This window comes from Dipodomys merriami, unplaced genomic scaffold (assembly GCF_024711535.1).
Source record: "Dipodomys merriami isolate MVZ:Mamm:240054 unplaced genomic scaffold, mDipMer1.0.p SCAF_14, whole genome shotgun sequence".
Lineage (NCBI taxonomy): Eukaryota > Metazoa > Chordata > Mammalia > Rodentia > Heteromyidae > Dipodomys > Dipodomys merriami.
The window spans coordinates 24,024,379-24,168,557 of record NW_027202715.1 but is presented as its reverse complement, the minus strand read 5'-3'; the positions used below and the strand labels follow the sequence as shown (position 1 = coordinate 24,168,557).

At 41.2% G+C, this 144,179-nt stretch overlaps 2 protein-coding genes across 3 annotated transcripts; one reads left to right on the top strand and one right to left on the bottom strand.

Moving 5' to 3' along the window:
* The first annotated feature begins 56,416 nt into the window (after positions 1-56,416).
* Positions 56,417-60,721, top strand: Ado (2-aminoethanethiol dioxygenase). Its single transcript, XM_070021020.1, has one exon. It carries the CDS (start codon positions 56,749-56,751, stop codon positions 57,559-57,561), a length of 813 nt encoding a protein of 270 aa, XP_069877121.1. The 5' UTR covers positions 56,417-56,748; the 3' UTR covers positions 57,562-60,721.
* A 1,503-nt stretch (positions 60,722-62,224) lies between these two features.
* Positions 62,225-141,558, bottom strand: Egr2 (early growth response 2). 2 transcript variants are annotated; one of them, XM_070021017.1, is made up of 5 exons: positions 141,421-141,558; positions 70,078-70,610; positions 69,571-69,676; positions 66,796-66,901; positions 62,225-65,506 (listed from the first exon to the last, which is right to left on the bottom strand). In XM_070021017.1, the coding sequence occupies exons 3-5, from the start codon at positions 69,667-69,669 to the stop codon at positions 64,254-64,256; spliced, it is 1,458 nt and encodes a 485-aa protein (XP_069877118.1). In that variant the 5' UTR covers positions 69,670-69,676; positions 70,078-70,610; positions 141,421-141,558; the 3' UTR covers positions 62,225-64,253. The 2 variants fall into 2 exon arrangements, with proteins under 2 accessions (XP_069877118.1, XP_069877119.1); XM_070021018.1 differs by lacking the exons at positions 69,571-69,676; positions 70,078-70,610; positions 141,421-141,558 and adding an exon at positions 67,002-67,283.
* Positions 141,559-144,179: the final 2,621 nt, after the last annotated feature.

Here is a 144,179-nt window from a genome sequence, read left to right as displayed (position 1 = left end):
GTTTATCTCCAATTAACACCACAATTGCATTTCTTTTATCGCTAGAGAGGTTGAACATTTCTTCATGTGTCCATTGGCCATCTTTCTTTCCTCTTCAGAGAAGTTTCTCTTTAAGTCTTTAGCCCACTCATTTATTGGGCAGTTGTTTCTTTGAGGATTATATGTCACCCTGCACCAGAATCAACTCCAAATGGATCAAAGATCTCGGAGTCAAAGCAGACACTCTGAAAACATTACAGGATGGAATAGGAGAAACCCTAGGTCTCCTTGGCACAGGCCAAAATTTTCTTAATAGAGACCCAGAAACACAACAAATCAAAGAAAGGTTGGACAAATGGGATTGCATGAAATTGCAGAGCTTCTGTATGGCAAAGGACATAGCTAGCAAGATCAGTAGAAAGCCCACGGATTGGGAGAAGATCTTCACTAGACATACAATGGACAAAGGTCTCATATCTAAAATATACCTGGAACTCAAAAAATTAAATCCCCCAACAACAAATCCTCAAAGAAACAATACAAATTTCTTGAAAGACTTTTTGTAGTTTGTCTTTCAACAGCTACCACCTGTTGCTCCAGGAAGTCATAGAGTACAGATGATCACTGTCATTCTCTTAAACCAGGATTGGACATGGAGATTTTTCTATGCCCCTAAATATGTATGTACACAGTACCTAGTCCAAAGCAGATGCTAGCTAGGTAAATACACTGAGTAAAATAAATAAAATAGCTTCTGTTATATACCCTAGTTTGCTTTCCCAGCTAAGGACTAATACATCATGTCTCAATCATTCAAGACCATTAAAAATGCCCACAAGGATGAAAGATTTCACCAGTGGTCTTCACTTGGGTGTTTCTTGAAAAGAAGGGGCCACTGTGATGGTACCTGGTTTATCTCCTGTGCTGCAGACTTGGGAAATGCTGATAGCTCCTTATGTTTAAAGATCCCCTATGCTTCTCAAATTTTTTAACCATCTTTCTCAAATTCAGATTTTAATTCCATCTAGAATTTACTTAAGTATACATCAAGACATAACTTTTTTACTTTATGGTTTTGTGGGGGGGGAGGGAGGGAGAAGAGGGGGTACTGCTCTTGAAATCAGAGTCTGGATATTGTCCCTTAGCTTTTTTATTCAAGACTGGAGCTCTACTACTTGAGTCACAGCTCTACTTCCAGCTTTGGGTTGGTTAATTGGAGATAAGAGTTACATGGACTTTCCTGCCTGGACTGCAATCCTCAGCTCTCAACCTCCAGAGTAGCTAGGATTGATTACAGGTATGAGCCACCAGTGCCCGGAAGAAACATTTCTTTTCTTCCTTAGCCAATTATCCCAGCTCCCGAAAATAGTTCTGTCTTTTTCTGCATATTTGCATTGACATCTCTGTTTCGAACCAAGTTCCGAGGTATTCATGGTTCTGTTTCTGAGACTATTCCGTCTCTATGTGTCTCCGATGCCAAGCTCTTTAATTACTTTCAGAAAAGACAGCTTTCACTGATACCTGAAATGACACCATTTTTGAGTGAGATATGAATACCTCTAAGAGGAGCCATGCTCTAAATCAATGACAACGTGATGTGCACACTTTGCTTAGATTCCTTCCTGTCTGTCAATCTGCTGTGAGCAGCTTTGACAGAGAAAATCTGAAGAAGATCGAGAGTACGCAGGGTTCTGAGAGCAGGGAAGGAGAAAGACTTGGATAGAGAAACTCAAGCAGGAAGCAATCAAAAAAGAAGGGATTTACAATTACTCAACTTCTTTCAAGGCCTGGCCTTAAGCATAAAATACATTTTCCAAGAAACAGGGTGTTTCAATATATAAATGGGCCTTTACAGCAATTTCTACTAAGCCCTACTTTAATAACTAAAACCAGAGCTAGTGCCTTTATTGGCACATGAGCTGAATACTTACTAATACATTTTGTTGTTCTTTTTTTAAGCCTATCATATGTTTCTCTAAAAAGTATAGATTTAAAAAAATGAAGTTCAGAGAAGTAAAGTAATTTGCCCAGAGTTACTCAGCTAAATAGTGACAAAAATCAATTTCAGTTCTTGGCTACTGGAGTGCATTACCTTCTGTGTTGTAGAAAGTACCACACTGGGGTGGAATTATCCAACTCGGTGGGGAGCGAGTGAATCTTGTTTTACCATTACGCTCTCAATCTGAGCTGGGTGTTAGTCACACAATGGGCTCTTAATCAAAATTCATAAATGAGAATAAATAGATGCATATTGGCTGTGGGGTCTGTGGTTTCTGAGTCAGAAAGGCCTAAGTGGTTTATTTAGTTGTTTAGGGGAGAAAAATCTTCATCTTACTTCCTCTGCAAACGAAGAGCTGAGTTATAAACACACAGCCATGCGCTGCTTGTACAAAGATTTTCAGAGTCCCCTAAGAGAAGCTGAGGGCAGGCAAGCTGGGTGCACCAGCTTGAGTCCTCACTTCCAAACTCTAACAGCAACTTTCCCATAGCGCCCAGGTGTCCCAGCATCCCTGGCTTGGCTTCTCAGGAAAGCCAAATGCAGCTCTCGCTCCTCATGGGGCTGTGTACCAGACCTGAGAAGTGTTTTTCAGCTCGGCCATGCAGAAATTGCTGCTGCAGTGGGGATTCCCAGCCAGTACAGAGCCCCTTGCTGCTGAGCGGAGTTCCCCCACAGAAGTGAGTGGGCCATAGAACAGCCTGCTGTCTGGGGAGGGGCAAGTGTCTGCATCTAAAGAATTGTTTGGTTTGTTTCTTCTTTTGTGCTGAGGGATTCTAGTGTGTTGGGAGCTGGTTTGGGTGGGCATGAGTCTGTCCCCAACTTCACTGTTTAATGGACAGATTAATGATGGCTTCATAGCAGACAGCTTTCTAGTTCAACACTCCTTGGAACTAAAGGATTTACTGTCTTTAAATTAAGCTCCATTGCAGAGCTATTCAGGCCTCATGGTGGCCTCTGCTTCCATAAGGGTTTAGGAAACTTTCCATTTGAGAAGGGGCCTCAATGTGTCTGCAGCTCTTTCCGTGCCTGGAATTCACATCTGCTGTAACTGGCTTTCACTCAGATTCTGACACTGAGCCACAGGTTCCTAGAAGCTCTGTGCTTTCTGTGCTCCTTTGGCTTGTGGCTTCAAGGCCAGCCATGACTCCTTTCTTTCCACAATCCACTCACTCATTCCACTAACATTTCCTCACACCTACAGCATCCCAGACACTTGCCCAGATAGAACAATGAACAGATAAAGTCCCGCTCTCAAAGACTTGCATGCTAGAAAAGAGAATACAAAATCCATACAGATAGTTATATTATTTATCATAATATGCAGGAGTAATGCAAATTACCACAAGGGGAAAAGTCTAAGCGTAAATATAGGGAGAGGAGACAGCACTTCTGAGAAGAGAGTCAAGGAAGAGGTAACATTTAAAAGTAACATTGAAGTGAGAAAGTTATGTAAAGATGTTAGGGGAATATGTAGCAAAAGGGTGAAATGTGCTCATCCACTCCAAGGAATATCTATTTCTACTGTGTAGGTTAGGATGCCTTGAAGAGAGAGGGGAGAGAATGGCTGGAGATAAGATTGGAGACATGGGAGGAACCACATCGTGTGAGTATCTGAGACCACAGTGAGACATTCTGATTTCTTTTCAGGGTGTGTTGGAAAAGCTAGGGCAGGCTGTTAAGCAAGGGAATGATATGATCCAATTTACATTTGTAAGCCTGTGTGGAGGACAAATCACCAAGGGCAGGAGTAAAGACAAGAGCCTAGATAAGAATCCATGACAGGGGCTGGGAAGGTGGCTCAGTGGTAGAGCGCTTGCCTTGCATGCTCAAGGCCCTGGGTTTGATTCCTCAGCACCACATAAACAAAAAGAAAATAGCCAGAAGTGGCGCTGTGGCTCAAGTGGTAGAGCGCTAGCCTTGTGCTGAAGAGCAGAGGCACAGCGCCCAGGCCTATAGTTCAGGCCCACGACCGGACCCAAAAAAAAAAAAAGAAAAAAAAAGAATCCATGACAATGGACAAGGCGAGAGCTGGCTGGTTGTTGGACAGGAAGATGACAGTCTAGGGGGGGAGCAGCAGTCTTATTGAGTGCACATGATGCAAGTTTTGCTGCTAAGTTATCTGAGGATAGGAGAGGGGAAATGAAGAATAACCCCTAGGGCTTCCCTCAGAAAAGGTGACGAATGAGAAAAACAGGATAGGAAGATGTCCTCTTAATAAACCTATCTGAAGATCAGGCTTCCTGGTTCATTAGACCTCAGTCTGCATCTACAAATTATCAGCTGCCATCTTACCCAAATTAGAGACACAAGAAAGGAAAAAGTGAATGGTCTCAGGCATGTAGTCTTTGAGATCTGACCCAAAGAGAGTAAACATGGAGGAAGGCAGTTTGAAGGCCTGATGTCTCCTTGGTCTCTACCTGGGACCCCTGAACACCCAGAAATCTCATTTAATTATGAACTAAAGCAGAAAAAGATCCCTAGGTAGACCTGGAAGATGTGAAACATCTGTATTACCTCTCTCCACTTCCAGACCCTAACCCATAAACCCACTGGTCATCAGCAGGGTCATTTTGTACATTTTCTGGACCAGACGGTTTGTATTCTGGCTCTTATTTATTCTAATGGTTTATATCTTCAAGATGAGGTACACCCTTAGGTGCCATTTAGCAATCTTCTCCCTACGACATCTTTTAGCATTTTGTTATAAATGAAATAGGAAAGGAATTATTCAACTTTGACCTTGACACTTTACCTAACCTGTTTCAGCCAAATTCATCTTTGTGACAATATAAACTCATACAGAGGTCCATTCTGGTGTCCAGTGCAGTACCTTCTGTGGTCACCTGACTACCCACTGAGCTCTCTTTAACAGATCCCCCATTCCTGAGTGAGTCCCTGTGACCTACTCTTTTGTTTACTTCCTTTCCAACCAGGGCTCCAATTTTCCCATTCTGCAAGAGCTACTGGATAGTAACAGGTTAAACCACACACACACTCAATCATCTGAAAGGTTGCTGTAAACACTGTCAAAGTCTCATGTTAAGAATGAAAGTTTCTGGAATGTGACAGAACATCTACAAGGAAATGTATTTCTAGGACTATAAGGATATGTTTTTAGCATGTCAGCTAGCATTACAGAAAGGCAGCCACTCAGGAAGGTAACTCTTACTGGCCTTCTCCCACTGCATGCTGTAGAAGCCAGTCCTCTACAGGTGCCCCAAATAAAGGAAGTGAGTCCTAACAAGGGCCATTTTAACCATCGCTGAGGAAGAAGAAAATCAATATGCCATTTAGATTCTTCCAACACGTGTTGACTAATTGTATATGCACACCATCTCAGCTTTGGGTATCACTTGGGATTGATTTTCTCCACACCAACCTACAAGATGGAAAGGCTCAGAAGGGAAATTTCTTAACTGTATATAGTACTCTGACCACATCCTGCCAAGAAAGGATGGGCTGAGCTGTGGGTCACTGCTGCAGGCTAATAGATGCAGAGACTTTTTTTGGTTTATTTTATTTGGGGCTCTGTGCTTGGACTTTTGAGAAAATTCTCTTGTTACCACTATCAAGATAATCTTTCTTACACTTCAGGGAGTTTACTAACCCCACCCACACAAATAAAATGACTCATCCAGAGGTGTCTGGTAAAGCAGTGAGATTAAACAATGTCCTAAATTATCCCCACAGCAATTGCCTCTAGGAAGAAAGGATCAGAAGAAGGCATTGAGATAGTATTTCATAGACATATCAGCAAGAGTCCCCGCAGTACATTCAAATGGTGTAACCTGAGAAGAGCTTATGACAAAAGAACTCTTTTCAGAAAAGTGGTCAGAGTGTAAGGAAACCACAAGAATAATCATATAGGCTGGCAACAGTAGTATTATTTCTCTTAATTTTCCTGGGCTGGAAGAGGCAAGAAGAAAGAGCTCAATCAGAGACAGAGAGAGACAGAGAGAGACAGAGAGAGGATCCCTCACAGGAGAAAGAAACCAAGACTTACAGCACTGAGACATTGATAGTCCCATTGTCCCCAAAGGAAGGGACTCTGGGGAATAAATGACCTAATTTCACTCTATCCTTCACTGCTGCTGTTGTCTCCACAGTTGGTCATTTCCCAGGGCAGGGAAGTGCCATAGTTCATTCTACCAGCAACTTCCCAGGGCACAGAACAGGGTGGAGAAGAGTCCACCACCACTGAACAATCTGATGGGTGTAAATGCAGTACAACTATCTACATTTAAACTACTCAGATCCAAACGACCTCTCTCTAAGCCTTTTCTACTTAGGAACTATTCTAAACATATTTCTCTCTTTATTATATATACTGAGTTTTTTGCTAGGCTACTCAAGTCCTCAAAGACTGTCTGCCAGCCGCTGGTAGCTCATAACTATAATCCTAAACGATTCAGGAAGCTGAGATCTGAGGATCACAGATCAAAGCCAACCCAGCCAGGGAAGTCTGTGAGACTCTTATCTCCAATTACCCACCAAAAACCAGAAGTGGAGGCTGTGGCTCAAAGTGGTAAGGGCCTTGTACACAAAAACTCAGGGACAGCGCCCAGGCTCTGAGTTCAAACCCACGACTAAAAAAAATCCCTGTGTCTAACTGTGGTAGGGTTAATAGATTTTTATCTCATGTGTCAATTACGCAGGCTATATCTGAGTGCAGTGTAGTAATGAGGGTTGGAAGACCCTTTGGTTTCAGAGGAGAAATACTGTGTTGAGGAGCAATGTCTACTGTACACTACAAGCAGGTGAAGTCCAGGTAGGTCCTCAGGTTAAGATCAACATGGAATTGAAGTTAAAAAATAAGTTATTCCTTTTAAGGAAGTAAACTTCAATTTACCAGCTCTCTCCAGCATAAAAAACATTTTTAAATTAATATTTCAAATACTATATCATATTAGTCTCTGGGCACATGGTAGAGTGCCCTGATCATCTGATTGTTAGCTATTGATTATGTTATGTTCAAATGACAAAAAGACACTAGTGAGCTTAAGAAAGAACTTGTACTTTCTATGGTTTTGAGATCCACCACCATCCAATATGGCAGCTTTGGGCCATGTGTGGCTATTTAAATTTAATTAGAACTACATTAAAACTCCAGTTCTTCAGTCAGATGTACATTTGAATATCTGAGTATTCAATAGAGACCCACAGGACAGTATAAATGTAGACAAACTCTATCACTGCAAAAAGTTCCATTGGAAAGTGCTGCTATAGATCCCATTTCTATTTCTTGGGCATAATGAAAATGATATGACTATAAGCATTGCTTAGGCATTTCATAAATCCTATTTATTATCTACCAAGCAGCAAACTGTTTTGTTTTGTTTTGTTTTTTTGGGTCCGGTCATGGGGCCTGAACTCTGGGCCTGGGCACTGTCCCTCAGCTCTTCAGCTCAAGGCTAGTGCTCTACCACTTGAGCCACAGCGCCACTTCCGGCTTTTTTCTTTTTTCTTATGTGGTGCTGAGGAATCGAACCCAGGGCCTCAGGCATGCAAAGCAAGCGCTCTACCACTGAGCCACCTTCCCAGCCCGCAAACTAAGTGTTTTATGAACATTACTTTGTTTAATTTGTGAGGAAGGGATTTTATACTCATCTTTCAGTACAGCACAGAGAGTTAAAGCAACTAATCTCATAATCACAAGGTAATAATTAAATGAGCTTATACTTAAAACTCATGTTCTCTACCATTAAATCCACACCTACAAAAGAAATATTCTGTCTATTGAACTATGTTTAACCCCTGAAACTCTGTGAAGATATTTACTAAGTTGAAATTACAATTTATTGTCAAACCTACTACATATCTTTGTGTAAGACATCGATACCTATGGTTCATGGTTCATAATGCATAACAGAGCAATTCAAGAATTGTCATTGGATTAACCTTTTCTCTATTATTGCACAAAGAAGTGTATTGAGAAAAATCAATCATTGTTATAACACCTGTCCTATATACATTGGTCAAAGTCCCATTGAGAAAGAAGGCATACTCAAAGTGAACCACAGGCATCTAATGAAGTGACTGTTTATCAGGGTACAAACTGTGTTTAGAAAATCAAGAAAGATGAAGTGTAAACCCATAGAGTGGTGAGACACTGCTGTTTAAAGCGTGAGTAGGAGAGGGTCAAGAGGAAATACTGGAACCAAAGAAGACACATGCTGGGAGAAGTGTCCAAGAGAAGCTCTGGATTCCTGCAGTGGGAAACAATTAACTTCCATTGAGTCAAAAGGAAGAGCCATTTCACTTTCTACCTTGAAGGTGCGATAGTACACAATACAGTCACCTGGGCGATCTAGAAGGGTGGGGCAGACAGAGCAGAAAAGAGATCTGAGAGGACAAATAAAATTATATATTACATATATCACCTATTGCTGTAGTTCGGGGAAGATGACATCTGTTCATGAGGCTAATGTTAATAGGGATGATGTTGACTAGATTTCTCCTAAATCAAAGTCACTTAGTGGACAGATCATCAAGCCCATGGGTCTCTTCTCACAATTTAAATAAAATAACTGAAGACTACCATGCCTGTAATCCTAGCTTCTCAGGAGGCTGAGATCTGAGGATCATGGTTCCAAGCCAGCCCAGGCAAAGAAAGTCCATGTGATTCTTATCTCCAATTAACCACTAGAAGACTGGAAGTAGTGCTGTGGCTGAAGAGCTGAGGGACAGTGCCCAGGCCCAGAGCTCAAGCCACATGACAAAAACAAACAAGCAAAAAGAACTGAAGACTGATGATTCCTGTGAGATATCATTCATATCATGACCAAGGACATCTGTATCATAGACTTAACATGAAGCAAAGAGGTACTTACCAAGAACATATGCTTGATTGTAAGGACTGCTAGCTTAGTAGCCTGAGAATTGGCAGTTGGTGACTCAATATCAAGAACAAATGTTGACTTAGCTCTAGATCCACTTCTATGGAGCTTCAATTTTAATTTATGAGACTAATCTTTGAATCTCTAGTCACCATCTGTCTACCAGATGCCTATGTAGCGTTCACCCAGCTCACTTCACCATTCCTGTGCATACTGTTTCCATCTTCTGATAATACTACCCAAAAGAGTTTAAAACCTGTCAAAAAAAACAACCATGCACAGGATATTTATAGTAGTGTTATTCATATTGCTAAAACTTGGAGGCCACAAAGATTATCTCGCCTACTGAAGAATTTTTTATTGTAGAATTTTGCCAGAGTAGAATACTGATTATCAGGTAAAAATTAAAAGTTGTTTTTGGTTCCATGGCAAGTAGAGGTATGTTATATCTACCAATCATTCAAGGACTACTTGGAAACTCAAATGTGCTTGAAATAAAAGTCAAAATGATTGGGTAGCTGGGAAGGTGGCTTAGTGGTAGAGTGCTTGCCTTGCATGCATGAGCCCTGGGTTGGATTCCTCAGCACCACAAAAGCAGAAAAGGCCAGAAGTGGAGCTATGGCTCTAGTGGTAGAGCGCAAGCCTTGAGCTAAAGAGCTGAGGGACAGTGCCCAGGCCCAGAGTTCAAGCCCCATGACCAAAAAAAAAGATTGGGTAATACTGACAGCCATATAGTAGAAGTGATAGCTGCTGGCAAATTCCATATTAGGAAACATGCCTACCTGATTCAGTATTAACAGGAAAAAATGAAATGAAAAACTAAGAAAGAAATTATAAAAGAAAGGAACACAAGAAAGGAGGATCCTTGTATGTATTCAAGGATTCACATAGGCAGGGCCTGCCTTGGGAACAAGGGAAAATGATAACTGAGTAAGTAAACTTAGGTATATCCAGATAATAGAATATTATTCAGCACCAGCAAAATAAAAGGAGTTATCTAGTCATGGGAAGACAGGAAATCAGTGTAAATGCATATCACTAGATGATTAACACCAATCTAAAAAGATTCATAGTTGTCCAACTATGCTATACTTGAAATTTTTTTAAATTATGGTGACAATAAAAAAAAAAGCAGTGGTTCCCTGGGATTGAAAGGTAGGAGAAAAAATTAGGTAGAACACAGAATTTTACAACAGTAAAAAATATTATTATCATATTATTATGGAAGATATATGTCAGGATATATTTACCCAAACTCATAGAACATACAACAATAAGGGTAAATCCTAAGGTAAGCTATGAATTTGCTTTGTTAGGTAATTATGATGTGTTGAAATGTAAGTTCATCAGTTATAACCAATGCACTACTCTGGTAAGGAATGTGGGTAATTGAGAAATTTATGTGCTACAGGGTAGGAAGTATATGAGACATCTCTATATCTTCTTCTCAAGGCTATTGTAAACCTAAAATGCTCCCATTTTCTTCAATTTTTGAACTTCAGACAAATAATTTTTAATACGACTTTAAACTACACCTCATGAAAATAGATTGAAATACTGCATAGAATATATATATATGCATATTAAAAATGTATTTGTATTTTTCTGAAATTCCAATTGATATGGCTGCTCTCCATTTTACTTTGTCAAATCCAGCATCCTTACTAATATTCCATACTTACTTGCTAGAAGAAGATGTGAATCCGTAGGCTAGGGGTGCTGTCAGGTAGTATGTGCAGTGAATCAAATGGTGCAATCAGAGAGCTAAAGGGCCACAGGACAGGAGAGGATCTCAACTGTGTGCTCAACATGTGTGAATTTGTAGACTATCTAGACCTAAGTCCTACACAAACCACTTACCAGAGTGTAGCTTTAAAAAAATCGCTAAAGTCTTAATTCCTCTGACTCAATCTTTCTCCTAATAAGTAAGATTATTGTTAATATAATTTTATCGTTATTATTAAGGTGTTAAGTCAGGTAATGAGTACATTTCTTTTTGGACAATGTCACCCCTTCTTTACTAAGAAACAATTTTTTTTTATAGAAAGGGGAATCCTTTAATATAGTTAAGATTCACAGGGGTTTTGACCTATGAAAAGTTAGAATCTTCCTATATTTCCTCCACTGCTCCCTCCTCTGCCTTTCCATCACTGGCAGACACTGGCGAGTAGGCTTAACTCAAACAATTTAATCTTTATTCTATGCCCCACCACCCTGAATATTCTGCATCAGGAATAAGTTAATTTTTTTTCTGAAAAGGGCCTTCTAGTAAATATTTTAGGCCTCATGGGTTGTGTTATTTAAAACTCATAAACCAATTCAGGTTCTGCGAGTTCTTGTTTCAACCAGTCATCTCTTTGATTTTAGCTTGGTGAAAAGAGATGCAAGTAACACGCAGACAGGGTGTCTCTTTGTTCCAATACAGTGTTGTTTTGGACAATAAAATTCAAATTTTACATCATTTTCCATGTGTCAGAAGCACTTCTTTTTACTTTAAAAAAAATCTTATAGATATGCAAAAATGGTTCATAATCTGTAGAAGAACTGGCAGCAGATTGGGTTGGTCCTCCACTGTAGTTGACTGGGTAAGCCAATCCCTGTGGTATAGGAAAACTGCTAACCAAAAGGATTATAAAAAAAAATTTTTTTTAAAGAGCTGATCTGAATTCTTATCTATCACTAGCCTTCTATGGTTAATTTACTTTGTGACTCCAAAAGAATTATGTCATTACTTCCGCTCTCATCCTTCATCTGTGTAAGAAAAAAAAAAAAAAAAAAAAGCAGACCCTGGGGGTGGGAGCATTATATTTAGCAAGCTGCTAAATAAAGTGGTTGGAAAACATAAAGGAGGAAAATAATGACATACTTAAGAAGTGATGGTCCCAGTGTTGAGTAATACTGAAAAATCATACGGTAAGCAAAATAGAGAAATCGACTTGATTTCCTAGTAAAATTTCCACCACGATTTTTTTTACTTCATGGAAAGCAGAATAATGTATGAAGTCATTTTTCCTTCACACATCATTCACTTTCATGGAGTTTGCAAAAAGAGGAAGTTATCTCTCAACAGAGAAGCTCTGATGCCCAGAGGAAGCTTTTTCTCACGTAGGCCATTTTTGTCCTCTGTCTGCTTCTCCTCTTTTTTCCCCCTCATTGCTTCCTACTCACATCTCTGGCCTCTCTTCTCAGCATACCACATATCTTCCCTTCCATAGGGTAGCAGTTGTTTTCATTCTTTTCTCCTACAGGTTTGTGGGGCTAACCAGGCCAGATATATTGTAAAGCCCAGAGATGATATCAGGAAGATAAGCAGATAAGCTCCGGGAACTGGTGTTGGGGGGTGGGGGGAGGGTGGAAGAAATAGCTTGTGTTAGTTTATGTTACCAAAGTGTGTAAGATACCAAGTAAATGATGATATGGAAAATTCAAGCACAGTAGAAAGGTATTTATTTCAGTATCTTGGCTCTTTCACTGGTGAGAAGTGACAACTAACTTTAAATGACAGTCCTAGGGAAGTTAGATAAAGCCCCCCACCCCTTTCCAAGTTAACTTGAAGGGAAGAGATCAGGTTTTGATAGAACTAGAAAGCATCCACTAGAGTAGAAATGATAATTAAAGATAATTATAGCCGATTATGAAGTGGCAGAGTGCTGGGTCTACCCAGCAAGCGACAGCAAAGTCAACCTCATTTTTAATCACTTCGAAAGTGCCATTTTTATTTCTCAGCTGATGAATCTTTCAATCTGGGTGTATTTACAGAGCATTATGGTTCAACCAAGGTCAGAGAAAGTAGAGATCCATTCCTAAAGAACTTCATTCTCTCTCAAATGTTATACTTCAGCAAGTGGCTTAAGGAAAATGAATTGGGCACAGAAAGGAACACTAGAACTCAGGGCTTGATCCCATTCCTTTGAGGTAAATGAAGGTACACACATGAACTTGTGTGAGCCTCATCTGAGTCTGAGTTCTTCATCTGTAGATTGGGGATAATGCTTAGCGCTACTTATCACACCCTCTGTTGTGAACCACAAACAACAAGGTCCTTGAAAGGACTTTGAAGGCTTTTTATTATTATCAGTGTTGTTGAAGGAGGAAAAGTTTAGGTCAATTGCTGTGCTGTTGAATGGCTGCTTCAAATCAGTCAGATGACCTGGGAGATTTAATAAGCACATGTCTAGGTCACCACTTATGCCGGGTGAGTCAGAGCCTCAGAGCACGGGGTCCAGATCATGGGCTCCATGGGACTAGCTCATCTGACCTCAATGGCTGAAGCTTCCAAATTAGAAAAATCTGGGATTAAAACACATCTCTACCTCTTCCTCACTACCTAAATCCCTTAGCCTAGCCAAATCTCAACATCTCCATCACTAAAATTGGGGCAATAAAACTACTTCTTGAGGTTAGGAGGCTTGAGATCACTTATCTAATCCCTGAAAATTAGTAGTCTTTTCATTTTTCCAAGAATAAGTATTATTAAAGAAAGAGCCAGTGGCATTAATCTTTACCTGTTATTTTATAAATGTATATGAGAATTGCTTATACAAACCATTTTCTCCAATTCATCCCTGATTCTTGAGTACAGTCCCCTACAGTCCCCTGCTGATGGAATCTGCATCTAAAAATGATTCATTATAAACCTGCTTCTTTCATTTATGTATCTTATTATAATATTGTCTCTGAGGAATTCTATACCTCCATCAGAAAGAATGGCATTGCCCCATTTGTTAGGAAATAGAAAGACGGAAAAAATTATATTAAGTGAAGTAAGACAGGTCCAAAGAAACACAGGTCCATGGTTTTCCTTATTTTCAATAACTAGAGTATGTCTAAGACAAGAAGAAAAGGTCAAAAGCTATGTACATATGACTAGATAAGATATTAAGCAAAATGAACCCCAAGATAGGGACACAGTGGGTTTATTGTTTTTAGTGTATTTATAACATACTATGTGACTTTTTTGTTTCTTTTGTATGTTCTTCCCCCATAGAATAACCCCTGTTTTCACTGTATTTGATTCTGGTGTCCTGCATCTTGTATATACATTTTTCTAATTTGGGGAGAGTAAGGGAAATAACAAAATGCTAAGACAAGGATACAGTTTGACCCATTGTAACAATGATATATACAAGACACTATGTTGAAAACAAAATTTACAACTTCATGGAGGTGGAGAAGGAAAGGATGACAGGGGGAAAAAAAGGAGGAGGTAACAATGCTAGATAGGAATAGTACTCATTACCTTACTCATGTAACTGTAACCCCTCTGTACAGTATTTTTACAATAAAAAACATTTTTAAAATGTCTCTGAGACACCAGAAAGGAAAACTGTGATAAGTTGATCTGTCTATATGGCTGCCCCTGATTTTATTCTTCTACTCAGCCTGCCTCATCCCCAATCTTATCACATTGTCTACCATGGTGCACCCTTTCCAAATGTCTACCTTGCTTTGCCTCCATATTCAACTCAATACTCCATCAAAGCTCATGTCTCACAACTTATCAAAATCACTCTCAATCTGGAAAGCTGGACATTGGCTTATGTCAAGTAACTTGGAAATGAACAGTGAGATGCTGAGAGTGGGGTAGGAACACATTGGGAAACACTCTTAGGAACACCTGAAAGAGAGTAAAGAAGAGCAGGGTTGGAAAAGGGAGATGTTGAACCATGATGTACCCACAAATGTGGGCCCACCTGACATGATGTGACATTCTGGAGCTGGGATGGTCCTTCAGAGTTGTGACAGATGTCAAAGGGCTGTTAATACTAGCATGAAAGGGACTCAACTGAGATCCATCAGCAAACACCTTGGAACTGGTCACACCCTTGGAGGTCATCTGAGCAACATTATTCCACCACATCCACTATTCCTCAGTCTAGCCCCCAAAGCCCATCCGACCACTACTTATCCCTATATTCTCTCTCCCCATCTCTCTCTCTCTCTCTCTCTCTCTCTCTCTCTCTCTCTCTCTCTCTCTCTCTCTCTCTCTCTCTCTCTCTCTCTCCATACACACACACACACACACACACACACACACACACACACACACACACAAAATATATATATGGCTTCCTTTCTACAAAACACCCACTAACCAGTACATCTTACCATTGACACTGAGTTCAGAGGTCATAAAGCTCAAAACTTATCCTTGATGTTACTTCTCAAAATTACAGTGAATAAAGAGAATGAGAAATTTAGGCCACTTAAATATATGTATAGTATGTATCCTTCTTATAGTTAAGATTTCCAAGTCTTCAGCATATTTAAGTATATTTATTCCTTCTTGTCTTGTTCCTCATTTTATTTATAGGAAAGAATACTTTATGAGTAATGCTACAACTCTACTCTTACACAATATCTACTAGGGTTTTCATTTCCTTTATTTGCTGGATAATTTTTCTTTTTAAAATATTCTCTCAAAAATAGAAAAAAATAATATATTGAAAGAAAAATTCAGTCTGGATGAACATGGTGAAATTAAGAAGAAAAATTCCAAGTTATACTAACATACTAGTTCTAATAGAAACTATGAATGGAAGCCAGGGGCCAATGGCTCACACTTGTAATATTAGCTACTCAAGAGGCTGAGGTATGTGTATTGTGGTTTGAAGCCACTCCAACATACACATCTATGAGACTCTATTTCCACTAAACCATCAAAAAGCCAGAACTGGAAATGTTGATCAAGTGGTATAGCACCAAACATGATCAAAGAGTCAAGCCAGAGCTTGAGACTTTGAGTTTAAGCCTCATTACCAGAGAAAGAAAGAAAGAAAGAAGGAAAGAAAGAAAGAAAGAAAGAAAGAAAGAAAGAAAGAAAGGAAGAAAGAAAGAAAGAAAGGAAGAAAGAAAGAAAGAAAGAAAGAAAGAAAGAAAGAAAGAAAGAAAGAAAGAAAGAAAGAAGGAAGGAAAGAAAGAAAGAAAGAAGGGAGGGAGGGAGGGAGGAAGGAAGGAAGGAGGAAGGAAGGAAGGAAGGAAGGAAGGAAAGAAAGAAAGAAAGAAAGAAAGAAAGAAAGAAAGAAAGAAAGAAAGAAAGAAAGAAAGAAGGAGGAAAGAGAAGAGAGGGGGAGAGAGAAATAGAGAAGAAGAAAGGAAGGAAGGAAGGTGGGAGGGAGGGAGGAGAATATGGTTATAAAGAAAACTCAGTATTGAGTATCAATATATCTATCCAGTTCCATTATGAAATAAAGAAGTGAATATCTGAATATCATTTCACATATTAAAATGATTCAGTACATAGGAAAATCCTTTTGGTTTGTAATAAATAGGTTTGATGAATGAAAATATACAAAGCAAATCAATGAACAAGGTCAAGCACATCTAGAAAATGGAAGAAATATAGGAGTAAAAGGTTTAAATAAATGTTATATATGCACATTTATAAAATACATGAATTTATTATAATTTATATTAATATTTATTATGTGTGTTTGTATTATTTTATATTCATTTTTATGTATTGTGTACATACATGTATATCAGGGGAATACATATATACATTTTCTCAAAAAATTATACACACCTACTACCATTTGAAAAATTGTTCCAATTTTCTCTGGTATACCACTTCCAGGTGAAAGGCTGAAGTTATCACTAAGACTAAGTCAATAGTATGATGTTTACATATAGTCCTTCCAGGACTTCAAAATCCATAATGCAACTTTCTATATAGAACCAGCCATACACCTAGATCTGTTTCCTGGCCCTTTGCACATCCAGGTACCTGTGGTTTGGAGATCTTTTATGTTTTTGCATGTTTTCCTCAGTTGTCTGGGATCTCCCAGGACCCAAGCATACCTTTGGGTGGAATGTTCCTGTCCAAAACTGGAAATTATGTGAGGCTTGGCTTGCATTTCTCTTTTTTAAAAGGCATTTTCCAACCTTCTGCCCCACTATAGGATTGGCCAGATGTCCACCAAGAATCTTTGCCCTCACAGGTCTGTGGTTATCAGTGACCTGTTTCCAAAAAGCTGTCCTCATTAATTGGCCTGTCCACATCTTACTACCTAGTATGATGCTTCTCTTACAGGACCAAATTCAGATTTGACTGCCAGAGTAGTGCTGGCATGCTGAGTTTGAGTGACTCACTCAGACTGGACTATAAGATCATTCAGGGTTCTTGGTTCACTGCTCACCTTGTACTTGTGTCTTCCTTTTGCAGACCTGTTAGTGTTCCAACTGTAGAACTCCAGGGTGGTGGGGTGGCAATAGATGTCCTCCATATTTTGTGATATCCACTCCTGCTACTGGCTCTAACAGAGTCAGTTCTCCTATCACAGGCTTCTAAGAGGGTTAAAAGAGGCTTCATCCACCTCCAAGGTTTATGGAAAGTGTTGTTTCACAATGCAGATGTCCATTGACCCATATCACGGATGGCCCCTTATCTGATCAATGGGACGACATTGCATCTAAGAGAAGACATGGCTGAAAAACATGTTATTCTAGATTTATACTATGAAGTTGCAAGTGGTGAGTTTACTGTGACCAAGAAAATGAATTATTATTTCCATTTCTTTTCTGCACAGTCTGTGTAAGACTTGCATTCATGATCATCAACAAAGAAGTATAGAAACAATCCCTGAGAGAGTCATTAAGCCATGGTTCACAAGCAGCATTCATGGATGATAAGGTGCCGTGAGTAATAATATCACTAGCACTGAACAGCTATTTAGGGACCTGAAGAGGCAAGATCTCTTTACATGGATGTATGTGGGCTCTAAAGAGCTAAGGCATGGTGAATATCAACATATTTCTCACCTTTTTCTGATGGTAAAAGACAGAGAGTAGCCAGGAATTTGAATATAAGGAACACAAAAAATAGTTCCTGAATCTGAATAGAAGGAAATGACATGTGGTTTAGCATGTGGAGTCTTTACATGAACTGACTAAACAATAAGCAAATATGTAAATAGCATTTCGTTACTCAGTGTCCTAAATCTTCATTGATTAAAAAAAAAAAAAAAAGCTATATACATAATAAGCCAATTGGGCTGGGAATGTGGCTTAGTGGTAGAGTGCTTGTCTTGCATGCATGAAGCCCTGGATTCAATTCCTTATGCCACATAAACAGAAAAGGCCAGAAGTGTGCTGTGGCTCAAGTGGTAGAGTTCTAGCCTTGAGCAAAAGAAGCTCAAGGACAGTGCCCAGGCCCTGAGTTCAAGCCCCAGTTATGGCAAAAATAAAGAGTCATAATAAGCCAATTACTTTTTTTTTGGGGGGGGTCCAGTTGTAAGGCCTGAACTCTGGGCCTGGGCGCTGTCCCTCAGCTCTTCAGCTCAACGCTAGCGCTCTACCACTTGAGCCACAGCGCCACTTCTGGCTTTTTTCTTTTTGCTTATGTGGTGCTGAGGAATCGAACCCAGGGCCTCATGCATGCAAGGCAAGTGCTCTACCACTGAGCCACCTTTTTAATTAAGTTGTTTATATAGGCAAAAACTCTGAAAAAATGTATTTTCTCTCTAGGGTCCTGTATATCCTAGAATTGTCCCTAATTCCCTATAACTTGGAAAAATCATCCTGAGATCCATACATACTGCATGAACAACGGCTTTTTTTTTTTTTAATCAGTTGTGGGGCTTGAACTCAGGCTGGCTGCTGCCCCTTAGCTTTTCAGCTCAAGGTGAGCCGTCTATTACTTGAGCCACAGCGCCGCTTCCAGTTTTCTGATGGTTAATTGGAGATAAGAGTCTTATGGATTTTCCTATCCGGGCTGGCTTTGAACCCGGATCCTCAGATTTCAGCCTCCTAAGTAGCTAGGATTGCAGGCGTGAGTCACTGGTACCCAGCTCACAGCTCTTTTTATACAGAAAATTCTCCAAGCACTTCCTAGGCTGTAATTAACATCATTAGATTTACTTGATGGTATTTTGCAGAAAGACAAAGGACAATCATCCAGTAGAATTTCTGGAAAATACATTGACTTTTAAAATCAAAACAGAGCTTCAGTGCTAGTAAGAGTATCTCCTTTTTCCTATATCACTGATATTCCCCCAAGCTCACTATGTCTACCTCTTTATTGCTATCCACTCTTTACATTTCAAATATAGATAATTCATGTTTCAAGTTAACCTGGAATAGCACTGACCCAAGATGCTCACAGGAGCAACAATTGCTTTACCTTCTTGTCTCTTCTTGTCTAGAAACAATCTAAACCCCAAATCAACCAATGAAAATGTTTCCAAATTTTCATTACCTCCTGCATAGAAGTTTCCTCTGTTGCTCATGCCAATATTAAACAATGTCCATACAGCTTCTACATGAGGCACACATCCATTATCTGATGAACCTTGTGTTAGCTTTCCACTACTGGAACAAATCCCTGAGATAATCAGCTCATAGAGAGAAAACGCTCATTTCAATCCATGATTAAATGAATGGTTCCGTTGTTTGGGGGCTGCAGGAAAGAATCACATCATGGCAGGGAGCTGATTGTAGGTTAAGTCGTTTACCTCATAGATGGAGCAAAAATAAAAGAGACAAATCTCCTTCAGTCCCTGCCTCATTCAAACTCTCAATGACCTAAAACCTCCAATTGGATTCCATATCTGAGCATTTCCACTACCTCCCAATAGCTTCATAGTATGGAGACCAAGATTTCCACACATACACGTTTTGGATCCAAACTCTTGATTGACTGTCTATGTCTCTGGGTCTTTAACTGGAGGCATCCAATGCCCCATTGTATTCTGTCCAGTCAAAGAAAACATTTCTATGGGCAAGTCACTTTTCCATGAAGTCCATTCCTTAAGTCTTTTGAATTTACTGCTTTCATATATAGGCTCAAAATACTTGTTTTTCAAACGTTAGAAGAAAATTCATCTGCAGGAATGTTGATTAATTCCTTTCTTTTGTTGTTGTTGTTGTTGTTGGTTGTAGGGCTTGAACTCTGAGTCTGGGTGCTGACCCTCAGCTCTTCAGCTCAAGGCTAGCCCTCTACCACTTGAACCACAGCGCCACTTCCTGTTTTCTGGTGGTTACTTGAAGATAAGAGTCTCACAGAGTTCCCTTCCTATGCTGGTTTTGAACCATGATCCTCAGATCTCAGCCCTGAGTAGCTAGGATTATAGGCATCAGTAACCAGCTTCCTGCTAATTCCTTCCCTTGAAGAACATTTAAGCCACTTTGACGAATTCTCTGGTAAGTTTTCAATATCAGTCCTTTTCTCTTTTCTCCTTTTCCTTCCTCACCTTTCCTTTTAATTGCGTGAATTCTTTCTGTTCCTTTTCTTATTTGGTTTGGTTTTCACGCTTCTATGTGCTGTTTTCTTATTTGGACTCAAATCAAGATCTCCTGGTTTTTAACCCATGTGAAAGCAGCAGGTTGTTCAGCCTCTGCACTTGTCATAGGTTTGTTCTTAATCCTAAAACGTACAAAGGTAAACCTCCTCTCCCTCCTCTTTTCCAGCTTTTAAGTCAGACCCCATGGTGGCAACATATCACTATTGAGACTCTCTTCCCATTCTCTAAGATCATAAAGCATGCCCTAAGTAAGTGACTTTAGAGGTTCAGGGGCACATTTGACATTTCAAGATTCAAGATGAGATGATCAGATGCAATGATTCACATTCTAGCAGTTATGAATTTTACATGCTGAAAAATCCAGGTTTCAAGAGAGCTCCATGCTCTCTTTCATTCCTTATAATGAGCTCAAATTAGTTCACGGGCTGATAATAGAAAATTTAAGTTTGACGATCAAAGTAAACTTAGTAACTTCTCATTTATTCCAGTGCCCTTGGGAAGGATTCTCCCTTCCTCTTGTTCTCTCCTTAACCCTGTGGTGTCACCCAATGTGGGAGAAGAGGACTTCGAATATTCCTGACATCAAGCAATAGGCATCAGACCAAAGTCATCAGTAGGTGTCACACTGAAGATTAAACAGGCAGTAGAATGTAGACACCAACCAGACAGAATGGTCTCTCCTAACTTAACTCATATGCTATACCAATGAGACCTATCCATCAGTTTTTATCCCTGCTGGCTTCCTGTGAACTGTGTTTTATTAACCCTTAGGTCTATCACCGTAGCATCCATGGTTAATATATCTGCCTCCTGATAAAGCTGCCAGTTTCGAACATCATATACATGTTCATACAGATGACTCCAGAAGCTGTGGGGCCATTCAACTTCCAGCTATAAGAAAAGAAAATGAGAATACAGTGACTCACATTGTAAGAGTTATGAATGCTATCTGTTTAAAAAAAAAAAGGAAAATTCTAAAGGCCACTCATTCATCTCAAAGGGATGGGAAATCTTTTCTTCTCTGGCATCTCTTGAAGCTGCCGTCCTCGTGAGATAGTGCCTTAGACTTTCTTCTTCTGCCTGCACCTTCCTACTGTTTATTATACTTGGTTGTGGTAGGAACTTGCTGGAATAGAAAGCATACCTTATGAAGATTTGGTGGTCTTATCAAGAAGTACTGTGCATGGCCTTAAATCCATCCTACCCTGTTCTATCATAAAGTTCTCCAGAGTGCCACAGAAGGTAGAGAAAGGATGGAGCTGGGCCTCTCAAGCCTCAGTTCCTTTTTCTGGTGCTTGCTACTCAAACCTATCTGTCCTGGACAGGAAAGAACTCCCCAGCCATTTCTTCATACTCTATGTACTGAAAACCACAGACTCTAAAAGCTTTTAGAACTCCAGATCATAAAAAAGCCTCAGCTTTCAAGAGTATTGTCTCCCTTAGGACTTTAGAAAATAAATTCAGAAAATAATGTCACCTTTCTTCTGAAATGAATTCCACTGAAACAAGTAAGGAAATCTGTTGCACATATTTTGCACAGCATCTGTTGCAAATATTTTGGGAAGGGTTCTTTTCAAATCTCCAGCTAAGATCAGTGTCTGATAAAAAATAATTTATATTGGTAAAAATAGAATTTCAGCTTACACCTGTAATCCTAGCTACTCAGGAGGCTGAGATCTGAGGATCACAATTCAAAGCCAGCTCGGGCAGGAATAATAACAAACAATAAGCAATAAACCACCAGAAAACCAGAAGTGGCACTGTGGCTCAAGTGGTAGAGTGCTCACCTTGAGCTGAAGAGCTGAGGAACAGCACCCAGGCCCACAGTTCAAGTCCCACTACAGACAAAAAATAAAAATTAAAAACTAACTAAATAAATAAAAGATTTTTTGGAATTGCTATAATTAAGTTGTATATGTCAACAATTAATAAATTAGATATGATGAAGATAGTTAAAATGTACAATATACATTTAAAAGTTATATTTAATATATTACTTTTTATATGAATTCAACTTAAGAAAAATCCAAAACTACATTAACTAATCTCTACTTTTCACAGAAAATATTTCAAGAGACCACACGTCTCACATATGTGACATCCATTCTAAAGCTTCACCTGTGTAACATGAAGGAGGTGAATTTAAGGACATTTAGGATTTTTCACACTGAATTTTTTTTTATTGTGAAAATACTGTACAGAGGGGTTACAATTACATGGGCAAGATAATGAGTGCATTTCTTATCAAGCATTGTTGCCTCCTCCTTTGTTTCCCCTTCCCATCCCTTCCCATTTTCCCCTCCCTCTCATCCCCCACCCCCACCAAAGTTGTAAAGTTCGTTTTTTGACATAACGATTTGTACATCTCATTGTTGCAATGGGTCCACTTGTATCCCTATTTAAACAATTTTTAAGGGCTGATGTGTAAGCCAACACCTAAGGACTGAGAACTGAGTATAATAAACTACCTTTGATCTCACTCCCCCTTGAAAAACTGCTATGTATTAAGTGAAGTAGATGATATTATCCTCCTCCTCCTTCTACAGTTGATAAAAAGTGATGCTGAGAAAGACTATCAGTTGAGAAGTGATGAGCTAGGACAAAAATAATTCCTACATTCTTTCCCCCAAAGCACAACGGCTCCTCCAACTAGATGCATATAGAATTTGTACATATGAAAATTCCCTACTAAAACACTGTCTTACTTGGCAGGAGGGAGGGGGAAGTGTCATTGTTTTGGAGTAAGGTCTTACACTTACATAGAAGAGAAAGGAAAGGAGAGAGGGGAATGAAGAGGGAGGAAAGATTAAGGGAAAGAGAAAGGCAAGAAAACAGGAAGGTCTTTCCTTGCGTCAGGTAAATCACAAGTCAGTATGTCTAAGCTTCCTCACTTATAAAGTAAGGATTAAAAATACTACCACCCTCATAAAGGTGAAGATTATATGATCTATATACATAATCACTTATAAGGGAGCTTGGAACTCAATAAACTTAGTTATCACAATGAATATTTGATCTTCACTTAATTCCTTGGAGCTGTCATTCAAAGGCATCCAATGAGAGAGGATACTGTTACTGACTGGCACAGAGAGATGGGAGTTGAGTTAGGAGAATAATTACAGGGAAAGGGACCTGAAATGTCTAAAACTCCTGTGTTGTAGGAGAGTCAGAAGATCCAGGATTTGGTTCGCACACAGGAATGAGAGGAAGAGGGCACTCTATGATGTGGCAGGAAGACCCATTTCTAGCCCCAACTGGGTAAACGCAATCAATAACATCCTGTCAGGAACTTTTTGTGGTCTCATGTAAATTTAGGCTACCTGAATAAAAGATAAAAACTGTCATTTCCTCTCTCACCAAGTTGCACGATGATTTATCTATTCCTTTGAATATACCAAACCAAACAATTGCTGAAATCTTCCTGGTTAGATGTGTCCATTCTGAAATATGAGAAGAATGGTGTAAGATGGTAGGATATTTCTAGGCTCTTTGAAAGAGAGGAGCCCTTAAAAAAAATGGGGAGTGGTAAACTCTGGCTAATACGCAAGTCATTAAAATTACTATGAAGACAGTTTATGAGGGAAACAGTGTCATGGGCTGTTTAATCAACCCTAAACTGCGGGGGTGACTAGTTTATGACTTAGGTGTTTTCCAGTGAGCATAGAAAACAGCAGCAAATGACCAGCTTCATTCTTGACACAATACTCCGAAATACTTACAAAAGAATTAAGGCAGGGTCCTTTGCAAATTCTGCACTTGCTCCACTTGAGAGGTTTGTAGAAAGTTTTACTTCTCAAAATGATTGTTTATTGTTTATTTATCAAACCCATAATCTTCAAAGACATTTGGGCCCACAAAGGCAATGTGAAAGATCAGCAAGGGCTATTTTAACATAGAGGCCAGTCTTTGTGATGAACAAATCCTTTAACATGGTTGAGGTCCAGACTTACGGACCTGTATTCTGCATAAAGGACCAATTCACAATTTGCCTCCCAGCATTTTCAATCTGATCTTGTTCTGAGGGGCAGGACATGTGACATTGAACTCTATTCACATTGAAAGCCACATGGGACAGACAGCAGCGAGCTCCATGTTTCAGATGACCCTACAGAGAGATGCAGAACTATTCTGGTCAAACAAACCACGGAAAACAAAAGCTTCCTCACTTCAGCTCAGCCTGAAGCCTTATCTGATCTCAAGGTGAAAACAAAGGTTGACTTTGATGATGGCACAGATCTTCAGGACCTTGGGTCTCAAGAATGCATATCTATAATCCTACCATGATCAGCTACAAGGAGAGATTCATTGTATTTCTCCTAAATCTCAGCCTAATTTTTATAATAGCTATACTTTAGGTTATTATTATAATCAATACAAAGGATTAAGTTCATCTTTTTGATTGATTAGGTTCTATTAGAATAATTTTTCCTTATTTATCATATGGACCAATAGTAAGATTATAGTAAAATCTTATCTATTCAAATTCAATAACTAGTAAGGATGAGCCAGAGGAGGGTACCTTGAAGCATAAAATCAGATAGCTCTTGAATAAGAACCCAACTTATAATCAGTTCTAGCACTGCACACCTTTTATTCCAGCTACTTGGGAGGCAGAAGTAGGAGGAACACCATCTGAAGATGGCCTGTCCAAAAATATGAGACCTCATCTGAAATACAAATTAAACCCTAAAAGACTGGGGACATAATTCAAGTGGTAGAGTATTTGCCTAGCAAGTACAAGATCCTTAATACTACAAAAAGAAAAACCCTCAACTTACCAGAAATATGACCAGGAATAAGTTCTTTGATATTTGCAAGTCTGAGTTTCTTCTATAAAGAAGCTTTGCCTTATGATGTAACTGTTAGAAACAATACCAGTCAAGTGACTGGCATCATGTTGAAGAAATAGTGGGCCCAATAGATACTCTTACTATAGTCAATATGATTTGGTATAAATTTCAAAGCTAGTATTGGTAGATTTAACCTCCACTCCCAAAGGCCCAAAACTTAGGTATGTGATTCAGACAAATCAACCAAATTCCATTTCCTACTCCTTAAACTTGTCATTATAATCTTTGTATATTACGAGAGGCTGCAATATGAGAATCATGGTTCAAAGCCAGCCCAGGTAGGAAAGTCTATGAGATCTTATCTCCAAGTACCAGTAAAAAGCCAGAAGTAGAGTTGAAGTTCAAATGGTAGAGCGGTAACCTGAGCACAAAAAGCATCCAATCCCTCAATTCAAGCCCTATTCTGGCAAAAAAAAAAAAGAATAAATAAATATTTATAACTAAAAACACCATACATTAGCTGTCCATCTGACTGAAAATACAACAGTTTTGTTCCAAACTAAGATTTCAGCATTCTAGATAAGACATGGTAGATGCTTTAGGGTAAAAGGTCTGAAGCAATTTCTACTTCTGGAGTTCCCACCTGCTGAGCCAAAGCTGCTCATTGGCATTCCTTCTCTCAGCACCAAGTGGTGTGTGCCCCACAGCTACTAACTCAGTTTACCTGCTCCCTTTACATTGCTCTTTCTGGTCCTTTCTGGATGTACTTTCCCTCCAGAAGTTTTTGGAAGGCCAGAATTTATACTGTTATTCCTCCTCATTATTCATGGCAGATTTGTTACAGGATACCAAGCAAATATCTGAAATCACAGATTATATCAACGCTATATGTACTATATGGTACACCCCTATTATAAAGTATAATTTGTAAGTTAGGCACAGTTACATATTAAAAATTATAATAAGGCAATTACCACAGTATACCATAGCAAAATTTTTATAATGTCCGCTCTCTCTTTTTCTGTCTCAATGTGAGCTGTTGATAGAATGCCCATTTGATAAGATGAAGCGAGGTGAATGCTGGCATGATGATTCAGCATTAAGCTACAATGATAGACTTACTTGAACACAAGCAGAACAATACTGTACAATTGTTCTGTTGAACCCTGACATAGCTATTAAGTGAGTAAAGAAAAGGTAGAATATACAGTTTAGATATGTGGAGAAAAAATACATAATTCACATCCAGGGCAGGATAGAACAGAATAAAGGCGATTACTACATTTTTATTAACCTTGGATCTTCCATATCACTTCCTATTAGTTAATTCTATTGGTTATTTCTACTGGTTAAGTCACTATCGGTTAATTCTAATCTCCAATAATCCTTTTTAAATTACTTATCACCTGCCTAAATTTAGCAAAATTATTGTCTAGCAAAATAATGGAGATGCCTGAGCTTCTCTATCTGTTGAATAAAATTACAGCTTCATAATGATTATGATAACAGCAATTATATTATTATTACATCATATTATTATATTATATTGTTATTATATTATTATATTATTACATTATATTATTATTATATTATTGTAATATTATAATATCCTAGGCACCATACAAAGTGCTTTCCATATATAAATTTGTTTCATCCTTCTGGCAACCTGATGAAGTACATACCATTGCATCTTATTTATACAGAAGGAAGTGGCGCTGTGGCTCAAGCGGTAGAGCGCTAGCCTTGAGCTGAAGAGCTGAGGGACAGCGCCCAGGCTCAGAGTTCAGGCCCCACGACCAGACCCAAAAAAAAAAAACAAAAAAAAATTAATTTGCTCAAATTTGGGTAATAAAGTCTAATCAAAAGCCATTGCACTTCAACTTGCCTTTGGTCCCCTAAACCAAAGTTGAAATTTTTCCTTTGAAATGTCAGAGGCCTTGTATATAAGCCTGTTTGATACATTGATTTGCAGATTCATAAACACCCTTCATTAATTTCTCTCATTATATGAGTGAAATTCATTTGGAATATGTTTTACCATTCAAACTAATGAAACTACCCTCGTTCACTCCCAATTGTGCTGAAGATGTCGGATACTTTCTGTTTTTAAAAAAAAGTTTATCCATTGGGTAACATTGTGGCAGTGCCTATGTGTACCCACAAAAATTCGAGAGTACCTATGAAAATGTTTTAAAAAAAAGAAAAGAAGCACAATCTTCAATGCCAACGTGATTGTCTGCATACCAACATAGCCGTAGGATGTAATCACTTGTCTATTTACTTTCATGGAAGGACAGGAGACCATATTGGCAAAACCACACAGTGTACCAGGAAGTCCTAATGTGCGCCCCCTGTGGTCATGCAGGGCTCAGCAGATCTCTCTGTGTTGCTGATGTGCTTTCTTATCACACCCTCCTGTTCTGCCTCATCTTCTCACTGGTGTGGCCTTAAAATTTCTGGTTAGTAAATAGGGAAGTCTGGCTAGTAAAAATCACACATGCTTTTATTTCAAAGCATAAATAGCATAGAGTGGGCCTTAGTGTTGGTGAGGTGGTTTCCTTCTCCCTTTAAGTGTGATGAAGTCACATGATTCTACTGGTTCATCTGCATCACTCACCAGATGAGGGATTTCTGGCCTCAAGGTATCTAGCCACAAGTAAACAGCCCTCAACAAAAAGGGTATTACAGAGAGGAAAGTTAAAATGGAAGGGGGGGAACAACCCAACTTAGTTGCTTAGGGAAGGATGCTCTTAAATCTGAGATTCTAAGAAATGCACCTGTCACGACCAATTATAATGACAGTTCTAGGTAGCCTGGGGGCCACTCCAGAAAGAGGAAGGCTGCCCTGGAATTGAACTTGATTTGTGTCAATTCCCTTTCCTCACACCCATAACCCTGAGCTCTTTTTAGCAAGCTCAGATTCCAAATGTCAGCCTAAAATACTAGACAGCTTGAGGGAAGCCCCAGGATAAGATGAGGACTCAGTGAGAGACAGGTGCCATTTGACCCCAGCTGAGCTAGGGCCACACTAAGCCCTGCGCGTATGAACTTCTGTTATATTTGAACTGTAATGAACTTTATCGCCAAGTCTAGCCTGTGTGTAATGAACATAAAGTGCTCCTTTCCGTCTCTTGGTTTCATGAAAGAGGAAGGAAACGAGTCCATTGTTTTCCTAACCTCACAGTTTCCTAGGGGGAAGATGGGAAATAGAGAATCGCAAGTGAAAACAAGCAGGCTTCACTATAGAAGGACATCCGGTAAGGCCCAAGCCTGCTCCAGATGGGCATCTGCTCACCACGGGGGTCCTGTGGGCAGGGATCAACATGCTGAAGCAAGATTCCTGAGCAAGTAGATGTGAATACTCACTCCAGCCAACTTTATTCCAAAACCCAGTATACATCTGTCCATCCCTCACCTTAAATCCAGGGACAGGAAACTTCTTCTATTTAATACAAAGTTGGAAAGCACATCAGAGAGAACCCCTTCCTGGCTGCAAAGTCAGTTCATTGTGCCCAGAACGCTGAAAGGAGCAGCGACAACAAAAGATTTTTTTTTTCTAAAACTCTTGTTCTGTTCATCCACTAATTTGGTCAAAAAATAGCTTTCAGGTTTGTTCAGCACAATTTGACCTTCATAATTATACAGATGATTATGGGGCCCTATTAGAACTTTCAGAGCACTTTGTACATGAGGGGCCTTTACATATTCTACTGTAATAAAAACAAGCTCATAAAAATCCCACACATTTCACATAGGCCTTTGATAACCCATCACACAATAATAACCTTGAGTAACTAACAACCTGTACTACATTCAAACCTGTAGCTTAGAGGTAAAAGAGGTTTTGAGATTTCTTTAATCTTATTATCTCTGTCTAGTCACCCAGGTCCTACAAAGAAAAAGAACTAATTTGCTTTTCCTTCAGACAAGCAAAGCTCATGAATCATTAGAAATATCTCATTTTTCTGACCACTTCTTCTTCTAGGCAAGTCTGGCCATTCCTCTTCCAATTAGAAGGCAGGAACAAACAAAGGTGATCTGAACCCACTTCAGTTCTGTGCTAGTGTATGTGGAGAATCCTACTTCCCTTCCTCAGACTCTCTTCCTGAAGGCCAAAGGATTGATTTTTTTGGCATAGTTTCAGTGGAGTTGGCCTCGAACCAATGCAGGTGCTCTACAGCTTTGGAGGAAGCCAAGCAAGGAGATGCTATTCACCTCATCTCAATAAAAAAACATCTCTTTTACATTTTACAGGGAAGAGTCTCAATTATCTTTTAACCTGGGGAAAAAAAAATAAGTTTGAATCCATCAGATGAGACAATCTCAGGGTGTCTTTAATTTTGGATATACTGGGAATCTGTGAGTGCTACTAGCCAGCCTTGCCTTGCTAAGTTATCCTGTAGGTCAGTCACTAGGACTTGTAAGGGGTCATTTCTAACCCATTCATATCCATTAATAAAATGAATCAATATTATTTTATCCTCTCTATTAGAAAAGAAAGTCTTGATGCCGTAAATAGATAAGGGACAGGTAAGTCTTGATGTGGAAATAAATGGGAAGTGGGAAGAAATTTGAGGAGATTGAGTGTCCAGTAGATCCTCATTCTAGGATAACAGGCTCAATGGCTCAGTTCAGCCACAATAGGTATCCAAACCCGCCCCCCCCCCCAATCCTGAGAGTATGAGTAACAATCACTGTCCCATGCCCTAACTGGCCATTGACTTTTACATGCGCCATCTTAGCATTTACAAAGGATTTACGAATGACCCTATTCCTAGCTTCAAGAATTTAAGGCTTTGAGCTGTTAAATGATGTTGCCTTGGATCATCCAGGTAATTCCAGAGTCAGATCTCAGCACAACGAAAGGAGAGAGCTACTAAAAAGGGAAAGGGTCTCATTTTCTGGCTCTGCTTCCCTTTATGTTCCAGTTAGTTGCTGAGTTTCTCTGTCAAGCAGTTGCCTAACACTGAGCACTTTTCTGAGGCACTGGAAGAAGAGCAACAAAGAACAAGTTACACTGTTTTTTCCCTTCTAGGAGCTGATGGTTTGTGACACATGTATAGAAAAGTGGTATTAGTGTTAGTCACCAAACATTTCCATTCCCCTGGCAAACACACAGTAGAATGTACTCTGCTTCTTTACACTTGGGTGTATCCTTGCTTTGACCAGGACATCTGAGCTGAAATGATGTGACATCTTTCTTTGGAAGTTTTAAGAGCCTGGGCTCCATCTACCATATATCCCTAGGTCCTGATAACTGCTTGTGGAAGCAGCTTCATCAGCCTAGACTCCCAGGGACCATTCGAACTGATAGAGACATGTCACATGAAGAAGAATAAATGTTCTTCCAGCTACAGAGCTGTGGCTTTCTTTGTTATAACAACATTACTCAGCTTATTCTGACTAATGTGTTAACTATCTACCACAGCCAAAGTCTTCAGAGACAAATGTTTAATGTCAGTCATGATCTCCATTAGTTCACCAGTGACTGCAATTATTGTAAAGAGAGTTAGAAGCTTTTTCTTCATGTTGAAGCCTACCAAAATATATTTCACTTACCTATTATATTATGGCCATCAAGCTTCTATTATTAAATAATATAAACATGAATGCATTCCATTGCTGTAATTTATTGTTAATTAAAACTTCTCCCAAAGTGCCTGTATTATAGGCTTATAAATCTGGATAGAAAATTCTGACAGTGGGAAAGTAGGAGAAAATGAAAACTCATGAAACAAGGGAAAGCTTAGAATCACTTCCATTATTTCTTTTGTAAAGCTATCACCAATGCCTTTGACATTATATGCCCATAAAATATCTTCAACCAATTCTCAATGTCAGCATTTGCCTTTCTCTGGTTATCCATAATATTATTCCATTACAAATTATAATTCTGTTTTCATGTTTGTTCTTTCTACTAAAAAATCCTCTATGTCCTAATTCTCCTCTAAATTCATGAAGCTCTGTTTAAAAAAAAAAAATTCGCAGGAAGCTACCATTTGTATCCCATGGGCCACACTCTTTGTTCTGTGTGAATTTCCTCACTGAGCTATGCAATAATCCTGTGAGGTACATATTTCATTTAGGGATTAGTAATTACTCCAGCCCCACATCACATTCAGGAGCTGGTGGTACTCAGCAGTTTGCCTTGTAGCCCACATGTTTCATGCCCTACTTCCAAAACTATCTCAAAGATAGCTTCCAATGGAGGAATATAACTCTACAAAGCAGTCCACTACTCTTAGGCTTTAAACCCTCCACCCCCACCACACACACACACACTAACCCATTCATGCCTCTTATTAAGGACTCTGTGCAGAGAAGGGGTCATATGTACCAGCACTCAGGGACACAGACAGACAGACAGGGCACAGAGGCTACCCAACCCTGAGAACAGACTGTGCAGCTGGAGGCAGCCAGGTAGAGCTCATTGTCCTAGGGCGCTGCTCCCAAAAGGTCTTAAAATAGCATTTGATAAGGTGGACACACACACAGGTATCTCGCATGAGTGAGTTCCGGAACTCTTCAGCTACCACAAAAATTCATGTTCTGGAAAATGCAGGGCACACAAGAAATCTTATATAGGCCTGGCTCCATCATCAACCAGCTCTGGGGCTTCATCTTTACCTTGTCAGAGAGAATGTTACTGGCAAGGGACTCAGCTCTCTCCGTGTTCATTTACTCTTTCGGAAGACTTCAGAAAGTATGTTCTGCTATTGTCTCATATTCCAGAGAAAATAGGTGACAAGTAAATGACTTCAAAATGCCACAGAGAGGAAGCAGAAGAGCCAGGATTTCCTTTTTGTGAACCTCAGTCTATTCCTCTATACAGCAAGAAGGAGGGGTCTCATGAGTTGATTTCAGCTCTCCTATCTGTTTGCACTGGTACTAATATCTAGGGATCATGAGCTGTTCCATCTTCACCAGCCTGAATTTTCAGGATCCCCTGCACTAATCTCCCTCTGCCAATCTTTGTTAGAATTGGCCAGAAGGAGACCAGATCCTCTATTTCTACAGTTTCTCTATATTGTTAGAGAATGTCTGGCATATACACCAGGAGATTAATCTCAATGACAAAGGTAATAATGAGAAAAAGATGGATGTTCACATATAATCCCTTTTTTTGTAATAAAATAATGAAAGTCTTTCTTCGTGCTAGTGGGTGGGCTTATAATTTATGTGAAGAATAAGTCAAGAATTAGGACCAACTTCATCTCTTCACAGTGTTGATTAAGATGAACACTGTCCCAAGGTGTGGTACGCTAGTCTGAGTTCTTGATGCATACACAATTTTAAAACAAGAAACTGGTTGGGTACCAGTGGCTCATACCTATAATCCTAGCTACTCAGGAGGCTGAGATCTAAGGAATACAGTTAGAAGCCAGCCTGGGCAGGAAGGTCTACGAGACTCTTATCTCCAACTAGCCACCAGAAAACCAGAAGTGGAGCTGTGGCTCAAAGTAGTAGTATGCTTGCCTTAAGTGAAAAAGCTCAGGAACAGCACCCAGGCCCTGAGTTTAAGCCCCAAGACTGACAAGAGAGAGAAACAGAGAGACAGAGACAGACAGACAGACAGACAAAGACAGAGAGACTAACAATTTCCAAATCAATAAACTTTCTCTAGAGATTTAGTAGTTCCTTGGTCCTAACTATCTACTATTAGATATCCTTAAACTTCAGAATGCAGCAAAATTTCTTGGAACCTTGACAAAAATAGAGTCAAAGGATCAAGGTACAAGCTTGGAAAATGCCCCTACCTCTAAGCTAGTCTTATACCTATAGTTCACAGAACATACTTTTAAGAAATATAGCCTCTTTATATTAAATTCATGTACTCTCATTTTCTTCAAGAAAAATATGATTGTTCTTGCCATTTGGGCCAGACATGAATCAATTAGGTTGATCAAGATCACCTAATTTGTCTTATTTGTTGAGGAAGTTACTGTTTTTATAAATTCCAATCAATGATTGCCACCCAATAAATACATACTAAACAAAATCTGTTTGATTTTTTGTTACTGTACGGTGAATGGACAAGTTTTGTTGGATTAAGAAATGTCACTTGTTTTGGGCCATTAGTCACTGCCTTTAGGACATTTCACACAGTCGCTCGATTACATTTCTCTCTATTGCCTTCAAAAAGTTCAGTTTTAGAAGTACTACCCTAGGGTGACTAGGTAACTTATCATCCAAAACGGACCACATATGAAATTATAAGGAGATACTATTTTAAGGCGATCTTATCTCACTGGGACATCAGGTATAAACCAATATGCCAAGACTATAAGAGCCAGAACATAAGGCCTCTTTTTTCATTTCCCTGCTAGTTCCTGGTCTAGCTACCTACAAGAAAACTGGGCTTGTTGTTAGAATTGACTCTTCACCATACTTCAGGCACTCATTCTCAGTTTAGATTGCCCCACATGGTAGGGAAAAAATCCTTTAAACTGTGGAAGCACTGGAAGATCTGGGTTCATTTTCTAATTGTATGGCCCTCGGGGGAAAAAAAATCACATTACCTCTCCAAACCTTAGTTTTCTGTACAACAGAGTTTATGACATTTTTCTCACACTGTTGTTAGGGAAATTCAGGATGAGATAATGTAGGTAAGTCACGCAACATTGTCTTCTGAACAATTCATAGTTCCCTCCTTCCCTCCTCCCTCCCATACTGGTCCTGCTAAACAGTCATGGCTCTTTCTTGCTATAGTTACTAGTGACATACACACAAGCAGCCATTTGATTATGCTTACTGATTGAGTATACCAAGACACTGAAAAAGACACAATGGGGATGACTTGCTATTTGCTGTGCCATTTGGGCCTTTAGTAAGAAGGACCTGAAGGCTGGGAATGATTCAGCCTCTGGGGCCAGGAATCATCTGGAATATTTTCACTCACAATTCTTATCTAGAATACCTGGCATTTATCACAGCATGGAGTCCTCCAACTTTCCAAAGAGGAAGGAATGACTCCAGGGTGAATGTCCCAAGAGAACCAGGAAGCTTCAAGCCCTTTCATGACCTAGCCTTCAAGTCACTTCTACCATCTGCATAAGCCAGCCTAAGGAAGAAAAGCATAGATCCCACTACTTGATAGGAAAAGTGTCTAGCCGGCTCCAGTGGCTCATACCTGTAATCCTAGCTACTCAGGAGGCTGACATCTGCGGATCGCTGTTCAAACCCAGCCAGGGCAGGAAAGTCCATGAGACTCTTATCTCCAATTAACTACCAGAAAATCAGAAATGGCACTGTAGCTTAAGCGGTACAGCACTAGCCTTGAGCTGAAGAGCTGAGGGACAGAGTTCGGGCCCCACAACCAACAAAAAAAAGGAAGAAAGGAAAAGAAAAGAAAAGTGTCTGAGTCACAGTATAAGCAGAATGTTGTGATGGGAGATCTCTATTGGGTCATTTACGGAAAGTATAATCAGCATCATTTATTCTGTAAGTAATCAGAACACCTCAAAAGCCCAAAGTTGTGTGTGATTCCTCCAGCCTTACAATGAGTCTTAGGTCTGGTGAAACTAGCTTTGACCTTGACTTAAGATAGAGCAAAGGTTTAGTAATGGAGTATGACCGTGTCCTACTTTTATAAAATTTGAATTGGTGAAAACTTAGATTTTAGTCAAAATTACAGGTGACACTTATATTTGATGAGTTGTGTAAGGCTCTTACAAGTATGCCAAGTAAAACCCTATCATATCATTCAGAACCTCTTATAAATTGATTCTACCCACCCTGTCCATTTTATTTCCAGCTATATTGATAGCTCTACTTGTCAGGCCAAGAATGGCCTTGTATTTTGTACTATGACTCCACAGAATGTTCTTCCAACCCTATAGAATCATCCTGTCAGACCCAGTGATCGGAAAGTCTGATCACCCTAAAGATAATTTATCTCTCAGAACTCCTAAAGACTTTATTGATACCCTCTACCTCTCATAAATTTCATCAATTCTCAAGACTCATATCATTCCTCCATCACAATCTTTCTCCCTACTCTCAAATATCATAAAGAAGAAAGTGAGATCAAAGTGTTCAATCCATTTTGGAAGTAACTAGTTCTCACCTGGGCAAACACATTGGCATCAAGAGGTAGCAAGGAGTCCAAGAGGTAATGGGAAGTGGAGATGATTCAGATCTGATTGCCAGTACCAAAAGGACTCCCTCACCTGTCTTTCATGTTCTTTTTTCTCACTACTTTTTATGATACCACTACACACACACATACACATATACATACACACACATACACACACATACTAAACTCAGCCATTTAAAAGCATTATGAGGGGCTGGGAAGGTAGCTCAACAGTAGAGTGCATGCCTTGCAAGCATGAGGCCCTGGGTTCGATTCCTCAGCACCACATAAACAGAAAAAGCCGAAGTGGCGCTGTGGCTCCAGTGGTAGAGTGCTAGCCTTGAGCTGAAGAGCTGAGCGACAGCACCCAGGCCCAGAGTTCAGGCCCCATGACTGGCAATAAATAAATAAATAAATAAAAAGGACTATGAGACTCTATTTTCAGTCACTTCAGATTTGTAGATGTCCATTTTCATGAGGAAATTTTTGTGCTTACTGTTTCTATCCTAGTTGACAAGAATCTCTTCAATCTCTGATTCCTTCCCCCTGATCACACTCATAGCACACTACCATGGACTCTCCAATACATTTTGAATTATTTTCACTTCTTTCTTTAAAATTCTATCACATTTATTCCTACAGGACAAAAAAGTAAATTTGAACAATAAGCCTCATGTTAAATATAGCCATCAAATCAAAGGAAACTTCCACCAACCCTACAATAAGTTCTTCATAATTTTTAACTGAGCCGGAGATATCCATTCAAGTCCAAAAGCACTCAGGTCATTTTTGGTCTGACCTTCAAGACAGAATCAGGACTGTCTTTCATACTCGTTTCTTATTTCCTCCAAGCTTCAGAGCATTGATGACTGTGTAAATTTTACATCTGAAGTTTCCAGATGGTTGTTCACATGAGCTTCTCCGATGGTTTAATTAAATGCCTGTAAATGTTCATGATTGAGGTTCCCTATGCATCAGCACTCCACTGAAGTGATGTGAGAAAAGAATGGAGAGTCCTTGGCTGTCCCTATTCAGTGCTTTAGGAACTGGCTTCTTCCATTATCTGTATTCTCCTTCAAAACTCCAGCCACTCACTAGTAGCTCACATGACTTATTTTATTAACCCCACCATTGTTTTAATATACTAACATGTCATCAAATAAAGTGCTACCACTGAAGTAGAGACAGGTTCCTATGTAGTTAGCAGGTGTTAGTCAAGAATAGCTCAATCCGGGGGGTGGGTGGTGGGGATTGGGGGGAGGCGGGGGGGGGGGGGAGGCTGGGAAGGGATGTGAAGGGAAAACAAAGGAGGAGGCTACAATGCTTGATAAGAAATGTACTCATTATCTTGCCCATGTAATTGTAACCCCTCTGTACAGTATGTTCACAAAAAATAATAAATAAATAAATTAATTAATTAATTGATTAATTAATAAGAATAGCCCAATCTACTAATGAACCACGATCTATGGACCTCAATCTGTCTTCGGACTATTTTTTCAAGAGAAATCAAAGTGAGGGCACCAAGTAGTGGCCATTTCAACTCTAAGTTTTCTAGGCCAAAATTCACTTCTCAAGTGTCGCTCTGTTAAACTAAGGACAAAAAAATCTAATCATTCCTACCATTTAGACTTAACCCATCAGTAAAATTTCAAAAAGAACAACCCAACATTTGATGTATTAACAAATGCTATCAACTTTTAATTTCACTGATGAATGCCAAAGCCTTGAACCATGCGTCTCCTAAGGGTAAGGTCAAGTAAGCATACAAATATGAAAGAGAAGAAAAAGTAAAGACTATTTTCTATTTGCAAGGTTAAATATGTTAAGAATATGTGACAATGGCAACTAGAGCATTGTGGAAAAAGTAATCAGAGCACTGATGAGTAGAGGACCATAGCTATAATGATGGAAAGGCTCTTTCCACAGCTTCCTCCTTCCTCCCCTGTTCCAAGATATGGGTCCTCATTGCCTGTCTGAGGTCTGGACCCCTGCCAGGATCTGTGTAGTTACCTCATAGGCTGGGGAAATCTCACAGAGTCATCCTGAGCCTATCCAACTCAACTCTGACCTTGGCTTTGGTTATTGGACTTCTACTGCGACTCAGTCTCCACCTTCTAGCCTGCTTTTAAGTATTGCCTTCCTCTATGAAGCTTTTTCTTGGCCTGTTTACCAGTAGCCCAAGAGCTCCAGAATGAGAAATTTATCCCTAAGTTTTAGTCCCAGACCTAGGCTCTGACACCTATAACTAGACATTCCCAGCACCAGCTCCCACATAAATGGTATTGATCTATTGCTTACTCTCCTTCCTACTGCTGGGAAAATCCTGCTGGGCTTCCTTTCACTGAACCAACATCAGTCAGTCTCCTGCCTAGACCTGCAGATATTTCCTGTCTCCCTACTGTGCTGCTACTATTCCATCCATAAAATATTGGTTATAAGGGAGCCAGTAACCCAAGAAATTCTGTGTATGTATTTGACTATGTTGTATATCTTCTAGAAAGAGAGAGCTTAATATTTTTCCACTTCTAAAATTACCATGATTCTGAAAAGGCAAACACAAAAACAAAGGCCACTTCTCTAGGGCCATTTTCTGTCAGAGAAATCTGACTGGAATATTCCAAAGCTGGCATATATTAATATTTGATGATAAAGCCAGGCTTTGATGAAGAGAGAACATTTGCCTGGGATCCTTAGTGTCCGGAGAAATGCAGTTATGTCTAGTTCCCTATGTCTTTTCTGGCCTGTGTACCATCTTCTGTCAAATGGCTTTACATTTCCCTCTGATCGCCCTACTCATTTATATTTTTCTTACAGCCTCACTATATAGCCTTGGCTGGAATCAATTTTTTATCCTTGTTCCTCAGCCTCCAGTGTTGAGATTATAGGCATGTGCCACACCTTTGTATCCCATCCCTAGGCTCTGGCTTTTCTTTCCCCCAGCCCACCTCCTTCTCTAGATACACACACACACACACACACACACACACACTTTCCATCAAAGTTATTCTAAAGCCATAGAACAGTAGGAAATATTCATCTCTTTTTTAAAAAAATTATATATATATATATATATATATATATTTTTTTTTTTTTTTTTGGTTGTGGGGCTTGAACTCTGGGCCTGGGTGCTGTCCCTCAGCTCTTCAGCTCAAGGCTAGCACTCTACTACTTGAGCCACATCACCACTTCTGGCTTTTTCTGTTTATGTAGTACTGAGAAATCAAACCCAGGGCCTCATGCATGCTAGGGAAGCACTCTACCACTGAGCCACCTTCCCAGCCCTCATCTCTTTTAAAAAAGAATTTCCAAAGGAAACAAGGGGTTTGTTTTTGTTGTTTTTGTTTTCTTTTGCTTTTGTCTTGTTATTTTATCTGTCTTTGGGAAGGTAAGGGGGAGCACAGAAATGGAGGGACAAGGGATGAATAATTTCAGCTGTGGTACTCACTAAACACTAAGTGAAAATGAACTATCCAACTTGTGGGTGGGGATGAGAGAGAAAGACGGGGAGAGAGCGAGGAAGGGGTGACTGTCAAAGAAAGAAATATACTCTTTACCTGACTTATATAATTGTAACTCCTCTGTGCATCACCGTTATGATAACATTTAAAGTATTTAAAAAATAAAATAAACTTTCATGCATGAATATATTTTAATCAGATTAACTTATTGCTTTTTATTTTCCCCTTCTTTCATCCTCATTTTTATCAGTTTTTAGTGGGTTTCCTTACAACATCTTCATACATAAACATAAAGTATGGGTAATTTTTATATTATTCCCCCCATTACTCTCTTTCCCTCTCCCTCCTTCTACTTATTCCCTCAAACACATTTACAGTATAAACATATATATGCCTATATATATTATATATATTTATATATATTATATATATGTTTATTTGTATATATATATGATCTGGATTTTGCATATGAGACAAAATATGAAATAGTTTTTCTAAACATGATTTAACATGATCTCCAGTTCCATCCATTTTCTTGCAAGAAATATAATTTCATTCTTCTTTTAGGTTGGATAATACATACATATATGTACATTGTGTGATATACATATATAGTATATATGCATAGTGTAGTGTATATATACTATAGACATATATATACACATATGTATGTATATATACACATATATAACTTTATATGCATATATAGATGCATATATATTCATTCTTCTCTTGAAGAGCATCTAGGCTATTTCCATAGCTTGGTTACTGCAAATAGTAGTACTTGAACTTAGGTATACAAGTATCTCCATTATATACTGACATATACACGAGTGGTATTGCCTGATCATATGGTAATTTTACTTTTAAGTTTTTGAGGAACATTTGTGCTGATTTCCAGAGTAGCTGAATTAAACCAATGGTATATAAAGTTGTTCCTTCTTTTTCTTCCCATATTTGTTGTTTCCTTCCTTCCTTCCTTCTCTCTTTCCTTCCTTCCCTTCTTTTCTTTCCTCTTTGGTGCTACTCAGGGTGTCTCTGAGACACACTTCAGCCCTTTTTGTTCTGGTTGAGATAGCCATTCTGACTTGGGTAAAATGAAATTTTAGTGTCATTTTGATTTGCACTTGCCTTTTAGTTTGACATCCTTTTCTAAACCAGATAATAAATATAGTGCTTGACCCATTATAAGCACTCAACAAACAGCATTTTTTTATATTATTTGTCAGTCAAGTGAGACCCCTTAGCTTAGAAAAGTAAAAGCTCATCTTTTCCTGGATTTTCTCCTTAGAAAACAGTATCAATTTAATTCCTAACCCACTTTTCCCAAGGACGGGCCAACTCCTCTGAGTGTGCTGACTTCTGCAGCCTCCCAGAGGTGTAAGGCTGTAGAGGAAATGTTCATAGCTCTATAACTGTGAGCAAGTGGTATGGGGCCTATTGAGAAAGGCAGTATGAGGCATTTTGTGAAGTTTGTGGGGATACACTAACTCCATTTGCATTTTCTTCATCCTTTAGTATTGTGTCCCTTTGTCCTTGTTATCTTGACTAATCACCAGAGCATTGGTTAGTAAAGGAGACACTGAGGAAGATATGGTGTGAGATTTAGGACTTTCAAAAGAATCTCAAGTGTGTAGGGTGGTTCTTCTAGTCATCAAGCTGAGCTCCAGCACATCCATGGCCACTGAAGAAGCTGCTCATGGCCAGTCTCCAGGAAGCCAGATATCCAAGCTGGGAATTTGTTCCCTGGGGCAGTTCAACCCCTCTTCTGGAAGCCAATGCCACAGGGTGGATTTTCCTTATCTTCTTGCCTTCCTTTGAATAAGAATTGGCCAAGAACTTCAGAAAGACCTAGAACCCTAGGTCTTAATCCTACTGGGAAGACTTTTGACCCAGGAACACTATATCTTGATTATGAAACTCAGCTGTTTCCCTCTTTTTTTTAACAGTTTTTTTCCTTTACTTATTCTCCTCTATACTAACCATCGCATGTTTACCTTGAATTAAATCTGTCCATATATTTCTCAAATACATGGATAGTCAAATTGACAAGATATGGGTGTGTTAGTTCTTTTCAGGTAAAAACAAAATCCTCAATCTCAAAATCAAAAATGAAACAGTAAAAGCAACTTACTTTCATAAGAATTCTCATCATGAAGTGATTTCTACTAGTTTTTAGAAACTAGTAACTCATTGGTGCAACAACACATCTAACTTAATTTTTTTTGTACTTGATAACAATAGTGGCTTTAATCTTTAACATCATTCAAAATGCAAACTTTCTTTATTTCAGTGCAATCAAATACATCTAATTTAAATAGTAAGGCCTTTTGAAAAAGAGATTCACCTCTCAATGCAAAGAACAAATATTTGCATTACCTATTTATATTAAAATATGCAGATATTTCCCAAGTATTCAGCCAACTTATAAATTTTTATAACTTCTTTGAATTGTTAACATTTTTTTAACACACTACATTATTTCAGCTTTGTGAAGGGCTCAATAACAATCTTTCTGGTCAGGAAAAAGGAAAGAACATTAGAATAAAGAATGCAGAATAAATAAAAACAAAACAGTACAGCCCGTACATCACTCATACAAAGACAACTTTCATGCTGAGCTATAAGCAATTATAATAACACAATGTCCTTCATGTTGATTTCAGCAGTGAAAAGAATTTCTGTAGTTATTGAAGACTTTCCTGGCTAAGATTCAGAAAAAAAAAAATCTAATTCTATCCCAATCTGACTTCTGTGCAATGCGAGTCATGCACATTTTAAACGCTGATATATAATGCTGCCATTCTTCTACGAACTGTTAACAGCTGTAGAAACTATTATAGCCAGCTTCAAAACATGTCTGTAGTCAGTGCTCTCCAGACACTTAGCAATCCCAAAGCTATTCCTGGATTCACTCAGATTGCAGTGTGAACACAAAGTTTTGATTTATGTTAGTAATGAAACAACAAACTTCTGATCTTTCCTCTAAATGGCCATTCAGATTACATGAACAGCATGTGCCTTGGGGGAAAGTAGAGGGCAGAATTTACAGAAACAAAAAGGAAGCAAGAAAATAAATGAAGGGGCCACCCACAGTTACCTTAAGGAAAACCCACAGTTGCTGGTACAAAGCGCTGTTTTGGAATTACATCTTGGGGCCACAAAAGGCATTTGTGCTCAGAAAGGAAGAAATAGCAGCCCAGGCAGTAGATGGAGGGATGATTTAGTGCCTACGGCAGAGAATGGGCAAAGCCAGTGGTGGACAAAGCATTATGCCACTCTGACTATGAGTGAAGATGATAAAAGCCAGATGCCAGTAGCTCACACTTGTTATCCTAGGTACTTAGGAGGCTGAGATCTGAGGATAGCAGTTTGAAGCCAGTGCAGGCAAGAAAATTCTTTGAGACTTTTATTTCTAATTATCCACCAAAAATCCAGAAGTGGAGCTGTGGCTCAAGTAGCAAAAATGCTCATGGATAGAGCCCAGGCCCTGAGTTCAAGCCCCAGGACAGACACAAAAATAAAAGCAGGTCTGGAAATGTAGTCAGTGGCAGAGCACTTGCCTAGGATGTGAATGGCCTTGGGTTCCATCCTTAGCGCTGAAAAAAGAAAAAGTGTGAGATTCTCAGTTCAACTGAAAGTTACACTGCATTGAATAATGACAAAATCCCCTAAAACTGACAAGGAAGCTTTTTACTTGTATTATTGTAACTGATCTCCAAATTCAATGTCCACAGATAACCCTAAGCTACAAAGATCCCTGATCTCACAATTGCCAGCTAAAACTTAAATTCAAAGAAGAGTTTCTCTATACCCTTTGTTTCAAGCCAACCACTAAAGTCTTTCTCCCATCCCTGCATAGAAGCTGTTTATAAACAATGGAAATGTTGCCCCGTAACCAAGATTCAAACAATGCCCAATCATGATAGTGATATAACATGAAGTTATCTCTGGAGGGTATTACATGGTTTCTCTTTCCCAACTTAAATGCAAAGAAGGTGTTAAATGGGTGCTTTCTTAAGATAAGGCATATGCTTTCCTCTCTCTCTGATAGGAGTGGGGGGGGGGGGATAAAGAGAAGATGTCAGAGTAATCATTCCTTCTGGCCATTGAAAAACCATCTCTACGTGCAGACACCCAAACAGTAAAACTCAGACTCTGTCCTGAAGGAGTTTCAAGGCTAGTTAGGAAACGAAGTATGACCACACACACAGAAAAGCAGAAACTCGAGCAGTAGGTCCAATAATGTTGAGAATATATAAGTAAGTTAAATGAGATGGAGCTAAAGGACTGGGTAGCCGTGGTCAAATTTTTCAGTATTTATGACTAGAGTTCAAGTATAACTGAAGTAGTGGGGGGGAAAGAAGCCAGCTGAGTAGTAGTACCTACACCCACATGAAATGCTGCTCATTGCTGTTGTGTCATCAGCATGCATTAAGTTGCAAGTGATGAGATGCCCAGTTGTTTAAACAAAGAGGTAACTGATTTTAAGGGAATAATACCAGTCCTATTTTCAAATATTGGTATTTTTGTTCTTAAGTTCAGTCTTACACCCTACTAGGATGAAGAGTGTGATAAGAGGTAAAGTGCCAGAAGCTTCAGGGCTCAGGGAAGAAAATGGGAAGTCATGATGGTGTCCCATGGCCTATTGCTACTATTGCTACTATTCGTAATAAGTCACTATCTTTGTGTTAAATATTATAGGAAAATGAGCTTAAAAGAAGAAAGGTAAAAACATAATGTTAGAGTGGGAAAGTTAGGCCAAAAGGGACAAATGTGAAATTTTGTTGATTCATTATAATAATATGACAAATTCATAGGTAATAGTACAAGACAAATAATTATGCATTTAGTTCAGTTTAAAGTTAGGAACCTAAAAAAAGTGAGGAAAAAATTGGGAATGCTACATAACAACAGTATAATAAGGAAGAATATTTTACTTTGATGCTCAGCTGGACTTTTGAAAATAGGTTAGATTAACAACTAGAAAGCACAAAGTCAGTAACCAGTCCAGGAGTATGTAACTTAATATACTATGTAGTAGGATGTTTGAAGGGTTCTTTGAAGGAAATTGCAAAAGAGATGCCTGCTGCCAAAACTTACTGGTATGTGTGGTATATTTAGACTCCTTCAGTTTAGAAAGAAACCAAGAATTAAAGTGACACTGGATGGGAAGAGCAAAAATAAACAAAGCCTATACTCAAAGTTTAGTCATGGCCTAAGCAAAATGACATAATTCCCCAAGATAAGGCAAACAAACAAAACCCCAGCATGGATAACTGAAATTCTGTAGCCTAGATTCAAGTAGAGTGAAGAGCTACTGAAGAATTTATTAAAATACTCTAGAACCAGCTTTAGCATGCTAATCATCAAACCTCGTGTCTCTCCTAGATTCTCTGTGTGTTTTATTTTCAGTCAAACTTTCTTTTTTGTTGCTGTGCAGTGACTCTTTGAAAATATTCTTTTTGGGGTTAGGGGAAGTCCTGGAGCTTGAATTACGTACGCACTGTCTCCAAGCTTTTGTGCTCAAGGCTCATGCTCTATCACTTGACCCACAGCTCTACTTCTAGCCTTTTGGTGGTTAATTGGAGATAAGAATCTCATAGACTTTCTTTCCCAGGGCTAGCTTTGAACCATGATCATCAGGTCTCAGCCTTCTGAGTGACTAGCATTATAGGCCTGACCCACTGGCACACAGCTGGAAAGTTCATTTTAATTGAACACTATTTTGGTTATTAGAAAAGTGTTTTTGTATTATTATTGAATACCATCTGGAACATCTATTTATAAGAAGTTGTGGATTATAGCCTGGTAAATATTGTGCAGAGCTGAAAAGGCCTGGTGGACATTTTATAGGCTAAAACTATCAGTTATTAAATGTTACACATCAATAAAGGAAACATAGGATCCACACCTCTCTTAGTTCCTCTATTATAATGGATAGAAAGTTTAGACAGTAGGTGATCTATTCAATCTCTACCCAATGAATACTCCTCAAGGCATTAGATTTCATTTACAGTAACTTTTCAAACTTAAACTAGGATACTCAACATAGAAAAGAAAATATATTAAAAAGTAACTACCATTCCTCTACATGGTATTCATTCTTTTTCTGAAAAGAGACTTTATTCTTAGAATTGTTTCACAGCAAACTAAATGACAGGTACAGAGACTTCCTATCTATCTCCCATCCCCATTCGTGCAGTTTCCCTCTCATCATTATCATCTAGTGTTCATAGTTTACATTAGAGTTCACTCTTCATACATTCTATGGATTTGGTTAAATTTACATGACATGTACTCATCATAAGTCTAGGAGCTGATCTTGATTGTTGACTGGATTGAGAGATGTGGGGAAATGAGGGGGGAGGTGGGGGAAGATTAGTAAAGCACACCTCTGAATGTGTTTGCAAGGAAATTTTCAGAGACATTGAAATTGTGAGGTCTTCAACCTAAGCAGTGATTTTATCCACTGGTGCTTATGAAATGCAAATAAACTATTGGAAGGTGGTAGAACTGTGAAAGGTGGGCCTAGCTGGAAAGAAGTCACTAAAGGTGCACCCTGAACAAGATGTATCTTGACTTGTCATTTATTATCTCTGCTTTCTGGCTGCCATCAGATGAGCAGCTCTGCTCTGTCATGCCCTTTATGTCAATCTGTTCTGCCACACCTCAGGCTCAAATATGATATCTCAGGCCCAAAAAATTGAAGCCGATTCCTAGAACTGTGAGTCAAAACAAATCCTCCCTCCCCCCCCATAAACTATTTGTCTCAGGTATTTGTCACAACAATGAAAAGTCCAACACAGGTACCACATAGAGACAGTCCACTGCCCTAAGAATCCTATTGTCAGCCTGATGCTGGTGGCTCATGCATGTAATCCTAGTTACTCAGGAAGCTAAACTCTGAGGATCATGGTTTGAAGCTAGCCTGGGTAGGAAGGTCTGTGTGACACTTACCTCCAATTAACCACTAGAAAACGGGAAGCGAAGCTGTGGCTCAAAGTGGTAGAGCACTAGCCTTGAGCTAAAAACCTCAGGGACAGTGCTCACATCCTGAGTTCAAGTCCCCTGAGCAAAAAAAAAAAAAAGATCCTGTTGTCTAACTATTCATCTGTCTGTCTGTCTCTCTCTCTCTCTCTCATAATAGCAATCACTGTAACCCCTCTGTACAGTATTTTCACAATAAAAAATAAAAAAATAGCAATCACTGGTCTTTTTACATTTCTGTAGTTTTATTTTTGTCAGAATATCACCTACCTTGAATCCATATGTGTTTTTTGTCTTTTTTTTTTTTTTTTTTTTTGGTCAGTCATGGGGCTTGAACTCTGGGCCTGGGCGCTGTCCTTCAGCTCTTCAGCTCAAGGCTAGCACACTACCACTTGAGCTACAGTACCACTTCCAGTTTTCTGCTGGTTAATTGGAGATAGAAGAGTCTCACAAACTTTCCTTGCCTGTACTGGCTTTGAACCATGATCCTCAGATCTCAGCTTCCTGAATAGCTAGGATTACAGTCATGAGCCACTGGCACCCTGCCAATATGTATTTTCAAATGAAAAGTAAGTGGTGTCCAAATGCTTTTGTGTCTGATAAGTCATCTTCATTATTGAAAAATATTCCATTGTCTGAATAGTTAGTGTGTGTTTATTCATTCATCTATGAAAGAACATCTTGGATCCTTCTTCATTACTTTTTAAAACAAGAATAGGATATAAAGATACATGTAGGCATAGAATAAACCCACAAACATGTGCCTCATTTCTCTCATCATTTTTTTTTCTTACATAAGGCCCTTCTCATTCACCAAACAGCTCTTTTCCCCCTGGGATGTTTCTTCTGAGTCTTCTTCCTAAAAGATGGTATTGTAATTAGAAATGTAGATTTGAATTAATAATGTCAGTGTTTTGAGCTCAAAACTGAAGGTTCCATTTTAATGTAAAAGGATGGTTCTCTTAGAAACATCTGCATTTTAACATAAGAAATTAATTTCTACAAGGGGGATCCATCCACACTGTAGTAGGCCATGTGGGAAAGTCCATTAGAATTTGGGAGCAGGAATAATTTTTTCCCCAATTCCCCCATGTTACTCCAAACTGGTTCTGATTGTTTAATGTATAATTAAAATGTATTAAAGACTACTATACACCCAAATTCAACACATTTTTTTTTTGCCAGTCCTGGGGCTTGAACTCAGGGTCTGGGCACTGTCCCTGAGCTTCTTTTGCTCAAGGCTAGCACTCTACCACTTGAGCCACAGTGCCACTTCTTTTCTGTTTATGTGATACTGAGGAATCGAACCCAGGGCTTCATGCATGCTGAGTAAGCACTCTACCACTAAATCACATTCCCAGCCCACATTTGATTTTTTATATTGAAATTTGCATGGGTTCTGGTATTGGGGCTTATACTCGGGGCCTTATACTCTCACTTGGCTCTTGTGCTCATGGCTGGCACTCTATCACTTAAGCATGCCTGAAGTCCAGAATGTTTTTAGTTAATTGGAGGGGGAGTCTCAGACTTTTCTGCCTGGGTTGGCTTTTAAGACCCTCTAGGTCTTAACCTCTTGAGTAGCTAGGATTAGAGGCATGAGCTACTGGTACCTGGCTGTATATTGAAATGCTTTTACAGAAAAAACATTGCTAATATCTTATCCTGTATTATTGGTTCTCAAATAGAGAAGACATTTCTCCCCAGCCTAGACACATCTGGCAACAGATGGATATTTGTGATGACAATAATCGTGGGGGGAGGGGTGGATGATTCTACTGTCACCTAGTGGGCAGAGGTCAAGGGTGTTGCTAAATGCCTATGACAGCTCCCTCATCACACACAGCAAGAATTATCTGACCAAATGTTAAATTGCTACAGGTAAGAACCCCTTGTCTATGTAAGCTAATCCTGTTCCATGTAAGCTATAAAGTTCATATCTGAATGATATAAACATCAATATCATTGAAATCATTGATTTTTAGAATAGAAATGACCATAATTTGGAAGGATCTGAATTTTTTTCTTAACATTTCTGGGATAGCTTAACCCTGATTCTGAATTAAAGTACTTTTCAAAACAGTCAGTTGAATAAATGAGGATGCCTTATATAGTTCGTTCAAGTTTTTCTATTTTGGAAATGGAAGTTATGATTAAAATTGGCACTTCTGAAACTCTAATTGCTATTTCATTGCTTAGTAGAAAAAAAAAATATTTCCAAGACCTGCCAGATGGGAAGTCTCAAGATAAAAAATGATAAGGCAATGTTCACATTCCAATCAGAAGAAAAATTGTTTACACATTTTAAATTCTGCTTCAATAATAAGCAATAAATCTAATTAACTAATAAACTGATATTTACAATTGGGTTTAATCTTCCAAATCCTATTAGATTACTAGTAATTAGAACAGAGTTGATATAAGAACACTCTGTAGTGTTTGGAGGCATGGCTCAAGAGGTAGAATGCCAGCCAATGAGTAAATGAGTCAGATACTGAGTTCAAATCTTAATCTTGGATCAAAAACAAACAAAAAAAGAGTACCCTGTACGTTAAGGGCTTTAGATACTGCAAAAGCTCTCTCTTTGTAGGTATATAAACTCCCTGAACAACTGAAAATGTCCATTTTTCAAGATCCAGACCTAGAGCAACCTAGTGCATTCATAATATCCACACTCAGCTTTAGAAACACTTCTTTGGTAACTCCTTTTGCATTTCCACTTCTGAAAGCTCTCTCTGTCTTTATCATGACCACTTTTTTCTTTTCTCTTCTGTCACTCCTCTAAGAAACATTATGAGAAAGACTGGCAATGAAAAGATGTGAGGAAAAGCCATAATGGTTTCTTCTGTCAACCAGGAGACTGAAATGTCCCCACAGAGAAGATAGCCAACCTAGAGTAGTTATTTCACTTACTAAAACTTACCTCAAGCTTTCCAAATGGAAGGATCAATAGGCCATGAAGGAAGGCTTTTTTTTAAGGTCTTACTTTTGGAACTGTTTTATTTTTTTCAGGTCTGATGAAAGCCACTGAGAAAGAACTACAAATTGAGGTACATCTTTTGCTAGTTGCTTGGGTTTGACAAATAAAGCAATCATCAAAATCATGGAGTGTGCATTGCTTTTAAAAGCCCAATTTGTTTGATATAATACAGCAGCAGGACAACTAGGCAAATAAATGGCATTACTTAACATAATCACTTAATGTTGTACAACCAACATCAGCTCTTATTGCTTTATCGCTTGCAAAGAGTTTGCTGATAATGAAGTTGATTGTTAGTGTGAAGATATAAATTGTTCAGTAGTTCTAGTTGTTAATGACAGCAAAGGCACACAAAAGAGGAAAAATAGGCTCTAGCAGCCCAAATTCATTGCTAATTGCCTGGGCATTCATTATAGGCTGACCAGGGATAATTATCTAATTAAACTAAAGCTCTGCTGCCTTAGAGGAATTTCTAGGCACTGTGATGTTGCTTGTCAATTACCTCAGCAGGTCCTGTTGAAATATGTAGTTAACTCAAGGCATGTTTTGCTTTTCCCAATAGCAATACATGGCACTCTGATTGCATGTAATTTGTACTTAGAAGGAAAAAAAAGTTTTTCTTTGAAAAAAATACACTATGAAAACTAAGAATAAGGGAAAACATTTTAAACAAAAACTCTTGCTCATTTTACTCAATAATCTATATTCAGGAAAAGTCAATAAAATCTACTTTAAACTATAAAGTACAAGACACAAAAGAGCAATCAAATATCTGTATGCATGATATGGGGTGTTCTTGTTTGTGTTAAGTTTTTTTTGTCAGCCGTGGCACTTGAATTCTGGGCCTGAGAGCTATCCCTCAGCTAGTGCTAGTGCTCTACCACTTGAGCCACAGTACCACTTCTGGCTTTTTCTATTTATGTGGTGCTGAGGAATCAAACCCAGGGCCTCATGTATGCAAGGCAAGCACTCTACTGCTGAGCCACCTTCCCAGCCCCCTGTGTTATCTTTTGCAAGGTCCTGCAGTGGTTCAATGTGAACATCTATTATTTTTGTGTAATTGTAATTTTTTAAATTCATATTTTATTATTTACTTGATTGGTTGTGGGGCTTGAACTCTGGGCCTGGGCGCTGTCTTTCAGCTCTTCAGCTCAAGGCTAGCTCTCTACCACTTGAGCCACAGTACCACATCTGGTTTTTAGTGGTTTATTGGACATACGAGTCTCCAATAAAATAAGTCTCCAGAGTTTCCTGCCCTGGCTGGCTTTGAACCATGATCCTCTCCGATCTCAGCCTCCTGAGTAGCTAGGATTACAGGCATGCACCACCAGCGCCTGGCTAATATTTTTAAAGTTAGGAGGAACGTGGTACACCATCCAGATTAGATACTATAGAAACAAGGAAACTGCCTAGGTTCCAAGAAGGGAAATAACATGTTCCAGGCCACATTGCTGGCTGTGGGCTCAGAGTAGCACCACACTCTCCATTACCCTTCCATGCTTGTTGCTGTATTTTCAAATTGTACTTCCTTTTCTTTTGGTTGGTCATGGGGCTTGAACTCACAGCCTGGGTGCTGTCCTTGAGCTCTTTTCCTCCAGCTAGTGCTCTACCACTTTGAGCCACAGTGCCACTTCCTGTTTTCTGGTGACTAATTGCAGATAAAAGTCTCTAAAGTGAGTTTTACTAATTAGTGTTCAAAGAATCCATTTACATCCTATCTGTAGTCTATCACCATAAAACTGTTATTTACTAAGAATCCTTCAGGAAGGGCATCTTCCAGGAGAATCCAATTTCATTCCAAAGGGTTTTTTCCCCACCTTAATTTCCTTTGATTCTGGAACATGTTCTCTGTTCCCCTGCAAGAATGTGGAGGTCTAGAAGCCCAAGTTCCCAGATATTTTTCAGGCAAGCACCAGCAGTGAACATACAGTTTCCTGGCAAGTAAAGGAAGATGATTTTCCCTTTCACTGCCTCTTGAAGTTGAACATCAACTGTTTTACCATTTCTGTTTAAAATTCATTAATTAAAATAAATATAAAGTTTGTTTTTTTTTTAATCTCTCAGCCAGGAGGAAAAGAACAGATGGGAAAGCGGGGGAGGTGGAGATAGAAAATGTCTTCTTAGAAGAAAAATGTCTAAAAGGAAAAGAAAAACAAGAAGCATGAAAAGAGGAGAGGGTAATTATGAGAACTAAAGTGTTTGAATCCAATTTATAGTTCACAACTATTTTGAGTCTCATAATAATTACATCGCGGGCTAGAATGTGGCTTAGTGGTAGAGTGCTTGCCTAGCATGCATGAAGTCTTGGGTTCAATTCCTCAGTACCATATAAACAGAAAAAGCCCGAAGTGGTGCTGTTGCTCAAGTGGTAGAGTGCTAGCCTTCAGCCAAAGCAGCTCAGAGGCAGTGCCCAGGCCCTGAGTCCAAACCCCAGGACTGGCAAAAAACAACAAAAAAAATGCTTAAAGGCTAAGAGGATGAGCTCTCTGATATCAAAGTGGTGGAGGGGCAGCTAAAATTTCAAATCAACCGCCAAAATAGTAATACCTAGCTTTCAGTAGTATGTCAGGTTGAATATAACAAAAAGCATAACATATAAATAAATGAATCCATGGGAATCTTTCTCTATCCTAATGTGTAATTATTGTGTTGTATGCTATACAACACAAACCTCTTAACTATATTAAGGCAATAAAGCCTGATTTACCTCTTAACAATTCCTGAGATTAGCAAATTAAACAGCCTATACAGTAATTGATAGGATTTTGGATAAGTACACAAGGCTCAACTAGAGTAGGGCACAGTTACTCTGCAAGATCTTAGTGAAGGCTGACTGAGCTAAGAAAGATGTTAAGTAACATGAGATAAATACAATGAAAGAAAATATGTACAGTTGGCTTTGTTTGGATAATTTTTCTAGTTCTCTCCATCCTCCATGATGGCAAAGGAAATGCAGGAAATAAACTTACCAATCATCTCTCACAAACATGAGTATGCTGGAATCGGAGTCCGGTGAAGCTAGTCCTCAATGGTGCATAGCTCATGGCAGAGCCATGCCATTCATTCTTCTGACTTTGCAATTAGTTGTTTTACAACTTGACATTCACTCATGATATAGTATGAGAAACTGACACCAAGATTTTTTGTCATCTGGAAAGCCACAATATGAGTTCAAAATGTCACACAGCCTAAGTATGTTTCTAAAAACAAGAAAATCATTATCAAAGCCAGGCACCAGTGGCTCATGCCTACAATCCTAGCTATTCAGGAGGCTGAGAACTGTGTATCTCAGTCCAAAGCAAGCCCAGGAAGGAAAGTCTGTGACACTCTTACCTCAATTAACCATCAGAAAACTGGAAGTGGCTCAAAATGGTATGGTACTAACCTTGAGCAAAAAAGCTCAGGGACAGTACCAAGGCCCTGAGTTGAAGCTCCATGACTAACAAAAAAAAAAAAAATCACAATCATTATATTTACCATGTTCTATCCTAATATAAAAGGTAAATATAGAAGTAAGGGGACAGTGACTACTGGACATGGGACAGAGAACTTTCCAGCTTACACTATAGGCAAGAATAAGGCAAAAGTGAGGCTAGGAATTCTGAGAATATCAGGATTTTTGTGTTCTTTCACACTGAGTCCCAGTGTGAAGAAAAGATAAACAAAATGAAATATAAAAGATCTATGTAAGGGCTGGGAAGGTGGCTCAGTGGTAGAGTGCTTGCCTTGCATGCATGAGGCCCTGGGTTCGATTCCTCAGCACCACATAAGCAAAAAGTAAAAAAAAAAAAAAAAAAGCGGGAAGTGGCACTGTGACTCAAGTGGTAGAGTGCTAGCCTTGAGCTGAAGAGCTGAGGGACAGTGCCCAGGCCCAGAGTTCAGGCCCCACGACTGGAACCAAAAAAAAAAAAAAAAAGACAGGGTCTGGGAAGGGGGCTCAGCAGTAGAGCACTTGCCTTGCATGCATGAGGCCCTGCGTTCGATTCCTTAGGATCACATAAGCAAAAAGAAAAAAGCCGGAAGTGGTGCTGTGGCTTAAGTGGTAGAGTGCTAGCCTTGAGCTGAAGAGCTGAGGGACAGCGCCCAGGCCCAGAGTTCAGGCCCTGTGACTGGACCCAAAAAAATTTTTAAAAATAAAAAAATAAATAAAAAGATCTATGTAAAAGTCAGTAAAGTGAAAGAATAAGGATGAAAAAAAAATAACAGCAGAGTTCCCAAAGAATGATAACATTCTATAAACGAGCAAGCAAGTTAAACAGATGTAGGCTGGAGGCTCTTCCAGTTATTTCTTGACTAATTAAGCAACTGCAAAGAAGAAGAAAATAGTCTCAGCTTTATTCATACCTCTGTGTGCTTTCCCCATTCCTAAATATAATAGATGTGGGCAGAAGGTGGGATTTAAGCTTTATCAGTCTTACCTATCACCACAGAGCTGTCAACTTGTGAAGGAGAAAATGTGGAGAATATATTTTAAAATAAATTGCCAAAGCAATGGCTCATCATAAAGCCCTGTCACCCGTACCTATAAAATAGATTACCAGTTTTTACACTACTTTTCTTATCTTTCCTCTAGATTGCTGGTTTGAATCTGCATCCTCTTCTTTTATACTCGTCCCACCACCAATCTCTTTAAAAACATAAAACAGATCAAGTCATCCTCACATCCAAAGCTCCCCAAGGCTTCCCACTTCACTTATAATAAAATCCAGTGCCCTATCACAGCTTATAGATCCCTAGGTCCCCTCCCAGAGCCTATAACTCACACGTAAGCAGGCTCTTGCTTACCTTTCCCATTACGTCTCCCTCCAGGAACTCTGAAGCTGACTATGCAATGACCCTGCAGGCCTTATCTTTTTCCTTCCTACATGGTAGGAATCACGTTCTTCCCTGCCTGGTCAATGCTGTGGTATATAAAATACCCTGCTCAACAGTCTCAGGGCTGTTTCCTCATCCGAATACACTGACCCCAGATTTTCATTAGTTTAACTCAGTGATTTCAAGCACCACTCAAATCTTATCCTCCAATAATTCATAACAATCCAATTTAAAACAACAGTGTATTCAATGAATGTTGGGTTCATTGAAAAAGTTGAACTACATAACTTGTGGGTATGGATAGGACAGGGAAAGATGGGGGAGAACAATGGAAGAGGGGTGAGATCAAGCAAGAGACACTGTACTCATAATGTGACTTATGGGATTCAAACCTCTTTCTACATCTACTTAAAACTAAATAATAGATAAATATCACACACAAATATATCATCTTACCAAGCTGTCTGTAGAAGTTAGTTCTGCCTAAAAATATATTGCCAACTACACATACCCTGTCTCAGTCCATTTTCTCCTGCTAGGGCACAATACCCAAAACTGACTGATTTCTAGAGAACAGGGATTTATGTTTCAGCTCTGGAGGCTGGGTACTTCAGGGTGTCACATATATCAAGGATGTTCTTATATAACAGAAAAATAGCACATAAACAACCTCGGATCCTCTTTTTCTTATAATGCTCTTAAAGTCATCAGAGCTACTCTAATCCTAACTAAAGATGCTACCTGTAAATATCAACATATGTAAACTGCTTCCACACACAAACCTTTGGAAGACACATTTGAACCATAGCGCATTTAACTACTCCCTAAATATGGACACACAGCTGTATGCATATGCTAGGGAAATCAAACCTTGTCTACTCTGTTCCTTACTGAATCCCCCAAACCTACAGCAATGCCTGGTACCTACTGGCTATCACTTTTTTTTCTTTTTTGTCGGTTGTGGGGCTTGAACTCAGGGCCTGGGCACTGTCCCTGAGCCTCTCTGTGCTCATGGCTAGCACTTGAGCCACAGTTCCACTTCCACTTTTTGAGTGGTTAATTGGAGATAACTGTCTCACAGGGACTTTTCTGTCCAGGCTGTCTATGTGCCATGATCCTCAGATCTCAGCCTCCTGAATAGTTAGGATTACAGGCGTGAGCCACCAGTGCCTGGCTTTGATTATCACTTTTTAATGGGTGATACAGTCCATTTATTCTAAACTTCTCCCAAATCGTGTTCTGCCATGTATTTTCTAGCATCTGCTTACTATCAATGTTCTTTTCTTGTCTGTTCCCTTTTCTAGATTTCTCTTGATCTTCATTCTTATACCAACACTGAGGAAAATAAAATAAAGAGCATAAAACAGGACATTAATGATAATTTTTTTAAAAAAATTTAAAACCCACTCAGCCTATGATAGCTACTCCTTGGGACAGAAAGTCAAGCAATGTGCTAAGAGCCAAAGACCTTAGGGTTAGTATTGTTCATTAGTGAAGCTCAGAAGGGCAGTATCAAAATGAAATATGAAGGTAATCTGTGGCACAAAAATTACTATATGACTGCACTTGATTCATTGTTAAAAAAAAAATCAATGTGCAAAAAAGCTGATTCAGAAGGTTTCAACACAATTTGGGACTCTAGACATACAGCCCCAGGTATTTCTTACGTAGGTAAACTAAAGAACCTGGGGAGTGGTATTACCAGGAAGATGGTTTTACCAATAATAATCTTTTAAATCTCTACCCTGAAGCTGATTTTCAACACAAGTCAAGGCCCATTTCAGTATTTGCTAAATATTTATCCATCCACTGGATTTTTAAAGTACAACTTTTAGTCATTTAAAAACTTTAATAACAGCTACTCTATAAGATGGCAACTATTGTGGTTTTAGGTGGTGTGTCATCAGTGATTTACACAGGTATCTTATTATACCAATATGTAGATGAAAATAATGAACTTCATTTAAGGCCGTGTGTAGACAAGTAATAAAAAGTAACAGATTTGGAAATCCAGCATGGCTACAGGCTAACTAGTATTTGTTGTTACTTATATGATCCTGATGAGTTACAACCTGATAGCCTTGTGTAACTTATTTCCTCATCTGCAAGCTATCCTAGATCATATTAATGCCTACCTCTGAAGAGTTTCTGAGGATTAAACGTTATAACGTTCATTACATAATGCACTTCACACAAGTAGAGTCTGCGGCACTGTGAGTCCTCATTAGCGAGATTACATAACCCACTAAAAACGGATGCCTATTTTAACAAGAAGGGATTTCAGTAAATCACTGGTTACAAAATGTACACAAAGCTCATGTTTAGCGCTGGAAATCCAAGGGGGGATTAAATCTGAAGTCATGATATCTAGTGTCTTGCTTTTCAAGCCTTCTTCTTCATCTTCTTCGGTCAAAAGCAGGCACTTCCCGAAGTAAAATGCCCCTGCGGAAAGTACTCCATGCAGCTTCTGCAGGAAGGGATCCGCGTCACCGACTGCATCCATCGCTCCACGGCTGTACGGAATCTATTATTTTTAAGAGCTTCTGACACAGGCTTCGCCTCAAGGGCCAACCAGGGTTCAGGAACCCTTATTCTAAGAGAGCCTGGGGATCCTCGAACACTCCCAGGAAGGGACTGCTCCCCTGCAGAACCAGAGCAGCTTCCTGGGCCCAGACGCCAACCCCAGCCGGCGCAGGCGGTGCTGGTGACCGCTGGACCCCCCTGCATCCCACCCCCCCCCCCCCACCTCCGGAGATGCTCGGGTGACGAAAGCGCTTTCTGAAATCCCAGCGGCTGACCCATGCTACCCGGGCGGCTACGTGCAACTTCAGGTGGAATCCACAGCCTCCCGTCTTCCCCGGAGCAAGGGCAAAGAAAGCGACCCCGCTCCGACCTCTAGCCAGCGGCGCCGGAAGGCCAACGACCCCCAGGCCCAGCGCCTGCAGCTGAAGGCTCTATCCACGCCACCGGCCAGCTGCCGGAAGTGCGCAACCCAAGACACGGGGGTCGCCGGGAGTTGTAGTCAAGCGGCTAAATCTCATGTACTTCCCAAACACCACTTGTCAAACCAAAAAAATTACTTTGGTATCTTAAGGGGAGAGCCGGCGGGTAAGGTCGCTTTATGCTCAACGGATGTCATGTCATGGGTCTTTTCCAGTCAGCCACGACAGCGCGGGTCAGCGCTCGGTCGGAACGGTGGACTACAAGTCCCAGCATGCTCCACGCGGCTTCCGGAACGCCCTGCGGCCGTAGTAGGTGCGGGCCGCATGAATGGAGCGCCGGGTTTAAAGCCAAGTTTGGCACCGTCTGCACCACCGGTACCTGCTTCTCGGAGCGTGAGTGCGGGCCGTGAGCCGTGCGCCTGCGCGCTCGGGGGGAGGACGCCAGCTCGGCGCGTCGGCCTGCGACAGACTCGTGGCTGCTGAAGTTGGCGGCGGCGGCGCCGCGCGCCGGACGGGCCGGTAGTTACTGGGCCTCCCGCCTAACGTCCCAGGGGCTGCGGGCAGCCGTGGCGGCCGCCGGGGACCGCAAGGGGCGGAGGAAAGGAGGGGGCCGGCCCCGGCTCGCGGACGATCCACCGAGCATGCCCCGAGACAACATGGCTTCCTTAATCCAACGGATAGCCCGCCAGGCTTGCCTCACCTTCCGGGGCAGCGGGGGCGGCCGCGGCTCTTCCGACCGCGGCGCGGCCTCGGGTGCCGAGGTGCCGATGCCTCCTGGTTTCCCGGAGAACCTGAGCAAGCTGAAGAACCTGCTGACCCAGGTCCGCGCCGAAGACCTGAACATTGCCCCGCGCAAGGCCACGCTGCAGCCCCTGCCGCCCAGCCACCCGCCGGTCACCTACATGCACATCTACGAGACGGACGGCTTCAGCCTCGGCGTGTTCCTGCTCAAGAGCGGCACCTCCATCCCGCTGCACGACCACCCGGGCATGCACGGCATGCTCAAGGTGCTGTACGGCACCGTGCGCATCAGCTGCATGGACAAGCTGGAGGCGGGCGGCGGGCAGCGGCCGCGGGCTCCGCCGCCCGAGCAGCAGTTCGAGCCGCCGCTGCAAGCCAAAGAGCGGGAGGCCGTGCGGCCGGGAGTCCTGCGCTCCCAGGGCGAGTACACCGAGGCCAGCGGCCCCTGCGTCCTCACGCCGTACCGGGACAACCTACACCAGATCGACGCGGTGGACGGGCCCGCCGCCTTCCTGGACATCCTGGCTCCGCCCTACGACCCAGATGACGGCCGAGACTGCCACTATTACCGGGTGCTGGAGCCCATCCGGCCCAGAGGGGCCTCCGGCTCGACCAGTGACCTGCCTCGAGAAGTGTGGCTCCTCGAGACCCCGCAGGCCGATGACTTCTGGTGCGAGGGAGAGCCCTATCCAGGGCCTAAGGTCCTGCCCTGAAGCCACCGGCCCCTGGGCGCGGTGGGCTGAAGATGTCCCCTGCCCCGGATCAGGGCCTGACTGCCCACCACCCCGCCACAAGGGCTCTCCCCTTCTCCCGATCTCGTACGCGCTCTCTGTCTCTCTCTATCTCTCCCTCCCCCTCCTTTTTTCCCCTCCCCACACTCCCTTACTTCCTTCTGCTCCCTCTGCCCTCTAGCCTGGGTGTTGGATCCTCCTGGAGGGACAGGGATAGCCCAGCTTCCTCAGCAGCCTCTCGAAGCTAGAGTGACAGGACTGGTTATAGGGTCAGGGTGGGCAGGAGGAGGCAGGGTTGTTTTGGGTACTGTCAGCTGCCATCAAAGCTTTGATTGGGGGGAGTTGGGCAAGGAACTCTCCGAAGCGCTTCCATCTCAAGCCATAATGAAAATATTCTTCCCCTGTTTTCCATACTGTACCAATACATTAAGTGGTGCCCTCTCCCCCTCCCCACACACACCTTTCACTAAATAGGGATTGCTTTCTTCTCCCTGCCCTTTCGACCTTTTAACTTATTACTGTGCATGACCCAGTAGTTTGGATTGTTTTAGTTTTCAGTTCATTGGTAAAAACTGGGTTGCCATGTAAGCTACTTTTTAAAAAGTGAGATACCCTCACTATCCTAATTCCCTATGAAAATTAAGTCATCTTTTCCAGTTTGGGGATCACCCCCAAGACTTAACTATGCATGTCGAGGATAAAGTTTGTAATTTTTCCTCCTTCGATCCTATAACATCTGGTTATTCAGGTGGTGTCTACTAAGAAACCAACACCTTCCTATTTCAGTGGGAGCTGATTCCTTACAGCTTATCGTCCCCAGGAGTCTGGAGTCCAAATTTGCCCGTTGAAATATTTTTTTCCCCTTTGGTTGTAGATTCACCATTAATGCAAAAACTATTATCCTCAAGTCTCGTTTCCTTTGTCTTAATATACTTTAAGAGGTGTTAGGGCCATTCTAACAAGAAGATTCAGAGGGGCTGAATCTGCTATGCTTCCAAATAATTGAATGTAAGACTCTTAGCCAAGCTGTTGAATTCTACACCTGCTACTTCCAATATCTACCTGTAAAAAGGTAGAAAAATTATGTTGATGGCTGTTTCATGTTTTTTCAAGAACTCTAGCACTCAGAGGGGCTGTGTTTCCAGCTGAATTGCTAGTGATGTTATCTCAGCTTCTCTCTCAGAGAACCAATGCTGGCTCCAATGACAAGTTTTCAATAGATACAGGTAATCTAGGCCAGAAAACTTGAGCATTAGCTATTAGCTATTTTAGAGCTCCAAAATTTGGGATTAAACACTTCCCACTTTGAACTCTTGGAATGAACAGTTGTGCTATCTATACTTTTGTTTTATTTCTGTCCTTTCCCTAGGCTGAGCAACTTTACCTTGTTTACAAGTGTATTGACACCATTTGGAGCACTGTTTCCCCTTTTTACTATTTATAGGATTCCTTTTTTTCACAAAACTTTTCATGAGAACAAACTGTAGAAATAAACACACTAAAATTTGGCCAGCTGTCGTCTAAGCCCTCTTGATTGACTTGCCCCAGTGGCAGTAGTTCTAATATTTGTAAAAGGGAGATTTACTATTACTGGTGGAAAGTGTTGACTGGGAAACCAATATGTGCTTTGCCTCTGTGTTATGGAGGGCAGGGTTTAGGAGTATTTATTCCATTTTTAATAGTATGAAGGAGCAAACCCATGGAGAATGATCTTTAAAAAAAAAAAAGTAACTTACTCCACATAACATGCTACTAAACCCTGTTGTAACATATAACACAGGCATGATTCATTAATTTTGTTCAGGGTTGCTAAAATGGTAGTTTCACATTGTGTAGTTTAAAATTCCTTGGAGACAGTGTGAAGCAGCTCAGCCTGCCATTCACTTTGAAAACCAGTGGTGATAGACAAATGATTTTCTTAGCCTCACAAGTTTTTTTTCACAGCACAGCAATGATTGTGTGTGTTTTGGAATTACATTGTTGATGTGCAAAAATTATTTAATGTAAATGTGGTATAATACAAAGTATATTAAACTACTTTATAGAAACTCATCTTGAAAACAGGTTAGTAATAAAAGAATTACTAAGGACTTTATTACCAAGAAACCAAAAAGTATAAAGTTTTCAATTATAAGCAATTTAGAAGAAAACTAGGTGCTTTTCAAAAGATTGACTGAGAAAACAATGTGATATCTTTTGGATCTAGATCAGTAAGAACAGTGAAATTTTTGATTCATTGAGTAAATGTTGTAAACAAAATAACTTGTTTTAATGAACACATGCTGAGAGAATATGCTCATAACAAAGACAAAATGCAGAAGAAAAAAACCTCACCTCTATGCATAAACTATTAGTCATAACTGACTTGATGTTGCTGCTATTGTGTTTTCATGTAGTCCTGAAAGGCAGATTGTTTTAGTAACGGCTATAGGATAGAAGTTACCTTCCCATAGGAAAGACTAATGAGCACAATGGTATTACTTTTCTGTTGAATAATAAATGCAATAATTGCCTCTCATGGATGAGAAATTGTCTAAATACTTCTGAAGCTTTTAAGTTTTCTAACTGTATCAGTGACCAGTTATATCAATATGAAATTTTGTGTACCTACATATATACTACTTTCAGAAATGATTATTATTAAGCTTGATTTGATGGTTTGACAAATGGTGTTTATTAAAGAAAATGATAGTCTGCTTTTTAAGCAATGTGTTTTATTAATAAGAGTAAGTTTCCTGAGCTTTCAGCATGAATAGCCCTTCTCCCAAAACGTGTACGTTTTGTTTTCCCACCTTCTATTGTCACCTTATAGGTGCCTTAGTCTTGGCTTCTCTGATTGCTCCTCTGTTGCAAATGATTTCTGGATCTTGTGTGTTTTAATACTGTGGCCCAGCGAAGAAGCGATGTATCTTTAATTCAGACCTTTTCCCATTGCTATTCAATTCTGTCCTGAGAGCAGTTACTCCTGCAACTGCCGGTCTGTATTCAGAACTCGGGATCCTGGGAAGCTGCTCAGTTCCATTGTACTGAGGCTCCCACCAGCATAGAAGAAACTTTTAATGATACTGAATCTTTGAATCCAGGTTTACATTTCCCATTAAAATCAGTGTGTTTATAGAAAATAAAGATGTGTTTAAAATTACTTAAGAGAAATCTTGTTATTGAAGAATGTAGAAGGCATTCCTTTTTACAGTGTTTTGATCACTATTAAAACTTCAGCTTAAACTATGGGATTATATTGTAATAAAAGTGGTTTGTAGATTTCTAAAGTCCAAGAAATAGTACAAACTTAGGACTGGTGCTGTGAAACAGAATGACTAAAAATACCAGAAACTAATGTATAAACACATTATTTTGCTGTAACAAAACTCAGATTTAACCAAAAGAAAATTACTACAAGAAAACAAAATAATTTTTGTCTTTTAAAAAAGGAAGTGCCTTAAAGACTTGACTATTTCGTTCTGCTCTTGATTTTCCTTTTATAGAATTTATGTATTTGTTGTTTGGCATGTAAGTATCTGTAGATGCCGACCATCCTTCCTCCACACACACATATACACACAAAACATATTGAAAAGTTAGATATTAACAGCAGCAATTTTTAATATATGAAAAATTGCCTTAATCTCAGCAGTAAAGATACTGTTAAATAGCATAGTTGATGAACATTTAAGTTTAACTTTAATTAACCTGTTTATGAATAGAGCCATCTCAAAAGTATTATACATTTTTAAGGAGTTAATTCTCCAGCAGTTACTTTCTTAATACAAATCAACAGTAACGGAGGTATCTATAATACCCTATAAAGCACAGGTAAGGTTCGAAGAACAACAAACTTGATGCCCATTTATTTCTTGAGCAAAGTAAAAACAAATGCCTTTGAAGTGGCTGAATATTTTAAGCAGAGAACTTTAAAGGTACTGTTCTAGCATGTTGAAATCCAGGAGTAAAAACCAAGGTCGGTCCTGAAGAAACACTAAAAGTTTGGTCTTCCTTGCAGTAGATGTTACTGCTACTTCAGCAAGCCAACGTCAAAGTGATGGTGCAACCAGATTCCATTAAAATGTTTTCAAACTTACTTTTAAAGCTGCCTAGTTTACTACTTTGTAAACAATGGTTTCTATAATCTTGATTTTAAAAACAGCCTGAAATCATGCTTTGAGAAGATGGTTGGTTACATATTGTTCAAAACTTGGGCATACCATATTTTAATACAAAATCTTGGAAAGGAGTATTTGTTAGAAACAATTATCAAACTAATATTTTTATACTTACCAAAACTGGTTAAGCAGGGTAATATGTAATGGAAAAAAATCTTGGCACTCAAGTTCTGAAATACTGTAGTTTTAAGGAAGGGCTTCATTAACTCCATAAATTCTCAAATTCCAGTGCTGAGGGCAACAGGTGAGTAACTGTCCCTGTCCATGCTACTGAAATACAGACTCAAAATTATCTGCCACATCCAGGCAATGCCAACACTGATAAAACTACAAGCAGATGAAGAGATTTTCTCAGATGTTGTGGAACAGTGGTTCAACATAGGAATCTGCTTAAGAAGCATGGAATATTAAGATACTTAGATCCAGATTTTGGAGTAAAGATTATAATGTCACAGGCATATGATCTATTTGTTCCCTATAGGATAAAAAAAAGTGGGTAGATTAGTAATTTGGGAAAATGATGAGTTTATTTTAAAATTGCAAAAGGCTTCCAGTAAAATTAACCGTCAGAGTGTATTTTGTTTGCAAACCGTTATCCACTGTCAAGGGAGGATTTTATTTATACATTTGCCTCTTAAGATTTTTTTCAAGGCTGGAGAACACCTGTCTTAATAACAAACTAGCTATTTTTATAGTCACTTGTAGATCCACCAAATCACTGATGAATGATTCTTCTAAATAAATGTGAAGTGAGGACCAGAGAGAGATGAGTCCTGAGGTACTTACTATGGTAACCCATGAGTGCTGCCATCAGCAATGTTGGAGAGCATTTTTTGATATGAAGTGGTGATAGTGCTTTCAAAAAGTTTTTTTGTAGTCATGAGATTGATACTGGAGCCTGACACAAATTCCCAGCTCAACCAGACCACCACATATTCCACAAAGCCACCTCCTTGAGTCCCAGACACTGGTCAGAGTTCTGAATGCAGTTGCAAATATGTAGTCTCCGAGTGGGCACTTGTTTGTAAGTATTCTCCAAAGCCCACTCAGGAGCAGACAGAAACTATATAGGCTGTTAAAGAGGACGGAACAATGAGTCAAAACAACACCTCCCTATTTTTACACTAATGCATGGGGGGAAATCCCCAAAACACTAACTAGTGTTTGATCATGAATGGAGATTACTGTGGAGAATAGCAAAGAAAACTTGGTGGTCTTATCTTAGTCCAAAGCTCTAGCCCATTGATACTTAGTGCTGTTTTGTTTTCAATAATTCCACAAGTGCTAAATGACTTAATTCCCACCTAGTAAACATTTCATAAATGATTTCTGAAACAAAAATATTGTTGAAAAGTATTTATTTACACTATAGTCATAAACCATTATCTGAACTCTAGTTAGTGGTTTAGCATTAGAATAGATCACTTGTTTTTCCACAACTATTGAGCTAATAGCCAAACAAATCAGCTCCAGTAACATGTACATTTTCTTATCTGAAATTTGACTACAAAGGTAACACTTTTAAGTCACAAAACAGCGCATACAAAAATATACTTTCTAAAAAAATTCCAAATATTAATAGGCAGAAATATACAGCCATACTTAACCCAAGGAGTGATTATTTTTCCATAGTAAGGCAACCCATTTACATGCAGACCCTGTAACATTGTCTACATCACACAAGGCACCAAGGACACTTCCAACACATTTGCATGCATCCTAGTTTCAGAGAACATATATATGTACATCCCCCTTTAAATAAGTTAACCTCTGACTCACTTCAAGAGATCATAAATGCTTTACATTTTTTCCCAAATATTCAGAACTTGGAGAACAGTGCACATCAAAAAATACACAAAATCTGAGTGGATATACACTGAAAAAAATAGTCTATACAAAACTCAACAAAAGGAGCAAATATTGCTATGTCCCCTCCATCACATTGCACTTCTGTTCTCTGGGTTTATAATACATATTGCTTTAAGGGTTGAGACGACTAGATAAGCTGGTTCTGGGGCCACAGAATGCGGCATAAAGGCCATTTGCTCAATGTTCGCTGTACACCATCCCCTGAATCAGTCCCAAGCCATAAAGTGCACAATAGTTTTCCTTATCTTTTTGCTGTCCCAATTTTAAAGGATCAGCCTCTCCCAACTTATTGTAGAAAATGTCTCCAGTCAAGGAAAGAGGATGGTGCAGTAAAACCTAGTCAAACAACCCTTGAAAGCAGGGGTCAGGCCTCAAGCCCTGTAGGCCAAGGGCTCTCACTCAACCTCCTTCTGGGACTCCTCCCTATTGCCTTGGGGTGACAGTCAGCTCACCAAAATGTGCTAAATTTTAGGAAAGACCTGTTTCTAAAGGAAAGAAGGGCAGGACTGACTGGGTTCTACCAAGGCCCTTTGCCCACCAAATGGAAGGGGAGCAGGGAAGGGTGGTAGTGTTTGTCATGCAGCTGGAGTGGACGAAATGCCTTTGGGGGCCTTGAGGAACTGGTGTGTCAACTTGATTTTCCTCTCAAGGTGTTCGGGTCCGAGAGGAGCATGGGGCAAGCGGCCCTCCACCGATAGTGCTGTTGTTGCTGCTGCATAGGCTGCCACCAGCCTGTGAGACGGCCGTGCAAGAGGCTGAAGAGGGGGCTGGCACCGATGAGGAAGGGGCACTGCCTTTCCTCTCCTTCTGTCTCAGGTGGATCTTGGTGTGACGCTTCCTTTCGTCACTCCGGGCAAACTTGCGGCCACAGTAGTCACAGGCAAAGGGCTTCTCACCCGTGTGTGTACGGATGTGCGTAGTGAGGTGGTCACTACGGCTGAAGTTGCGCATGCAAATCCGACACTGGAAGGGCTTATGTCCTGTGTGGATTCGGATGTGCCTTGTCAGCTCATCTGAGCGCGAGAAACGCCGGTCACAGCCTTCTGCTGGGCACGGGTAGGGCCTCTCATGCACTGGTGTCTTGCTGGGTCTGTTGGGGTATTTTCGAGGCCTCAGGATGGGCCGCAGAGGCAGGTGGTGTGGATTATAGGCCGCTGCAGCAGCTACTGCAGAGCTGCTACTAGGCAGCCGAGGTCCCTCATTGCCTCCACTGGCTCCTGATCCAGTGACCCCAGCACTGGGCCCCCCCAGGGTAAAGTTACGGATGGTAGAGAGTGGAGTAAGTGGAGGGGGGACCCGCAGGGAGTCCAGGGGGCAAGGAAAGGGCTTTCGATCTGGGCCAGCGGCACTGTGTAGGTCTCTCTGGCACTGAGATGGAAAAAATCCAGGATAGTCTGGGATCATGGGGAAGAGACCTGGGTCCGTGGCTGGCTTGGGGGACGGATAGGAAGGAGGTGGTGGGTAAGCCAGAGAAGAAGAGTTGGAGGTGTTGGCTGCTGACAGGAACGCAGAGGGGTCCTGGTAGAGGTCTCCAGTACAGCCCGAATAAGGAGGAGGAGGTGGTGGTGGAGAGTAGAGATGGTCCAGGTCAGGCTGTGTCTGGGACATGGTGCACACACCCAGAGGTCCTGTGGCCAATGGGTTGGGGGAGGCGGAGGTGACGCTGGATGAGGCTGTGGTTGAAGCCGGGGAGGTGACCCCTTGCAGGATGCCTGCACTCACGATATTGATGATGCCTTCCGGGTAACAGCTGGCACCAGGGTACTGGGGGTCAATGGAGAACTTGCCCATGTAAGTGAAGGTCTGGTTTCTGGGTGCCGAGACAGGAGCAAAGCCGCTAGGATATGGGAGATCCAAGGACCTCTTCTCTCCTGTCATGTCAATGTTGATCATGCCATCTAGGGAAGGAAAGGCAGAATGGAGGTGGGACTGTGAGAATACAGCCAAGAATCTTTTCTCACTCCCTCTCCCATGGGTCCATTCTCAAGTTCCAGCACCAAAGAGCCGGGACAAAAGTCCAACAGGTGGGGAAACTGAGGGCTAGAGACAGCAGCACGAGACTAACCCCACTGTGGGCCTCAAGAACTACCCCCAAGAAGGCATCCCAAGTTCCTACCGACCTCCTGCCTCCACAGCCACCCGTGGCTCTAGTCCCCAAAAACAACACCCACGAATCGCAAAAAAAAAAAAAAACCTAAAAAAAAACAGTATTTTAAAATGTCCCATCTGCCTGAAACTTCTCTTCCACTCCTCGGCCTGATTGTCCCACGACCAATCCCAAACAGTATGGCGAAGGTTTCAGCCCCGGGAATAGGGCAATCCGAGAAAGGAGATGTGTGGTTTCCCTACAGCTCCTATTTCCTTGCCTTCTCCCCATCGCTGAGGCTTTTACTCCCGAGGAGGGCTGACAGAGGGAATGGGGTCTGCGGAGGCAGGAGTCTCTGGGTTTCCTTTCCTTCCTCCTATCCTCAGCCTTGCCCGCGCGTTTCCGCCCCAGCCCGAGTACGGTGACTGGGCTCGAGCAAGGCGCGGGGGCTGCTGGAGACTACTTTGTACAGCATCGCCAAGGAAACCCGCGCCTCCGGGGCAGCCGCGGGCCTCCCTCGGCAATCCGGGGGCTGCTTGCCGCTGTGGTTCGGCCCCCTCTACCACCTCCCTGCCTCTGCCCGCCCGCCCAGGCCGGTGTCCTGCGGGCGAAGCGCAGGTGGAGGCGCGTCTCCCCGCGCAGCGCGCGCTCCGAGACCTGCCCGGGGAGGCTCTGCCCCGAGCGAGCGGCCGGTCGCTTCTCGGCCGCTCTGCTCTTCCGATACAACTCTCTCACTGGGAACCCCGAACTTTACCAAAGCTTTGCCTCCGTCCCAGGGCGGGGAGAGGTCGCACTGAGACCGGCCGAAGGGCCGGAGCCTGCCCCGAAGCCGAAAGGCGCCCGTTCCACCCGTATTTCTGCGCGCCAGAGCGCACGCACACCAGTTCATTTGGTGACTTGGTGCATCCGCCAGAGCGCCCACCCTTAGCACTCTGGTCTCGGTTGTCTTGGGCAGCACCCCCCAGTCCTGACTTACAGGGCAGTCAACCAGTCCACCCGGATCCCCAATCCTGATCGCCCAGTCCCGCACAACCACTGCTCCCCTACCCACGACCTCCAAGTCCTGCGATTCCCGGCCGGTGAAGAGGACGCGGGGCTTACCTCCAGCCACTCCGTTCATCTGGTCAAAAGGGCCTCCCAGTTCGGCATTGGGGAAGATGGTCACCGACGTGGCGGCAAGGTCCTCCACCGGGTAGATGTCAGGCAGCTGGTGCACAAAACCACTGAGAGTTACTGGGATTTTGTCTACGGCCTTGGCGGTCATCATTTGCTCCTCGCACAACTTGGAGTCCCAACTCCCTTGCTACCTGGAGTGCCAGAGAAGCCGTTTTGGAGAGGGGTTGGACTGAGTCTGGTATCTCCTTTTACCCTCCACACTTAGAAATAACCACCACACACCAAAAAGAAAAAAAGAAAGAAAAGAAAAAAATCCAACAAATAAAACTAGCAAACAAGTTGCTGGTTTTATGATTTTTTAAAGAAAAAAATGAGCTATTTGTCACTGACTCTCTCTGCTGTGGAAAGCCTGGAGTTGCCGGTGTAGTGTTATTATAACAGTCAGTGTGTCCCTTCGCCGAGCTATTAATCAATTGCTGCTCTCTCAGTCGGAAAGTGTTGCTCTAAGTATTTATGGGCAGGTCTTCAATGCCCGTGACGTCGCTGCCCATATATGGACTGAGGAACAGGGCTGGGCCAGGAGGCTCTTGCCGTCACATGGCCTATTTGCATACGGGCACGGCCGCGCGGGCTCCGCCGGGCACGCCAACTACCGGTTCGCTGCCTCTGGAAACCCACGAGGGTCCGGGGCGCACGAGCTGAGCCGCGCCCGGGGCGCGGGGGTGGAGGTCCCGGCGCGCAGCAGGGAGGGGGGCGCGCCACCGACCCCGCTTTGGCTACGGCTGAAGAGGGAGCGGAGTCGAGATCGCGGCTCGGCCTCCCCGGGGCGGGGAGGAATTCCGGTTCTCCGGGACTTTCCAAAAAAGGCGAAGATCCGGTGCCGGCGGCTCCGCCTCCCCAGCCCTTGTTTGGGAGCCATTCCGGAAAATTAAACTTCGGAAAGAAACCGAGCGGAGCCGAGACACTACACTCAAACCCCGACTCACTTTCTTGGCAGCTCAAAACCACAAGCAAAAGAAGGCAATGAAAAAAAAAAAAAAAAAAAGAAGAAGAAGAAAAGCGACACGCGTTCGCGGAAGCGGACTGCTTTTTTTCTGAATTACTTGGTGGAAAGAAGGGGCTGGTGATCAGAGTGAATGCGGTATTGCTTTTTTGGAAAGTCTGTTCTATTTATACAGGAGCGAAAACGGAACTGGATGGAGTTATTTGTTTAAGTATTTTGGGCACTTGAGGGGAGGGGGTTGGGAAATCCTCGTGGTGGGGGAGGGGGGAGTAGGGGACAAACTCTCCACCCCCCCCCCAAGGAAGAGCAGAATAACTGCAGGAACTTCGAGAGAAATCCTCAGCCCGAAAACACCCTCTTCCACTGCCCGCGCGCTCCCCGCCCCCCTTCAGCTGCTGCGCGAAGCGGGCGCCCTTCCCGGCGTGTTGGGGCGGACGGCTGCGTGGGGGCGTCCAGATGGAGGCTTGGACACTCACCCTGGGCCCGCCACACACACACACATACACACGCTCCACTTCCGCTATGCACACTCCCTCCTCCGCTACCCTCTTCACACACCCACTCACACCTTACGCTACACACACACACACACACACCCCTCCCGGTTGACAGCGCGCCTGTGCGCCCGCCTCGCCGACAGAATCCGCGGGTGGCAGAGCGCTCGCCAGACAGGACGCTTTGTGGAGACGCCACCGTCCTCACCTGCAGTACCTCTCGCCTCCAGCCCCTTGATCCCCGCGATCGCACGTACTAGGGGTACACCCTACCCGTCCCCAAGCCCGACTGTAGAACACACACTCGAAAGAAGGTTCTACCACTCCCTTGCCAAAAAGCCGGGAGCCCTCCGAAGTGACAGCCCAAAGAGACCCCCAGCACGTTCTGACCCGCCCTCGCTCCCCAGGCATTGCCCTCCGCGAGCTAATTTAAAAGGAAAAAAAAAAAAAACCTAGCACACTAAAACTGACCCCTGTAGAAAGCGTGCTACTTATTCTCAAAGCGATTTTATACAACTTTTTAGAAACGGAGGCGAGTTTTGGCTCGCTGGACGCACCGCTCCTACCTCCCAGCACCCCCCCCCCCCAATCCGCACCCAAATCGCTCCGGGCCCGGTCCAGGCCCTCTGGGGAGATGGGTCCTGGGCCACCCAGCGGGGCTCGTCGGAGCCACCTTGGCCCCGTGATGCTAGGGGGGAGATTGTGAACTACCCCCCTGCCACTGCCCACACGGAACTCTTGGAAACCGGGGACAGAGCGCTGGGATAACTCGGTCGGCCCGGATAGTCGCTTTCTCGCTTCCTACCCCGGAGCGGACCCGGCCGGCAGCAGACCCAGGCGGGCGGGCAGGAGCCACGGCGCCACGCCGTGGAGGGAGCGCGGCGCTGCAGACGCTCTCCCGCCGCTCACCTGCGGTGGCGGGCGCCGCGGGAGCGCTCGGGCTCGGGCCGGGCCCCACGCGCCGCGGAGGTCAGCGGCCGCAGGCAGCCTTGCACCACGTCTAACCCCCCCATGCCTGGGGCAAAAGTTAAGTTTCTCGGGGACCTGACACCTCCCTGACTTCAAGCGCCCAGAGCAAATTTGGGGAAAGTTTCCTGTGGCGCGCGCTCCTCACCAAATGGGGGTGGAGGGGGTGTTTAGTAAAAGGGAAAAGCGAAGAAATCGCGAAGGGAGCGCCGTGCGCAGTATCCATCCGCTGCAAACGCGTCTAAGCTTAGCCGGGCGTCTCAAAGAGGGCAGAGGGGAGAAAAGCCGGGTTCTTACCACGTGCGCCAGCCCGCTCCGCCTGCGCTCCGGCGGCTCCCGCGGTCCTCGCGCTGACCACGGGCAAGACGACGCCTCGGAGGGGAGTCCGACTCTCATCTCCAGCCTGAGTCCGAAAGACAGTGTTGGGGGGGGGGGAAGAGAGGGGGAGAACAAATTATGCAAATATAGTTAGGTCCAGGCGGTGGGGGCTCGGGTTACGACCCCCCCCACCCACACGCACCAGCCTCTGAGGAGAGGCACCCACCGGCGGCGGGCGCGGGCCGGGCAACTACTCTGGGCTTCGCTCCTCTCGGTGCACGTGGGCGGGCGGGCGGGCGGGCGGGCGAAGTGTCAGAGCCACCCCTCGCCCGCCCGGGCGCTGCCGCCAACCCGGCCGGCTGCCGCTGCGCGCCGCCCCGAGGGGGAGCTCCTGGACGCCGGAGCGCCCGGCCCGTAGGCGCGGAGGCCGAGACACTCGGGCAGGGGATCGCAACAAGGGGTCACCGCGACGCCCGTCGCTACCACCTTTCGCTCCGAAGGCTGATAGGTGAGAGGAAGATGCTCTGGAATTGCAGGCTTTCCGAGGACTTCCTCCGTCCCGGCCCGAAGAGCCTCGTGGAGTCCCGCCGGTGGGGAGTCTGGGATGGGTGTGGACAGGAGCTGCGCGTCGCCGCTGGGAGGATGTCTGCGGCCAGTCCTAGGAGGTCATAGGAGATCTTTCCGGAACCTCGACTGGAAAAGGGTCAGTAGATACTTCCTGTCACTTTTTTTTTTCCTTCTTTTTGTGTCTTTTTGAATTCAAACCCTTACCTCCAGGTAAGGTAGAACAAAATCAAGGAGCCCACATTTCAAGCCAGCCACCCTTGTGGATAGGTAAATTCAGAAAGCTAAAAGGTGACTTGCCTAAAGCCACGCAGCTGGGAACTGGTCGAGTTCAAACTTGCCACTAGGTCTTCTGAATCCAAGTAACATGCATGGGGTCTCTACGTCTGGCACTCAGGAAAAGCTCGTGCAGCCAGTGAACATTTCTTTGAAGACTGGAAGCCTGGATCCGCCTACTGGAAAAAGAAACTCATCACCTTGGTCGATTTCATTTCCTTTCTTCTGACTTCTGCGGTGTGGGAAGCTGGGGTCAGGGCTTTCTAAAAGTTGGGGGAAGGATCTATCGTGGATCTGAACCTTCTGGGGTAAGGAGAATTGGAGTTTGGGGATTCCAGACCAGTGTTCTGGGTGGAATAACCAAGTTGGCATAGAACTAGCCGATTAGTGGCACTGTTCTAAGAAAAGCCATCTCCACAGTCTCTTTCCTGGAGGCAAAAATTGGTGAGAGAACAGGGCAGGGATATAAAACTCCCAAGGTGATTACCGAGGAAGATACTGTTCTGGACAGGGAGCAAAAAGGGGGAAGGGGAATGTGGGAATGTAATGCAAAGATGAGCCATGGTGTGCACTTTTCAGCATTTGAACTTTTATGTTTTGATAAACACAACAAATAAATGGGCTTAAAAATAGTATTGTCAGAATACTCAAATTTCTGTAAGAATGCATCAAGGTTATTAACAGAGTAAATTGCATCACAGATTATAAAATAAGAGGAAAGCAGAGAAGCCCTTTTTAGCAAGCTTGTTTCTGGGAGTGGGATAGAAGATGGGGAACAAGCTTGGGAGAGGTTCATGGGAGTACTGTTCAGCTTCCCCCCCCCCCCCCCCCCGTGGAGGGGTCCTCTTCTTACAGTTCTCACTCACAGTGAGATGATTGCAACCAGTCAGAAACAATTCAACATTTGCATTTAGACTTACAAAGAAAGATGCTTGAATAACAGGCTGTACTTACCTATTATAATGTCATTTGCATTTACTCCCATTCCACTACTACTAGAGTGAAAAGGAATGCCAGTATGTCCCTTACCTCAGGACAGGCACAGAGTATAGATTCCTAACTCAAATGACATTTTTAGTGGAAATCAGGCCAATAGCTGACTCTGCCTTACCGCTTAACTATCTTAAGGATCCCCCTATATGCTGAGAAAACTGGTATAGGTCATTGGTAAATGTGTTATGGTGTAATAATCTGACGGAATGAGATAAGATTTTTATCTTACTAATCTTATTTTGTAGGAGCAACAGTGCTGGCCCAAGCAGCAGGTGGTCAAGAATTTCTTTATTGCCTGAACATCTACCATGTATTCAGTACTACACCAAACTCTGGGAAGGTACTGGTACTCTGAACTGGGTCTGGTTCCCATCCATCTGGAGCTTGTATCACACAATGATAGAGTACATCACACAATTACACCATTACAGTGATGTTTGGCATCAATGAAAGAAAAGAACAAAGAATCTTATAGAGTGGAGGAAGTTGAGGAACTGAGGATCTCTCTGAGCAGAGATCTAAATGATGTTCAGGGATTAGGGGCAGATCCATGCAACAAGCATTCCAGGGAGAAAGCACATGTGGAAGACCTCAAGATGGGAGAAAGCAAAGTCAGTGTGGGAGGAAAGCTTCAGGTCACCTTCCATGCCTGGTGCATCAGGGCAGAGGGTAGTCAATATAGTCAGCCTCCTTGGGAGTCACTCTAGAGAGATTTTCATCTTTAAGGCTTTCCCCTTTCTTTCTCTGCTATTTTTATTTTTCTGGCTAATGACAGTGGCATTCTAATTTTTACATTTGAGGGTATTTTTTTCCTTACCACTCAGCTTCTGCAGATGAGTAAGAACTTGCCAACAAGGTTTCATCAAGGAGAACATACATATGCTTGCTGCTATCAGTATTGTGTTTCTGTGACAGTCTTAATAAAATAAATGACTTGGTTGACTGCTGCTTCTCAAAGGAAATGACATAAAATGTGGATTTTGTCCTATTTAAAATGAATATAGAGTGTGTGTTAGCACAGCCTTCCGATTTCTATTGCCAGAAGAAATAAAAATATCAAAGATAGTGCATCATTTATCACAGTTATTTCAGACAAGTTACACATCAACCTGGAGTCCAGGTTAATAAGTAAGTGATAGTTTGTTAATTTGGTCATAAAAGCTCAAAGTAAAAAAACTCCATCCCAAACCATATCGGTTAACGTCTCTCTATTTTCAATCGGTCAGCTCATACATTTAATTTATCATGAATAATTATATAAAAATGATGTGTACTATAACTAGATAACTCACTGATTATTTGTTGTACATATTGCTAGCCTGCTTCTAGTGCCAGGTATGGGAAGCAAGTTTCCCTCTTCCAAATAATGTCAGACTTAGACAAGTTTTGTTTCTAGGGCTAGAGATATGCCTCAAGCAAGCAGGAGCCTTTGAGTTTAAACTTTGGTGCTGCCAAAAAAATAAATAAATAAAACAAAACAACCTTTGTTTTTATACTGACAAAAGATCCAGGCAAGTCAGTGCACCTAGTTGTCAGAGCAATTGTCTCACAGCATTTAAACACAAACAAACATTTTTATACGTTGACAGAATAATCTCTGTAAGAATGGCCTCTGGTTTTTCTTCGTTTTTTAAATTCAGGGTCTAGGTGATATCCGAGAGCATTTTGTTCTGTAGGCTAGCACTCTACAACTTAAGCCACAGCTCTACTTCCAGCTCTTTGGTGGTTTATTGGAGGTAAGAATCAAGGACTTTCCTGCCCTGTCAGTCCTCACATCTCAGCCTCCTGAGTAGAAAGGATTATAAGTATGAACCATGCACACGTGCACCTGGCTGGTCTGTATTTCTTATGCTAAGATGAACTTAAGAGGTTCAAACTCTACTCCATAGCTGTGTATTCTTCACCAAATTTTGCTAACTTTCCTGTGGCTCAGTTTTCTCATCTTTAAAGTGGACAAAGTGACTATAGGGTTGATTAGAGAATTAAATCCAGTAAATCTGAAAGCCTGCATAGAACACTCTGTTGGTACATAGTGAGTGAAAATTATTTGCTACTATTTATTACCATTATTGAATGCTAGTTACTCACTAGACTCACAATCACCATTTAAAACAGAGCTGTTTATCCCAGTTTTACAGATGAAGGAATTATGGCGCAGAGAGAATGCACAGCTTACCCAGGTTCATAGCTCAATTTGCGAAACTACAACACAGACTCTGCTCCCTCAGTCCCTAATGCCCTTGTTTTAATTACATCATGTGATGCAGAGCAACCCAGAGCAGACAAAAGCAGAAGAGTAGCTGTTCTTCAAAGATTGATATATGAAGTATTAATGGTATGTTTCCTCATACTCTGAGTTCCAGCTTCTAAGAATAACATTTCAGAGGTGCTTCATGTTTGGGTTGTGAGGAGAAAAGAGAATCTGGAAGGCATAGCTGACAGATATGTAATTTAAAACTATACTTTTGTGGAAAATGCCATCTAAGCTTGGGAAGCTCAAGTTCGACATTAAAAGTAATATAATTAATGTAACATCTTTTTCCAGAAAGATGAAAAGTCTTAACAATAGTGTAGTTCTTTCCGGGAAGTTTGGGGATATGGAACAATAATAGAATCTGATCCAGACATGGTGGTACATGCCTATAATCCCAGCCCTCAGGTGGCTAAGATGGGAAGATTCCAAGTTCCAAACCAGCCTGGCTACATCATAAGACAGTGCTCTATAAAAGGCATCCCTAGCCTCAGTATGGCTCATGGGAAAGACTGGCCATGTGTGATCTTCTTACCTGTTTTCTATCCCATCATATTTTACATTCTGTAAGTCCTTTGACCTCAGAAGATGTTTATAGTCCATTCTGGATGGCGTTCTGGATAAAGATAGTACACATACTTTCTCAATAGTTAGAAGCCTGGGCCATCCAAGGATTTTACACTACCTCATCTATACTCTTAACTAATTCTACCCTTTCCACTGCTGTTATGTGAAACAGTTCCTCTGGGAGAGATTGCATTTCAGAACAAGGATGAGGACCCCAGAAAGCATCCTCTGAAGGAGATTCTTAGATGTCCCCTTTCTTAGTAGCTTAAGTCATGGTCTGTCACCTTCTACAGTCAGCAGAGCAAATGATGCTGAGATGGTGGCTGGCCAGCCAGCAGAGAGGATCAGAAAAGACAGGAGTCCCTATTAGGTCACCCCTCCTTCCTGACTCATTCCCTCCACCTACTTTGGATCATGGTTATAGGATAATACAGAAAGGATAAAGGACAAGGAGTCCTGAGCCTCCATTCTAGTTCTTCCTCTGCCATGGGCTGATGGCATTATCTGGGGGTGGTAGTTGATGTTGGGAGAAACCACCTATGGCTAATAACTTGGAGACATGGGATTTTTTTTCACCGCATAGCTGATGATGTTTCTTAACACTATGTCATCCCCTTTCACCTACCAAAATACCAAATAGCAGCTTCCAAAGCCACAATGTTTAGAAGAGAGTTTGTGTCTTCACTATTTTGGGTGAGAAAGGTGGAGGTGGAGGGTGGGGAAGAAGGTGACTTGAAGGGAGGATACAAGAATCTGGCACCAGATGCAAAACTGGATAGTGGGAGGGGGGTAGGGAGGGAAGCACTGGATTAGGAATTGGGGTCAGCACTTGCCTCTCCAAAGTAGTGATGCTCTCAACAACAGCAACAATAACAATTGTATTGATTGGGCACTGAGAATACTGAGCCATCTGCTCATTATGATGCCTTATTTCTTTTAACCTACCAACCATCCCATGAAGCAGGTATTATTGTTCTTTGAACTTTAAGGATGAGGAAACTGAGTTATGAAAGACCAGGTCACTAAACTAAATAAGTGGAAGTGCCAAGACGTGACCTCCAAGCAGTCTGACTCTGTTCAATTGTGCTCTTGGTATCTACATACCCAGCCTGTGAAACTAGACAAGCCACTTGCCTTCTCTCAGCCTCTGTTCCCTCATCTGTAAGATGGGGCTGAGCAATGCTTGTGTCAACGCTTCTTTGTCAGGCCGTTGAGGAAGAATCAAAAGAAAGGGATTAAGAACACATTCCAAAAAAGCAGGACAGACACTGTACACTGAAATGTTGTCTCCTAGGGCAATAGCTGGATTGCAGGGGTGAACATAGATTGGGGTAGGGAAAGAGGCCAGGTTTATGATTTAAGGACAAGAACAAAGCGTCAATAATTGAATTGAACCTGTTTGCTTGCTGACACATCCCCAAACCCTTTCCAAATATTCTCTTTACCCTCCTCATATTGGTGGGTGATCCAGATCTGAAGACTCCTTTTCATCTGGACTTGGGATAGGCCTGTTGCCAGAGACACAAGGCATTTGGAACTAGTCCCTGGCAGGCCCTGTTTCTCCTAATGCTAATAACAGGCTAGGCACATGGTCCTGCTCCTTCTTGAATCCTAACAATTAGCTAGAAAGTGTGTTTCTTTTCCAGGGCTGTTGTTCCTGCGAGACTGTTGTTGTTCCAATACACTCACCACTGATTCACAGAACAGTTTCAATCAATGGCCTTGTATGTACACAACCAGTGCCTCCCCGGAGACCTGGCAAGTTTTAGCCTTCTTGAATTAAAGAGTTTGCTTTTTAAAAATATAATCATTTAGGCAACAGCTCATGGAAATTTCAAAAAGGAGAGAGAGAGAGTAACTAGAGCAATTTAGATCCTTTCTCACTGTTTGAGTTACATGAAAAAACACCAAAGACATGCTCTAAAAAACTGTTTTAGTCCCCTTAACTGATACTAAAAAATCCTATGGATACATCCTACCAGGACCCAGACTTCCCCTGCATTTCAGGCTTCACATCCCAAAGTGTGCCCAAATAATGACAACTTGAGTGGACTGTTACCTAATAAATGGAAAATGATACCAGGAAGGCCAATACGTATACATATTAGAAAAAAGGTGCCTGGCTCTCGCTGAACCTGAGTATTTTTGACTCCCTCTTACCCAAGCATATTCCTGATATGGAGACTTTGTCAGAGCCTCTTGAGGTCTAGAAGCCACTGCTGTAATATAGGCTCAGCCCTCAAGGTGCTGGGACTATGGATAAGTAGCCAGATGAAACAAGGAGGGAGGGAGTACAGAGAATTGGGCCTATCCCACTCCTAACTGTCCCTACAAGTTGACAATAGGCCTTAATCTAGTCAGTGAATATTTGTTAAATACCTTTGGAATGCAGGTAACATGCGGGGTGCTTAGAAAGCACCAGTGGACACAACTCTGTCATCACAAACCTCACATCCTGGAAATTCGTGTGAATTCATTCTATGAACCAAAAAGGGGAACACTAGGTTTGTAGATCTTCCTCTGTCTTCAAGCCACCCACACTCAGGTACGAATCTCTCCTAAGGCCATAGAGAAAGAATACCAGACTTGCTTTGGTAACTCATTCTGAAGTATAATACTCTCACAAGACATTCTTCAGAGATAGAATCCACCCCCTCTTCATTATGCATTTTATTTTGTTTTCTCCTCAGGAATTCTGAAAGAAGTTAGTCACAATGTTGTAAGAGTCAGTCACAGGCTGGAATATAGCCCTCGGCCTTTTCAGCATGGACCAAAAAAAAAAAATCTCAGCTCCTATAGCCTGTCCCCAGCATTTTTGCCTTTTGGCCCATATGCTATCTGAATCAATTCTCTAATGGATCTTCTAATTCCCCATGTTTCCCAGAGGTTGGTTACAAAGCCAAATAAGACATTCAGGGTGCCACTCTATCCTTCCAAGTCTTTTTCTCTCACATTACTTCACATGTAATGTTGGTAAGGCCATATGCACCTTTTTTTAGAAAATCCAAGTGAGTCCCAGAGAGGACAGGTGACTTACCTAAGATCAGATAGCCAAAGAAGAGGCAGAGGTGGCATACTCAGCCAGATCTCTAGTGCTAAACGAGTAAGCCATATCCATCTAATGGAAGCTTCCACTGCTGGTTGGGAAGCCCCAGGCATGTGAAGGCTTGTGCAATGCCTGAAGACACTTGGATGGCTGATGGCCAGTTATCATTTAGGTCATGTGTTTTTTCCCCCAGGTGTGTGCTGACCCTGTTTTGTCCCCCTGTGTCATATAACTCCCTGTGGTAAGAACTGCTAACATGAAGTAAAGCAATAGCCTTCAACCAGCCAAATCCTGGCCTTTGGGTCACTAAAAGCAATTGGGGTCCCACTTTCCCCAACGCTATCACCTCCACTCCTCATTTGTCCCAATTCTGGGAGGCTGGCACCGGACTTACTGATTGCCACCCTCTGAGTTATCAGCGTGTGGTGCAATCAGCAGAGATTCTCATCTGTGTGGGGTAGCTTAAATGTGGTTGGGTCTCAACTGGGGTGACCAGCCTGACCAGGGGAGGAGACATATCCATCAGCTTAGCAACAGATGACCTTCTTGGTTTTGTTTATTCCACACTTAACCTATGCCACAGTGTGTTTAGAGACGATCGCAAAATTATTATTTGGCCCCACTGCAATTTGTTTTTCCAACAGGTAACTCACTACCTTTTTCATTCTTTTCCAGAAGTCATTTTAAGAAAATTATTGATAAATTATTGATTATTGGCAAGAGGCAGCAAAATTCTCAGGTACTTGGGCTGGGACATTTCTGACATGTCTCTGTCAGAAGCCTAGTCCCTATTATCTCAAGAAGAATAATAACAATAAAGAAAATGAAGTTAATTTTGATGATGAACTGATTTCTCATTCCAGTAATTAAGAAGAATTCACAGATCTTACCATGACTTATAAATCTTTACATGAATAGGCTTTGCCTTATCCCTCCAATCACATCTCCCAACTCTTCCTACTTCTCACCATGCTCAGCCATCCCTTATACTTTCCACTTTCCCAGCTCAGAACACTCAGAACACTCGCTCTTCCCTTTGTCTAGATTGGTCCCTACCACATGGTCATCCTGTGTCCAGTCCTTATTCACATCACAAGCCTTTCCTTCCCAGTCATCACCACTTGTCCCAATTACAAATCCACTGTATGCTTCATGTTCTTTTACATGTGTAGTTAACATAAACACTATGGGTCAAAGACTATGCCATCACTATAGATCCTGGACCCCAGATAGCACTTATATAGAGGAAAGATCAGACATCATTTGGTGAATAAACAAGCCTGGTGAGGGATCCACTGCCTTTGGCAAACCGAGGCCTACCTTCCTCATTTGTAAAGCAGTGGCATTAGTCTTCATGGTATGTAAGGTCCCATATGAGTCAATTATCTCAGTTTGGGGACTCATGGAGAGCCCAAGGAGTATAACATTCTATGTAAGGTGGCATTGCCAGTCATGATAGAGGCAGATACATTAAGATATATATTAATATATACTATTATATATTATATAAAAGATATCTCTCTCCTTCTGCAAAGAAGTCAAGCCCTGCTTTTTCCCAGGAAGATCCTGATAGGAATTACTTTCCAAGAAATCTTTTTGATTGAATGTTGTTTGCTATTTTACTCCTGCCCAGTCATTTGCAAACGGATGGAGCAAGTCAATTCTCAGATATATGTGTGAGTTATGCTTTGAAGGAAGACTTAACTGAGCCTGCAACCACTGGGACTTCTTTTATAAATAAGGTGATTTATCCTTTTTCAATCTCAGGTAAGTCTCCAGGATTCTATTAATTCTTCCAGATGAACACTCTGCTCTCAGTGATATAATGGAAAAGAGATAGTTAATAAGAGGCAAAGAAATTATGCTTTTCTACCTAATTAGATAGAAAATTGTGCTTTTTTATCTAATTAAAGTTACTTGTATTATTTCATCAAAGGCAGTTAGGGCTGCATGTTGTTTTTGAATGAATACTGCTAAATTTCAGTAAGTAAATACCATTATTATCAACATTTGGTTTCGAATATGCTAATGGGACTCCTGTAGATTTACTTTAATTTCAAGTAAGTATTTTAATATGAGCTATAGAAAAGACATTATAATTTATATAATTTTTAGAAAATCAAGAATAAGTCAATCAAGAAAAGGTTGACTTAATTACTATTAAGCCTGGTTATTTAAAATACATACACAAATGCAAATCAATAAATGATGTGAAGAGAAAATAGGCTTGCAAAGAAAGAAGTTAGTTCTTTATAGACATGGTTAAAACACATTCAAACTGTCAGATATAAAGTGCTATGTACAGTGGGTTATAGCCTGTAATCCTAACTTCTCAGAAGGTTGAGTTCTAAGGATTACAACTCAAAGCCATCCTGGGCAGGAAAATCCATGAGACTATTATTGCTAATTAATGACCAAACAGCTAGAAGCAGAGATGTGACTCAAGTGGTAGAGAACCCACCTTGAGAGAAAAAGTTAAGGAATAGCTCCTAGGCCTTGAGTTCAAGCCCCAGTACCAGTACACACACACACACACACACACACACACACACACACACACACACACAATTGTCACTGACAGTTATAAAAACACCATCTGTTAGAATTATGGACCAATATGAGTAAAAATTGTCCAGTATTTTTAAGGTGGATAAGGTACTAGGGCCTAAGCCAGAAGCTATAGGGAATAAAAAAAAATGAATTACAGTCTCTTGTCTCTTACAGTTGATGCTAGGAAAGAGTTGAGACAAATGCACCACTAAGTTGGATGGCATGGAAAGCCTGGTAGATATAATCAAACATGTGCAAAAAGTTGTTAAAGACCTGTGGGGAGTCAGTCACAGTTGGGATCATGGAAATGTAGCAAGGAAAAGACAGGAAGGGCATTCTTTATGCCATCCATCTACAGCTAGCATACCTCCCTATGCTATACCTGATACAGTGGGATGACTGCAGAAGATGACCAATAAACGATGTTCAACCCATCCACTGATGGACTGATGTCTAACCATAATCATAGGGACTATATTCCAAACACACACAATCCTGAGGATTTACTTGAAGACTGACAAAGAGTTCAGCTACTATAGTTGAAGACCATAAAAATACGTTCTTAGTGATCTTTATTGTTCTGGGCAAAGATAAGTCAATCCAACCTATGGAGGAGAGAACATACATTTGTACAGAGCACTCAAAAATTAGAGAGCTTGCATTTAGCAGCAGCTGAACTTTTCTTCCTAGTATATTGCTCTGAGATTCACCTCACAAACATGGTTATATGGCTGTGTGAGGGGAAGAAGTAGGCCATGAATCATGCTGGCTTGGTTTTACCTAATAGATGGATAGAAAATAAAAGTTCAGGATGGCACTAGAAAGGGACATCCCGCTGGGCGCTCATGCCTGTAATCCTAGCTACTCATGAGGCTGAGAACTGAGGATCATGGTTCAAAGCCAGCCCAGGTGGGAAAGTCCATAAGACTCTTATCTCCAATAAACCACTCAGAAAACCAGAAGTGGCACTGTGGCTCAAGTGGTAGAGTGCTCGCCTTGAGCTGAAGAGCTCAGGGACAGCGCCCAGGCCCAGAGTTCAAGCCCCACCACCGACAAAAAAGAAAAAAGAAAGGGACATTCCATGATGCATCCAGCCCCTGAAGACAATTTCCTCAGCGACCTGGAGCTGTGGCCACAGTTGCCCCATGGACACAGTAACCTCCATCTGCACAGGCTGTGCAGGAACCCTGCCTCCACTCATTGAATCGAGGGAGAGCAAGCAGCCTGCTCACTGCAGCTTGCATCGCAGCTTAGAGTTCCCAGGATTCCAAAATAGTACAGAATCAGGGGAATAGAATAGAATCAGGGGAAAGCCTAGCAGGGCAGCCCTGTAGGTTGAGGGACCTGAAAAATCAGAACTTGGAAGACAGGGGATCTATCAAGCCTCCTATACTGCCCTGTTTGGGGGGCAGATTTTGACACAGAAGTGCAAGAGAAGTATAACAATGAAAACATGACAATAAGAAGTTGTAGAGAGAGAGAGAGAGAGCGGTGGAGGGAGAGACAGAGAGACAGACAGAGACAAAGAGAACTTGTCTCTGCCCCTGGCTCTCAATTTCTCCAATTGGAATAAATTTTGAGAATGAAAAATTGATTAAATTTCAGGGAAATAAAAAAGAAAAAGAACGGACTTTTGTTGGTTCTGTTTCAATGATTTTAATTAACCTGCAGAAGTCTACAGCAGTAACTGTACCTATGATACCATTAGAGATAAAATGTGATGGGCCCAAATACAATGAAATGTTAATAAATGTTAATTACCTAGTTAATATTTTAAGAGTTCTTACCTGCTTCCCCCCCTCCCCTTATAGTACTTTGCAGCTCAATATAAGGGTTTTTTTTCCTTTCTTTTTTTTAAAGAACTTTCTCTTCATCTCCCACAGAGCTATTTTTCACTTTGGGTTTGCTAGTTATTAGTCAGAGATGATAATAATAATTTTTCTTACAGTGCAGACTGCAGCTGAGAATTTCCAAACTACAGTGAGTCACCTCTGGAGTAGACATGTATCCCCAGACTTCAGTCAGACATTGTGCCAGGAAGGGGTTGAGGAGTCCCCACCCATGATAAGAAGCTTCAGTGTCATGACCCCTCGCCTTACGAGATGGCTGGCCTTGGCCAATGAGGGAGAGCTGCTGTGGTTCCCTCAGAGCAAGTCTCCGCTTTTAAAGTCCCTCAAACCAGTGTCTTCTGCATCCACCCTGCCTCAGCACCATTGGGCATATGAAGTCCCTTTGTCAAACTGTGACAGATAGGCATCAGTTGCAGAGGACAATCTGTGTGGGTTACTCTGTAGGAAAGTATCAATGGAAAGTCCTAAACTATGACAAGACCCAGATGCTAGTCCTGCCAATATTCTACTAATAATATCTGAATCATGGAGTCCCAGTGCATCCTCAATCTAGGTCTCTTAAACTTCAATCCTTTGTGTAAATTTTGCATTGCTATTTACTTTGTATTTTTAAATTTATCTTAATGAAGGTATATATGTATGTATGTATGTATGTATTCATGCAGTATGTATGTATGTATATATGTATGTATGTATATATGTATGTATTCGTGCAGGTCCTGGGGCTTGAAATCAGGGCTAGAATACTGTCTCTGAGCTTTTATGCCCAATAATGCTCCACCACTTGAGTCACAGTTCCACTTCCAGCTTTTTGGTGGTTAACTGGACACAAGGGTCTCCAATTAAGAGACTTTCCTGCACTGGTTTTGAATTATAATCCTCAGATCTCAGCCTCCTAAGTAGCTAGAATTATAGGCATTCTTACCCAACTTTATAAAGAAAATATTTTTTAAAGAAAACTTTAAATTGCTACTGTAAAATGTAAAAAAAAAAAACCTCCACCATGTGCTATTTGGTGTAACTGAAAAGAAACTATAAGAATATGTTCAAGTTTTTAGCCAATACTGTGAAGAGTCTTCTGGAGCTCAGTTCCTGGAAGTAAACAGGAGGAATGTACAAAAACAAACTCAGCCTCAGAATTAGGACCATAACAAAGCCAGGAGCTCACGGGAGTGGAGGGAACATCAAAATGAAAAATACACCAATTAAATTAATACTAGCCAGGCACTACTCAGGAGCTACTCAGGTGGTTGAGATCTGAGGATACTGGTTCAAAGCCAACCCAGGCAGAAAATTCTGTATGGCTCTTATTTTCAAATAACCACCAAAAAGCTCGAAGTTGGGCTTTGCCCAAATGGTAGAGTACTAGCCTTGAGAGAAAAAACTAATGATGAGGGCAAGGCCCTAAGACAAAATGTAATGAGGAATTCACCAGAAGACAGTGAAGATCAAAAAATAAAGAATCGGGTACAAAATAAGAAGCAAACAAAAAACAAGCAAAGAGGAAATTACTTAAGAGACAGTTTGGCTTTTATGCGTTCCCAGGAGAAAAAATCAAGAATGTAACAGACAAGTGCTACATATAGAGATAATTCTTCAGTTTTTAGAAAGACGACCTGACACCAAAAAATGCATCTCAGAGAGCACATTCAACACCTCAGTCTTAGTTCCTAATACCATTCTCCAAATGGCTGAAAATATACAAGATAATCATGCAAGATGATCTGGTAGTACAATCTTATAATACCAAAAAGTAAGAAAACAATTCTTAAAAATACAGTCATGGAGGTCTGTCAGAAAGATACAGAAGCCACCTGAAAGCTGTTCCAAGGACAAAATGGAACATTCGAAGAAGAAAATAAAGGATTGCATCATAAGCTAAAGCATAAAAATAACTATGAGTTCATTGATATAAATAATTGACTAAATGAACAAATAAGGGAAAATAGACAAATCCCCTATGCCAAAGACTTCCAGACAATTTATGCAGTATCATGCTAGCAGAGGTAGAACACTACTACTCATGACCAAGTGTGAGCTGCACATACTTCCTTCCAAAGAGTCCATAGTGAAGGGGAGGGGGAATCTAAGAGTAATTTTATATGAAAGAGTATCTTTGAGATTCTACCATAAGTCTGGTGACTATGATTATTTTCAACAATGATGTAATATTGATAGTATATGGCGTGATCTTCCTCCAAAAAGAACATTATCTTGATCTAATTTTGAAAAAAAAAAAACAACCAGATAAATCCCTACTCAGGTCCATTCTATGAAACACCTGATCTGTAGTCTCTATAACTGTCGAGACCATCAGAAATGAGAAAGCTTGAGAAACTGACCACCAAGAAGAACTAGGAGACACACTAAGTATGATATGTTCTGTCTGATGAAAACCTAGAGGAGGGAAATGGACAGGAGGAGAAAATGAAGTATGGACTTAACATATCAACATATTATCTCATACTGGATCATTGGATCAGCTTATCATATCAGATTATTTTTTGAGACACATGTACCATACTGACATAGGATATTAATTATAGAGAAACCTGGATGTTGGGTATACAGAATTCTCTCTGTATTATACTCCCAAAGACAACACCACCTATCTACAAAACCCTATGCCATTCATTTATCCCTTGTCAAATCTCTACCACACTGGGCTCTACCTGTTCATCCCTCTTCTGTCCATGTAGAGATGACCTCTGCTTCATCTAGACTCCCCAAAACCTTGCATTGGGTCACACCATTCTTATGTATGTGTTGCTCATCCCTTATAGTGATTTTATCAGTTGTGGGGCTTGGACTCAGGGCCTGGACTCTCTCCCTGAGCTCTTTTGCTCAAGGCTAGCACTGTATCACTTTGAGCCACAGCTCCACTTCCAGTTTTCGAATGGTTACTTGGAGACGGGAATCTCACAGGGACTTTTCTGCATGGACTGGCTTCAAACTGTTATCGTCAGAGCTCAAGCCTCTTATATAGCAAGGATTAAAGGCATGAGCCAATAGTGCCCTACCCTTTATAGTGATTTTTTCTTTTAAAGAAAGGAGGCTGCACCTTTGCCATCTTTGAATAATTTTTCTAGCACTTGCTCAAGATGTATTTACTCTGCCTTCTATAAAACATTTAAAAATTATTTTAATCATGATTTTTAATGTTCGTAAAAATCCAAATAATATAAAAATATTTAGGAGGAAAAATTCTTATTCTCTTGTAGCTCTTAGAATAGAAAATTTCTTTATCACCTGTGTCTCTTTTAAACCCTTGTTTACATCTATATGTATACATATACATATATACATGGATAGATATATGTATAAAAACATAAGTACTGTTTGAGTTTGATTTTGTTAGAACACAAATGAGATTCTAATACCTCTAATTTGCTATGTTTTTAAAATATTTTCCTCTTTTCAATATATCCTGAAAGTCATTCTGTATTTTCACATAAGGATTGAACTCAATACTAATGGTAGCATGACACTCTATTTATGAGGGATTGTACTATATTTAGCCATTCTTTTTGGAAATTTAGATTGCTTCTGATTTAAAAAGAAATAAAAATAATAATGCAATTAATATTTCTGTACATATATCTTTATATTCATCAAATGGGTGGTCTAATGACTTGATCTGTAAAATAAGGGTAAATGCTAGACAAATACTAAGGATAAGTAAATTTTTGATGCTAACAAATTGTCTACTAAAAAGCCAGTCCTAACAATAAGTATATATTGAATGAATAATTTTCAAATTATAATTATCTCAAGGACATATCTCTCTGGTCCAGTACCCAGCAAAGAACTACACACAAATAAGCAGCTAATATGCATTCCTGTTTAGCAACAGTAATAACTAGTTGTTTAAACTCCCGTCTATTGATACAGAATGGGCAGTAGTTCCTGGGAAAATAATTTGAGGGTCTTAGCTGACCAGAATCTTAACATAGTAAAATAGAATTTTAAAAACAAACTCAGGTTTTCACATAAATAGAAGGATAATTTCCAGATCACAAAGTCAAATAATGCAGTTCAAATAGGTATCTCATACATGGAAATTTTTTTCAACTGAGGACACAAATCAGTTAGAAATCACTAACAACATGGTAGTTACTCAGGATGATAGTGACTCTAATTTGCCACCTGTGACAAAGGAGAAAAAAATGGGCTATTTCACCTAGACAAGAGAAAACTTAAGGAGCACACGACATTCATCTTTAAACAACTTGAAAGGCTAATGTGGGGGAGGAGGAAGCAGACATGTTCTTTGAACCAGCACTAATGGGTGGACTTGTCAAGCCAAGAGATTTCCACCCAGGATGAGCTGATTATTTTCTAAGCAGTTAGGTCATTCAACAGTGACATGAGGTAAGGAAGCTCCTATTCCTAAGGAGGTTGCAGACTTTTAAGGATCTCACAAAGGCCACGAAGAAGAAGATGGCTTCTCAAGGCATCTTCTAAGCATATATAGAAACCAGTTTCCTAAGGGCAAAGGAATGCCATCAATGTGAGCAATTATTCCTGCATCTCCATCTGTAAGCAATGCTCTGCTCCTAACAACATCCTGACTCCTGGGGTGGGGCAGGGGAGAGACAAAATCACAGAATCAAAAAATGAAGAAGGTTCTCAGAAATCAATGGGAAAGTTTAAAAAAAAGAAAGAAAGAAAGCTGGGTGCCTGTGGCTCACTCCTGTAATCCTAGCTACTCAAGAGGCTGAGATCTGAGGATCACAGTTCAAAGCCAGCCTGGGCAGGAAAGTCAGTGAGACTCTTATCTCCAATAAACTACCAGAAAATCAGAAGTGGTGCTGTGGCTCAAGTGGTAGAATGCTAGCCTTGAGCTGAAGGACTGAGGGACAGCACCCAGGGCCCCACAACCAACAGAAGAGGAGGAGGAGGAGGAGGAGGTGGAGGAGGAGGAGGAGGAGGAGGGGGGGGAAGGAAGGAAAGAAGAAAAAAGAAGAAGAGGAGGAGGAGGAGGAAGAAGAAATTAACTAGCCAGGCACAGTGGCTAAAGCATACAATCCCATCTATTTGGGGAATAGAGATTGGGGGGCGGGGGGAGTTACAGTTCAAGGGCAGCCTGGATAAAAAGAAGTTCCCAAGATTCCACCTCAACCAGTAGCTGGGCTCTGTAGCCCATACCTGTCATCCCCAATAATTTGGGGAAGTACAGCTGGGAAGATCACACTCCAGGCCAACTCAGGTATACTGCAAAACCTTACCTTGAAAATAGCAAGTGACAAAAAGTGGTATGGAGGCATAGCTCAAGTAGTAGAGCACTCAGTACTGGTTCTATCATCCATCTTTTATCTGCCTCTTCTTTAACTTCGCAGCTGCCCACAAAACTCCTTCCCACTCTTCCCTAGGACTTTTATTTTTGTCCAAAAGTAACATACTCGATAACTTACACTAAGCTGTGGTGACAAGTAGCTCAATCTCAAGAACAAACTGCAATCACAGTGCCTGCTCAGGACTCTGAATGGAGAAGGAATTCTGATGATGTAGCTGGACGCAACAGAAAAGAGTAGGAATTAATTATGGCATTGTCTGCATGATGAGAAAAAATTATATATATATATATATATATATATATATATATATGACAATCTATGAGATGAAGGAAATGCTTAGCCCCCACAAAAGAGGCTTAAGCATAATAGAAATTTAAAGCACTATGGTATGTTAGTAGAGGCTGCACCTGAAGCAAAGAAATACCTCCTGATACTTCTGTAACCTTATCACAGAGGCAGCCTTTTTTTCTTTTCCCTGTCAAGCAGGCTCTGGGAGCAGTAGGAAGAAGGCAGATGTCAACATTTGCTGTACTGACTATTTCTGAATTCAGGTCCAGATAAGAACAAATGGAGTTTACCTAGAGATGACTGTGCTTATTTGAGAACAAGACTGGGAGTTTCCATCTTCCAGCCCAAGACCCAAACCCAGGAACTTCATGGAGATAGGACTTGCCAAACCCTACACAATGACCTCTAGTCTTTGAATCTGTGACTGCTTGTGCTTTGCCCCTGCAAAGACCCATGGGCTGCTCACAAGTGTTCCCGTCTCTCCCAGGCCAGTTGCAGGCCCTCCATCCCTCCACCAGGTAACTCTGCCCACTCCCTGAGGCTCCCACCCACCTCACTGAGGCCTGTTCCAAGGAATACGGTGATGTCAGTGGCTTCTGGCAAACTACCTACACCCCACGCTTTCCTTTACAACAAAAATGCTTCAATTCTGCCCCATCACTTTCAAGTCCTTGGTCCCTAGCCTGCCACAAAGGCCTCTGTTCTCCCTTTGGTGTCTCCTCAGCCCAGACTCAAGTCTGCCCCAGGGAAGGATTGGAGTTGAGGGACACCCTCCAGGCCTCTCACATATCCTTTGCATTGTCTGTTGAGGAAACTGAGGCCCACAGAGGAACAGGAACATACTCAAATCAAAGAGACACAGAGTTGTGATGGTGATGAGACTTGGGCTTCTCCACATGGTGTCCAGTCTCTCCACCGTGAGCTTCCAAATGGCTGTTCAGGCTAGGACTGCTTCACTTAGTTATTCCTTTATACCTTTTAAAAAGTGAAGATCCTTCTCCTTTCCTCACCTCCTTCCATTCCTTCCTGTTGTCCTTTTCTTCCTCTTCTCCTTCTTGTTCTGTTTGTCTCTAGCTCCATCTTTTCTGTCTCCAATCTCTCTCTCTCTCTCTCTTTGTTTCTCCCCATCCACCTTTCCTTTCCTTTCCTTTCCTTTCCTTTTCTTTCCTTTCCTTTCCTTTCCTCTCCTCTCCTTTCCTTTCCTCTCCTCTCCTTTCCTCTCCTCTCCTCTCCTCTCCTCTCCTCTCCTCTCTTCTCCTCTCCTCTCCTCTCTTTCATTTCCTTTGCTTTGTTTTTCTTTCTTTTGCTTTGCTTTGCTTTGTTTTCCCTTTCCTTCCTTGCCTTTCCCTGCCTTTCCTTCCCCTTCCCTCTGTCTGACAAAACATTGAAGGAATGCTTTATCTCAGAGCCTCCATCTCTAACCACACAACCTTAGAAGTCTACTTACCTCTTTTTTATAGGGGTACAGTTTTAGTCTCCTTTTTTCCCCTGATTGGATATAGAAGCTAAAGTTTTATGTAAAAGCAAGGTGTTCTTCTCCTAATTAAAGTGTTCCCTTCTTGCTCTTTTCTGGGGAGTACAGGAACGGGTTGGAGAGGAAGGGCAGAAGTCACCTGGAAAGGGAGCCCTCACTGAATGCCGATGTTATCTGATGAAGCAGGTCAGTGTGTTCTGCTCCAAACACTGCTGACAATGAGAGAGGAGTAGGAGTGCGGGTTTTGCAACCAGATACCTGTATAATGTGTAATAAATAAGGAACACAGGTGAGATGGCCTTTTATTATTTTTCTAATCTATGCTGTCAGGTTTCACTTAAGACATGGAAGAAGACAAGAGAGCCATGCTTCTCTGCGGGGCCTTTTAGCATGACACCGCTGGTGGGCTCACAATTTTGAGTTGGCTAGGCAATTGGGTACTGATGGATTATCTTCCCCAATCCTGTTGGTCTCACAGAAAGAATGCCCATATGAGGAGTAAAGAGATAGAGAGTCCTCCTCCTGGTTTATCCTCATATCTTCTGTGTGATCCAGAGAAAGCCATGTATTCTCTACTGCCCAGATTTTTCTCACATCTGGGATGAAGGAATTGGACTAGATGAGTGGCTTTTGAATAATATCTCATCTATTCCCAGTATATCTTCAAACAGAAAAATATGAAAAATCTATGAAACCATGGAAGGTGGAGACTTCCAGAGAAACCTGTTCATAGTTGTTTGTTTGGGTTTTTTTTTTGCCAGTCGTGGTGCCTGAACTCTGGGCCTGGGCACTGTCCCTTAGCTCTTCAGCTCAAGGCTAGTGCTCTACCACTTGAGCCACCTTCCCAGCCCCTGTTCATAGTTTTTATTTAATCTATTGAAGTTCTCCTAAAGTATGAAAACCACTAACATAGATGGTTCTTTTCCTTTTAATATGGCTATAGAGAGATGTCCTCCATATGCTAAGTAAGTTTGTCCTCTGGGAGTAAAGAGTAACCAAAAATAGCTTTTGCAGGCACATCTAGAGCTCTTGCTCTGACCTGATTGAACATATCCACTGGAGAGAGGGGTTGGTCAAATGAACAATCCATCTCATATGGAAATATTCAAAAAGGATGCTGATGGTTGTGAACCATACATTGCTCATAGCGCCTGAGCCTCAGTCCTAATGAAATATAGGTACTGGGTCTAAGAAATGTTATCTTGACCTCACTGACATCCTGGCATCTTAATAGATGATGGGGACTTTTCACCCAGTTCCAAAATCTCTAGAGGTGAAATAGGTCATTCTTTGAATTGCAGCTATGCCATGTTGTTTAGCTCCAGGAAAGTTTTGCCCCAAAGAATAGTTGGCCTTGTTTGTTTCCCCTCAGATTACAGGCCTTTGATTTCCCCTATTGTTCCCCTAGATAGTTTGCTTTGCTTGTATATAACACTTTTATTAGGTTTACTTCCTCACCTGAATCATGTAGGTTTTGCCTTTATAAAGGCAGCACGCAGGTACATGCAGGGCTGCAGATTCTTTGGGATGTCAGTCCTCTTGCAGTCACCGGCTTTCTAATAGAGTCCCAATTTTACCTCTTAAAGTTTGGCTCCTGTGTATCTCACTGATTGAATTCCCAGATGACATTTGAAGGCCCCAGAGAGATCTAGTGTGAAGGGGACAATTGTGGATTCCTTGAAGCCACTAGTAGACAGCCAGGGATTAGGCTGCCAAAGGAAGGGAACTTCATAGGAGAGGCACTCCTGAGACATTACAGTAAGTAACATTCTGGTTTCGGAAGATCGATCTATCTGTGCTATTGTGGAGGAGATCAGACACAATCAAGACCCCCCCCTCTCCCCACAACAGGCCCTCTAGGGCTGAGACATCAGCAGAAGTTTTTGTTTTGTTCAGTATTGTTTTGGTCTTGTCTCCTTTTGTTTTCTTAAAAATTGATACCAGTTTATAATATGGATCCTAGTTTTTTTGTGTCATTGTTCTTTATTCTTCAGACATCTGTTATAGATTATTACTTGGTATTGCATGGCCTCAAGAACACCCAAGGCCATCATATCCTGAGTTGTATTCCTACTTCTCAGTTTTGGCTGTTGCTGTTCTGTTTCACTATGGGGTGGGCAGTCAAAGCTCTACTCAGAACACCTCCAGTGTATCATGGATAATTTTATATTGGGACTTTCAGATGATTATGGAGTCAACATTTCTAAATCTATAAAAAGGTTTTGTACAGTAGATTGGCCCATCTTTGGGGCTGGCTGTCCAAGGCAAGGCTTCTTTGACCTCAAGCTAACCTTGGCAGTTTGTAATGTGTTAATCCAGAAGCCTGGGCATCTGGACCAATATTCATACATAGACCAATGGAGAGCCTTGGTAAAGAACCACCAGTAGGGAAGGCCCCACTGGACACTTCACCAGATCTTGCTATCAGGCATGAAGGGAGCCACAGGAAATTTATCTAAAACCACCATGGCCTTCCTGGAATGCCTCCAGGAGACTTTTAGAACATATACCCCCTATAGACCCTGCAGACCCCATAAACTCTAGAGCTATCAGTTGGGCTTTTGTGACTTGGTCCACTCCAGATATTAGAAAGAAACTGCAAAAGTTAGAAGGGTTCCCTGGTATGAAGTTGTCTCAGCTATTAGAAATTGCCCAAAAAGCCAGGTGCCGGTGGCTCATGCCTGTAATCCTAGCTATTCAGGAGGCTGAGATCTGAGGATCACAGTTCAAAGCCAGTCGGGGCAGAAAAGCCCATGAGACTCTTATCTCCAATAAATCACTCAGAAAACTGGAAGTGGTGCTGTGGCTCAAGTGTAGAGTGCTTGCCTTTAGCTCAGAGCTGAGGGAAAGCACCCAGGCCCAGAGTTCAAGTCCTATAACCGACCAAAAAAAGAAAAGAAATTGCCCCAAAAGTGTTTGATAACAGGAACATACCCCACTGAAAGTCAGAAAAAGTGAATAGCTTGAGCTCCAGCAATAGTAATAAAGGAAACGGAAGGAAAATAAACCCAACCCCAGAGTCTCAAGGCGGAAGAAACTAAATAAAAATTAGTGTGTTCACTGTAAGGAGGAAGGGCACTGGAAAAATGAATGCCCCCCAAAAGAGGCTCAGGAATGGAGGGAAAAAGTCCTTAATGAGCAGGAAGATTGACAGGACTGGGACACCATTCATATGAGCCCTCAGGAGCCCAGGGTAACTCTTAAAATTGGTGAGGCCACTCAGCGGACTTCCTGGCAGACACTGGAACTGCTCATTCATTTCTAACCTCCCCTGTGCGACCCACAACTTCCAAAAAAAACTTCCATTTATCCAAGGGGCAACAGGAAAACCCATCCTTTGCCCATGGACTTCAGAAAGAAGTGTGGACTTAGGAGGGAAAAAAAAATCTATGACCCTTCCCTTTTTAGTAATTCCTGAATGTGCTTATCCTCTGTTGGGATGAGATCTCCTTCAGAAATTGCAGGTTTCTACGTCCTTTGAGGAAGCCTGAGCCTAGTTCTCCATCCAAGCAGACAAAGGAGTCCCTCTCCCCCTCCAGTTTTCAATTCTTTTGAGTTGTCCCTTGGCAGAAGAGTATTTGTTATAGGAGGAGGACCTGCAAGAAGAGTAACAGCAACTCATCTCCAGGAACTACAACAACAGTACCCCCACGTGTGGGCTGAGACTGGCACAACACCAGACTCCAACAGTGGTGTCACTGCAAATGCCATTCCCATATGCTTAAGACAGTGCCCCATGCGCCTAGAGGCAAACAAGGGAATTACCCCTCATGTTTTAAGGCATCTTGATTCCATAGTACTCACCTTGGAACATTCCCATACTCCCCGTCTCGAAGCTAGGAACAAAAGATTATAGGCCTATGCAGGCCTAAAGGGAAGCAAATAAGAGGGTTCAGGCTTCCTGTTCACCCTCTAGACCCTGGGCTACCATGTCTCTGCCAGAAAGGCTCAGGTCTGAGTAACAACTGCAACTTAGGTGGGATACAAACTCCAACAGGTAAGCAGGCCCTATTCAAAAGCCGTATGGAAGCCATCATGAAAATTCCAGTGCCTAAGACCAAGAGGCAAGTACAGGCATTCCTGGAGGCTGTGGGGAGTATTGCTGCTTGTGAATTCCACACTTTGCAGAAATTGCCAAGCCCTTATTTCCAAACATAGGGGGAAACCAAGCCTTAGCCTGGACAGATGTTGAGCAGCAAGCTTTCGAGCAACTCAAACATGCTCTCATTTCGGTCCCTGCCTTGTCTCTGAGTGGTATCACTAAGCCTTTCCATTTGTTCATCCATGAGGCAAAAGGGGCGGTGAAGAGGTCCTAACCCAGACTTTAAGACCTTGCCTTAGGCTCATAGATATATATCTTTGAGCCATAGTTACATGGCCATGCTGGGAAAGGAGGCTGATAAAATGACTATGGGGTAGAAGCTATTAACCACTGCACCACATGTGGTTAAGATTCTGCTTCACAGCACACCAGAGTGTTAGCTACCAAATGCTAGAATTACTCAATACCTGGCCCTTCTGCCAGACCATGCTTGTGTATTGTTTAGCCAAACTCAGGTGATAAATTCAGCTAACCTCCTGCCAGATGATGACCCCACTATGCCTTTACATGATGTTTAGACGTGATGCGTTTGACCCATCCAGTTCTCCTTGATTTGACTGATGTTCCACTGGGTGAACCAGAAGCAGTACTTTTCACCAGTGGTGTTAGCTTTGTGCAGGAGGGGGTAAGGTACAAAGGAGCCACAAAGGTGGCTTTACATCAAATCATTTGGGCTCAAGCCTTTCCCTATGGTACTTGTGCTCAATGGGCAGAGTTAATTGCCCTGACCCAGGTCCTTCCGTGGGCAAAGGCTAAAACTATGACCATCTACATTGACAGTATATATGCCTTTGCCACAACCCATACCCACATGGCCATCTACAAGAAAGAGGCTTACTTACCTCCACAGGAAAAACTGTCAAAAACAAGATCGTGTCAAAGACAAGATCTTGGCTCTACTGGAGGCAATTTGGTTACCAAAAGTTGTTGCTCTGGTATATTGCTCAGGGCCTCAAAAAGGAGATTCTGTGGTAGCCAAAGGAAATCACACAGCCATTGCCACTGCTTGAGAAGCTGTGAACCAGTGAGGCCCCTAAATATTCATGGACTGTTCCTGACCCCAGCTTGCCATCCAAGCCGGTGTACTCAGAGGAAGAACAACTTCTAACTAAAACATTGGATGAAAAACAAAACTCTGAAGGGAGGTAGATCTAGCTGGATGGTAGGATTTTCTTATGTAAAGTTCTGGGCAGAACCTTGAGTGATCTGGTGTACCAAGCAACTCCCTGGGAACAACTAAGACTGAGCCTTCTAAAGGGGCATTACTTTATTCCTAAATTAGAACAGATAGTTGAAGTAATAACTTCTAGATGCCCTGCCTGTACTCAGGCAAATGCAAAACAGAGTAAAAAGCCATCACTAGGAGTAAGGGCTGGAGGAAGTGTTCCAGGAGAGCATTGGAAGATAGATTTCACTGAAGTCAGCCACCCTCCATCCCCAAGACCTTAGGTTATAAATATCTCCTAGTCCTCATTGACACATTTTCAGGGTGTATAGAAGTATTTCCCACAAGACAGGAAACAGCTATGGTTGTGATTTTAAAAAGCTGTTGCATGGAATTATACCTCCTTTCAGCTTGCCCTTAGACTTAGGCTCTGATAATGGGCTGGCTTTTATGTCAAGAATTTCCCACATATTGGGAAAAGTCTTAAACATTGACTGGAAGTTCATTGTGCCTATTGGCCTCAGAGGTCGGGTGAGTCAAATGGATGAATTAGACTTTTAAGTAAATCAGACTCTTAGTTAAGGAAACCTTAACTAAATTCTTTTTAGAGACTAGTTAAAACTGGGTCAAACTTTTACCCCAGGTTTTATTTAAAAATCAATGTATTCCCTATAAGGTGGGGTTTACCTCATTGGAAATTAATGTTTGGAAGATCCTCTCCCTTAATCCCAAAATATTGGCTGAATTTAACAATACTTCCTTACTCAAGTTTCTACAGAACTTATAGGCAACTCAACATAAACAGATCCGGGAGACACTGCTACTGCCCAGCTCGGATCCAGTCCATCCCTTCCAACCTGAAGATTCTGTTTGAGTCAAGAAGTTCATCAAAGACAGCTTCACTCCCACCTGGAAGGGACCTTCCATCATCATCCTGACCACCCCCACTGCAGTAAAAGTAGACAGGATCCCTGCCTGTCACCCATGACTGAAACCTGCTGATTCAGGATAGAAGATCCAAGCCACTTTATATCCACTGAAACTAAGACTTTTATATCACCTTGACCCTTCACCCTGACTGTTATTTGTTCTATGTGCTCTTCCTCTGGTCTGTAGTGCTAATCCCCACAAACTGAGACCTCAATGGGTATATGAGCTAAGAAATGAAATTTCACAAAAATTTATACTAACCTATTACCAGTCAAGGGCAAGTTGAATTCCAACTTGACTTGTGTAACCTTTTTGGAAAGATAATTCCTCTTAAACAAAAGCCTAGCCATTCCCATGGCCAAGGGCCTATGGCTCTCAGTCAGTTGAAAAGAGCCTACAAAAGATTAATTATTACATCTGCCCAGGGTCAGGAAAGCTTAACATTAACTGTGTAAATTCAGGACAGCCTCTCTGTGGTGAGACAAAACATAGAAACAACAAAGCAAAGGTTGGGACATTCCCAGAACTGGTCCCAAAAACTGACTATTTGGTCCCATGGCTAACAACTCTGACATCTACAATAGAGAGGCCCTTAATTCTACTTCTCTTGGGTCTAACCATAGGTATGTCTTCTCAATTGTGTTGTAAACTTTGTTTAAAATTGTAATAACTGGGTTACACTCATGGTCCTAAGGGTCCCAAAGCAGCCCTCTCATCGAAAAAGCAATGATTTGATTTCATGTACATAAAATCAGTGGGGAATGAAATATGGATACTGGGTCTAAGTAATGTCATCTTGTCCTGGCATTTTAATAGATGATGGGGGCTTTTCATCTAGTTCCCAAAACCCTAGAGATGAAGTAGGTCATTATTTGAATTGCAGATGTGTCATGTTCTTTGGCTCCTGGAAAGTTTTGCTCCAGAGAATACTTGCCCTTGATTGCCACTCCTCCCACCCCCCATAACTGGCTCTTGATTGCCTCTGATTGTTCCCCTAGATAGTTTGCTTTGCTCATGTATAACACTTTTGTTAGATTTAATTCCCCACAGGAATTATGTGGGTTTTGCCTTTATAAGCTTTGTGCTAACTACATTCAGGGCTGTAGGTTCTATGGGTCTTGTGACGTAGTCAGTGACTTCCTTTTTTCTTTTTTTTTTGGTCCAGTTGTGGGGCCTGAACTCTGGACCTGGGAGCTGTCCCTCAGCTCTTCAGCTCAAGGCTAAGCGCTCTACCACTTGAGCCACAGCGCCACTTCTGGCTTTTTTCTTTTTGCTTATGTGGTGCTGAGAAATCGAACCCAGGGCCTCATGCATGCAAGGCAAGCATTCTACCACTGAGCCACCTTCCCAGCCTCTCACTGACTTTGTAATAAAGACTTCGGATTTGACCTCTTAAAGTGTGACTTCAGTGTATCTCACTGATCGAATTCCTGTATAGCGCTAATGAGTGTGTATTCGAGCACACATGTGTACTTGTGTGCGTGTGTGTGTTAATGCATATGATTCCCTCTGATGGATGGTTTTATACTAGGAATGGCTTGAGCATAACATACATATTACTTCTGTCAAATTCTGCTCTCATAGCAGACATTGCTAATCAATTGTTGCTTCCCCACAAAGCCCAAAGGTGGCCTCATACCTCTGAACACTTCAGACAGTCCTTAACAATCAATAAGAAATCTCAGGAAATGAAGCCTATCGTTCATCCCTATGTTAAACATTTGACTTATATAAGTAACTCCTTTTGTTTAGAGGCCTGACTCACCAGGCAGCCTTCTGATTATAACATAGTTTCCCATGGATGTTACAGATGGTCTTTTCCTTCACTGTACTTGATTGGTTTCACAAACTTGCTTGTTTCAGTATTTTAAAATGAGGTATTTTAATAACCAAAGTTCTGAAGATCCACTACAGATCCACCAAGATATTACTTCTGGTGGAGTGGTCTCTGAACCACCAGCCTTCACCAACTAAATTACTCATTCATCTTTATATAGCAGGATAACATGCACCTTTGTAACTTTTCAATTTCTCTAATGATTCCACACAGGAATCATTCTCTAAGTCATTCCACACAGAAGATCCTCTGAAACTTGCAGCGTAAATTAAGGTTGGAGAACAACAAAGGGTTTGTCTAGTGTTCATAAGAATACTTGATAAGTGGTAAAAAGGTTGAAAAGGTGGAAGACTGTAAACAAGACCTTCTGCTCCTGAAGCAAGCACTTGTCTGTCAGACTATGCTCAGACTTTAGATCAAAATTCCACATTTGCAATCACAAGGACATCTAACCATGGAAGGGCATCTTCTCTTGCATGGTTTCTTTGATCATTGTATAGTCATAAATGGAAGAGAAGAAATAATGCTAAGTGAGGGATCGCTTCTCCTTCAATCACTGCTTTCCTACATGGCTTTGAATCATATAGAACACCACAGAAAGGCCAAGTTTGGCCCCATCCTTCAGTTGAATACAATCCATAGCCACTGTTTGCTCCTAAGGGGCTTCAGTGGAAGACTGTGCAATGCCATTCCGTTCTTTGGAAAACTAATTCATATCTATGTTCTGCCTATAGCATGTCTCATCCTTTTGTGCTGGGAGTCAATTCCTAAGTAAATACACTTCCCTTGTGAAAAATGTCTAAACACTTCCCTAATCTTATACTTGGATAAGTAAGAATTCTACCTGTTATGGAGTGAATGAATATGTCAAAATCTTCATACATTATACCTCAGCATGTGACTATATTTGGAAATGTAAGTGATTAAGTAAAATAAGACTATCAGAGTGGCACTAATTCAGAATAAGTAAGAATTCTACCTGTTATGGAGTGAATGAATATGTCAAAATCTTCATACATTATACCTCAGCATGTGACTATATTTGGAAATGGAAGTGATTAAGTAAAATAAGACTATCAGAGTGGCACTAATCCAGAATAACTAGTATAACATATATAACTAATTTAATATAACTTATAAGAAGGACAAATTTGTACAACATAGACACAAGGGATATGATTTCCATAGCTCACAACTGTAATCCTAGCTACTTGGGAGGCTGAAGTATGGATGATTATAGTTGGAGGACAGCCCGGGCATACATGCAACCAATAACTGGGCTTGATACAGCAAGACTGTTATTCTAACAAGAAGGGAGGTTGAAATTCAGAAAATTATAGTTCAAGGCCAGACCCAGCAAAAAAGTTTTCCATTTCAAAGGAAGAAAGCTGGGTGTGATGGTACATATCCATCACCCCAGCTAAAATGCACATATCTGATTCCAGGTGCACACCCAGGCAGAAGATGAGACCCTTATCTTCAAATATCCAAAGCCAAATTCTGGAGGCTTGACTCAGAGATACAATGTCTGCCTAGAAAGTGTGGGTTCAAAAAAATATTAAAAGAAAAAATAACCCTGACCTCTATATTAGGCCAGAACCAGACTACCAAGCAATATAGAGACCTCATATGAATTCTTATACACATGTCTTCCCAACCAAAATAACTGATTATCTCAAGAAAAAAAGAAAGAAAGCAGCAATACTAGACATTCGTTGGATAAGTGCATCGATGTACAATCAATAATTAAAATGTTCTCTTTGGAAACTATAGAAGAGAACAGAGACCACAAGATGCCCACCTGTGTATCACTAATTGTCATACTCTTGCAACAGCAGAGCTTTGCTTGCAGAAGGTTTCTTTTTTACTTGAATTGTCATTTGTAAATGAAGAGAATAACTACTCTAAGACAGTCTGGAAGAAGGGTGGTACCGTTATAAATATGGATATAATGGCTATTTCAATCAAGCTACATGACAGTACACCCACAGTGACATTCTGAATGTAGAATCCAAATGCTTTTCTTTGCATGTGATATCTTCTGATTCTTCTTGAAGAAATATCCTGTTTTCAGGCTTTCTGTGACCAAATGTATCCATGTTACCTTGGTTTGTGTATGATATTGTCCATTACTTTAACTGGAGCAAAGTAATCCTTTTAAACTCATTATCTTCTTTCTTCTTACCTCTATTTCTTGCCCACTGGCTCACCAGCTCTACTCTTGCTAACCTTATTATTCTTAAAGCAAGATTAGTGCTTTTGCAAATTAGAATCCCTGCACTTGCTGTTTACTTTTTCTGGAATACTTTTCTTCAAGTAAACCAACTTGAAGAAGTTGAGAGTTGGGGAGCTGACCAACGCCCTAACCTTCTACAGGTCTTTGTTTATCTATAATCATCTCCATGTTCCCTATCCGCAGTGCCTACCACTACTTCACTGTATTAGCCCGTTTTCTGTCACTGTGACAAAATACCCAGGAAAACAACTTAAAAGGAGCTGTAATCCATGGCTTCTAGGTCCCATCACCTTGAATCCAGAATGAGGCAAAACATCACGGTAGAAGGGGAAAAAATGAAGCAGAGATGTTTACCTCATAGTGGCCAGGAAGCAGAGAGAAGGAGAAAAGGAACTGAGGATAAGACAGACTCTTCAAAGCCATGCCCACATTCATCTACTTTTCCAACTGCATCCCATTTTTTAAAGGTCAGTAGCTTCACAGCCCAATTATTGTCAGTTGTGTCTCTAGCTGGGGATTGAGCCTTAAACACATGAGTGGGAAGGGACACTTCCTATTCAAAGCTTGATGCTTCCTAACCCCTATATCCTCAGTGCTGATTCTCCTCATCATGACTCTTGTTATTTTCTAGCACATTAGAGAAATTACTGATCATGTCTATTTTTCTATCTACTGTCCACATTGAATGTATTTTCTCTGGAGACAAAGATCTTGTTCTTCACTGACATGCCCCCATGGACCTGTAACAGTGCTCAGTACATAAAGAGTCCTTCACAATTTTTTAAAAAATGATGAATGGTGTCTTCTATGAACTACATTTTTATTTTTTTCAGGATTAGATTACAGTAACTAAAGTTGTTTTCCCACGTCATTAAGAGCATATCTGGCAGGTCTTTATTCTTGCCCTGTGTTGAAATCTAGATGAGATGGTTAACTTGAGCTCTAGCAACACCAACATTACAACTATAAGATTCTATCAGAATGCTTCATGGTTTAAAAAAACAACAACAAGGGCTGGGAAGGTGGCTCAGTGGTAGAGCGCTTGCCTTGCAAGCCTGAGGCCCTGGGTTCGATTCCTCAGCACCATATAAGCAAAAAGAAAAAAGCCGGAAGTGGCGCTGTGGCTCAAGTGGTAGAGCGCTAGCCTTGAGCTGAAGAGCTGAGGGACAGCGCCCAGGCCCAGAGTTCAGGCCCCACAACCGGACCCAAAAAAAAAAAAAAAAAAAAAACAACAACAACAAAAACCCCAAAGGCCCCTAGTGGACAGACTGTGCAAATGCATTCTGTGGTATCTGCAATACTTCCAAATCAACAAGACCAATGCAACCAACCAATTCAGTCATACAATTTTTACCAAATGATTCTACACACCCAAAGTCAAGCCATAGAGGAGTCACTTATAGGAAGCAATGAGAAACAAAACATTCAGTAATGTTAACCACTGTTGGCTTCTTCGTTCTTCTGCATGATCAAGGATTCCTCTACCTTTTTGTAGGAAGTATGTCATTTAGCCTCAGCGTACACATAAGGAGAAATCCTCCCAGGTATTTTTCAAACAGAAAATTCTTCCTCGGTTCCCTCTTCAGCCCCTTCTTCCCTTCCTCCTGATGGAATCCTCAGTGAGTGGTTGCTATTCTAGGCAGAGATATGCAAAACCTGGACGCTTACCTCCAGGGCTAACCCCTTGAGGACAGAGGATAAAAGAATGACTGTACTACTTGGTGGCAAACACCAGGAAAGAAAGAAGTGCACAGCACCCAACAAGCAGAGGATTGGACTTCTACCTAGGGAAAGGGCATCTTCAAGCGTTTCCCAGATGACTTGCTACGTTAGCTAGACATTAAAATTCAGAGGCAAAGTTTACCAGGCAGAGAAGAAAAGAAGTGTTGAACTGCTTCCCCCCCCCCCCCCCGCACATGTTGTAGGATGGAGTCAAATAGAATAGAGAAGTGCTCAAGTGAATCTAGCCAAACTCAGAATAATTCTCGGCCTTCCCCATAGTGCAATCAAGCTTTGCAATGCTCCTCCTCCTATATGACATGTCTCCATGGAGACAAGGGATAGAGGACAAATGTCAGGAACACAAAATCTTTGGTTATGACATTGCTTCTGGGGATTCTAGGGGCCTGGAGATACTAGGACCTTTTTGGTTTCCCTGCAGAACAGATTCCAAAACCCAAGGAAGGAGGCTCTGAATGACGTATTGTTTCTCCAGGGCAGAAGGATCAAAGACAGAGGATGCTATATCGTCTTGGGGGCTCACATAATCTGAGGGGTGGAGTGACCTCATTTGTCATTCTTTCCAAGATCTTCACTTTATTCTGGGAAACTGGAAACACAGAGACTTGAATTAGGTCCCTTAAGGTTAGCAAGTTAGCAGCAGAGTTGAGATTATAAGTTATTTTGAGTTCTGGGGCATCACTCTGTTTAAGAAACTTCTCGGAAGTGGTGCTGTGGCTCAAGTAGTAGAGCGCTAGCCTTGAGCTGAAGAGCTTGGGGACAGTACCCAAGCCCAGAGTTCAAGCCCCACCACCAACCAAAAGAAGGAAGGAAAGAAAGAAAGAAAGAAAGAAAGAAAGAAAGAAAGAAAGAAAGAAAGAAAGAAAGAAAGAAAGAAAGAAAGAAAGAAAGAGAGAAAGAAAGAAAGAAAGAAAGAAGGAAAGAAAGAAAGAAAAAAAGAAAAACAGAAAGGAAGGAAGGAAGGAAGGAAGGAAGGAAGGAAGGAAGGAAGGAAGGAAGGAAGGAAGTTATCTCTCTATTCTAACAACTTCTCTCCTCCTCCTCCTCCTCCTCCTCCTCCTCCTCTTCCTTTTCTTTCTCTTTTGTCTTCTTCCTCCTCCTCCTTCCTCTTTTCTTCTTCTCTGGGGCTTGAACTCCAGGGGCATGTTTGCTCAGCTGGCACTCTTCTCACTTGAACCATACCTCCAGTCCTGTGTTCTGCTGATTTCTGGAGATAGAGTCCTGGAGACTTTTCTTCCCCTGGGATGGCTTTGAAACCATGATCCTTAGATCCCAGCCTCTTAAGTAGCTAGGATTATAGGTGTGAGTCACAGGCATGCGGCTTGTTTCTCCATTTTCATGGAGAAGAAGCAAGGGGGGAGTGTATGAAGATGAATCACTCGTAGGTAAAAATGAGATTCTGGTACAGTTCAGCTACAAGGTAAAAACTGACCAGAATTATCCTCAGAAATATCTCAATCAAACACCACACTGAAGTTCCATGAGTCAACATAACAAGTGTTCCCCTCAGCATTGGAAAGATGGGCTGCTGCTCTAGTTGAACCCAGATAGTGTATGTGGCTTCTGTCTAGTAGCTGTGTTGGATGAAAAATGCCTATCTCATAAAGTCACACCCGGTGGGGGGTGCTGACTTCCGCTGTTGCACAGCACTAGGACCTGCAGCCCTAGTTCCTCTAACCACACCAGAACCACAGCACCCTCTCACCCCTCCAGACAGTTCCACTTTTGCCCCAGTGAAGTTTTACCTTTGCAAGATTTCCTGCAGACCTCCCCAGAGTCAGCCTTTCCTCTCTCTGTGGCTCATTACTCACAGTTTTAGCTTTTGTTTCAGTACTTCCATATCAAAGCACTGAAAAACATTTCCATATAATCAGAACACTTTTAGTCATATGTATTTCTTTCCCTTTTTTTTTGTTAATTATAGTTTAAATTTTTTCCAGCTTCACTGTGGAATAATTGAAAAATATAATTATATTTTTATTTAAGGTGATGATATTTTGTTACATATTGTGAAATGATGATGGCAAGCTAATTACCATACCCATCACCACCTCACATAGCTCTGTGTGTGTGTATGTGTGTGTGTGTGTGTGTGTGTGTGCGCGCGCGCGCGTGCACGTGTGTGCTGAAAACATTACATTCTGTTCTCAGCAAATTCCAGGTACATAATACCATGTTATAGTTACTGTGCCATATGTTAAATCTCCTGAACTTAAGAAGCTTATGAATAAGAGAAATTCAAAGAGAGAGCATTGGGCTAGAGTGAAAAGTCTTGGATTCAGTGTATATAGTAAGAGCTTGGGGTGTGGGTCAAGAGGTGAGTACTTGTTTAGCATGCATCGGGCTCTGGGTTCAGTTTCCAGAACTGTGAAAATAAATATCTAAATTCATATGTATATGGACAGAAGCCAGGTAAGAAGCAGAGGGGATATTCAAAGAAGAGGATTATCCGTGTGAAAGGATTTTGTTACCAAGGAATTAAAGGAGACGCCAAGGTTTGATGAAGCCTCCAGAGCTAGCAACAACCAAAAGCCTTCTCATTCCAAGAATGACCAGGAACAGAGGAGAAAATGGTTATGGACTAGAGAAGGCAGTTAACAGGAGGTATGGCCTTTGTAGCCCTGTAGGTAATAAATAGCTCAGCCTTGACCTCCTCTTGTCCTTCAACCTGTTACCATTGGAGCCAGATGAAAGATTTGATCTGTGAGTTCATAGAAGGGAAAAAAATATTGGATGGTGAATCTTCAGTGGCAAATAAAAAATGATCTAGCACAGGATCCAATTCAATATCTCCAGACAAGTCCATTTGACCTTCAGGATCTCTATTTGCAAAAACAAAATGAGTGGACTGATCACCAGAAAGTCTCTATACTGCCTTCCTTTTAGACATTCAATTCTAGATATAGCTATGTATTTATATATATGCGATATATGTGTATATATCTAGAATGTATATATGTATTCTATATGATATAGGATATATCATATAGATATATATGATTCTAGGTATTACATCTTGAGATTTTAGAATTTTAGAGGCAGATATTCTCAATAGACCAGGATATCCCTGCGGCTCTTACATTAGTTCCAGAAACAGAGCATGTGAAATTAGAAATTCAGGCTTCTATAACGTAATTTAATGATTTACATATTTCTAAGAAAAGCAAGTTGACAATTCATCATTTCCTTGTTTTTTTTTAAATGTTACCTTTTGAAGCCATGTTTATGCAACATCTTAATGTATATCCTGAAAAGTTATTCAGTTCTCCTTTATAGTACGGTCTTGTTTGGTCTTTGGTTTCTAAATAACTTAGTTACCTTGTTTGACTTTTATAGGACTTATTATAATCATTTGTAATGTGAAAAAGGTGTAATTTTCCTGTTAAAGCATTCTACAGATTGGGTTCCAGTGGTTCACACCTTTAGTCCAACCTATTCCAGTCTACTCCAAGGCTGAGACTGGGAAGATCAAGATTCCAAGGCCAGCCCAGACAAAAAAGTTTGTGAGTCACCATCTCAACAGTTGGGCATGGTGTCATATGCCAGTTTTCTTAGCTACCTCAAGAAATGTAAATAGAAAGCTCACTATGTAGAGGCCAGCCCAGGCAAAAAGCAAGACCCCATTTCAGAAACAACCAGAGGGAGAAAAAAGGGCTTACTGGGAAACATGATGCTTCAAGTTCAAATCCCAATTCCAATTTCACCAAAAAATATTTTTTAATTACAAATTTTATGGTGCTATTTCCAAATTCAAAAATTATTAACACCGAAGGTGGTAGAACTCTAAAAGATGTCCTAAGAAACCCTGGCATTTTCCCAACCAGTGACCCTTCTTGGTCGCACAGTCTAGAAATGGAGCCTGAACATCACAGGCTGTCAAACTTGACTATGGTTTAGATTAAGTGCTCCCTGAAGGCTTATTTGTTTAAAGGCTTGGACGCCAGTCTGTGGAGCTTTTAGAAGGAAGTTAAGTCATTGCAGAGACAGGTCAAAGTGGATTGTGGGGCCTAGTCCTTTTCTCTTTCTCTTTCACCACCCAGTCTCCATGAGATGAGCAGCTTCCTCAATATCACATGCTCCCATTTTGATGCTGTTGCCTTACCCGAGGCCCAAAAGCAGAAGGACAAGTGACAGTGGACTATAAGACAAAGTAACTTTCTTCTCTTTCTAAGATGATTGTCTCAGATACTTGTCACAGTAACAGAAAATTACTCAATATAGATTTATTGTTTTCTGATCTGTACAGTCTGTACAGAATATATTTCAGGCATTGAGGAACAGAAGAAAGAAAGACCAGTCTCTGTTTCAAAAGATAGAAAAATTATGACCTGGACTTATTTGCTGGTCCTCCACATCCAAAGGTTCACATCTGTTGATTCAATCATTCACGAATCAAAAATAGTTAGAAAGAAACATTGTGTCTGTATTGAATGTGTACAAACTTTTTTTCTTGTCATTATTTCCTAAACAATTAGTTACACTGAATTTGTACTGCACTAGCATTAAATGTAATCTAGAGATGATTTACTAAAGAATAAATGTGTTCACTAAAAAATGATCCATTTTATATTTAGTAATCAAAGATTTTGATATTGGCTGGGAATCATAGAACCAATCCCTCTTCAAGAGACTGCTATACGTGTAATAAACACTAATATAGAAGAAACATTCATATGAAGACAATGATAAGGACAATGACGAACCTAAGACAGAGTAATGCTCTCTTAGAAGAAGGAAAAGATGGGCTCATGTAAGTCAGGATTCATAGACTTGGGAAAAGGATGACCTTTGATAGAATACTTCCATTTCAAATACTTTGGTTTTTTTGTTCTAACACTTCTAATATCTTAGAAAATGGTGACAGGAGGACCAAATTGATAATGTTCATTTTAAAGGACTAAGAAATCCAGGATGTAACCCAGGACTAAGGATAGTAAGGCAGGAAATGATGAGCATCAGGCCAGACTGAGTTCCACAAGGAGATCCCACCTCAACATTAACTAATAAGTAAATAAATAATAAAAAAGAAAGAAACAAAAAAGGAAATCTAAGAGAATAACATTAATGGAAGCATCCCAGGGTGCATTAATTATTATGATTATGTAAAATATTGTGGGACCAATGGGCAATTAGGGGTGTGTGATGGGGGCAGCAATGCAAAGGCTTAGATCCTCTCTAAGGGAAGGAAAGTTGGTATCAGGATGCTCAGAGAGAAAGAGAAGGCTGTAAGCTTCTATCACTGAGCTGTGTCATCTCTATCCTACTTTATCAAAAAACATTATGAAGAATGGCAAGATCATCTAATGCAGCATTTTTGTATCCTCATTGTTAAACAACAAATGATCCGGTGGTACAATTATCTTGCAAAGATGATTCCTGAGAATGGAATGATCATTACAGTAGCTATTTCTGCTCTTGCCTGTAGTTCAGAAACATTTGATGTTTGCTTGAATAAAGTTTTGTTTTTGTGTCCAAATGATTGCCAAGATTGAAATGGGTCAGACAGAAAGAAAATATTTAAGGAGATTTCCTAAAGAGAAACTCACATAAAGTATCATTCTACACCTAACCCTTTGCTTCTTGTGTAATAATGTCATAAATGTCCAAATTTACTATCTTTTCACACTTTCAATGAAAAGAAGAACCATTGTCTATCATATCTGGAGCTTCCATGGTTCAATAATGAAATAGCTCAGAAAAAAAAATGCTCAGAAAAGAAGTGGTAATTCCAACCACCACCACAGAACTCCATCAGGCCTACAGATCTTTGTAATGTACCTTTGAGTGGGTTCCATGGCATTTGAACTTAAATTTCCATCGGCACAAACCAAAAGTATGAGTGAAAAAGAAAACGAGTATTTTGTTTTCTGAAACCTACTCAAAATATTTAATAAAGTAAAACCCACTCAAAATATCTAACAAAAATCGAGTGAAACCTTTATGTTTCAGCAATACGAAAGCTTCTACTAACCACAAAAACTCAGAAAATTGCCCCATATTAGTAAGATGCTTTAATGAAATTCCTGGAGCTAACGTAAAAGTTCTTGAACTAGATGTCCTCCTCAATAATTATACTTTCTCTCTGAACACAACCAGACTGGTTGATAAGATGATTAGCGTATCAGCTGATAATATTAATTTCAGAGATGGGGATTCTACCGGTTTTAACACCTTTTTTTTTCTAGAAATTGATGACTAATTTCATCAAAGCCTTGGTGAAAATCAACTCTTAATAATATGCTTATGGTAACTCTATGAATGACACATCTGATGATTTTTCCAGTGTTTGAGGAAAATTGTTCTTGCAAAAATATTTTTCTGTTTATATGATATGAATAGGTTACTATAATAGCTTGATGATTTAATCAAAATGAACTGCAAATACTATTACATGAATCCAAGATATTTTGTGAAATAAGCCTTAAGAATTTTTTTCAAAGACTTCATGATTATAAAACATACGATTCTAAAATGGAAGAGTCTCATTCAAAACAATTCTGGTTTTCAGTAAACCACTTGCACTATTTTTCATGCTAAAAGAAGGAGCTAAGTGCTTTTCCAACTCAAAAATTACAAATAATTCTAGGCTTTTGTTATTTCAAACTAAGAAAATTGCAAAAATGTCACTGTTTTTTATTCTGGTTTAGATCTGAATTTCAACAGATAAGTGACTTATATATAAAACTACCCAAATGGTAAAACTTGGGAAGAGAGAAGTCTAAATAGGACCTATCATTTACATTCGATTTACTTGGGGTGGAAACTGTAAATAAGATTCCACAGAGGAACTGTTGATCTTTTTCAAAATGCTGTTCTTTATTATGCAATGATATTTTTTAATAAATACCATGTCCTTCATTTGTAGTTTAAGTAGAACTTACTAGCCCAATAGACAAAAAGGACATATCTAAAATTGAGAAACAGCTGAATATGCTGTCTTTGTCCAGTGTATGAGAGGATCCGGTCTTACTGTTAGAATGCATATGACTCTTCTGTTGGTCTTACCATTATGGAAAGGCCAATTTGGGCAAATAACAACTATTGAGTCATGGAAACCATTCTATATCATTGGGTTCAGTGACCACTGAAACCTTAGTCTGTTGGTATTCATACTAAGTACACAGAGTCTTGGTAAGGGATATTTGAAAAAATAGATAAAATAAACAATTATTAAACCAATTAGTTCTCAGAAAATTCAAGGAAAATAAGTTGCTGTCAGCCTCATTATTGGATAAGTGATACAACTAAGAAAGCAGATATTATATTAAACCATTGTAAGTACTAAAGATCTGATTCATTAAGGGAAGGGTTGGGTTGGGAGGGGTATGTTAATCAAGATGCACTGAATTCATAAACTGCTCTGGTGAATGCCAACTCCTTTGTGTAACTACTTAAAGATAATAAAATATTTTTTAAACATTCTTTGGATTTTTATTCACAGAGTAGTCAGGTTTCTTTGCTTTTTCTTTTTAAAGTTAATTTTAGAATAATTTAAGGTTCTAAATACATCAGTATTTTACACAAAATAAATCCTTTTCATATTTATATATCTTTACATTGTGTGTAAAATGTCTTGATATTTTGTATAAAATATATTTATAAGGTATAAAATACAATTTATCTAAAAATAGATTTTCCAGGAAATTGAACAGCTATATAGAGAGTTCTTACATACTCTAGTCCCTCTTAGGTCTTTCTGCATTGGTGTGGTACATTTATTACAATTGGTCAGCAACTACCCATGCATTGTTAATAACTAGAAATTCATATTTTAGAATGGTTTCATTTTTTGTGTAGCTCTATGAGTTTTATTATCTTTTTAATGAAATTTTATATTTCTCTTTATTTCATATTATTCTTCTATATGAAGAATAAACATTTATAAGTCTGTGCAGTGAACTATAGTATGTCTAGCGCTTGAAATAGTTTTTTAATTTTTTAATTATTTATTTTTCAAGGTGTAGCCCAGGCTGGTCTCAAACTTGTGATCTTCCTGCCTCCTCCTCCTCATTAATTACCAGCATGCTCCACCACAGCTGGTTTTAATAGAAATAGAAATATATATATATATATATATATATATATATATATATATATATATATATATATAAGATATTGTTTCCTAATTTTGGCTCAGAGTAGAATAGTCTAGATGTGGGGCCTAAGAAAGAGTTGGTATAGTTCTAGGAAAAGGGATGTCAGAATCTAAGAACAAAACCTACTTTGGCTTCAGAATCTTAAACAGCAAATGTGAAGCAAGCAGCCTTTGAGCTTAGGAGAGACAGGTGTTTTTATGGCCCTTTGACTGCGTCTCTGATATGGAGGAGCTGGCCACAAAATCCTGGGACTGCCTGCCCTTTCTTCCCACAAATCTTTGGACTTGCCAGCTCCTAGTCAAGAGAGAAACCTCTTCCTACTCTGCCCCCCCCCCCCACTCTCAGCTTTGTTCTCTCTTTTCCTCCCTTTCTTCCTCTTTCCCTTCCTTCCCCTCCCCCTCTCCCACTTCTTCCCCTCTCCTGGCTTCCCCTTCTCTCTCTTTCTCTTTCCCTCCCTCCCCTCTTTTTCTCCTCTCTCCCAGTTCTTTCCTCCCCTCCTCCTTCCTCTCCTGTCTCTCTGTCTTTCTTTGTCTGTCTGTCTCTGTCTGTCTTTCTGTCTCTCTCTCCCTCTCTGTCTTTTATGGACCATTTTCTAGCCAGATCCCAATACTTGGCTTTCAACTACTAGAAAAACAAAGGACACATTTCCTTTGTTCAAGGAATTTGCAGTCAGTCTCTCAAAAGGGCAGCACAGTGGTTTCCTGTAAGCAGCCTCCAGCCTTTGGACCTGTTCAGTTTTGACACATAATGTTGTACCATGTGTTGGTATAAATTTGAATTGGATTGTCAACAATTAAAATTAGAAATTTTTACACACATAAAAATTCTTATTTGCTAGCTTCCTTTAACAAGTTAGAAACAACTTTGCACTTATATTGTTAGCTGGAGATGAGTTTTGGTTGCTCTTCTTTCCAACAAGTCATTTGACAGAGTCTCCACCCTTCCCTATTATCTCAAACTCAAGCCACTTACAAATTCGACATGACTTCCATGGCCCTAAACACAGTTCATTTGCAACATTTGAAGTGGCTGTTCTTGTGTTCCCGTGGCCAAAGAAATGTTGAAGAGTATAAAATGTAAACCCACATTAAGCCCCATCCCTTACTACCTAGTGATAGAAGAAATAACATTTTAAATATGGCTATTCATGACTTTGTTTGCCAAGAAAATCCCATAGCCACATTTTCCTTTCTTGCAGTATTTTTGTTTTTGAAACTCCTACAGGTTAAATAAAATACCCTCTGTTAAAATAAAATGCTCTAGAGGAAAAAGAACTTCTGCCCACCAAGCCAAGTTTATAGTTTGGGAAATTAACTTCAAGTATATAACAAGTCTGAGGTGATCAAGATGGTTGAACTTGAAATACCTTAGTCCCGTGAGGATAGTCTCTGTCTCTAGGATTTCAACCAATTGTCTTTTTATTATAAATTTCAATTCATACCTTTAGAGGGTCTTCCTTTATTGAAGGCTCTTACAGAATCCTGGAGTAAGGGGTCCTACTATCTCCTTGCCTCTCAGATTTATTGAAATACGGGAGAAAAAAAAAAAACAAAGATTCTTCCCAATGTCCTTCTTCCTCATCTCTGCCTCTTGTTCCAATCATCAAGGAACCACACCCTCTATTCCCAGTTGGATTCACTTTGGCCAAGCCCCAAAGCACCATCCAACTCATCCATGGTCTTTCTCCAGGGCAATCCTTAAAGGCTCAAATGATCATTCAAGACATTGGCTTGCTTGTTTCTTATAACTGGTACCTGGAACCAGTTGAATCTCAAATGTTGGGTGAGTAGTTGCAGAACCTAGACCTGATTGAGAGGGAAGAGAATGGACTCCCTAAGGGGACAGGGAGTGATCAGAAGTACTTGTAAGCTAGAGCTCCAGTTGAGCATGCCCAAAGAGCAGCCTTTTATCTGTGTGCCCTGTATTTCCAATGTTTAGTACTTTGCAGAAATTCAGCACAATTTGTCAATGAATGAATGAATTTCCTACTCATATCCTTCTCTTTAATGGTTTCACTATTTGCTAGTCCATCTCCAGCTCCTGGTCTTTTCCCTATGCTCTGTCTTTGGTGAATTCCATTTGGGCTCCTGAGGCTGACTCAAAACTGCCCTGACATTTTGAACCTGACATTTCCTTTTTTTTTTTTTTTTTGCTGTAATGGCTCATGAATACTTCTGTTTTTAGATTTGTTTATGCTCTGTATTTCTCCAGGCAAATAAAAAAGAGCTTGAAGAGGCCAAGCCATTTGGCATCTGGTTCTAGCTCTGATATTGGGCAAGTCTTGTGAAGCTCCCAGACTTCACATGGAAATGGGTGGGGTGACTCAAGTTTGGGTCATGGGTGTGATACTCCTGAATGCCATTTAGGAATGTTGAAAGTTCTTGGGAGATGTATGGCAAAGAAAATCTTTTCAATATTGTTTTAAATATAACATTTCCTTACATTCTTATGATTAATGTGTTTCCCTTTTTTCCTCTCTCTCACAAAATACGTATTTATACTAGATGGAATTGGGGTGAGAGACAAACATACTTTGGTAATTGCTAGAGTAGAGACTATGGGATTTGTCCCAGAACTAACCTTCTCCAATTAAATTTATTTGCATTAAGAGGGCAAGGCACCTCACCACCAAACTAATGACATAAAATTAAGAGACTGCTGATCTAAAAGCATTCTCTAAACGGAAACTTTAGTGTCCCTCTTTGCCAACATCTTTTGGTTGGTTTTATTTTATTGGATCTGTCACTTTTCAGCAATTAATGAGATTAAGTGGTGACAAAGTCTGCCACCACTTTGGGGATCCAAATTGGACTGGGGGTAGAGAGTGGGGAGACAGCTGCAGCTTTTTATCTTTGGGTGACAACAAGTAGTTGTATTCCTTCTTGAGTAGTCACCGGGTTCATGAATAGTGCCAGTCTTTTAAAGCCAGGACTGCTCTTTTGATCTCCAAGTTCATATGACCACCATGGGCAAGGCCTGCCTTTCTACCTCCCCCATTCTCCTTTCTAGATTTGTCTCTGCTCTTGCAAGAGTTTAGGCTCCTAGCCAGAAAGAAAGCACTGAGTTGCTCAATTCAGAGAAGTTAAAAAAAAAAAACAACAAAAACAACAGACCCCTCCCCACTTTGATGGTAAATAGCTGTGAAGGAGCTATAATAAACCTCTTCATGAAGCAAAAGCAGCTTTTAGATAAGTGAGGAATGATATCTCTAAAGCTGTTCTTCAAACCCAGTGACAGTCCCACATGGTCAGGAGGCTGTCATGCTGCCATGGTGACAGAATTTAAGTATAGAATTTGAGGGACATTCGGGCTGCTGGCTTTCTTCTTCCTCCCAGCCCCACCTGGCAGTTTGGTATGAGAGGAGAGAGAGAGGGAGGAAGCTTGTAAGCTGTAAACTAAATGTACTCAGTGATGCAAGCAGTTAAAGAACACAGATACATTTTTAGAGTAACTTAAAGTTATTTTTTTTTAGAATCTATACATGTTGAGTAATTCTGATGTGAATCAGCCTTGGGCAGGCTACTGGGAAGACCCCGCCTCCTGGCCAGCCACAATACGCCAAGGACAGATGGGAGACTCCATCACTGCTGCCTCTTCTACCTAATGAACAACAGCTTTGGTGTTTTCTGACCAGAAGCCTTTCTTCTTTTCTGTGCCCAGATGGACACTGCAAGCCCCATCCCAAAGTGAAAGATGGCCAGATCTGTTTCCTTCTCCATTTATGGATAATCTGTAGAATTCAAGCATTGTCTCCAGAAAATCCAAGCAGCAAAGATGTAGTTACCAAGAATGGGCTCCCTACTTGATACTTTCCTGTCTCCTGCTGCATCTGCTCCCTCTCCCTCATTCTGCTCCATCCCCACTGGCCTTCTTATTACTGGCCAAACATTCTAGCCATATGCTGTTCCCTACTACTCCTCTCTAGATTTACTCATAGCTCACATACTTTCCTCTTCTAAGACTTGACTCAAATGCCATTTTCTTTAAAAGGTGACCTAACTACACTCTCTCAAACACTGGCTTCCTCACCTAACAATTCCTAGTCTTCTTTGCTTTATGGTATTTACTACTATCCAATGTGTCTTTTATTATTTTTTTTAATTTATGGCTGCTTCTACTAGTACACTGGGGGTCTATGATGGCAGGAATACTTCCCCCTCCCTTTTTTGTCAAACTTCTATAATATTATCAGTAAAGTGTACCTAAAATGGTTCATGAGCATGATAAGCATTCATGACTGTTGAAGAATGCGTGAATGAGTAAATGGCCCAACTCGCTACCATCTCATAGAGATCGGGATCCCAAGCAAGGGCACAAGTCTGGTAAGTGGTGACTGTGGTTCTAGTGAATGACTCCAGGAGAAGAATCTGAATCAGATGGCTCTGTGCACAGACTTGGCAAGCACAGGAGCAAAACTCCTGAGAACACTCATTTCTCAAGCCACAGTATAATGACACTTAATGGTGCTTGAAGCACTCTCCCAAGCCCTCCTTCCTGAGATTTGTCAGTTCCTCTCATCTTCTCAGGAAAAGTGTGACTCTATGGTTATTAACCCTTAGTACCTCAGTTCATAACATAGCCAAGGATGAAAGTTTCCATGAAAAAACATTTCCTATTTCCTGTTTGCCTAAATCCATACATAGATGGGGGGGGGAGGGAGGGAGGGAGGGAGGGAGGGAGGGAGGGAGGGAGGAAGGGAGGGAGGGAGGGAGGGAGGAAGTTCCTAGCATTGTTGCTAAATCAGAAATTTAGACCCAGTTAAAGGGAAATCCACTGACTTCCAGCCACCACATGAAGATCACCTTTGAATTCTCTCTGAGGCTCGATGGCAATATTATTCCAAAAATGTCTCATGTATTCTTGCCTCTCTCTTCTTACCATTACCACAGCCCTCACCAGGCCTTCTTAGCTCTCTTCCAGCTATTGCAATAGTTACCCAACTGGATTCCTATCTCTAGTTTCTTCCTCCTCCAACTCATGCTCTGAACAGCTGCCACAATAATATTCCCCCCAAATAAATAGGATGTCACTCTCACTAATCTTTCAAAATGCCAATGCTTCCCCATTATCCATGAGATGGGTCATTTAATCCATCTTCTGGGCTTTCCACCCACCAGCTCTCTAAACCCACCTTCTTGATCTAAGAGCCTTGTCTGTACACCCCAACCCTTTTTAGCTCCTAAATAAAACTTGGTGTGCTTTCTACTTGTCACTTCCTAGGATTTCCCCTTCCCACTTTGCCTATCCTCACCCCAAACACATGCCCTGGTTTCTTTGCTGTGTCTTCAAAATCCTATCCAGAGACTTCAAGCCCACTTGTGCACTGATTCATTCATTTATGCTGTCAGTCACTAGAATGGGAAAGCTTGAGCCTCTCTTTTCACCATATTGCCTATGTCAAAAATGATCCTTATTCTATACATTTCCTGCGCATTCATCACATGTGCCCTTGATGAAGGTGATTGTTCTCAGACACATCATTATTTTTCTAGCCAGTCTCCCTATGGTCCTTGAGGGTGGAGATCTTTGTGTCTCTATTTTACCCCAGAGCACTTTGCATAACAGCTTGCTCATAGCAGGTGCCCACACCTGTTTAGGGGTGACGGTAACAACACATCACACTGGTCCTCTGAGGAGCCCTGCTATCCTTCCAAGGTCACTCTGTGGATTGTTATTGTATTGCCAACACAAGTCTTTTCTCTCCCCCTCCCCACAATAGGTAGGGCTCACTGTCTTCCAGGTGATCAGTTGTCATTCAAAAGTTGAACCATCTAGAAGCCCAGGGTGGAAAAGAAATGTTGCACAACTTCCTCTGGGATGAATTTTAAAGAGGAAATCATCAGAGTGAGAAGAACAGACTCGATTTACCAGTTAAGGCTGTTGTCCTAGGCACATACACATCATTTATCTTCCCAATGCCCTGTGGCACACACCTGGATATCCAAGGTGCCTCGTTTGTTGGTCAAGCAATTTGGTAGCTTGTAAAACAAATGTTGAATTGGAGGGGTGGAATGAGAGAACAAGAAAGAAAGAAAGGGGAAAAGAAAGGGAAGGGAGGAGAGAGGGAGTAGGGAGGGAGGCAGGGAGGGAAGGAGGATGGGAGGAAGGTAGGAAGGAAGGAAGGAAGGAAGGAGGGAGGGAGGGAGGGAGAGAGGGAGGGAACTCAATTTCATCTTGCTAGGCATGAATATGTAAATAGAAACAAGCAGAAAGATACCTGTAACATGGCACAGTGTAGCCCCCATGTTGTTAGGTAGCATTCTAACTCACTGCTATTGTCTGCTTTTTCTGCATTCTGGGAATCTTGCTTCCTGTCAGTACAGACTTCCACTAGTCACCAGTTTAATGTCCCTCCTTCTGGCTATGATTATGTTCCCATTCCTTTATCTCTGCATCCTCCATACTGGCCATTGTGTCCTTCATGTAGACAGTGGTAATGTAAACTTGTGTTTCCAAACCTTCAGAAATTGACATAATAATTTTGTAGTTTTGATCTAGCCTAGTACTAACACTTGTACAAATATTTGTTTCTTTCAGTTGATCTGCCCTTATTTTTTTTAACTTTGTGCCACTCTTTGCAAGTGTGGGTTTTACTTTTCCTGATACATATAGAACCAATGGGGTTTTTTTGTTTTTTGTTTTATTTATTTTTAAATTTTATTTATTTATTTATTTATTTATTGTCTGTCATGGGGCCTGAACTCTGGGCCTGGGTTCTGTCGCTCAGCTCTTCAGCGCAAGGCTAGCACTCTACCACTTGAGCCACAGCGCCACTTCTGGCTTTTTCTGCTTAGGTGGTACTGAGGAATCGAACCCAGGGCCTCATGCATGCAAGGCAAGCACTCTACAATGGAGCCACCTTCCCAGCCCTAGAACAAACGTTTTGATCCCAATATCACTTAAGTCAGTACACCTGGGGTAGATAGAACACATCGAGGAAGCAATATGATACTTTGACCTCAAATTGTGGTCTAAGGAAGTGTATAAATTCTATTGTTTAGGTCTTTTAGTAGTTTTCTCAACTCACTTATCACCGCTGTTTTCCTATAGAGGAATATCTGTACTGTGTGCTTAAGTTTCCCTAAGTACTAATTAATTGTTTAGTTGGTGGAGTAGGGTTTGAATCTGAGAAAGGAGGGGTTATTTTATCAACTCCTATATGGTAGGTAGATTCTGGTTGAAGAATATATTTGGTCATATTAACTATAATAGTGATGATCCCTTTAAACCCAATTTGCCTCTCTCCCTCATCCCTCAGCCACTAATGACCTCATCAAGTCTCAGTACTTTAGCTGGGAAATTACTCATAAAACTCTCCAGAAAATAAACAAGGTCATGAAAGTGGAATTCAGGAAGGATTCAGGAAAATAGTCACTCCAATAAGTGGAGATTAAAATGAAACATAATTTAGCATTTTAACCCTTTTAAATCATTGCAATTTTGAAAAATAATGCCTAATGCAGGTCAGAGTGGTCTGAAATGGATATTTACATTCTTTGCCTGTGGCTATGTGCACACAGTGACTGTGAACTTGTAAAAAGATTCCAAAGCACAATGAGGAAATGGGAATCAAGAATTTACCAAAGCAACAACATGGGGCCTTCCATCTCTAGAAATCTAATCTGAAGACGTAACTACACATATAGAAAATATTACATATATGAAAAGGTTTGTCACTAAATTAGTTACACTAATAAAACCCTAGGAATATGAAGACATAAGTGAGTGGATAATCATGTATCCATTATAATCAGGCCTTAGGAAAACATTTTAGGGCAGGGAAAATGCTTTTGGTATGACTGGATAGAAAAATTCATAGACAATTATAAATATGATATGTAAAAATATGTGCATGTAAAAAGAGTCTCAAGGAAATACCCTTGTTCCTTGGCAAGGCACTATGATATTCCGGCAAAGAGTATGAACTCTGCTATCAGATTGTCTGTGTTTTCAACTCAACTGTGTCATTTACTAGCTTTGTAACCCTAGGCGAATTGCTTAAGTTTCTAAGACTTCGTTGTTTTTTTTCCCTTCATCTACAAAGTGCAATGGTTATCTTACCATGTTGTTGGGAGGATTAAGAAAAATAATTTATGTAAAACATTCAGCACAGGGCTGGCCTGTAGTGGTGCTGACTATGGAGTTACTCATCCTGCAAGTATCTGTTAATCACTGACTGTGTGCAAGTCACCAAACATGTGGTAGATCATGGGAAAACTTCTCCTGGGTTTTCTGCAATGTGTTTATATGATATTTGTAAGAAAAGGCAGCCCACTGTGTCTGCTTTGGTTGGCCACCCTGTCATCTCTCACTTAGGCTATCTTAAGAACCTACTAATTGCATCCCCCGGCTTTGGCCTTCTTACCTGTTGCAAAATAAGGATTTGATTATGTCACAACCTTCCTTCAATACCTTCACTGGGTCCTCATGACTTACAAAATCAAGCCCAACATCCCTATTTCAGAATTCCCAAAATTTAGATTCAACTTTCCCATTTTCTACCCCTGTAATATCTCTTCCTAGGGGTCTGCCTGCCTTCTCTATCTCAGATCTGGACAAGATAAACACTAACTATACCCTGGCTTTCATAAAGAAAAATACATTGTTATTCTCAAATTCTAGATATATTTGAAAGAGCAATTCTTGCACCTAACACCAAGAATGTCGATCTCAAAGTCTAGAGTAGAGTCTAGGAATATGCTTCTTTAATAAGCATCTTTCATGTGTCTAAGAAAATCAAGGATATGCCATTCTCTTCCCTGTACTTTGCTAGTCAGTTGAAAAGAAGGGTACATTTTCCTGACCTTTTCAGGAAAAGATTACCCCCAGCCCCAAGCTCTGTACTTGTGTGATCTTTTATCCAACCCCCTACTAAGGTGGTCATTGATTCCTTGCGCTTGCTTTCTTTCTTTTTTTTTTTTTTTTTTTTTTTCACTTATTTCCAAAGACATCTCCACTCCAGAACTGTGAGCTTCTAGATTTCAAGGACAATGTGTCAGATATCCTCATAGCCCTCTACCCAGCACAATAACTGACACACACTGAATGCTTACAGATGCATGTAGGATTTATTCATGCACACAGTCATTGGCATTAATCCCAGATGATTCCACCCGCCATGCTGAACTCTAGTTCACCTGCAATGAGTAAGTTTGACTTGACCAATGCCAATTATTAGTTCCACTTACTTACTTCCCTGGCCATGCAAACCCAGCACACTTTCTCACAAAGACAATCTAGCATGCAATCTACCATCCTCTAGCAATGATGCTCTGGGAGACAGAAGGACCCTGAGTGAGAAACCTCCAGCTTGACCTTGGATAGAATGTGGAATTAAGTGTGGAGAAGGCTGACCTTGATAATCACACTACAGAACATCAATGGGGCCCAGACTCAGCTGGATGGTTATCCTATGACCAGACCCCAGTAAACTCACCATGAGTTTTCTCCCTTAATGTTGGAATAACATAATTATTATTCACATGTATTTACTTGGAAGTCAGGGCACCTTGGTAAGGGTCATAGCACCCCCAGCTGAGTGATACTGGGCATGTTTTATAAATTCTCCTTGCTTAGGTTTCCTTATCTGGAAAATAAGGATAATAATAGTATCTTCTCATAAGTTTGTTAATATGTAAGTAAGTGATCTTAAATCTATACAGTCTTTAGAATAATGTTTAATACACAGTGACTGCTGAATAAATAAATAGTATCTGTTATAATTGTTACTAAGCTATAATGTGGAATCAATGAATATTTTAGCTTGAAGTTTTTCCCTTGGCCTTTTCTTCAAATCTATGCTGAAATCTTCTGTAGTAATCTTTTTTTTGTAGTAATCTTTTATCATTGTTTTCACTCCAAATCTTGAGGACTTGACTTATAACCCATTAGGTTATCTTCAATGCCATGGGAACTTACCAGACAAGGTAAGCTAAAGCACATAATCATCTGTTGGAGATGTTTAATGTTAGAAAAGTATGAACCCCAAAAAGGCTAAGGAGCTACATTTGTGGGTTTAAGCCTCCCCAAAATAATGATACAGATTTTGAAAACAATTCATGAGAAATAAAATTCAATATATTCACAATTCAATATAGCTGATTTTTTTTTTATTAGAGGAGAAGAGATACTGGGCAGACACATGAGAAGAGAGCATCCTGTGAGAGCGTGGCGTGCTGTAGCTACAAGCCTAGGACTGTTGAGAACCATGGGGTGGGGAGAGATGATGAAGGAGGATTCTCCCATACACACTTCAGAGCGAACCTGGACTTCATAACATCCTGATTTTGGAGTTCTGGCCTCTAGAAAACTGTGAGGCTAAAAAAAAATCTGTTCTTCAAGTCACCTAGTTTATTACTTTATTATAGTAGCTCTTGGAAAAGAATACGGTCCTTGTATTTGAGAAGGGGGAACTACCATAAACAAAGGCTGGGTTTTCCCATTTCTGCTTTCAGTTATAACTTAATTATAATAAAGGGGCCATAACCAACTCTGATGACTCCCTTCCAAGAGCCATTCTTCTCTACTGTGGCCATGAAAATCCTATATTGCTCAGGGATTGGCCCCTGCATCCTCCATGTTCCCCTCTACTTCAATAACCAATCATGTGGTTCATTCATTAGAAAGGATGTTCTGATTGGACCCATCATATCCAGCTGGTTACTTACATCCCATCTTTGTTAGTTTTGTTATTTTGAAGCTTAGGAATCTGCTAGGATTTTATCATCACATGCAAATGGGACTTCTGCATCCTGCCTTGTCATCCTGAAAGGAAGGAGTAAGTGACTCATCCACCAACTCGAAAAATTAATAGGTTTGGTGGCCTGTGCTGGCATAATTACCAACACTTACTAACATCCCAACAATAAATAGTATCATAGCTGACTCCATAGATATGAGACTAATCATTTTCTTTGCCTCTCACCCTCCTTTTTCTACCCCAGTGCACACTAGTCAGATGGGTACATTTTCAGCGTTTCCTCGTATTCAAGTTGGGCTTGATAATTTTGTGTCTTTTTTAGAAACACGCTATGATTCCCTTTATATAAATTTAATAGGCACATCAATATGTGCTGTGGAGTGAAATGCCTGGGAAGGCGAGGAGGGTAAAGATGAAGAAAGAATGGGAGGGTCTATAGGAGAGTTTTTAGTAATGTTGTCTTTCTTCAGCAGGGTGCTGCTCTCACAGATTTTTTCCCCTTTTCAATATAGCATTTGTGATTTGTTAGAACTTTTGGTGTTTATGTTGGGTTTCACTGACTTTTGTAACTATCATATTTTACTATCATATTTCACACTAATTCCACCACACTGTTTCCACTTCAATTTATTCCAAGACAGTGGCTCTGGGTAAGCTGGGTATTATAAATGCTCCAATTAAGTAACAACAAGGGGGAAACCTACACCCAACTTCCAGCTGTTGTCCTGGGTTAGTCTGTCTCTCTGTCCCACTCACTAACACCATGCTTTCTAAGCGTCATGTCCTAATATACTTAAAAAAAAAAAAAAAAGGAAAAGATTTCTTGATTCAGGCGTGGTGGTGCATATGTGTACACCCAGCAGTCAGAAGGCATTGTCAGGAGAATCAGGAGCTTGAGACTAGCATGGGCTAAAGACTACTACATAGTGAAACCCTGTCTCAATTTTAAATACATGCGTGTGTGTTTAAATATATATTTCTAACTTTTTTCTTTAAAAATGCTTTCACAAAAGAGGTATTCCTATTTTATATGAGATGTTGAGGCCTATCTTATTACAGCCTGGTGTTTGAATAGTCAGCTTATATCTTACATAATGCTCTCCTCCTCTCCAAATTACACCTGCCTGCCTTGAGTTGAATTTATGAAATGAATCGTTTGCGTGAGCAAAGGCATTGCTTTCCAAGCCAAGCAGTAAGCAAGTGACTAACTGCCTTCCCATCTGCTCACATTCTGCTCTGCTTCCAGGGGTGTTTACCTCTCATGCGTCTAAAGTAGCTGTGAATAAACAAAAGTCAGTTTTCGGGGGAACTGTTCATTACACATTACATCAATGACACTTCAATCTCAGCTGCAGAAAAACAAACAGAAACCCAAAAACACACATCTGCAAACACTATTTATTCTGTGTTATTTTGCTCACACATGGCAGCCTGGACATATACAATATCGGTAAAAAGTAAATTCGCCCCCAAATCAGGCTTTGCCTTTCAAGTAGGCTCAGCTTCTCCATGGTACTGAAGACCTGAGTGGACTCTACGGCACACTCAGTACCAGCATCAATCATTTGATGTTGATTCTTTGCCAGAGTTAAAACCAGCTCTGGTGATTAGTGTGGCCAAATCAGCTCTGGTGATAAGGAAGCCAACGTGGTCAAATCCATTCACATCTCAAAGATGTGGCTGGTACTGCATGAGAAAAGGTAGCTCTCTATCAAATGGGGAGCCAGGCACTCAAGTGTAACCTGAGTTGTTATTCAGCATTTGAAGAGTTGATAGTCATTGAATCACAGAGCCGGGGCAATTTTGAGGGCAATTTTGAGGGCAATTTTGTCTACCACACGTCCAAGGTATGGCTTTGGTGTTTGGTACTTCCTCAGAAACATTAAACATATAATTACTATATCTGCAAGCAACTCCACGTCTAGATATAACACAAAGGAACGGAAATCAAATATTTGTATGCCAATGATTGTGACAACATTGTTCTCAAAGGTTAAAAATGGCAGACATAGTTGAATGTGCAATGATAATGCAGAATATCCATCCCATGGAATACTATTCAGTAATAAATAAGAATGAAACAAGGCTGGGAAGGTGGCTCAGTGGTAGAGTGTTTTCCTTGCATGCATGAGGCCCTGGGTTCAATTTCTCAGCACCACATAAGCACAAAAAGCTGGAAGTGGCATTATGGCTCAAGTGGTAGAGCACTAGCCTTGAGCTGAAGAGCTAAGGGATAGAACCCAGGCCCAGAGTTCAAGCCCCATGACCGACAAAAAAGAAGAAGAAGAAGAAGAAGAAGAAGAAGAAGAAGAAGAAGAAGAAGAAGAAGAAGAAGAAGAAGAAGAAGAAGAAGAAGAAGAAGAAGAAGAAGAAGAAGAAGAAGTTCAGACACAGACTACAATGCAAAGAATCCTTGAGAACATTCTGCTAAGTGAAATCGGTCACGAAAGAACAAATAGCATAATGGTGTAACTTCTATGAGGGACTGACACAGGCTCCTCAAAAAAGAGCATATCGCCTCCCTTAAATGTGTGCAATTATTATGTGTCAATCACAAATGATTTTTAAAGAGAGAAAGAAGTTAGAAAACAACAACAACAACATTTGCAAGGACCCCCTAAGTGTCATGCCCCCTATGAAGCCTCCAGAGAAGTTGGCCCTAGGTCCTGTAGAGAAACTGGTGGTCTTCTACCCAAAAGTATCTGCCGCTCTCCCCTCCCTCCCAGGCCTCTAAGGCCTTCCTGCCTCACTGGCTAGGTATGGATGACTTACTGCAAGTGCGTGAGCAGACGGGATGATGCATTCGTAGATTGTGAGCCATTGCAGCTAGTGACTTAGTACACAGGCTAAGACTATGGATTCTAGGGCCAGAGTCTATGGGGTCTGAATCATGGTCCCTTGTCTGGCTGTGGAACTAGAGCAAGCCGCTTGTGTAGGAGCTTCTTTCTATAAAATGTGCATGCATTCTTGACATCCTAGAGGTCTTGGGTACACTGAAGGTGGCAAAAACAACCTGCTTAGCATGGCAACTGCCTGGCGCACGGGAGACAGGGCTGGCAGTTCCTAACCATCACACATCCAGCACGTAGTCAGCACCTCTTCTAGCTCAGAATAAACAGATGGTGGTTTGGTGTTTGTTATGATAAGGAGGAAAGGCACAGAGGTTATCTGGAGAGGGGGACTCAACAAGGAGGAGGGAGGCTAGAGAGTAATGGGAAGAAAGTAAGCCATGGCACACTTTTGTGCAGGCCGGGCCCAACTAGCCTACAGTCACCCAACCCTGTCAGGAAGGTGCTTCACTTGCATACATAGTGGCTATGTCACCCTGAGGTGACAGCCTCTAGATGCTCCCACTAGAGACAGGAAACAGACCACCGGTATCAGAGGTTCCGGCTGTCTGCAATCTCTTTTTGCTATGGCCTCTTTTCCTTCTTCCTCCCACCCATCCCCACTTGGGACTTGTCATTCCCTATACAGATTTGTCCTATTTTTTTAACTTCATCAGTTATCTGCAATGCCCTTTGTGGAAAACTCCTACTCATCCTACAAGATCTAGCCCCAATGCCTCCTCCTTCTGCAACTGCCTCAGCAAAATGATTCCGTTCCTCTCCTGGGCCTTCACCACAACGAACGATCACCACTGCAAGGATCACTGCAAAGATCACCTGTTTGCTAATAATTTGTTTACAGGTATTTCTCCCTAGAAGGGGAGAGGCTGCTCCAACACACACACACACACACACACACACACACACACACACACACACACACACACACACACACACACACACACACACACACACTCTGTTCTCACTCCAACCTATGTTCCACCTCCTGCACATGTTGGCAGCCCATGAATGAAGGAGGCAAATGTATTCATTGTTTACTTGGTTCTGGAATCTCTCTTTCACCTCTGTTTCTACCAGGATTCTGATGTATGTAGCAAATTAAAGGCTCAGCGTTTAGTGAAGTTGCAATGTGGCATGAAGGGGCAAGAAACTGGTCGAACTGTTTCCAAGATGGGAAAAATCTCAGAGCATTAACTCACCAGGCAGCTATTGCTGAAGGAATGGTTGGGAAATCTGCGTTCCCCCATCATCAGTGTTTTACCCAATGGGTGATACAAGGTCAAAGGCTGCAGAGCTGCCTCTAACCTAAGCCTCTCATTATTTGTGTATTTCGTACCAACTTCACCCGCTTTCTCCCCAGATAACACAAGATCTCTTTTCTTCTCTTCCTTTGCAAGGTTAACCCTGGCCCCATATCTGGACTCTCTACATGATTACAACCTCAACCACATGAAAACCTTGAAATTGGGCAGTATCTGTCCCACCCTCCCCCACAAGCCAATGGCTCTGTGAACTGCTTTTCCTGTGCGGGAAACAAATGGCCAGAACCTCAAAGTCCACTTCAGCCAGCAGACTCCAGGATTCCCAATTCATTTTGTATCACAACACATACCACACATGCACACGCACAAAAACACACACACGCACACACATTAACACACCAAACACACACTCCATCCCCGTGGCTGACATCACACCTACATGGGGCAAATATCTGCCCCAAACTTCTGGCCATACAAGAAGGCTTGAGAGACAATGTGAGAAGCCCTATTCCTTCCTAGGCCCCTGAGAGCCTAGCACCCCTCCATGCCGCCCCCACCACCACCACACACACATTGTTCTGACTGTGTGCTCACCCTCAAGCCATCTGATGCTCTGGAAAGGAGAGCAATGACCACATGCAACCTTGCTTCCTCCCATTCCTTCCTGAGGATCTGCCCTGCTGTTAGAAATGCATGACTTTTCAGTCAGAAATGGGTGGACACACAAGGGATATCGGAGAGTTTGTCAAGGCAATGTACTTTTGCACAAAAGGGTAGAATGCTATTACTCTACCCAAAGCTCAACAGGCACACCCTGCAAGGCTGTTTCCTAGACTTTTATCCCAACCCAAGCTCCTTGTCGAAGAGTTAGGCTCACCATCTAAGTACCATTGATTACCTAGGTTAGAAAGGGCACCATTCTTTAATTCCTGTCAAAGGCTTACTTTTCTTTTCCACTGAGCAATTATAGTTTATTATATTAACCTCCTCAACTCAAGTTTTATATCCTTAACATGGTAATTAAACAGTTCAGATAATGGTTAGAATTGACATAAATAAAGCAAATGATATCCATACACACTATCAAATGCACTTTAGATGGATAGAAATGAACACTTTTTCTCACATTCTCATGGCCACCACCTGGCTCAAAGTCCTCATGGCATGCACTGCCCAGGCCCTTGAGGGAATCTCCCCTAATGCTCTTAAACCTTCCTATGCAGTGCTGCTTGAGAAAGTCCCTAAGCAATGCACTGATGTGCATTTTAAGACCAGACTAAAGCAATCGGGTGGTAGGAAGATGTGTGTGTGTCAATGTGGCTCACATATACACTCATACTCAAAAAGAGAGGAAAAAGCAAAGTTGAAATGCTGGGTATCCAAAATGCTCAATATGATTTATTGATTTGTATGTTATTACTTATTATATGACATATATGAAAATCTGTTAAGCCTCATCCTTAAGATTAATGTATTTTGCTATGTTAAACCGCCATAAGAAACTTTAAAAAAAATTAATTGGCAAACATCTTTTTTTTTTTTTTAATTTTTATTTTTGGGTCTGGTCATGGGGCCTGAACTCTGGGCCTGGGCGCTGTCCCTCAGCAATTCAGCTCAAGGCTAGCGCTCCACCACTTGAGCCACAGCGCTACTTCCGGCTTTTTTCTTTTTGCTTATGTGGTGCTGAGGAATCGAACCCAGGGCCTCAGGCATGCAAGACAAGCACTCTACCACTGAGCCACCTTCCCAGCCGGCAAACATCTTTTGAGGGTCTATAGCATAGTAGAAATTCAAGCACACAGTACACACCCTCTTCTATCCACTCCTCCCTCAAGCTTGTGTCCAGGTTTCTCTCCTATTCTTTTGGAGCACGGTAGATTGTTTTGCATCCTTTTACCACTTCAAGCTCCTCTGAGACTCCCTGTGCACCTCACCCCTACCACTACCTGTCCCCGCTCCTGATCCCACTTGCCGAAATCCTACTGCAAGGCTCAAAACTCAGATTCGCTGCCTGGGGCAGCTCTCCTCGCAACCCTGCATTCCTTGTGGCTTCTCCCGAAATCTCCTTTTTGGGATTTTGGAATCTCTTACCTGACCTTTTCTAGTAGACACAAGAGCCTGCGGGCAAGAGACTCATCATGATTCACCCCCCGCTGCACATAAATACCTATTCAGTTGAAAGAATTGAGAAAGGCAAGGGACAATACCTTACCCAGCTTTCTAGACCTTCCCAGCCTGGTATCTCTATGTTTAATGATTGATAAATTCAAAATGTGAGCAAGAGCTTGGTTACCAGCTCTGCTCCCAGCCCCTTACCCTGGTTAAGGTTAGGGATCTGGGCTACAGTGGTTTCTTAAGGCATTCAGTGCTCCAAAAGACTTCATTGGAAAAAGAAAAACAAGAGGATCAAGGGACGAGGGAAAGTGACCGGGAACAACAGATCCAGCAAACCCATCAACAAATGGGATGTTTGGGGATGTGATTTGTTTATGTACACCTAATACTCTTCATTGAAGCAACCTCTGCATGCAACCACAGGATGCTTCTGACTTAGGTGAGAGATTCATAGAATACTAGTTTCATAGAATACTATAAAGTTTGCTGGGAGTGGTGGTATAGGCCTGTAATCCCAGCACTCAGAGGATGAAGAAGGCTGATTGAATGTTTCAGGCCAGCCTAGGCTACCTAGAAAGATTCTGAAGTATTTTGTTATATACACAGTCTCCAAACATGCTGAACAAAGAAGTCAACTGTAGAATAATGCCTGTTATTCAAAATACTTATGCAAATACACATACAATGAAAATAATACCCTAAATTGGCTATAAATGTATAATATAAAATTATGTTTTAAAATGGTAAAGCAAAGTCTCTACAGAAGATGGGAAGAAATACGGATGGGTCTAGCAAAGGAATTGTTACCTTTTCTATAATTTACTCTTTAGAAAATAGAATACAGTCATGTATTGCTTGTGCAATAAAGTTTCAACTAAGCCACTTACATAATCAGGAAGGTATTGTCTAATACATGAGAAGCTAAGTAATAAGTTCATTGATAACTGCACAACAAAACAAGCAATACCACAAGGTAGAGTACATTTATTGCCCAACCATCCATCTGTGTCATAATGGTTATGACCTCAGAAGAAAAGTATGTTTGTGCTAAGAGCCACAGGGGTGCTATGTAAAAATTTGCATTATGTATGTGTGTAGGGTGGGTAGAGTCTTTTTATTCCTCATACTTCCCATGCCCTGGGAAACTGAAGATGGTATTGTACAAACTAAGATCTAGAAGAAATCAGGCTAGGAAAATGAGAGAATCTTTGAAATAGCCCTTGAGCCAAGTGAACAGCTGATCAGAGACTCCCAGGAAAATTAGTATTATGCATTCACACACACACACACACACACACACACACACACACACACACACACACACACACACACAACTGTGGATTACTCTGCAGAGGGAGCTGAGATGTTTTCCTTCTGGAGCCCCAGAAGGAAACTATTGCTTAGTGAACGTGTGTTAGGAAATCTGAATGAATGGATGAATAGTGCAGAAAAGTCAAAGAGAATCAAAGGCTTTTCAAGCGTCTTATTGTTGGATGGCTATTGCTTTAGCTTTGGTTCACATTCTCCCTGTCCTCATTCTCTCTTGCTTGCAACCCCAAAGCTTGATTTTCTCCTGTCTCTTGTCCCTCCCTACTTCCCCACTGTTACTCCATGGCTATCAAATCTCAAAGGACCCAGGACCAGGTGACAATATTTTTAAAAATCACTTGGAGGACAGAGTCCAGAAGATGAGCACAGACGTTGACTTGAGGAACGATAGATATTAAAAATTCTTGTGTGTGTGTGTGAATGTGTGCATGCATGCGTGTTTGTGTGTGTGTGTGCACGTGTGTGCATGTGTGTGCACAAGCCCACATGTACATGTCAGTGTTAGGGCTTGAACTCAGGGATTCATGCTCTCACTTGACTTTTTCTATCAAGGCTGGTGCTCTACCACTTGAGCCACATCCACTTCCAACTTTTCTATGGGTTAATTGGAGATAAGAGTCTTGTGGACTTTCTGCTCAGACTGGCTTTGAACTGCAATCCTGTGATCTCAGACTCCTGAGTAACTAGGATTACAGGCATGGACTAGCAGCATCCAGCTGGCATTGGACTTTCTAACATAAGGTGGGTTTATGGGAAGAAGGGATCAGGCAAATGACATGTCTGGGGTCACACTCAGATGCTGGAAAGGTTCTGTTTGTTTTTGTGCTGGTGCTGGGGCTTGAACTTAGTGTCTGGGTGTTGTCCTTTAGCTTTTCCATTCAAGACTGATGCCAGTCTGCTGGTACCAGTCAGACTGATGCTACTACTTGAACCATGCTCAACTTCCAAGACATTTGGATGTTGAATTTGTTCCTGTGGTGTGTTTCAGACATAAAGCTCAGAATCCCAGGATATCATAAACTCTAGAAATCTCCCAACAATGGTGCCCCTTCTGCCAAGAGATGTTTAGAGCTGCCAGAGCTCTGGAGGGAGGAGATGCGTAGAAATAAAGATCATTCTGCTAAAAACATTTAAAAGAAAGCTGGGCTCTGGTGCTCACACCTTTAATCCTAGCTCTCAGGAGGCTAAGATCTGAGGATTGCAGTTCAAAGCCAGCCCAGGCAGGAAAGTCCATGAGACTCTTATCTCCAATAAACCATTCCGAAAATCAGAAGTGGTGCTGTGGCTCAAGTGGTAGAGCACTAGCCTTGAGCTGAAGAGCTGGGGGACAATGCCCAGGCCCAGAGTTCAAGCCCCACGACCGACATAAACAAATTAAAAAAATAAAAAACACTTAAAAGAACACTGAATTCATGGACTCTCTCCTCTCTGTCTCTCTCTGTCTCTCTGTCTGTATCTCTGTCTGTCTTTCACTCTCCCTCACCCTCTTCCTCTCTCTCTCTGTTGTGAAATGAGATTATATATTAAAACATTTCTAGGCAGAAGAGACTCTCAATAAGTGTGTGTATTATGATTAGACTGACTCAGGGAAAAACTCAACCAAAACAAAATTAATTTGGAATCACCATAAGGTGCCTTCCCCAGTTCCTTCTCAGAACTGGGATTACTCTCAGAAGGTCAGAATTAAAAGTCTCAAAATTTAGGCTAAACCAAGCACGTCTCATTCCTGTGATCCTAGCATTTGAGAGGCAGAGTCAGGATAGCCTCAGTTTTAAGGCCATACTGCGCTACATAGCAATACTTCGTTTCAGAAAAACAAAAAATAAACAAAACAAAACAAAAAATAACATCAGGGTAAGGGAAGCAGCGAGGTATGGATGATTGCTTTGGTTCTTGTTAATAATCATTACCTCCTTATGGAGTATTTCTCAGGAGCTTTGCTCAACCTTACAGGCATTATCTCATTAATTCTTACAGCCTATCATCCCTGTGAAGGCCAGAGGGTTTGAGTGACTCACCTGACATCATACCAGACAGCCAGCAGAAAATCAGGACTTTGAATAAAATCAGCCCAACCCCACAGCCCTGTGCTCAAACTCAAGGCATAGTATCTGTGGATGGGCCTGCAGTGAAAAGGTATGATTAAAGCTACCCGCATCTTTGTAGGTAGCTGCAGCAAAGTGTCTTAAGGAAAAGAGAAAAGCACTCCAATATCTGACAAGGTCCAGAAACCTTCCCTGGACCCATAAGCAAATGGATCAAATCTGAAAGGTTCATTTCCTGCTATACACCACATTCTAGAAAGGTGGGAAGGTATCCCTTGAATCCGTGAACAAGAAGAGGCAGTGAAGTCAGAAGAAAAGATGAGAAGGGTAGGAGCTTTCTCAAAGAAGTCTGTGTTTTGAGTTCTGGGTGACAGGATGAGGGTCAGTTGGTAAGTGGGAGGAAGACAAATGTCAAAGCAGTACTGCCAACAGTTCTCCTTAGATCTATCTGAGAATGGCATTGATCTCACTGGAGATGGTGAGCTCTCTGTCAAAGGAAGCAATCAAGCAATGACTGAGAATCTGACTCCTCTGCTGGCTAGAAGATGGAATGATTCATGAGCTTTCTGGCACCAAGATCCCACAAATTCATCATGATGTTTCCTTGTTTTAAAATTTCTCCCCCAGGACTTGAGAAGGAAGCCAATGGACATTTCCTCCAGTCACCAGAGGGACACCACTTTAAATTTCCTCTATGCTGTGTGTCTGGTAAAGGGACTTCCTGTGTGACAGAGGCCTATATGTCTGTCAGCCCAGGCCACATTTTTCACACTAATAGTACAAGTCAGAATAAATACTGTCTCCATTCAGGAGACATCCTTTGACAGAAGAGAATTGGCCTGCTTGATTAGGAATACATGTCAGGCGCCAGTAATAGGGAAATCCTTTTTAGCCCATCCCTCGAACCTGAACAGTCATAATGAGACTGACTTAATGAACCTCCTGTTCCACAACAGTATTAATTACAGCCCTGTCACAGAAGGCAGCCAACTCAAGATAAAATAGGTAAAATGCGCAGAAACTGGATCATGTTCCAAATCTTCCCTCCCGATACAAATAAGCTTACAGTCCCACATATGTCTCTAGCAAGAGAATGAGTTTTAATACTTGCTCTAAGCAATGCTTCTGCACTTTGGGTTTATCTCTTAGAATGCATCTGAATGAATCTGTCTGGTGAACCTGACTAGTCTCAGCTTGCTACTATCCTGAAGAAAGAAGAAAGAATAGCAAATGAGCCTGTAATGGAGCAAGTAGGTATACCGTAACCCCTTTTTGAGGTTGAGTTTCACAAAACTATTCCTTAAAGAAATAGCATTTCTTCTGGTAAAATATAATGTAAGAATCATCATTGGTTCATTTCAATAAATCTGCACTAAGGGCCCGTGTAATGCCAATATTTATTAATCACTTACTATTTGCAAGGCACTTTGTTAATGTTTTGGGGCTTTGTTGCTGTTGGTGGTAGTAGTGGTCATGGGGCTTGAACCCAGGGCCTAGATGCTATCCCTGAGCTCTGTTCCTCAAGGCTAGTGCTCTACAACTTTGGGCCACAGCACCACTCTTGTTATTTGGAGGTTAATTGAAGATAGAGTCTCACAAACTTTCCTGCCTGGTCTGGCTTTGAACCACGATCCTCAGATCTCATTGTCTAGGACTACAGACATTAGCCACCAATGTTCAGCTTTATTAATGGTTTTAAGTGTTTAAATTCATCTGGTTATCACAAGACTCCTCATGGTTAAAACAATGAATCCCTTTACAGAGATCCTGGATGTGATCATTGATTTGTCCACACTGCTAATCAGAAAGAACCAAGATTCAAACCCAGGCTGACTGATTTCAGAGTCATGATGCTTACCCACCAGGGTATACTGTGCCCTGAGTGTCTTCCAGCAGCTCAGTCATTCAGCAAGTCTTGATTGAGAGCTTCCTAATATGCCAGGCACTGTGTTAAGAGTGAGGATAGACCATAGATGCAGTTTCTGTCCAGAGTAGTCAGGCAGTTCTTACAGACCAAGAAAATGCTGATGTTATAGTTTGCATAACATGTCCCTCAAAAGACTCAGCCAGTGGATCCAATCATGGACTGGTAGTGGGCTTGGGATAGCTCTGACCTAAGCTCTGGGTTATTGATTCATAATTTGATGGGCTTATTGGGTGTTCAGAAAACTTTCAGAAGTGGCATGTACATCTTATCTCTAACACACACACACACACACACACACACACACACACACACACACACACACACACACACACACACAATTTCCCTTTTACCTGGATACCATAAAGCAAGTACCCTCCTTTAGCCCATGCTCTGCCTTGGGCCCAAAGTAATGGACTCAGCCGATCTTGGACTAAACCTCTGGATCAAAATAAATGTTTCCTCCTTTAATTTGGATTTCTCAGGTATTTTGTCACAGCAACCAACAGTCTGACTAACACAGGTCAGCAAGGACTTCTGAACTTTGAGCTTTAGCCAGAGATCCCTAAGGTGAGGGGGAGTCCAGCGGCCAGTGGGGAGGGAGGAGAGCTGGCAGTGCTAGTGTGAGCATCACCAGACGTCAGTTCAGGTTGGCAGAACACAAGCAATGCAAAGGGGGAGAAATTACACAGTGAGGGAGAGGTAGTGTAGGTAGGAAGGACTGAGAAGAAGGCAAAACTTGATCAGCATCCTTAAAAACAGCGTATGAAGATATAGGCATGTTTCTAGCATATACACTTTAAGTCTGTTGACATTTCCTTCTATTTACATAATGCACTTGGCTTGGACCTAAGGAATTTTGCTATGTAGACAAAGAACTAATTCTGAGGGGTCAACCACCTGCCAGGTATGACTACTGTGAAGAGAAAAATTCAGAATCTAATGAGAGGGGGAAAGTTCAAGCACTTCTAGATGATTTTTGCTGGGTGTCATAGCAATCCTAATGTCATTACTTATCCTAGCCTTCAAGAAAATGCATAAATTCTGCTGTTTATACAAAATATCCATTTTTTTCAAAGTTGGTTCAAAATGAAGAAGAAGGAAGAGGAGGAGGAAGAGGAAGAGGAAGGGGATCATATCAGGGCCTTGTATGTACCAAGCAATCTCTCCCACTGACAGAACCTCAGGTCTGGTTTAAGATTTTCAAAACAATGAGAATGGATCATGTGACCTATTAAGACTCTGGTAGCTTTACTATTTAATGGTTCTGAACTATGTAAAAAAAGTCAAAGAGACCTAGGTACTCAAGAAGCTGAGATAAAAGGATCTCAGTTCAAAGCTAGCCAGAGCAATTAATCAACAAAAACCCAGAAGTGGAGATGTGGCTCAAGTGGTAGACTGCCAGCCTTGAGTGAAAAAGCCAAGCAAGAGCATGAGTGACTGGGCTAGGAAGGTGGCTCAGTGGTAGAGCACTTGCCTTGCATGCATGAGGCCCTGGGTTCGATTCCTCAGCACCACATAAGCAGAAAAAGCCAGATGTTGTGTTGTGGCCCAAGTGGTAGAGCTCTAGCCTTGAGCTGAAGAGCTGAGAGACAATGCCCAGGCCCAGATTTCAGGCCCCACAACTGGACACCCCCCCCCAAAAAAAGAGCATGAGTGACTGAGTTCAAGCCTCATTACTATATCACACACACACACACACACACACACACACATAAATTTGAATGTGTGTTCTGACTTATCACCACAAGGAGCATCAGAAACATGGCCACAAGGGCCATTCATCTCTGTCAAATTCTTTGCAAAATTTCATAACTCCTGCCTCGTTATGAATAAACAATCTAGAAACCCAGATTGGAGAATATCCTACAGAATTTCTATCACTCCTCAAGACAGCAAAAATCATTAAAAACAAAGAAAAACTGAGATACTGTCACAGACCAAAGGAGACTGAGGAAATGACAGCTAAATGCCGTATGGTTCTCTGGACTGGATCCCAAAACAAAAAAAAGAGGACATTAGTGGAAAGATTTGTAAGATCCAAGCAAATCTGGAGTTTAATTAATAGTAATGTATCAATGTTAATTTCTTGGCTTTGCCTAATGTACCATAGTAATATAAAATGGGGAAACACACATGAGGAGTATCCAAGAACTCTGTGTCTCAGCTTCAAAACTTTTCACAAATCTAAAATTATCTCAAACAAAAGCATTTAAAAATAATCAAGTCAGTAAAATATACTTTGTCTCTTACAAATTAAAGAGAGAACAAATCTAGGGGCAAAATATAATACTTAGGCCATCAATTTTAGTCTTTGAGTTAAAAACACACATGCCATTCTTGTATTTCATAAAATACTGTAACCCTAAGAATTATTTTTTTTCAAGATCCCTGACTTTAAACCTCATGAGCTTTTACAGGGAAGGCTGGGGTTCCAAAAGTTTTAGTCACTTACCCAAGATGTCACAAGTAGGCAAAAGCATTCTTCAAAGCTGAGCACCAGTGGCTCACGCCTGTAATCCTAGCCACTCAGGAGGCTGAAATCTGAGGATTGTAGTTAAACAGCAGCCTGGACAGGAAAGTCTGTGACACTTATCTCCAATTAAGCACCAACAAAGTCAGTGGTAGAGTGCTAGTCTTGAGCAAAAAAAGTTCAGGGATAGTGCCCAGGCCCTGAGTTCAAGCCCCAGAACTAGCACACACCAAAAAGCATTCTTCATGTGTATAATTCCCTGTCTTTTAAGTTATCACTGCATCTCAATTCCTGCTAGCTTCTGTTTCCTTCCAGTATGACTCTATGCTCCTTCTCCCAATAATAAGCAATCTGAGGCCATGATCCATGTACAATTAGTATTTGTAAATCATAGATCCCTCATACAGGGGGTATTTAAATGGTATTAGTTTTAATATTGAATATTTCCCTTACCATGTAGAACATGGCTATTGTGATAATTAAATTAATCATAAATTATTAAGTGTAGGAATTGCTTTACGTCTCTGGACCTCTGAAGTTTCCTCACCTGTAAAATGAGAAGACTGAACTCCATCTTTCCTACAAGAGCATGGCCCATAGACTCGGAGGTCAAGACCTCCTCTGGAAGCCTCAGGCCCAGCTCATACTTGATGAATTGGAATTTACACTGTTAACATTCCCTGGAATGATCTGCATGTCATTAAGGTTTGAGAAGAATGGGACTAGGGCTCAAATTGATTCATGCACCAAAATCCTCTTTAAAATGCACCACTATAGCCCTCTGCACACTTTATCTGAGAAGGACTCTGCAACTCAGCATTTTGAATAAGCCTCTTGGGAATTTGTTCTTCTTCTTCTTCTCCTCCTCCTCCTCTTCCTCCTCCTCTCCCTCCTCCTTTTCCTCCTCCTCCTCCTCCTTCTTCTTTTTTTAGCAACTCTGAACTACTTGTACCCCCTCAATTCCTCCTCACCCCATTGAACACTGTTTTTACCTGATCTTATAGTCTGCTCTCTGGCCCTAGAGCCCTGGGCTCTTCAGATCAGAAATGACAGCCAGGTACTCTGGTAAATTCACCCTCAGAGAAGGGGGAGCCACCATGTGTAACATTTGCCAATGACTGTGATGAAAATACTCCCACCACAGTCCACACCAGGCGCCCAATATGATTTCACCAAGCATAGAATTAAGCTCTTCAATGGGAGCAGGTTTGGGATATTCTTACTTTGTCAACTTTGTTTACCCTCAGTGATCTAAATCTCAATGAGCCAACTCTACCTTTGGCTCATACTGCCTGCCAATCATGTGCTCAGCACAACTACTGAAGAGTGTGAAAGAGAGCAAACAGCTAGAACTATGAAAGATTAGGACATCAGATAGAGGGATTTAGCAGATGTTAAGAAAGGCCTAGTTACAAATTCAAATCTGACTCTTGAAGCCGTGCATTCTTGGTCAGATTTATGTGTATGTAATATATGCATGCCTGCACTATACATGTATGTGTATACAATATAAATGGTATTTGGCAAATACACAAAATAAATATATACACATATATGTATATGTGGGGAGAAAGAGAGAGAGAGAGCCTTTCAAGGAACTTTTAGTCTAGGCCCCAAAGTAGGTAATATTAATGTACAATAATTTAAAAGTTGGGTGATAGCTAGGCACAGTGGCTCATGCCTGGTAATTTTAGCTACTGGGGAGACAGAAACTGAGAGGATCATGGTCTAAGACCAACCTCAGCCAAAAGAAACCCTAGCCAGAAAAAAAAAAACTAAAGCAAAAAAGGGCTGAGAGAATGGTTCAAGTGGTAGAGTATCTGCCCACCAAAGTATGAAGGCCAGAGTACTTTAAAAAAAAAAAAAAGTTTGGTGATAGAGCCAGGAATAATGGTACAAATCTGTAATACCAGAACTTGAAAAGATGAGTCTAGTCTAGGCTAAATAGCAAGACTGTCTCGAAACATCAAAATAAAAAAGGAAATAATTAGGCTAGGTAATTAGGCAGGAGCTCATATCTGTAAGCCTACCTATTTGGAAGGCCAGCACAAGCAAAAAGTTCGTGAGACCCCACATTGACCAATAAAAGCTGGAAGTGATGATGTGCTCCTGTCATTTCAATTATGTAGGAAGTGTAAATAGGAAGATCACAAATCCAGGCCAGCAAGGGTATAAACACAAGACCCTAGCTGAAAGATACTAAAGCAAAAAGAGCTGGGATATGGCTCAAATGGAATACTGCTAGAAAAATAAAATTTAAAAATGAAAATTAGATGACAAGGTATATGGGTGTTTATTATATCCATATATTCACTTTTTTTTAAACCGATCCTGGGGTTTTAACTCTGGACCTGGGCACTGTTCCTCAGCATTTCAGCTCAAGGCCGGTGCCCTACCACTTGAGCCATAGCGCCACTTCTAGTTTTCTGGTGGTTTATTAGAGATAAGATCTCAGGGACTTTCCTGCCCAGGCTGGCTTTGAACCGTGATCCTCAGATCTCAGCCTCCTGAGTAGCTAGGATTACAGGCATAAGCCATGGGCGCCTGGCCCATATATTCACTTTTAATTACACTTATGTGGCATGAAAACTTTTGAATATATTACAGATTTCATAATACAAATAGAGAATACAAACCTAAATGAAGTAAGTGACTGAAGTGGGTTATCTCCTCTGTTGATACACATTACCATTTTGAAAAATGAGGTTCTGACCTACTGGGAACTTGACTAAGAGCTTTATTCTGTCAGCTGAATGATTGACAAAGAAAGAGACAGCTAATTCTCTGAGGGTGGCAATCTTGAAGAAAGTTCTTCAAGTTTCAAGGTGAAGGGATGCCACTCAGCAGAGGAGGAAGTTAGTTCATTCTTCCCAAGGACCTGAGTCAGAAATTCTAGCACCTCTACCACCACCATCACCAGGGACATGACTGAACTACTCCTGTACATTCTTCAGGCAGACTCAGAAATGGGACCGAGAGAAATTTAGTGTGACTCAGAACTAAGACATAGACCAATTTTTCCCCTCCCAACTAAAAGTTGTTCTAACTGAAGGTCTTTCTAACGATAGGCCTAAGTTTTTCTTATTACTGTCTAGGATCTGCTCAACGTGGTGACTTCCCTTCCTTTTCTGCACAATGGCTGATTTTAAGTGTTGAGAGCATTCATGGGACTTTGGTAGAGAGCAGGCAGTATATTCCTGATAGTCAAGGTCGTAGGCTGCTCTGGAGTGTTACAGCTTTGGAACTTAGCGGTGACTGCAGTAAGCTGTAGTGATCTGGCCTTTCGTGAGGAAGCAACTCACGTAGTCAAATCCTAATATCCCCTTGATTTCTCTGTTCCTGCTTTGTTCCTTTTAATATATTATTATATAGGAAACAAAAAGGGTAGATGGTTATTATATGTAGCCAAGTGAATGCTAAAATATACTTAATGTTTCAGTATAGCTTGCTGTGTGCTAGATACCACTCTAAGTGATTCAACTGAAGAAGATAGTATTGTTAGTATTGTTAGTTTTATCCCTAAGTCAGAGGTGGGTAAACTGAGGCTGGAGCACTCTGGTGATTTGTGCAAGGCCATACAACTTCTTAGTGCCAAAGCCAGAGTCATGGCTCCAACATCTATGTTATGTCCATTGTACTGCTCTGTATATTAGATTGTGCGTTATCTGTACGTGTCTGGTAGAGTTCCGTTCCTTTGAGGAGACAAAGCTAGATTTTATAAAGCTTGGGAACCACTTAAACCCAGAAGTTTAAATCTCTCCATTCAGAATAATCTTTTTGTCCTAGATTCTAGAATTAACTCTGATTTAGCCCCAAAAATGTATCCAAATGGTTGACTTAAAAATTACCTTATATGTCACTTCTTAAGTGGAAAGGTTTTAAAACACAGGACACATCAATGTGGTGGTGAAAAGCACATGTCACAGAGGCAGCTAGCCAGAGTTCCCATAGCCCAGCCTCTAATGCAGCAAACTGGGCACCTCTGGGAAGGTGCATGCCTTCTCTGGACTTCTCTGGACTTCAGAAAACTCACTTATGAGAAAAAGAAGAGGAAGACATGAAGGTAGATAGAAAATGGATGACTTTAGAGGTCCTTCACCCCTCTAACAGAGGCTGTGAGTCTCAGTTCTTTCTAAGTGATGAAGAGATAAGGTAAATGACAAGCAAGTTTCGACTGTGCTCTGAAGGCAGACACCAGACATGTAAATTCAGATCCCAGGAATGTGAGAGAAAGCTCTGGCATGGCCTTCCTATTTCAATGAGTACTAATCAATGAAGAAGCAGCCAGGTAATTAAAAGCCACCTTTTCGTTTTCTCACCTGGCTCATCACAAACTCATCCTTCTAACCGTGTATCTTCACAAAATTCATCCTAAACCCAGAAGCCATGGAAAAGCAGGGTCCTTTCTTTCTGCAGTCCTTTACATGCTTTAATTTTCACATTGGATGACAGAAACAAATCCTTTAAAATATTCAACACCAAATGTTTGAGATTTCCAGAGTTGATGAATCATAACATATCATCAACCTGTCTAAAACATGACAAATAAATCATAAGCTCTTTCACTATACCACTATGTCTGATGAAGAGCAGACACTCAATAAATATTAGTTGATTATTAAGAAACATATCCATGCAAAGTCTGTTACCCATGAAGAATCAGGCTCACATTTGTGCAGTCTCTTCTCCTGAGATAATTGTATATTTTGTTCATCATAAGACAAGGCAGTAGCCGGTTGCCAGTGGTTCACGCCTATAAACCTAGCTACTCAGGTGGCTGAGAACTGAGGATCGAGGTTCAAAGCCAGCCCAGGCAGGAAAGTCCTATAAGACTCTGATCTCCAATTAGCCACCAGAAAACCAGAAGTGGCGCTGTGACTCAGATGGTAGAGCACTAGCCTTGCGCTGAAGAGCTGAGGGACAGAACCCAGGCCCAGAGTTCAAGCCCCATGACCGACAAAAAACAGAACATCCAGGGCCCAAACTGCCCTTTCATAAACTTCACCCAACAACGGGATCCAACATACAGGTACTGACACCTAAAGTCCCTAATGTTTGAGAAACCCTGAGCCTAGGAGTAGATGAAGGTCAGGTGGATTATTCCCCAACCCTCTTACCCATTTGGTTTCAAAATTTCAAGAGGTCAGAGCCAAAGAGATTGAGAAGTAAACCAAGTGCCTGGGGGAGGGGAGGAGGGTGGAATTGTCAGTGAACTCAGCGGTTCACAGTACAGTGGTCAGAGTGAGCTTTACTCAAGAACCCAGTGTTCTTACTTTGAGGGACACTGGATGTAATAACATTGTCACTTAGCCTGGGAGAACCTGTCTCATGCAAGCCAGGAGACTTGAATAAACTATCTTACTCTGTGTCTTTATCATCCCAACACTGGGGCAGAGAGGCCCAAGAATCTCAATAAGGCCTTTCTTTGAATAGTAGTGGGAGTCGATATCAGATTTGAACCATTTGTTAATTGGAGAATGAGGTCCGATAGGATCCATGCTTAATTACAGAGGAAGATTCTTTTATTAGTTCAAAGATATCTTCTGCTTTAGTCACCAAGGTCATCACTGGAAGGTATGGAGCCACGCTGGAGTTCTGTTGGGACTGAGGGAAGGGGATGTTCGTCCTTTGGAAGTTTCAACATCTCTTAGGAAGACACAGCTTCTCTCTCAAAAAAAAAGCTTGGAGGGCTAGTCCCTAAATTTCAGTTCTGCTGAGTAGAGAACACATATGCCCACTGGCTGAGTCTTTGTCCTCAGCTGACGATTCCTCCTCTTAGGAATAACCACAGTAACTGTCATAATTCCAATTACTTCTCAAACACTTTGCCAAACTCTATCCCATTTGGATCACCAAAATTCTTAGTAGGTTTAGTTTAAGTTGGCACGTGTTTTTTCCTTTGCATACAATCTAAGACCTCCTCTAAGCTACTTGCATATACAAACAAAGAGTGAGGAGCAGGGCTGTCCACTATACTTTTCCATAGGGAAAGAATGTTCTAAACCTGCACTGCCCATGGAGTGACCATCAGTCCCTCTGGTTATGCGCCACTTGTAATGTGGCTAGTGTGACTGATGTCCTGAATATCAAACTATGCATCATGTTAATGAATGTAAGTGAAAATCTCCATATGGGACTAGCAGAACTGTATTGGGTGGTGCCATTTATGGGAAATGTTCATAGCACTGGATAAAGGCTAAATTGTTAGTCATCATCATTTAACCCCTTTCCATTTCTAAATTAGTTCCTATTTACTCCTTGTAACCTAACATGGAGGTGTACCCCCCCATGCTAATATGGCCAACCACAATGTGCAACAGTAGCAACTTTTTTCTTCAGTAGTGTCTAGGGCCCTTAGCATCCCTGCTAGGAAGGCTCAGTTCTCTCAGGCTTGTGAATTCCCCATCTTGCACCCACACAGCTTCAGGCTTCTAAAGAGCAGCCCTTTGTCCCTCTGCCTTGTGTGTCAGAGAGGCAAAGGATTTTGCTACCCAGCAATTAATCAAGTGACCCACTTCTACCTTTGATCTGGGAGAAAATAGTCAAGAAAACATTGAAGAGGAGAAAGTGAGAGACAGTAACAGAGAAAAGGAGGGGGGAATGAAGACAGGGAAACTTTGCTAAGGGTGAGGAAGGTTGGGCAGAAAAGGAAAGAAATGGTGGTCGTGTTGACCATGTATATTTCAGAGAGAACCAGCTGCCCCTCTCCATTCTCTATTCTCAGAAAAAAACAAGGATGCTAGAAAGTGTGTGCTCCCAGGAAAACATGGTAACCAGCTGGTCTCTGGAAACTTCTTTATGCTAAACAGAAAACTGGAAGGTCAAAATTAACTACAGGGGCTGGGCATAGTGGCTCAGGCCTGTAATCCTAGCTACTCAAGAGGTTGAGATCTGAGGATCGAGGTCCAAAGCCAGCTCAGGCAGGAAAGTTTGTGAGACTCTCATCTCCAATTAACCACCAAAAAACCAGAAGTGGTGCTGTAGCTCAAGTGGTAGGGCGTTTACCTTGAGCTGAAGAGCTGAGGGATAGCACCCAGGTCCAGAGTTCAAGCCCCACAACCAAAAAAAAATTTGGAAGTGGCACTGTGGCTTAAGTGGTAGAATGCTTGCCCTGAGCTGAAGGGCGCAAGGACAGCGCCCAAGCCCAGAGTTCAAGCCCCATGACCAACAAAAAAAAAAAAAAGAAGAAGAAGAAGAAAAATTAACTATAGGGAGGGTAAACTAATGATCATGTGTAATTACATATAAAATTGGTAGTAAAATGCTCCTCCAGGTGTTAGGGTTACCTTTAAATGAAGCATTAGGCCATGGCTAGGTAGAGGGTAATCCTGAATGAAAGGATTGAAAAAGAAATGCTGTCACTTCATTCAATTCATGAGAAATGAAATTCTCAAAAAAAAAAAAAAAAAACAAGCAAAGGTTATGATGGCATTTGTTTTGTCTTCCTGGGGGGTGGGGTGGGAGAGCAATAATGTGTTCCTTTTTCTTACATCTTAAAAACATGTTAGGGACACACTGAGCTGATAGATATGCAAAATTATGAATATTCTACTCAATAATTAAGCATGTCTTCTTTTCTTGGCCACTTTAGTGACAGCATTTCCTGCACAATCCATTTGAATCCAATTCTTTGATATTTAAAAAGAAAATGGAGATTCCTTTAATTGATTCATAGAGAAAGTTTATTTATCTAAGGGAACTGAGCAAAGTTAAGTTGGGAGATAATTCCTGGAGCTTTTTCTATGAGGTTAAGAGTTGGCATTTATAAGGAAATGACTCAAAAGTGCAACAAATTGATACACAGTTTTTTTAGGGAACAAACTTAATGTTTTCATTCGATTTTCTAAACACAGACACCCAAACACACTTACCCTCTTCAGTTCTCAGCTCCACTGGATTTGGTGCAAGGCTAGACTCAGAAATGCTTGAAATAAGAAGTCCAGCCCTCTTGGGCTCTGTTAAACATATCCACTGTTCCTTGGTCAGACATGGGAATCTGGTGATATCTGTCATAGGTGAATAGGTTTGGTCTCAGCCTATCCAACTCAAACCCTCTAGGAAGCTCTTTGAAAACCACAGAATATTACTCCACGCTTGATTTTGCACTAAGGTCTTTCAATGGGTTGAAACAGACAGCACGTAAGAGCAGGTGTTCCCAGCGTCCTGCTTGGCTCCATGCCTGAGGAGGCTGCGGAGGGCATGCCATTCCCATTAGCAATGCACCTTCACCACGACTCTTCCTGGAAGAGGATCACCTAGTTTCAAACAGGAGAAGGGAGGCCAGAACCCTGACGATATGGTGGCCAGACCATCTCCCAGCAGGAAAACTTGCTTACAAACAGATGAAGGGACATTGAATATACTCCAGAAAACTTTGTCAAGTCCTGAAGTGTCTAGAAAGGGCAAATCTTGATTGGATCTGGATCAGACCAGCCTTGGTCCAAACATAGAAGAAAATACAAAGAATTTTATTTATCCCGGGTCACCCATCAGAATTTTAGGAGAAAAGATTTCCAGTATCAGAGGATCCAAAGGTTCACTCTCCACGCCCAGTGAACAAATGACAGGCACATTTCGTTTCTCTGCTGATGTGAACAAGCTCAGAAAATATCATCCCTTCAGAACAACTGTCCCATCAGCTCCGGACAGTTGCTAATTAAAAGTACTAATTAACAATGCAACGTTGGCAAATCACAAAGACACACTCTCCATTTGACCCGGATGTCACATAGAGCACTAAGAAAGAATACATCCTGTCAGAGGCCCACCCACGGCCTTCACCACATACTTGTGTGTGTGTGAGGGGAGGCATGGGGTTCCGTGCCCTCCACACTCATTCTCTTCACACTATAGAAGGGGGAAGAGAAGCATAACTTGCCAAAATAATTACTTCTTCCAGATACTTCTTTCCTTTTGGTCTTCATCGTTGCTCTAATACAAAATTGGGGGGTCAAGGAGATGAGACTGCTCAGTTATGTTTGGGAGAAAAGTAAAACAAAGGGAACCACATGATGATCCCAACTTAGGATGTACAAAAGTCTTTCTGGTTGATGAATATAATCTGCTCTAAAATATAATAAATTGATCAAGAATTGACTATGCAATGAGCACTAAGAATGCATTCTTTCTTTTTTTAATTTTTTTATCGTGAAAATACCGTACAGAGGGGTTACAATCACATGGGCAAGATAATAAGTACATTTCTTATCAAGCATTGTTGTTTCCTCCTTTATTTCCCCTTCCATCCCTTTCCGTTCCTTCCCCTCCCCTTCCCCCGCCCCCCGCCCCTGCCTGGCCAAAGTTGTAAAGTTCATTTTTCAACATAACGACTTGTACATCTCATTGTTGCAATGGGTCCACCTGTATCCTTACTTAAACGGTTTGTTTTTGCCCTTCCCCTCCACAAATTATACCAACATCAAATACAATGAAAGGGAGGGACATACAAAGCAACAAAGAAATCATCTTATAAATATGTTAGAAACAATCGCAAGAAAGAAAAAAATATTGAAAATACTTATCTTGGGGTTCATTTCAGGCAAATGCATGTTGCCCTGTGAGGTAGGCTGAGGAAAGTCAAGCTTTCTTTCCTAGATGAATAACAACTAAGGAGCTGAGTAACTAAGAAAGACAGCATTTGATCCTTGGCAACCTGACTCCCAGACTCACTTCCTAACCTCTCTACTATGATAGCCAGGAGAGAGGGGGCCTTATAACCCAGCTGACCTCTCCTAAGAGCAAGAGAAAGGCTTTCTCATGTAATTACCCATCATTGCATTTTAGGATGCCTCACTTCCTCTTCACTGGCTTCCTTCTGCTGTTGAAAACAGGGATCATCTCAGGAAGGAAAAAATGGGGACTAAGAAATCAACTGACAGCCACAGGTAGGCAGCAAAAGGTCAAAAGAGCCAAGTCAATCACATTTTTAAAAAATATTCTTATTAGTTAGGAAGAACAGTATATCTGTTAACAAGATAATTGTATTTGCCCATACCTCTCAGGATGGAGAAATATGGTGATGGCAGTTATGACTATCTTCTCCAAAGACTGCTGATTAATGGGTTAATGTCAATTGCAGATATTGTTACCTACTGTTTGTTTTTTTTAACAAACCAAACAAGATAATTTCCCACAAGCACACTCTCTATTATTCTCTGAGGAAATCAAATATTTTCTTCTGCTTCCTTTCTCTGCCTGTTCTGAGTCACAGGCCTGTCCTCCAAACCACACATTCTCCTGTCTTTGTTCCTCAAATCCTGTGATATGCCCTGCCTGGAATACTGTTCTCTTTCTCACATCATATCTCAGCTAAACGGTCACCTCAAAAGGAATCTTTCCTGATCACTACCCAACCTATACTGGTTGCCCCTCTATTTCTCTCCCATGCTGCCTACAACATGTCATCCCTCCCTCATTCTGCTTTCAGCACACACTGAGACAACCTCATGCGGTCATAACCTCCACGAGGGAAGAGATGTATGTATATACTTAGTCATTCTTTTACCCTTTGACATTTACTACTATGACTGACAAAAAAAATTGTAAAATGAATGATAGGATAAAACCAAGTAATCTTGAACTAATGACAAAATCTAAATTTAGAAAAAAATTATCAATAGTCTGTAAGACA

Bases quoted from the DNA above. Each gene is read 5' to 3' on its own strand.
- Ado (XM_070021020.1), top strand. From the start codon at position 56,749: ATGCCCCGAGACAACATGGCTTCCTTAATCCAACGGATAGCCCGCCAG.
- Egr2 (XM_070021017.1), bottom strand. From the start codon at position 69,669: ATGAGAGTCGGACTCCCCTCCGAGGCGTCGTCTTGCCCGTGGTCAGCG. The intron at 66,902-69,570 runs GTAAGAACCCGG...TTTGTGCACCAG, and splicing joins GGAGCGGGCTGGCGCACGTG to CTGCCTGACATCTACCCGGT. The intron at 65,507-66,795 runs GTAAGCCCCGCG...TTCCTTCCCTAG, and splicing joins GATGAACGGAGTGGCTGGAG to ATGGCATGATCAACATTGAC.